At 45.4% G+C, this 143,856-nt stretch overlaps 2 protein-coding genes across 7 annotated transcripts; one reads left to right on the top strand and one right to left on the bottom strand.

The window, feature by feature from the left end:
* Positions 1–80,708: 80,708 nt before the first annotated feature.
* On the bottom strand, positions 80,709–114,783 carry HSF2BP (heat shock transcription factor 2 binding protein). 5 transcript variants are annotated; one of them, XM_068155172.1, is made up of 9 exons: positions 113,754–114,005; positions 112,230–112,380; positions 107,300–107,403; positions 103,208–103,357; positions 98,756–98,894; positions 98,192–98,309; positions 90,625–90,728; positions 83,269–83,393; positions 81,237–81,382 (listed from the first exon to the last, which is right to left on the bottom strand). In XM_068155172.1, the coding sequence occupies exons 1-9, from the start codon at positions 113,928–113,930 to the stop codon at positions 81,332–81,334; spliced, it is 1,119 nt and encodes a 372-aa protein (XP_068011273.1). In that variant the 5' UTR covers positions 113,931–114,005; the 3' UTR covers positions 81,237–81,331. The 5 variants fall into 5 exon arrangements, with proteins under 5 accessions (XP_068011274.1, XP_068011275.1, XP_068011272.1 ...); XM_068155173.1 differs by lacking the exons at positions 83,269–83,393; positions 113,754–114,005 and adding an exon at positions 114,688–114,783 and having other exon boundaries at positions 80,709–81,382; XM_068155174.1 differs by lacking the exons at positions 83,269–83,393; positions 113,754–114,005 and adding an exon at positions 114,271–114,361 and having other exon boundaries at positions 80,709–81,382.
* A 72-nt stretch (positions 114,784–114,855) lies between these two features.
* Positions 114,856–143,245, top strand: RRP1B (ribosomal RNA processing 1B). 2 transcript variants are annotated; one of them, XM_068155168.1, is made up of 16 exons: positions 114,856–115,042; positions 121,174–121,256; positions 122,178–122,235; positions 123,193–123,278; positions 124,256–124,317; positions 125,837–125,966; positions 127,401–127,465; positions 127,978–128,141; positions 128,725–128,825; positions 129,672–129,769; positions 130,202–130,221; positions 130,586–130,711; positions 133,287–134,023; positions 137,714–137,857; positions 138,580–138,646; positions 139,694–143,245. In XM_068155168.1, the coding sequence occupies exons 1-16, from the start codon at positions 114,910–114,912 to the stop codon at positions 139,882–139,884; spliced, it is 2,265 nt and encodes a 754-aa protein (XP_068011269.1). In that variant the 5' UTR covers positions 114,856–114,909; the 3' UTR covers positions 139,885–143,245. The 2 variants fall into 2 exon arrangements, with proteins under 2 accessions (XP_068011269.1, XP_068011270.1); XM_068155169.1 differs by having other exon boundaries at positions 114,857–115,042; positions 128,722–128,825.
* Positions 143,246–143,856: the final 611 nt, after the last annotated feature.

Here is a 143,856-nt window from a genome sequence, read left to right as displayed (position 1 = left end):
CTTGGATACAAGGGCACTGCTGCCAGGAAGAGCTTGATAGGATGGACCCACCCCCAAAATGCCAAGAGAAACAACATCTTAATACGTCTGCAAACTTAAGCCCAGACCCTTAACCCGTGACTAAAAACCCACTGGGATCACTGTGAGCTGCCTTTGATCTCAGGGAACTTTTCAGCTGGCCTCTGATGAAAAGCATTTACCTCATGGCCACTGAGTCAAGCCCCTGGAGGACCTGTGTTGCTTCTTATAAGGAGCTGCAGTTTCAGTATGAGACTGCAACATCACCCAGATACCAGCCCACACCAATATGTACTCCCATGCACCGCAGTGGCTCTTCAGCCAAGGTATTTGCAATGTTCCCTGTGAGATATTCATTTGGGGTACAACCCCACAGGGACATCAGACATCAGTGGGGTGACTCAGTGACACGGAAAGTCACTTACCGGGAAGTGGGGGAGAGTGCCACGCACAAGTGGTGACATAAGTGGTGGGCAAGAAAAAAACAACAACTCCTCTGTTGCAACAGGAGGTGAAGGTTTCAGCTCTCTGTGAATGGTTCCCCTAACCGTGACTAAGCTGTTCCCTCCATCCAGCTAATGGAGAGACTGTGCTACACGTTCCCTGTTCCTGTAAACCAGCTGCCTTTGGGTCATCCTTTTTCAAGGCTTCTCAGAAGGGATCTTTCAAGATGCTGGTTCCATGAAATATGCTTCATGTAGACTATGTTAGATTTCAATCATTCTTTCCTTTCTTACTGAGCACTTTCTATAGGAGATGCAGCCTCTTGGTTTAGCCTCTTGGTCTCCCTCTCAGCTTCTGCCTGTACCTGCCTTCATAGCTTAGGTATTGCTCCTGAGTTGTTGTTTTATGACCCCTTTGCCTGCAATATGAGATGACCATGAACATTTCTGGGTTGTTCTTGGTTTTACAGGGGCCTACCCACACAGAAAATCTGCTATTAGTGACAGCTGTGAATTTAAAGCTCAGTATTTACTCCTGGGCACCTCAAAAGGAATAGATGAACTGGGTCACGTGTGTACTCTGGGACAGGGGTGCTGGCACACCTACTTGTCTAGGAAAAGCTATCCCAGAACAATTCCAAGAATCCCTGAGGAAAACTGAAGAGCCTAATTCAGTCCCAGGGGTCTATGTGGGTTCAATAAATACCCCAGATTGCTGGGAGAGCTACCAAACCAATTGACAACCTTTCTTCAAGAGCTTGTTTCTAAGCTTAAAATGGATCATGAGTACACCCTGCCCATGACTACCTCAGGTTGCTAGACCCTACTCTGAAAGCCTATAATCACAGAATCATAGAACAGTCAGGGTCAGGAGGGACCTCCAAGGGTCATCCAGTCCAACCTCCCCACAGTCAACAGGGACATCCCCAATTAGATCAGGCTGCCCAGGGCCTCACTGAGCCTCACCTTGAACATCTTCAGGGAAGGGGCCCCAACTACCTCCCTGGGCAGCCTGTTCCAGTGATCCACTACTCTCATAGTGAAGAACTTGTTCCTAACATTCAATCTAAATCTGCCCTTCTCTAGTTTGAAGCCATTGCCTCTTGTCCTGTCACTGCAGGCCCTTGTAAACAGACTCTCCCCATCCTTCCTGTAGGTCCCCTTCAGGTACTGGAAGGTTGCCATTAGGTCTCCCCAGACCCTCCTCTTCTCCAGGCTGAACACCCGCAGCTCCCTCAGCCTATTCTCGTAGCAAAGTTGCTCAAAACCTGCTTTTTTCATGGCCTTCCTCTGGACCTGCTCCATCAGGTCGATGTCCTTCCTATACTGAGGGCTCCAGAGTTGGATGTGGTACTCCAGGTGAGGTCTCACCTGAGCAAAGTGACAGAATCACTTCTCTGGATCTGCTGGCAACGCTTCTTTTGATGCAGCCCAGGATATCATTGGCCTTCTGAACTGCAAGCTCACACTGCCTGCACATGTCCAGATTCTCGTCCATCAGCACCCCCAAGTCCTTTTCTAGAGGCTGCTTTCTATCACCTCATTCCTCAGTCTGCATTAATAGTGAGGACTGTTCCAGCCCAGGTGCAGAACCCGGGCCAGATGTGGTCTACATTAATCGCATCCTCGGCCCGTGCACAGACACCTCTTGAAAACATCTTAATGCTTTTACATTTTGGAAGTCCTTCTTGTGCAGGCTGCAAATGAAGTGTATACAAAGAGTCCTACAAATACTAAACCTCAAAACCATAGCAGGGTGAAAAAGTTCCTCCCATTATGTGGTTTGGTATGTCCCCCTTTCAGATTTTGCTTTGAATCACAAGGCTAATGCAGGTCGTACAGCACAGTGACATTTCCAGCACACATCGTGTCTGTTGTCTGGTACACATATAATGGTTTCCTATGAGAGGCCAAATTAAAATGCAAATTTGTTTTGTCAAAAAAGCTGATAGATCTTCTGATCCAAAGTAGATTTCCAAAGAGACTGCAACTAAGGTTGGAGGTGGATCTGTCTTGACCACTCCTAAAGTCAACTTGGAGGCCCGTGGCCAGTATTGTTCCCCAGGGATCAGTACTGGGTCCAGTTTTGTTCAATGTCTTTATCAACAACCTGGATGAGGGGATTGAGCGTACCCTCAGCAAGTTTGCTGATGATACAAAACTGGGGGGGTTGGCTGACACCCCCTCAGGCTGTGCAGCCATCCAGTGAGATCTGGACAGGCTGGAGAGCTGGGTGCAGGCAAACCTCTTGAAGTTTAATAAAGACAAGTGCAGGGTCCTGCACGTGGGGAGGACTAACAACAGGCACCAGTATAGGTTAGGGGCTGCCCTGCTGGAAAGCAGCTCCACAGAGAAAGACCTTGGAATGCTGGTGGACTCCATGGGACACAATGTGCCCTCATGGCCCAGAGAGCCAATGGTATCCTGGGGTGCATCAAGAAAAGTGCATCCAGCATGTCTAGGGAGGTTCTCTGTACTCTGCCCTGCTGAGACCACACCTGGAATACTGTGTCCAGTTTTGGGCTCCCTAGTTTAAGAGAGACAGAGACCTGCTGGAGAGAATCCAATGGAGAGCCATGAGGATGATTAGGGGAATGAGCACCTCCTCTATGAAGAGAGATTGAGATCCCCCGAGCTATTTAGTCTTGAGAAGAGAAGACTGAGAGGGGGTCTCATCCATGTGTATAAATATCTGAGGAGTGGGTGTCAAGTGGAGGGGGCAAGCTCTTTTCAGTGGTGCACACTTAGAAGACAAGGAACAACAGATTCAAGCTTGAATATAGAAGGTTTCACCTCAGCATGAGGAGAAACTTCTTCACAGTGAGGGTGACAGAGCCCTGGAACAGGCTGCCCAGAGGGGTTGTGGATTCTCCTTCTCTGGAGACTTTCAAAACCCAGCTGGATGCATTCCTGTGTGGACTGTCCTAGGTGATCCTGCTCTGGTGGGGGGGGGGGTTGGACCTGATGATCTCTTAAGGTCCCTTCCAACTGCTAATGTGCTGTGATACTGCGAAAGCAGAGCAGCAATCTGCCCTGTGGTTCTCACCTAGGGTTGTTGATGATTGCTGGGCTTTTTGAGATAGGTGATGGGGCTGTGTGCCAGTGCCTTTTGCTGGTATAGGGTGCATTCACTTCAGAAATGGGAGGTAAGCAGTGGGTCAGATAAGAACTGTCACATGGCATTTACAAACAGCAGAACCAAAACTTAAATAGGCCATTTTTTCGTAACAGCATGTCAGATAAAGATCCACTGTCTGTCAATAATGGCAACCTTGAGCATTTACTGGCAATTAGAGAAAGAGCTGAAACATTCTGCAGCTTGTCAGCCTCTCTGTGGGGGGAATATTTGCACACGGCGGAGCTTTTTAAATGTCCCATCCCCCCCCTTCCTGAAATCAACTGAGAAGTGCATGGGTTCCCACTGAAAACATCACTGCTTTCTGCAATTCTGCCAGAATCAATAGATTCCAGCAAAGCCTTTGATGTGGAGATCTGTTGGTGAGGCAAACTCTGCCGCAGTCTGCTGTTAGTGCTTTTGGCATGTGTGCGCTCATTGGAGGAGAGCGGAGAGAGGGAGGTGAAGCGAAAACACAAAACACATTTTACATGACACCTATCCCACCCAGAAGCAAGAGAAGTACTTAAATCTCACAGTTCTTCCCTGAATGGTGGTTCTGTCAACAGTTTAAAGCAACATTGCCTAAAGTGGCATTTATCTTTGGGCTATCTATCGGATTCCTTTCTAATTTTGTTACGTGCGTGAGTTCCTCGCTGTTTACACCGTACATGGTTAAAGGGAATCTTTGTTTCTTCTCCACAGGTTACAGCAAGGTCAGGACTGAGCACTGTACATCCTTTTGCTTCCCAAATATCAGACACTTAATCCCAAAGGCTCTGTCACAGAGGTGGAAATGCACCTACAAGGACACCTTCTCTCCATTCTGCCTGTAAAGTTACTTCTGCACACAAAACCCGGCAGCTGCATGGGAAGACTTCTTTGGATGCCTGCCCTGAGGTCTGCAGTGCAAGGATGAGTTTATGTAGGATTTCAGGCAGAAATAAGCCAGTTTCTTCCTGCTTTAGGTTTACATTTAGAGTTTGGTGAGAAGGAATTTATCCTTGTGCTGACGTATCCTGGGGACTTCTGAGAAAAGCAAAGCAAATCAGACCCTGGAGGGACCTGGGTGATGGTCTCAGCTGTGTCCAGAGGTGTCCTTGTCAACTGACAGCCTCAAATTGTACAAGGCCTTCTCTTTTGGTGGACATTTTGAGAACAATCACACAGTACTTACACATAATTGATTTGCAGCCCATTAAAACTGCCTTTGGCTTGTCACTGGATGAGTGTTGACTTACCTAATGTAATGGAGGGATGTGTTCTGATTTAGGCATTTAATAGTTTCTTCACTCTGACCCAGAAGGCAAAAACTAAGGCTTTGGTGAGCAACAACAACCATTTATAAAGTACTGCAGGTGTTTTCATGCTTCCCTTCCCTCCACTGCCCCCAGAAGGAAGATCCAAGTGCTATGCAGTTTCACAGCAGTAGCAGTAAGGTGCATTAAGAGACAAGTCTCCATCTGCCACTGCTGTTTGAGAGGGACAGACTTAGTAAGCAGAGCCCCAGCCTGGGGCTGCACTGGACAAAGATGGAACAAGCCCACTCTTTACACCAGCACACACAAAGCTGAGTCTGTATGGCAAGTTCATCCTCAGGAAACTCACTATCCTTTGCCACTGAGAGGCATAAAAGCAAAAACTGAGCAGGACAGATGATAACCTCCTTCTTTAATGCCCTGATGGCAATTACTTGCACAGAGGAAAAACATTTGATGTTGAATTCCACCCTGAGCCTCTCAATCATGATACACAGATGCATGGAGATACACTATATACTCTGTGATGTATCTCTGCACATGGCCCACTCAAAATGCAAAAGCTCAAGCTACAATGAATTGCCAGGATCAGGGAACTGAGTCTAGACTTTGGGGCAAAAGCTACACTTCTGATCCTCAGCTTTAGAAGACAAAGAAATAACCTGTGCTGACAAAAGATCGGGGGGGGGAAGGAAATAAAAGGAAAGAAAGAAAACTCTGTGCATTGTTGAAAGTCTGCATGTCCTTCAGCTCCCAGAGACTCTCCACCTCCTTGAGCAACTGCAAGAGCTTGACTGATTCCTCTGACTGCAGGAGAGGAGATGACCAGGGAAGACTACTAACACCTCCAACTCTGGTGAGCAGCCATGGTTTGCATCTCATGAATTTCAGTGGGAGTCTGACACAAACCAAAGGCTGCTTTGCTATTTATGCGACAAGAAGAGCTGTTCAAGAGGAGAAACATCTCTGCTGCAGATGAGTCTGCCATAAAAGTCACCCCGAGATGATCAGGAATTTCTGGTGGCTGAATGCCTTCTGTACCACATCTGGCCAAGCAAGACTGAGTGCAAACACACAGCCCTCTCTCCCAGACAGGCAACTGGGAATCTGATACAGAAGGCAAAACTAACACCAGGCTAATGGAATTAACTTTAATGAAGTCCTCCTGATTTACCCCTGTGTGCCCATGGTGAATCTATTTCACTGTGTTAAGGTTTTGTAACACTAGAGAACGTTCATGAATATGCACTAAACCAGGGACAACTTCATGGATAAATGGTTATATTCTGGGCTGGTTTACAGTGGTGTAGACCAAGAGAGACAGTATTACCTTTGGTAGCACCTATCCAGCAGAGTTCTGCTGGTCTGATACAGGTTTCGCCTTCACACCAAGGTAAGCAGGAACAAAAAAGGCCAGAGCCAGTGGCAGAGCAGCAAATGAGCTCAGACATCCCTCCTCCATACCCACTGGCAGAGGACATCACTAGCAATTCCATTTATTACAACTCCTGTGCACTAGGCTCCAAAATCTTGTAAGAGCCCTTGAAATCTGGCAGTAGGCAGTTAGCAAGACCAGCAAAACAGGATCATAGGATCATAGAATTGTTGGGGTTGGAAGGGACCTCAAGGATCAACCAGTTCCAACCCCCCTGCCATGGGCAGGGACATCTCACACTAGATCAGGGTGCTCAGAGCCACAGCCAGCCTGGCCTGAATAACCTCGAGGGATGAGGCTTCTACCACCTCCCTGAGCAAGCTGTTCCAGTGTCTCACCACCCTCATGGTGAAAAACTTCTTCCTAACATCCAATCTGAATCTACCCATTTCTCATTTTTGTTCCATTCCCCTAGTCCTATCATTACCTGACACCCTAAAAAGTCCCTCCCCAGCTTTCTTGTAGGCCCCCTTAAGACACTGGAAGGCCACAATAAGGTCCCCTCGGAGTCTTCTTTTCTCCATACCGAAGAGCCCCAATGACTGTTAGTTTGCATTTACCAATTAGCAGAACTATTAATCCACACATGTCGTGGGGATGAATAGCAGCCCTTCTCCTATGTGAGCAGTCTCACAGGGCTCTTCACAGCCCTTTGGACATGCTGATGTGCCTATGTCGGTGTGTGACTGTGCCTCTGTGCAGAGCGGCACATACAGGGAGACACATCTTCGTGGGAGACAAGGTCACTTATGAAGGACTTGGGTTTTCTTTGAACCTCTCCCTAACCACAGCAAACATTTAAAGGCTGTGAGAACTTCCTTTGCTACTCATGTGCCTGGTAAGCACACACTTCTAAAATAACAGCCACAAGGGAGAATTGCCTCCACTGACAGCCTTGTCTCCCCAGCGCGCCTTCCTCCTGTCCTGCCAGGGCAGCCTCTTGATGGGGCACTTTTTGGTAGCTGGCTTTTGCTGCTTCATCCCCCAGGAAAGCCAAGGCAGCATTTTACTGCACAGCCCTGCATGTGCATGTGGCTGCATGTGTGCAGCTGATGGGGACTTCTTTCTGATGGGAGCTCAGAGCAGGGTGGGTGCAATAGCTGCACAGCCACGCGCTCGGGGATTGTGGGAAGGAGAGCGGTGGGAATCAATAAACAGAACAGGAGGATGAATGCATATGTCCATGCTCCCTGGAAATCCCCAGGCTGCCAGCACAGCCTGCCTAGGGAAGAGTTAAAGGCAGAGCTCTGGAAAGTTTGGCCAGATGACTTCCTGATGGAGTTTATACAAGTGTAGTGTGCACAAGGACGTATGTGCCTACGTGCCACTTCTCCCGAAGCAGCCCGAGCTGAGCAGAGGGAGGAAAAAAAACAACAACCAACAAACATCACAGATGGGGCCAGGCTGAGAACAAGCATCTGATGAATGTGCAAGGTCATCACACCCCTCTCGTTAGAATCCTGCCAGTCAAATCTGCATGTGCCTCCTCTGCTACATTGCCCTCTTGTTGCACAGCAAGAGCACAGATGTCAGGGGTAGGCAAGGCAGGGGAGAGGCAGAAAAAGGCATTAGCACTAGGAGCTCACAGTATCCCAAACCAGCTGCCAGTTGTGCAGCTTTCAGGACATCCTCAGAAGTCAGGGAAATGATTCAGTCATGTGCAGTCACTGGGATGCCAGGATGATGCAGGGGTGAGACAGAGATGATGCCAGGGTGATGCCAGGGAGATTCCAACAAGATACCAGGGTGATGCCTGTAGATACAATCAGGAGGTGCGGTGATGTGTGGGTACATACACCTGAGTTGGTGTCATAAGACCTAGCCTGGAAAAAAGTACTAGTGGGGCACTAAGACAAGCTTGTTAGCATGGATTGTACAAACCTCTGACTAACTTTGGTACACAAACTCTCTCCTCTTCCCTCTTATCTGTCCATGTGCTGTCTAGATGGGAAGCCCTCAGGGTTACCTTAATACACTCATATGCATGATCTGCTGTGGAGCTGTGACAGCAGGACATGCTAGCTGACTGTGAGGAAGATGGGCATGCATATGCACAGGAGCTTAATTCTCACTACCATGATTTCTTCCATGGAAGGATTTGCAGATATGGATAATGATGGCTTTAGTCTTCCTGTATCTGGCTACTCTGCATCCCTTTCAGCCTGGGCTGTATCTAGAACTCTTTGTAGCACCATTAATTAGTTTTTGCACCCAAATGGACAATAGTTTGTGCAGTGATTTACAACAGACTTATGTAGCTCCTTATTCCAACTTTGTTTTAGAGTTAAGACCTCGGTTTTGGAGGTCTGTGGAAGTGGAGGTATCTCTTAAGGCTTCTCAGCATGTGTAAGACCAAGGGAGTGCAGAGCTGGCACAGGACCCAAAGCAACACTTGATATTATCAGGTTCAGCTGCCTTGAGACTGCCTTTATTGCCATGTGCTGAGTAGGAGCTCTTGCTGGCCTCCCAAAAGAGAAGCAGGGTCAAGGAGGTAAGGACAAATCAAGGATTATGTGGAATGTCCAGATCAATAAAGCAGCCTGCTTTAGGCCAGGCTGGTAAAAAGGCAAACTCCACATTACTCACATTTAGCATTAGACTAACTCTTAATTATGTCATTTCTCTAGAGTGCCTTTGCCTCCTCCTTCAGAGCTGGGTAAGAGGACACCGTCTATGAACGGATTAAGCATCAGTCCCTTTAGGGATGCTTAGTCAGTGAACCCGTGCTTCTCATTACATACTTTCAACCTGCTGTCATTTGATAATCTTGTGGAAGCATTTACAAGTTTGTGCTGTCTCAGAAATTTCTGCTTGTTCATTGCAGCTGTACTCAGAGGGGATGCTCTGTGCACAATAAGGCTCTCAGTGAGACCACAGCTAATTGCATCGGGAGGTCAAAAGAAAGGTCTTCTAAAGTGCTACCGTTGCAAACTTTGCTTGCATTCCCAGAGTCAAGCCAGGTTGCTTGCAAATCTGTCATTAGCACCAAGAACTGAAAAGCTGCAGATAGAATTTACACATTCTACAGCAAAAAAATAAACCAAAACAGAACAAAAACCAAACCCAAAACCACACCACAAAAACCCCACGACAAAACCAACAACTCTTTTCCTGACAGTTGTGCTGACTTTGAAAAGTTAGCTGTGCAAAGAGGAGAAATTTGCCATCTAAGTAAAATGGGCATTAGATACATTGGTTTCTTTTGGATCAGAATGCTAACACTGAAGGCTGTCATTTGACCATTTAGATCCCAAAAGTCAGGTGGGGTTTTTGGGGGCCTTTTTTTTCTACTGAGTCCACAATTTATCTTTGACTGGAGACAGATCCTGACATGATGAATTCTGAGTGCAGTCCTCTGGAAGGCAGTTTTGAATTCTGACTTACTCTGTCCCTTTTCTGAATATCCTCATCTTCACATTTCTACCACAGATATCTGACATTTCCCTCTTGTTTGTCCAGTGCCCAAAACAAAAGAAACATTTTGTGTTACAGCCCTCAGTGAAAGCAGAGGAATTAGGAGGAAGATATTTTTGTACCACTAGCAAGAAGTCTGATGAAGATGGGAAGCCGGGCAGATGATTTTTGCAGCAGCAAATTCAGAGCTGATTTTCCACCTCTTTGCATTTCACTGTCTCTACAGACTCACATAGGCTCAAGACAGGATAATTAGAATTAGGATGAACTAAGACAGTGGTTTAAAAAGAGTGATTTCATCCTAATGCAAGCATTTCATGCCAGATTGTCTCCCACTTGAGCAGATGTGTTGAAGAACAGAGCTGTTTACCTGTGTGTGGTAAACTTAATTTACACTGGGTACACAGCCTGCATTGCATTGCAAGCTGAAGCGTCCCTGCTCCTGGACTACTGCCTGAAACACAGCCTGAGAGTACAGAGCATGGTTCAGACTCCCTACCTGAATGACAAACATCTAATGCCAGCCACTACAGTAGATTCCCTGTTTGGGTGGGAAGGACATGCAGCATCCAACAATGGGCAAATTCATACCAGATTTATTCCGAAACCCAAGAATCAAATCCATCTTTCCTAAGAAACAAGCTCCCTTTTCAAAAAGAAAAGTAATTTAAGGTCAAATACTTCCATCCTAAACAACATAAAATGAAGAATAGCAAAATTTGGTTGGCATCCTGTGTGGTTTACCAGTGGTTGCTTGGTTCGGGGGAGGAATGCAACGTTCCTGCCTGCACGATGCAAAGGCAGCAAGCCTTGTCGCAACACCGCGTGGCAGCAGAGTGACATCAGGTCACATTACATGGGAGCATGCCACGCAGCAAAGGTCATACCCTGGGTTCCAACCCAGCCTGCCCCACTTGGAAAGCAATTTTTTTGTACCCAGTGCTGGCTGCTGTGTTCCGCAAAATGCCTGCTCGGGCTCAGCTTCCCTAAGGGCTGTGGGCAGATGCCACCCGAGCTCCTGACAGCAGCTGATCCCTGGCAGCAGAGCTCTGAGCAGGCACAGGCGGTAAGGAAAAGCAAGGGAGCCTAAAGGGAGGGCTTGTTTCTTAGAAAGAGAAGAGGAATGGGTCACTCTGGGTCTGGCCAGCTGGTACAGGGTGTTTCACAAACATCAGACCTACATGAACTGAAGTGGCCGCTAAAAGCTGTCTAGAAATGAGCTTGACCCCCTTAGGACAGCTGCAGCTGACAGCTTCCCTTGCAGGACACCTTCTCTTTTTTCCTTTTGGGGTATTTCCCAAGTCACTGCAAGCTAAATGTAGACCCACAGGGGCTGGCAGATACAAGTAATGTCTAGCAATGCCCCAGCAGATATAACCGGTCACATCTGTGCCCTCCCCACCTGGGACAAATTGCTGTGGGTCACTGCGCTATAAAGCAGTGAGCTGTGCTCTTGCAGGTGCTGGCTCTCAGTGAGATAGCTCTGTGTCTCTTGCCTGTTCATTAACCCCCTCTGCCTAGCCCCATAAAACCCTGGGGAATGGTGGGCAATGTGGTCCCCAAAGCATGAGTGCAGGGGGCATTGCCAACTTAGAATTATCTGCTGCAGTCTTGAAGAGAAAACCAACCTTAGGCAGGAACTGTGCCTGATTTCACGAGGTATCCAGGCACCCTCCAGCATCCGTGTCAGTGACTGACACTGAAAGCTGAGCTGCTATCCCCAGGTGGTGCCACACTGTGCCTTGCCTTGCCCTCCTCACCATCCAACCCTGCCTAATTTTTTAGCTTTGTACCACCAGTCTTACTAAGGGACTGCATTCAATCTAGGCTCTGGCTTATCCCCGTGTATTAAAATGCCTACTACTCTATGCTTGTGGACCTGATGGTCTCATTGCTGCAGCAGGTTCAAAAGGGAAGTGTAGCCTAAATTCCCCTAGTTTTGAGGCTGTAACAGGGTTCACAGGCTGGTAATGAGGCTGGATGGTCTCACTGCTGCAGCAGGTTCAAAAGGGAAGTGTATCCCAAATTCCCCTAGTTTTGAGGATGTAACAGGGTTCACATGGCCAGTGATGAGGTCTGGCACATCCAAGGAGTGGTTCAGTGTGCATGCTGTAGCACTCAAAGTCGGCTTAGGGCAGGAAAAGGAAATGTAAACACTAAGCCACTTGCACTCTCTGTCCTTAAAAATGTCCCATGACTTTCTTCCCCACACAAGGGGCAATGGGGTCATTTGTATCAGTTAGAGAGGAAGAGAGGGGACACTTGAACATCTCGCAAGGGTATGTTTCTCACCCTTTTGGCACCCATGCTAGGTGATGCCCTGGCAGAATACCAGGCTCAAGCCATCTAAGAGACACTCTGTAAGGTGCTGGGACCCTAGAACCAAACTGCATAGAATGGAATGGAATGGAATGGAATGGAATGGAATGGAATGGAATGGAATGGAATAGAATAGAATAGAATAGAATAGAATAGAATAGAATAGAATAGAATAGAATAGAATAGAATAGAATAGAATAGAATAGAATAGAATAGAATAGAATAGGAAAGGAAAGGAACCTACCACAATCATCCAACCCCACTGCAGTGAGCAGGGACATCTTCAACTAGAACAAGTTGCTCAGAGCCCCATCCAAACTGATCTTGAACATTCCCAGAGATGGGGCGCCTACCACCTCTCTGGGCAATCTGTGCCAATATTTCACCACCCTCATAGTAAACAATGTCTTCCTTATGTTCAGCCTAAATCTACCCTCTTTTAGTTTAAAACACTTAACTCTTGTGTTGTTGCAACAGGCCCTACTAAAATGTCTGTCCCCATCTTTTTCACAGCTCCTCTTTGAATATTGAAAGGGTGCTGGGGGGTGTCCCTGGAACCTTCTCTCCTCCAGGCTGAAATACTGCAACTCTCTCAGCCTTTCCTCACTTGACATGTTCCAGCTCTCTAATCATTTGTGTGGCTCTCCTTTGGGCCCACTCCAACAGGTTCATGTCTTTTTTTGTGCTGAGTACTCCAGAGCTGAATGTAGTAGCCCAGATGGGATCTCACCAGCGTGGAGTGGAGGGAAAGAATCACCTCCCTCAAGATGTTATTAAGGGCATTGCCCACGTGCCTCTTAACCACTGACAGGCATGGGACATCACCCACCTCTCTAGAAAGCCTGTTTCTAGGAATCAGATCCATATGGGCCACCAAATATAGCCTCTGTGTCACCTTTGGCATCCTTCTTCACCCCTTCCTGATGCAGCTGCTGTGGCGAGCATAGCGCCTGTACCCCAGCATCCCATCTGCCTTCCCTACACTGGACACTTAAAAAGAATACTTGGCCCAATGCTTAGGCTGTTCAATCTGGGCTACAGATGAAGTCCTGCCTTTACTGACACTTTTACCTTGGGTTTCAGCAGGGAGTTAATTTTAATCTCCATGGCAATGACTTGCTATTAGGCAGTGACCCTGAAAGACATTAGGCAGAGGTCGTGGCCGTTCTTGTCCCCATCCTGACTTGGCAAGCAACTTGCCATGTGACTCCCAGCCACACCACATTTTCATGCCTCATTTTCCCCCTTTGTATCTAAAAGGAAGCCCAAGTTTAAAATGCACCTTCCCCTTCTTTATGATGTTCTTTGATACAGAGATCTAAAGCACAACGTAAGATCTAACAGTGACCTTCACTTTCCTTTACTGTGTCCAGACCTATTTAGTGGCTATTTATGGCAACCCTGTCATTAGCACTATAAGGACAAATTCAGCACAAAGAAAGCTTTAAAGCACTGAAGTGGGGTGTGCCAGGCTGTCAGAACAGCTATTGTACAATACTTTCCTCCTTGCCCTACCAAAAGACAAAAGCTGCACTTGATGACTGAAGACACAGAAGCCAGAATAGCAATAGGAGCTCCTCCCCCAAAAAAAGAAACAAAGGAGGAATTCCGTATTTCCTCAGCCTCACATTTCTCCTTTCCTCCTTGGATGTCTCCACAAGGGGACCAGAGCCAGACTCATCCCCCAGCCTGTAGGTCACCTCTTGCAGCCCCACAAGTCAGCTGTGGGCTAAGCTGTTCCAGCAGTGTCAGAAGAGCATGTGATTTGCACACTATTTTGTCATTCTGTTTTCAGATAAACAACAGAGCAGGCAGCTGATATGAGATGTGGACAATCTCTTTGTCAGGCAAGGGAGCTGCTGGCCCTTGCTGGCATCCTGTCATGCACAAGTGAAAAGGTTTTTCCTCCTGCATTTCTTTGCATGGAAGGTTTCAAGGGTGACAACACCCTTGAAAAAAAAAAAAAAGGAGGTGATGTACCTCCTGCTGAGCCTGGAGGAATTCTGTATGTATGGGTTCAGCTTCCCTCATAGCTCTCTTAGCCCCAAGGACCTTACTGTTGTATGTTTCCTTTGATTTTCTCTCCATAGCTCTTCATGGAGCAAGGCTACTTAGTTCTAGCTCTAGAGCCATGGGAAGACCACATTCTTTTGCCTCACTGGAACTCAGAGACAATGAGAAGACCTCAGTTAAACCAGATCTTTCATGACTCTCCCTCTGAACTAAAAGGAGGCTGGAATGAGACACTCACATTCAGATGTGAACAACAGTGAGATTGCTTCAGAGAGAAAAAAGCAACAAAACGACTAAGAATCCTGTTGAGACAACATAATGTCCTGGTGGGGTTAGTTTTAATGAAAATGATTGTGGGAGCAGCTCGATAGCCCTCAAAAACACATGCACAGGCACTCACTCTGCATACATTATATATATGTAGGTTTTATTAGGGGGGGTTTGTTGTTTGGGTTTGGCTTTTTTGGTCACTACATCATTTCTTGCCTTTCATTCAATTCCATTTCAAAATGCCCATCAGGCCTGCATTGCCAGCAACACAGCAAACTAACTCCAGTCTTGATCAATCTAACTCCAGTCTTGATCAGTCCAAAGGATGTACCCACAACTCCCTGTGATATAGTAATATTGTCCAGCTTGGATATGATGGAAAAGGAAATCTGTAACTCCCCCCTCAAAGAGGCACCAGACTGGGCAAATAGATGCAGCAAGGGGGGAAATATGAAAATGCAAAACGAGACTAGATCTTACAAAAGGAGTGTGAGACTTGGACAGGCTGGAGAGCTGAGCAGGGAGAAATTTGGTGAAGTCCAACAAGGGCAAGTGTAGAGTCTTGCACCTGGGAAAGAACAGCTCCATGCACCAGTACAGGATGGGGACTGACCTGCTGGGGAGCAGTGAAGCCAAAAGGGACCTGGGAGTCCTGGTGGATGTAAAGATGACCATGAGCCAGTAATGTGCTCTTGTGACCAAGAAGGCAAATGACATTCTGGGGTTTATTAGAAGGGGTGTGACCAGTAGGTCTCCACTGGTAAGGCTGCATCTGGAATATTGTGTCCAGTTGTGGGCCCCTCAGTTCAAGAAAGAGAGGGAGCTGCTTGAAAGAGTCCAGTGCAGAGCCACAAGGATGATCAAGGGGGTGGAACATCTTCCGTATGAGGAGAGACTGAGGGAGCCGAGGGCTCTTTAGCTCAGAGAAGACTGAGAGGCGACCTCAGCAATGTTTATAAATATGTAAAGTGTGAGTGCCAAGGGGATGGAGCCAGGCTCTTCTAATGGTGCCCAATGACAGGACAAGGGGCAATGGAGTTTGGACTGGATGATCTTTCAAGGTCCCTTCCAGCCCATGAAATTCTGTGATTCTGTTTCTTTGGGCATCAGACCCTCTGCATGCTTGGAAGATGATGTGCTGTCTGAATAGACCTGGCACCCAAGTTCCTTGGGAGAAGAAGCTTCCAGGTATTTTATGGCTGAGACAAACAAGCAGTAGCAGGGGGCAGTCCTCCCAAAATGACTGGGAGGTGAAACTGTGCTGTGGATCACATAAACACAAAGCATGCCCATCCTGAGAAAGCTCAGTTTGTTTGCTGACTGTTAGTCTAGCTGGAGATTAGATAAAGCTTAATTAATGCAGTTCAGTTATGATTTCTAGGTTAAATTCTCAACACAGAGATAAAACATTCTTACAGAAAGTCACAGGCTTTCTCCAGCAGAAGTCAAGGGAAGAGAGAACAATTAAACTGTTAACTCAGAGGGAGCTCTTCACAAAACAAACTGCATTAGCAAGCTGGTTTCTGGTCCATGCTTGCAGCCTCCTTTGCTTGGCAGACCAAGAGGATGACCCTGGGGAAAAAAAAACCCTGAAACAATCTCTCAAGTATGCCCTTTTATGACCCCAAATCTCTACCTTCTACATTCATTTGCAGCTATTCTGCAACATGTTGGAGCTGGCCTTTTATCTTTGGGGAAATATCAATTAACGTACACCTATGTTCACAGAATCACAATGGCTTTGCAAATGTCTTATTAGAAACCTTCAGGGTCATGGTGACCTATGAGCAGCTGTTAATGTCAGTCTGCTTCACAAAAGTCATGCCCAAACCTTGTTACCTTCAAACAAATTAACTCATCACGAAGTTTTGCTTGCCTTTCACGCAATTTGCAAACACAATGCCAGCTCCTGGGTCAGAGAAAATAATTCCTGGGTTTGAACAACAGCATTCCCAAGCAACCCAGAGGCCAATTCTTTCCAACATTTTGTATGATCAAGTAACTGGTTGATGGCAGGCTGAACATGAGCCAGCAGTGTGCCCAGGCAGCCAAGAGGGCCAATGGCATCCTGGCCTGCATCAGGAACAGTGTGGCCAGCAGGAGCAGGGAGGTCATTCTGCCCCTGTACACTGCACTGGTTAGGCCACACCTTGAGTCCTGTCTCCAGTTCTGGGCCCCTCAGTTTAGGAAGGAGGTTGACTTGCTGGAACGAGTCCACCGAAGAGACAAAGCTGGTGAGGGGTCTGGAGCACAGCCCTCGGAGGAGAGGCTGAGGGAGCTGGGGTTATTTAGCCTGGAGAAGAGGAGGCTCAGGGGAGACCTTATTTGCTGTCTACAGCTACCTGAAGGGAGGTTGTAGCCAGGAAGGGGTTGGTCTCTTCTCCCAGGCAACCAGCACCAGAACAAGAGGACACAGTCTCAAGCTGCACCAGGGGAGGTTCAGACTGGATGTTAGGAAGAAATTCTTCACAGAGAGAGTGATTGCCCATCGGAATGGGCTGCCTGGGGAGGTGGTGGAGTCACCATCACTGGAAGTGTTTCGGAAGAGACTGGATGGGGTGCTTGGTGCCATGGTTTAGTTGATGAGATGGTGTTGGATGATAAGTTTGACTCAATGTTCTCTAAGGTCTTCTCCAACCTGGTTAATTCTATTCTATTCTATTCTATTCTATTCTATTCTATTCTATTCTATTCTATTCTATTCTATTCTAACAGCCAAATGAAAAATAAATGGACTGAAACCAGGATGGCAACCAAGAGAGAATATTAAGCATTAAGGATGACTGCCTTGAGCTCCCCAAAACACTTCTGGAAACAGCACTTAATAAGCATAAAAGTACCTTGAAGTTTGAAGCACCTCAAGATTATAAACCAAAGTAGGCAAAACGAGGGAGAGGAAAGTAACTAGGAGTAACTGAAGGCAGAAGCAGTTTTTCCAGTCCTTCCCCACAACCCAGGGCTGAGAATAGTGTGGCAACATGAAACAGAATGAAGATGAGCAGAAGGAAAGGCTAGGAACAGCTGATGTCCAGAGCTACTGCCACAGTATCAGTGGGAACAAGGCCAAAATGATATTAAATCTGCAGAAGCAATGTCAAAATAACACCCCCCTGGCTGGAATGCCACAAGCCCAAGGGTCAGCTACAGGCCAGCTATTGCAGCCAAGGCAGGTGGTTCCCAGAGGGAACATGTTCCAGCACATCCATCAGACTTAACTTTGGCTACACGTCCTGTTATCACACCCTGCACTATATCAAACCATCCAACAGGTCTGAAGGGCATCGCTCACGTGGCCTTGGGGATCTGGTGAAGTGCCCCTGCTCTAACTTTGCTGCATTTGGAGCCAAGGAGCCAAGCCCATCCCTCCCAGCACAGCAAGGACACTTTTTCCAAGGAGAAGGAGCGTCTGAGAAGAGGATGGCATTCAAAATGACCCAAGGAGACTATCCATGCTGTCTATGAGGCTGTCCAAGGGGGTAGAAAGGGTAAATGGGAAGAAACAATGATCAGTTAAAATAATTATGGCACACATAGAAGAGAAGAAAATGGACAGAAAGATAGGTTACAGCATGCTAAGACTGAAAATAGCAATTTCCATTTTTTCCTCTATTAACACACACACTTTATCTCTTTTTCTATGGAAATGAAGCACTCTGACCCTCTATCCCTGACTTCAATAACTTTTGAATTTATTGGTCAATTTTGAATGAATTTACTGAGAGGCAATGATATCAAAGACAATTTCATTCCCATAACAGTTGCCCTGGAAGAGAGGAGAACTTATCCTGTTTGAGACACTGGTATGCACTCACCACTTACCAAGCAACAGAGAATTCACATGTCCACATACCTCTGCAGGGGTGAGCAAGAAAGAGAACAAGGCAGGAGTCCAAACACTAGTAACACCTCTGATCAAGCTGGTCTTAGATATCACAGAATTATTGAGGCTGGAAAAGACCTCTGAGATCAAGTCCAGCCTATGACCTAACACCACGACACCAGCTAAACCATGCCACCAAGTGCCACATCCAATCTTTTCTTAAAGACCTCCAGTGATGGCACCTCCACCTCCTCCCTGGGCAGCACATTCAGTGCCTAATCAGCCTTTATGTGAGGAAGTACTTCCTATTAGCCTGCCTAAACCTCCCCTGGTGCAGCTTCATTCCTAGTTGCCTGGGAGAAGAGCCTTGACCCCACATGACTACAGCTTCCTTTTAAGTAGTTGTAGAGAGTGATAAGGTCCACTCTAAGTCTCCACTTCTCTAGGCTGAACAACCCCAGCTCCCTCAACCTTTCCTCACAGGACTTTCTCTCCAGCCCCCTCACCAGTCTCATCGCTCTCCTCTGGACCTGCTCCAGCACCTCAATACCCTTCCTGAAGTGAGGGGCCCAGAACTGCACACATCGAGGCCAGTCAAGTACTAGACAGATTGTCCTGCTGGCAGTGTGTTTGGGAGACAGGCTACTTGCAACAGCACAAAAGAAGCTCTCCTTGTGCTTGCATGTGCATCACAGATTCTAAATTATGCCCTCAGGTGGGGTCAGTTCTTATGCTAAGGTTAGGGGAGCACAGCTCTAATCACCCATCTGCAGATACCTTGCTTGCCCTGTCTACCTGGGGGGCCCAGCTCTTTCCTGCCTCCAAAGCACAAGCGTGAAGCTCCCACCTCCAGGTGAGTGGGAAGCCATCCATCATGGGTGGTCTCCTGCTTTTTTGGCTGTATATAGGCAGTGCTAAAAAGCTACCTGCATAAAGCACCGGAATAGAAATGGGAAGCGTAACAGAATGATCATATGCCTGATAGGAGGCCAAATGCTGACAGTGAAGAAGCCTATATGGGCTTGTTAACCTACTAAAATAACAGAGCTCTTTCCCCCCTGGCACAGTCACACATGACTTTTGCCACAACAGGTCAGCAGAGATTTATTTACCAGGTCTGCAGCGTAAAGGGTAGAAAATGCTAGCTGGACCCTGCTGGGATGCTGGAGAAAGGCTCAGTAAAGATCAGAAAACTCTTGTGCTGGTGGTGTGCCTAAGTGCTTCAGTGCTTCTCCTCTTGCTAAAGCCTCCAATGGCAGCTATAAATCTTTTGCAGCCACTTGCAGCGGGTATTTACTAACTACAGTGTCGGCACATCTTGTACCAGTCTGTGGGTCCTCAGGATAGCCTAGCAAAGGAGCAGAAATAGTTTTGCAATGAAGGCAGGTCCAAGGAATGAACGTCTCAGCGCTGATCTCTCTACAGCTTGGGCGGCAGCGCTAGGAAACCGAGGCTTACAACACAGAGAACAAGAGCGTTAAATCTGCCTAAATAACAGACTGCGTTTCCTCCACCCGGCTGTGCTGGGGAGATAATTACACAGATTCTCAAATCAAAGAAATATAAAACAGTCTGCAAATGATTGCAATGTTGATGTGTTGGCAGTCCAAACCATGACATATGGTCCTGCAGTATGCCATCCCAGAGAACAGGCTCACGAGCAGTGCTCATTATGCAAAATAATGTCATACATAACAGAAAGAGCCTGAGTTTAGAAATGTGCTTGAGGTGGCCTCCCTTCTTAGTCCCACAAGAAGAAGACAGTACGTGTTTCACAGACCTGCTACCGGCTTGCTGATAGGCTCCCAAATGCGCCTCCCTTGAGGGGGAAGGAAGGTGAATCATATCCAGACAGGATCCTGGATCAGTCAATACCCACACACAAACTTTGCTAAAACAGCACTGAGGTTGCAAAGTCAAGATTTCAGCATTAGTGATCACTGAGCACCAGGTGTGTGTGTGTGGGTGTGGGGGTGGGTGGGGGGGTGTGTGTGTGTGTTTGCCACCAGCTCTGGTTTTGGAGCACCCTGTGTCAATGTGCCAGCCTTCATGTCACTCATCGGCAGGACTTGGACCTCAAAATTCACCACATGGACCCCTGACATAGAGCTCATGGAGTAAGGCGTGCTTGCATGTACCACCTGGAGGCCAGGAGGGGAGAGGGGTGAAACACGAGCACCCCAAGGGTGCTCTTCACCCATCTTCACCCACAGCAGCTGCATGGAGGTTCAACGATACGCTGTCCCAGATGAGGAGGTGAGCATCACCCCTGGTGGCACATGGCTTGCACCATTCCCTAAAAGTGAGACCCTTCCTCTCTCCTTCTCCTTCATGCTGTTCTTGCCTGAGCTCTTCCTCTACCATGGCAATGCCTCGCTTCATACCATTGCAACTTCCACCACCCCACCTCAGGCCCTGGTGTGCCCCTCAGTTCATCCTCTGCCCCTGGTGGACAGCTCAGCTCTAGCACAGCTAGCATGCCTGGCCTCGTGCAGAAACCCTGAGGCCCAGACCAGCTCTCCTCCCTGACAAATGCAGAAATTAATTTCCCTGTGCAAAGGTTAAAGACAGAGCTTATTTATTTTCTCCTTACCCTTGGGGATACAAAGTTCAGCTGCAAAGAAGAGCATCCCTGCATCAAGTGGCTTGGGGCACTGAGATTAGGATTTTGGCCCAGAAGACAGATAACTCAGGCTCCCCTGCTTGCATCCTCGACCCGTGATGCTCTTTCCCCATCAGGCCTACAGGGTGGTAGGAAAGGCAGGGGGGGAGTGCAACCCACTGCACCGCTCCTCCCTTAAGGTCGTTGTTTTGCTGCTTGTAGCCTTGGGCAATGGATTATTTTTACATGCCCAACAGCTGCTGTGGAGTTTATTATTCCAGGAAAGGCTAAAGGGGCACGTTGACATTGCACTTGCCTGCCTTACTGCACACTGAAATCCCAAATTCTGGTGCACTGAGGGCCCCAGGTTGCCTTCCTCTCATCCTGTCTGTGTTTGGCCTTCAAACAGACAAATACAGCTCTGGTAATGGCAAAAAGAAAAGCTCAGAGAGGCCATGGGACTCTGGTGCCTCTCGGGAAGGAGGCAGCAGATAAACAGGATTAGCGAATTTTGCATAGCTCAACCTGCCAATTTCTGGGGGGAAAAAAAAAAAGGAAATGTAGGCAGTGCCTGTAGCCTTGATTCAGAGGAGAAACCTTTGAAATGCCTGCCAGACAAAACATGTTAAGATACAAGCTGCTTTTCCTCTGTACCAGCAGGCAGTACAGGGAACAGCCCTCCTCTGTGGAGCCCACCTTGCGCCAGGCACAATCTGTGGTGCGCAGCTGGACAGCAAGAGCCCTGGGAGGCAAAGCAGGCTTGATCATATAGAACCATAGAATTGTTAGGGTTGGAAGGGACCTCAAGGATCATTTAGTTCTAACTCCACTGCCATGGGCAGGGACACCTCACACTAGATCAGGCTGCTCAGAGCCACACCCAGCCTGACCTTAAAAACCTCCAGGGATGAGGCTTCCACCACCTCCCTGGGCAACCTGTTCCAGTCTCTCACCACCCTCACGGGGAAGAACTTCTTTTTAATATCCAATCTGAATCTACCCATTTCTATTTCTGTTCCAATCCCCCTAGTCCTATCACTACCTGACACCCCAAAAAGTCCTTCCCCAGCCTTCCTGTAGGCCCCTTTCAGATACTGGAAGGCAACAATAAGGTCATCTCGGAGCCTTCTCTTCTCCAGACCGAACAGCCCCAGCTCCCTCAGTCTGTCCTCATAGGAGAGGAGCCCCAGCCCTCTGATCATCCTCGTGGCCCTTCTATGGATATGCTCCAGCACCTCCAGATCCTTCCTGTACTAGGGGCTCCAGAACTGGATTCACTACTCCAGGTGGTGTCTCACCAGAGCTGAGTAGAGGGGGAGAATCCCTTCCCTCAACATGCTGCCTATGTTTCTCTTGATGCAGCCCAGGATGTGATCCTGCATCACAGGCTTCAGCTGCCACTGGGATTCAAGCAGGGAGGGCAACTGCAAGATATTCTGTTAAGGACCAAACTGAAAGAAATCCCTAAGAATTGGTTTCTCAGGAAAGTCCTGCTTTGTTTTTCACCTCTTTATTTCTGGTGTGCTGGAAAGAGCAGACATGAAAATGAAAATATTTGAAATGGGGTAGGAAGGAGTTGGACTTGAGGTATTCTTTGGAGAAAGTATTTGTATTTTCAGGTAGTTTTCAACTTTCCATTAGAGAAGCAGCTATTTTGTGTGAAAATACCTGCATGGGCCTGCTGGCTCTGACATTTAGCCCCACAGCAACAGGCATATTCTGCAGTGCTTAGGGCTTCACCCTTCAGGAACATGATATTAGAGGGTCCACCCTAGCGTCATAACTCTGTCCTCAGGAATCTCACACCTCTCCCAGGAGGAGAGAAGGGGAGAGGACATGCCCCTAACTTGCCTCTGCTCTGGGATAAGGCAAGCAGCCAGTATCTCTCTCCGAAAGCAGAGCCCTCAGCATCCTCTCCCTGCTCCTGGTCATGGTATCAGAGGATGAAGGCTGATTTTCCAATATGCTCTTTGTGAGCAAGCACCCAGTGAAGCCTGCACTAGTGAAACCCAGGGGAAGCATACTGGGGAAAGGGCAGAAGTGTTGTGAAAATAAGTTGCTGCTATGTGATTGGCTTCATGGTGGTGAAGCCCAGCTTGTATGGTGTCACTGGACTGCTGTGGTGGTCATGCTTGGTGTTATCACAAGCAGCTGTGCCCTTTTGCCCCTCAAGTTAGGGTGGGGATGGTGCCTTGAAGGCACAGTTTGGAGAAGTTTTGTAGAGCTGGGGAGTGAGGGAAAAAGAAAATCGGAGCAGAAACCACCACAGCCTAAGCACTCCTTGTGGCACACTCCTTGGGACAGGATCTCCACTGAAGAAACAATAGCATCAGTCATCCTGGCTGGAGAACGAGCATCTGTTCTTGGTGCCTCTGCCATTGAGACAGAAATCATCAGCAAAGAGCTGGGGTAGGCATGTGGGGACAGAAACTGGAACAAAGTGATGGAGCTAGTCTGGAGCATGGCAAAGCCCAACCCATGGATTTCAAGGCAGCTCACAAAGCCAATCAGATCCTGGGCTGCATCAGGAGAAGTGTGGCCAGCAGGTCAAGAGAGGTGATCCTCCCCCTCTACTCAGCTCTGGTGAGACCCCACCTGGAGTACTGCCTCCAGTTCTGGAGTCCCTATTACAAGAGGGATGTGGAGGTGCTGGAAGGTGTCCAGAGCAGGGCCAGGAGGATGATCAGAGGGCTGGAGCACCTCTCCTGTGAGGACAGACTGAAGGAGTTGGGGCTGTTCAGTCTGCAGAAGAGAAGGCTCTGAAGAGACCTTATTGTGGCCTTCCAGTATCTGAAGGGGGCCTACAGGAAGGCTGGGGAGGGACTGCTCAGGATCTCAGGTAGAGATAGGACTAGGGGGAATGGAATGAAGCTGGAGGTGGGGAGATTCAGGCTGAAGGTGAGGAGGAAGTTCTTCCCCATGAGAGTGGTGAAGCCCTGGAATGGGTTGTCCAGGGAGGTGGTTGAGGCCCCATCCCTGGAGGTGTTTAAGCCCAGGCTGGACGAGGCTCTGGCCAGCCTGATGTAGTGTGGGGTGTCCCTGCCCATGGCAGGGGGGTTGGAACTAGATGATCCTTGTGGTCCCTTCCAACCCTGACTGATACTATGATTCCCCAGCAGGAAGCTCCAAGTCACAGAATCACAGAATGTTAGGGGCTGGAAGGGACCTCAAAAGATATCTAGTCCAAGCCCCCTGCCAGAGCAGGATCACCTACACCAGATCACACAGGAAGTCAGAGCTGCCAGCCCTGTCTTTGCAAGAAGGCTGAGTCTGCAGGCCTTACTCCTACAGGGACAAAAAAACCCTGACCCTAGCACACATAAACACACTCACACAAAAAGCTGCGCTCTAGGAGAGTTTAATTCTAACCAAGTCCAGCTCAAATGAAGAAAATCTAAGCTTTTTGTTCATATATTTTTTTAATTACTACTTATTTGTGATTCAGATTTTTCACACTTGATCTGGACAGCCTTTTGTTAAAACTGATTTTTCTCCTGCACAACTGGTGCCTGCCACTAGCGAGTTTTATGGGCAAAGAATTAAGAGAGGAATCGTGTTTGGTTTCCCTGCATCTGATCTGAATTTTCTCTCTTGCGCATTGCATAATACTTGTTCTGTCCCTCAGGGTACTCTTGTCCTTGCATGAAATATTAGTATTGCTCTTAAATCATGTTTGGATGGACTTCCAGCAAGCCCCAGACAACTGATAGCTTGGTTGCACAGCATGCAGGATAGGACCATTTGATACACAGCACATAGAGCAGGCACAGGGAAAAGCTGCTTCTTCAGACAAGATATCATGTGTGGCAGGCAAGTTTCCAAAGCAGCCTAGCCCCCCACTGCTTTCCTGGGCCTAGGGGGCTGCAGGTAACCTGCTTTGTTGGACCACTCCACAGAGCTCCATGTCCAGCCACATCACATTTCACAGCCCAGCTTTCACAACATCTTCAGGCAGGCCCTGTTGGCTCTCAGGAGCACAGTGCCAAACTGGCAGAGGTTGGCAGCATGCAAAAGCAATGCCCAGGGCTGGGAGGAAGGTGGATGACTTGAGTGGAGGAATAGATGGTGGCCCAAACAATGGAATTCAACGTCATGCCTATGGGGATCCTGGCAGCATGCTGGTCAGCAAGCTGAGTCGTGTCCTATGCTGCCCTGAGCAATGTGAGCTGCGTCCTGTGTTGTCCTGAGCAGTGACACAGTTGGATGCTAAATGTTCATAAACATTGGATCTGAACCTTTTGTCCTGGATCAAGCCCTGAGAAGAATCTCAGCTGCTTCTCCAAGCCTTCCTGGCGTACTGTATATCAAGTTACATCTATGCAGAAATTGCTTAGGACTTTAGAGACAGGTAAGAGAAGATGTAAATAAAGAAAAGCTATCAAAGACAAGCTAAAAAAGTCTCAAACATCCCACAGCAGTCCAAAGTAATAGCTTGGCTGCTATAAAGGTGAAATCAAACCTGTCAGTCTGTAGAGCATTTTATGTCAGCTAAAGGAGCTAGCTTCTCATCTGCTGCACTATTTCATCCCTGGCTTTTCCAAGAATGCATATTTCTGCTGGTAATTATGTCACATAAATCTTCACTAGGATGTAAAAATGTTTATGGTTGTGCTTACTGACTCGTCTCTTTATTAAATGAAGACAATAGGATGATGCCCTGATATTTGCTAATGGGTTACTGACATCTAACCTTTCCTTGTTCATCCAGATCATCTGTTTTCATTTCATCATGCAACAGTTGCCAATAAAATTAAGTCAATTAAATTAAATGTCTATTATGTTATTTGAAATCAGGCTGAGACCTTTTTTCTTTTCTCAGTCAATGCTCTGAGAAGATTTTTTGAGAGGGCAGCTGGGAAATATGGAGCAGATTCTCATCTGCTGTAAATTGGTTTAGCTTTCCAGAAATCAATAGAATGGCATCAGCTTACTCTAGTTGAGGGCCGGAACCCTGGTGTGTGGGAATAAGCCTTAAGTCTGTCTTTGGGCCAAAATTTAGGTCTGGAATTACTCCCTCATGCAATCTCAAAGATCCTGTCTACTTATTGAAGTGTTAGCTGTTACCTCTAACCTAAGTTCTGTAGCTATAGTATCAGCAGCCAGATGCATGGTGCTGTTACACAGTGATCTCTTCCCTGGGTAAATATGCCTATTCCACTACAGAAATGACCTTTTAGGTTTAACTTTAAATGTGAGCTACTCCCAAGAGGCATAAGTGAAATCAATACAAGACTCCCATGCCACATAGTAGTGTCTGCAAGAAGCTGCCTGCTTTGATTTTCTGATAGAAACCATTTTACTGTGGTGGGTTTGTTTTTTCCCCCCAGTGCAGAAGAGACCTTAATATCTCATTTGGTGATTGCTTACATAAAAAGGCACACAGAGGAGGAATGTTCCACATCCTAACACAACCCTAAGCTCTAGCCTTGAAATGCCTTTCAAGTATCTTAAGAACTAGTAGTGGGTATTACAACTATAAACAGTCTTCATTTGTGGACAGGCAGTTCGGTTTGCAACATCTCTGGAAGAGAATTCACATTTCTGGGCCAGGCTTCCAGTACATTTTTGCTGAGATCAGATGCTTCTTAGGAAACAATATTTATCTATTTCATCCTTAATGAAAAAGCTAAGGCTGATAAGGCAGGGTGCCTATAATTTCCTCCCCTGCCTTACTGTGGGACAAATGCTTTGTGAAGAGCTGAACATGCCCCCCAGGCTGGATCTGCAAGTGAGGGGAGGAAACCCGCATCAAACATCCCCGATGTGACTTACTGGCTGGTGCCATCTCCAGTTCTGTCTCATTTTAATGTTCACCCACAGTGCCTCTGGCATGTCTGATCTAAACACAACAGGGAATGGCCTTTCATGTGGTGGGACAAGACAGACGCCTCCAGTCCATCAGTGGGAGATGATAGGTTGAAGCCAAGGCCTCTGACCCGTCCAAGGTTAGTGCCTTGGGGCAAGACGTCATGTAGGAGACATACAAATTTGCTTGTACCTCCAAAGCAGTTGCAACTGGAAGGAAAACTATTAGTGGCACTGGGGTTACAGCTTGGCAAGCTTTGGGGGCTGCTTTATGAGGGTGGGTTTTCAGCCACTAGGAAACCTTGGGCTGCAGCCTTCAAAAGCAGGATGTGTGGCCTGCCTGCTGGAAACCCTGCACGGTGGCAATCACAGCAGGGTACTGGAACAGGTACAGGTGCCTTGTGCAGGCACAGATAAGTGGCAACCACTTGTGCAAAAGGCCACATTCTAGTAAATGGTCAGGGAAGAGAGGAGAAGCTGCCAAGGCACCTGCACACCAGCTCGAGGCAGCTTCCTGAATGGTGTTGGGCTGTGATCCCATGGATTCTTGGGGGAGTGAGGGACACCAGCTGGAACTGGCCAAGTGATTTCCTTCAGTCTCCTAAGGTGGGGATTGGAGCTGCCTTTCTACAGCCCAGGCTTTGAGAAGACAAAGAGCATCTTAACTGGACGTTCTGAGGCACCCTTTAGATGGCATAGAGAAGTGGACCTGCTCACATCTCCCCAGGACACATTTTTCTCTTTGTGTTTTAGTATCTTCCCCCTAATAATAAAGAATGACTGCAGATCTTTTCTATAAAACTCTTTCAGGGCCGTTGAGAATGTCAGGAATAAACCTAACCAAAGCACCATCATCTAGCTCAGATGATGGCCTTGGATGTTTTTCTCAACTTTAAGGTGGTTAACCTTCCTTAACAGTCTCTCCGAATGCCCTGTCAGAAGTGATCTGTAAAGCCTTAACTCATCATACCAGTACTGCTCCAGCCCTCTGTTAGCAATCATCCTGAAGAGCTAGAGCAGGAGCAGAAAGTGGTTTTACTGTCTTCCTGCAGACTTGATGACAAAGTTAGCACAATCCCCATCGAGCTTAGACAAATTCTGCTGTGGAAGGAAGGTAAATAAAGGCCTGGAAGAGCTCCTTCATAGAGACTGAAAGCAGAGAAAATGTTTACCCGAAAACCTTCATGCAAACTTGGGAATTAACACTGAACAGCTTTGTGTGTATTTCCATGTGAAAGACTTCGTAAGCAACACTTTATTTAACTCTCTACTGTCACAAATTCAAACAGTGAGACAGCTCCTAACCCTATTTAACTCAAAATGTTTGACGTTCAAGCAAAGCTTTGAAGCACAGCAGGGCTTCCTATCAGCCAAGCCTACAGTGCAGGCCAGAAGCTTCCCTATTTGAACTTAGTAACATAGCATCATAGTATTAGTCAGGGTTGGAAGGGACCACAAGGATCATGTAGTTCCAACCTCCCTGCCATGGGCAGGGACACCCCACACTACATCAGACTGGCCAGAGCCTCATCCAGCCTGGGCTTAAACACCTCCAGGGATGGGGCCCCAACCACCTCCCTGGACAACCCATTCCAGGGCTTCACCACTCTCATGGGGAAGAACTTCCTCCTCACCTCCAGATCGAACTTCAGGTATTATTCTTTTTTATTGCATCAGGAATTGTATAAACTTCATGAAACCTCACACAAGATCCAGCAGCACATTTTTGCTCCTAGAGGGAATAAATTAATCCAGGATAAAATCTTCAAAATTATCTACACATCTCTAACTGCGAGCAGAAACCCCCAACTTCTTTTCAGACCCAAGGGGCATGAAAATAAATACAAGAAATATGGTCACATCATCAGAATGCAAGGGGAAAATGTCCCTTGCATGGTGTTGCAAGGGGGATAGTGTAAGAGATCAGAGTCATACTTTCCTCTGAGCTGTCTCCTTTCTGTCACTGAGCAATGGATGGACCGGAGATGTCCCAGAGTTTCTTTCCACAGCAGTCCCTAGCATAGCATAGCATAGCATAGCATAGCATAGCATAGCATAGCATAGCATAGACCAGGTTGGAAGAGACCTTCACAGTATCACAGTACCACAGTATCATTATTGTTGGAAGAGACCTCGAGGATCATCGAGTCCAACCTGTCACCACAGACCTCATGGCTAGACCATGGCACCAAGTGCCACGTCCAATCCCCTCTTGAACACCTCCAGGGATGGGGACTCCACCACCTCCCTGGGCAGCACATTCCAATGACCAATGACTCTCTCAGTGAAGAACTTTCTCCTCACCTCCAGCCTAAACTTCCCCTGGCACAGCTTGAGACTGTGTCCCCTTGTTCTGGTGCTGGTTGCCTGGGAGAAGAGACCAACTCCTTCCTGGCTACAACCATCTTTCAGACCTTCAAGATCATTCAGTCCAACCCATCATCCAACACTATCTAATCAACTAAACCATGGCACCAAGCACTCCATCCAGTCTCCTCCTAAACACCTCCAGTGATGGTGACTCCACCACCTCCCTGGGCAGCCCATTCCAATGGACAATCACTCTTTCTGTGTAGAACTTCTTCCTAACCTCCAGCCTAAACCTCCCCTGGTGCAGCTTGAGTCTGTGTCCTCTTGTTCTGGTGCTGGTTGCCTGGGAGAAGCGACCAGCCCCTGCCTGTCTACAACCTCCCTTCAGGTAGTTGTGGAGAGCAATAAGGTCTCCCCTGAGCCTCCTCTTCTAAGGGTAGAAAGTTTACCAGAGGATCTTATCATTCATTTATGGGTTTCCAACTCTAAAACATCTCTGAAACGATGCCAACAAGACTTGGTTGCTCACTGCCTGTTAATGACCCTGGTGCTGCAGTTTCCTCAGCTCTGTACAGAGCTAATTTTTGCTGAGCGATCACAGCCTAGCTGCTGGAAGCTCAGACGTCATCAATTTCAAGAACCATAAAGGTGAGTTTCCTCCCAGTAGATCCACACCTCTCCCATAACTGTCAACTTAATGAAGTTACATTGGGGTAAAAGAGATGTAAATGAAGAGAACACTTGCTTGGCAGTTTATGTGCTGTGTCAGCAAAAAGTTATCACTTCTGACATATCAGGTGGATTTCCTGTTCACTGACACGCTTTTAACACTACAGTGATCTTCACAGAATCATAGAATGGTTTCAGTTGGAAATAAATCTCAGAGATCTCTGAGCACGACCGTCGACCTGACACCACCATGGCCATATCTACACCATTTTTTAACACCTGCAGGGACAGTGACTCCACCATTTCCCTGGACATCCTATTCCAATGCCTGACCATTCCTTCAGTAAAGAAAGTTTTCCTAATATCCAATCTAATTCTCCCCTGGTACAATCTCAGGCCATTTCCTCTTACCCTATCATGTGCTACTAGGGAGAAGACACCTAACCCCACTTTACTACCGCTTCCTTTTAGGTAGTTGAGCAGAGCAATGAGTCTCCTCAGCCTCCTCTTCTCCAGACTAAACAGTTCCCATTCCCTCAGCCACCACTCATAGCACTTGTTCTCCAGGCCCTTCACCAGTTCTGCTGCCCTTCTCTGAACACACCCCAGCAATTCAATGCCCTTCTTGTAGTGAGGGGCCCCAAACTGAACACAGTACTCAAGATGCAGCCTCACCAGTGCCAAGTAGAGGGGCACAATCACTTTCCTACTCCTGGAGGCATACCATTCCTGATAAAAGCCAGGATGCTGGATCAATTCCTTAGGAAATTATTACATCAGGAGAGTCACACCACTGAGAAAATAACACAGCATTTTCCATCTTCAGTGCACATTAAGTATCAGCAATGCTGACTTCCATGGGGTTACCTCTAGGTAGAAGTGGAGTAGTGGAGCTCAGATGCCTACATTTTTGTCAAGACATCACACAGCTTCACAGCTTCCATTTGCTCATTTGGAAACATCTTCTCCTGAGGTCCCTTCCAGCCCCTAACATTCTGTGATTCTGTGACCCTGAGGTGCTTTACTGCATTGCAGCTTACAAAGCAAACAGTGGTAATCCCAGTGGTGCCACAGGTAACTATTGCTGCTCTGGCTCTACTGAGAACCACAACCAGAAGAGCCTGGTGTTGGTGAGAGAGCTTTTAGCCAATGTGCTCAAGGAAGGAACAGGATTTGGCCAACAGAAACAGCAGCAGAATAACTTCTCAGTCTCTAGACATGCATCATGTCTCTGATTCACTCATGATGGTGGGCTTTAGCAGGGGTTAGAAGAAGAAAAGTACAAACTTGTAAATAAAACAATCTGAGTTAGTATACAGCAACCTTGGCAATCCAGATCAAGGTGCCCCAATGAGACTTAATGCTCACTTTGACCAGAACTGAAGTGTTGCTGTGGTAATAATTATCTTGGGGAAGGCTGTGGAAGAAAGTGCACCATGCTCAGGATGGGCCAGGCCATGGAGCTGCCTGAAGGGTTTGCAAACAAGGGACATCTGGTCTGCTAAGTCACACGTGCAGAGAGAGCCTCTGCTGCAAGCAATGGCCAGATGGCAAAAGCATAATAGGAAAGCTGTGTCCCATGTGCCTTTCACACAAGGCAATACAAGAAATCTGTGTTGGCAGAGGTGGCTGAGGGGCTTAGCCAGTTTCTGCACAGAATGGGGCATGCAGGATTGGCTCCCACTCACAGCACCCTTGCATCCTGGGGGCGTCCTGTCCCCCACATAGGCAGCACCCTATATATGCTGAGGAAAGATTCCTGGCATCTCCATGGGGCTTTCTTCAGGCCAGAGTTGCCAAGGAGGTCAGTAGACTATTTTAAGAGGTCTGCCTTGGCTAGTCTCCTCCCTTGGGTATTGAGGCTCAGTCTGGACACTGCTGCATCTGGCTGCGGGCACCTCCACATGGGGAAAGGAGCAACTTCTCCGACAGCTTTTCCCTGGAAGAGTAGAAAACCACCAGCAGCACTCTGCAGGAAAGTGCAATCACTGTTAGAGAAAAGAATGATGAGCTAATGCATGGATGGGGGTGGGAAGCAGTTGTTTGATAAGCTGATTTACTGAGCAGGGGTTATTTACAACACCATCCACAGTGCAGTAACAGAGCTGTTGCTTTCATGGGAGTGACCTGCCTCAGCCCAGTTTTAACAGCCAGGGTGTTGCTGTGTCACAGGTCCTGGCTTTCCTTTCCTGCCAGAGAGGTTGAGCACATGGACTACTGATTTTTCCTCTCCTCTTGCTTGCTAATGGGAAAAAAAAAAATTCCATTGCATTAATCTGGAAGCAAAAGCCAAGAGATCAAAAAGAAAATATTGCAAGACTTAGAAAATCACAAGAGCTGGCAGCCCTGTGCAAATTTCTGTACATTACTCATTCTAGAATAATTGTGAGAGACTTAACTAGCCCACTGGCAGAGACTGGGACACATGGTGCCTTGTGAAACTCGGAGCAGAGGGCAGAGTGAAGAGAGAGTGTAGCCCGAGTCCCTGCAGATGCAGAATTGCAGCCTTGAGTCTTGCAGATCTGGGCTCTCTTTGTGAATGCTCTTGTTCCCTGCTCTGTCCCAAGGTCCCTGCAGATTGCAGCACAAACAGGTACTCCTCGAATATTTTACCAAACTTCAGGGCAAGCAGAGTCCATATAACAAGAGCATGAATTAAGGGCTTAATAAATTGCAGGAGGTCCCAAGTCGCTGTGTCTAGACTGCATCCAGTAAATGCTCCCTGTGCTATGTGGGCCAGACCAGCTTTGATTCCCACTGCATCCAGTAAATGCTCCCTGTGCTATGTGGGCCAGACCAGCTTTGATTCCCACTGCCTCTGGCATTTCAGTGGCAAGCAGCATTTTGTGCTCTAAACTTGTGCTTGGTTCACTCACACGTCCCCGTGGTTCTCCTGGGACTTGTTTGATATAATGTGACCTTCTCAGTGTCACCACAGTAGGGACCTGTGAGCCCCATCCCATGCCTCATGCATTTGATACTTTCATGGCTATGGAAACATTCACTCTAAAGTTAACACCGCAAAGAAAAAGTTAAAGACACCCTTTCAGAAAAAAACACCTGGGTTGAATGTTTGGAGTTTTCCCTCAGGTCCAGAGCTTCAAAACCAGTTCCCTGTATGCTGGCATAGTTTAAAGAAGGACAGCAGTTTGCATTTTGTTTCTAGACAGCTATTTATTAAAAATACCAAGACAAGCAACGTTCAGGGAATCACAGTAGCCCCACTTCTGCCTGCTGCAAGACATCTGGCTTAAGCAGCCACCAATCAGGCTCTTCCCCACAGAAGCATGCCAAATCGCCGTCATTGGAGGTGTTCAGGAGGAGACTTGCTGGGGTGCTTGGTGCCATGGGTTAGTTGTTTAGGTGGGTTGGATTGGTTGATGGGTTGGACACGATGATCTTGAAGGTCTCTTCCAACCTGGTTTATTCTATATAATCTAGATCTTCCTCCTTTCACTCCAGTACAGGTTAGAAAGAGTTAAGAGAGGCTTGGCTGATGTCAAAGTGTAAGAACCAACCTATTGTTAGGCCTGGTGGTTACGGTAATATGGTACCTTTGCAGGATAGAAATATGACCATTTCTTTTGGCAGGAAAGAGCAGCAACCAGAACCACTGATGTGGGCAAAACCAGCCATGGTGAAGGACTCAGAGCTACCTGACAAATCTAGGTGAGTGCATTTCAACAGCCCAAGTAATGCAATGGTGTGGCAGGGAGGCACAACAGGTTCTTCTCTGCTTATACACACACACAAGCACCCTCATACACTCACATGTTAAGCATATATACTCAGGTATGTGGCAGGTGTAGGCCGATGCCTAGGAAATTTCCCACAGATTGAGCAGAAAAATGGTAGAATGTAAATAAATGACCATTGGATGCAAAAGAAAGATAATGATAAAGTGCAAATAATCCCATTGGTCTGATAACTAACATAAAGGAAGTTGTATAACCTAACTCTTTGTCTTCTCAGCATCTTCACTCTAGCTGATGCTTGCTGGTAGCTTTTGCTTGGCTGTTGCTGACCTTAGCTGTGTTCTTGTTGTGGCTAAGTACTAACAAGCTACTCTCTGCTCTTTTTTCTCTTGTCCCTTGTACAGGGGGGAAGGGGGAAGAGGGGGAAGCTGTTGGCAACCCCCTGGTTTTGTCCAGGGGGGTTCTTGTGCTGTCTATAAATTGTGAATGCATGCAAATACTGTATATTTTGTACATATTCATTGCATTCCATATTTCTAGATTGTAAATATAGCTTCATTTGCTTTCCAACTGAGCTGGTCTGGCACTTTATTTTGGGGGGGTAATTCTCTCAAATTAGTTGGGGGGGAGAGGGGATGGTGTAATTTGAACCCACCACAAGGCAGAAGTATTATTCAAACAGAGGTCTAATGCCCAAGTGATGATGCCCATTAGTGCAAGGTGTGACCAGCTGTTTTGAGGCATTTCCTTTTGTGGGTGTAGAGCTGCTGAACTGCATTGTGGAGGCAGCAATGGCTCTTTCTTAGGGAGACTGTGCTGCATAGCCCCAAAAGGCAGGCTGGTGCCTCCTGTTCCCCGTGTGCCTTGCCTTGCAATTCAGACCAAGTCTTCAAGTAGGATTTGCTGCCTTATCATCTATTCCTGCCCCTTTCACTGGAGTTTACATCAGGCTGAATCTGGCCTGGCTGATTTTAAACAAAGTCATCAAAGAAAATGTCGTTGTGTTTTCTTAAGCACAAATGGATCGAGAGAGCCTAACGCAGCAAATGGAAACGCGAAACTCGCTCGCTTCACAAGGGCAGTCCTGCTGATATAAACCAAAAGGCATCTGCCAAGGGAAAGTTTAAGAGTCACCTGGAAAAAAAATTAACTCCAGCTCCATCTAATTTTCTAATGGCATATTGTGTAGGCAACAAAACGCCCACAAATAATTCTGGGACCAGGGATGTTCCCTAATTGTTTTCATCAGGGGGGCCGCCAGGGCTCTTACGTGCGCTTTCGGCTGCCACTGTGAAATATGTGTTCCCTGTTTGTTCTTGTTCTGCCTCGGCAGGAAATCAGAGACTCTGGTTTCCTGCAGGCTGCAGATGCTTTATTCTTTGTATTCCCCAAATAGGAAGTCCTGGGGTCATTCTGCCAAATCTATGGAAACTTAATTTCATTTCAGCGCAGGATTAATCACTAGGAAGTGTCAGGACATCGATGGTCTGATAACAAGACAGTTACAGCAGAAACCTTTTATGGGCACCAAGGCTAAAGCATTTGGCAGTAGAGATGAGGCTGCAGGCTCTGCATCGAATGGGGAAGGAAGGCTACCTGATGAGAATTAACGCCGGCAATTGTGATGGTGGGGTTTTTTTAATGCCCTGTAAGCCTTACCAAACTTTTAAGCCTTTTTTCTATTCGAAGAGGAAGGTAGATTGTTTCTGATGAGTAACCCCTGGTTTTGATGACTAAGCTCTATGTTTTTGCTCTACAAATCATAACAGTCTGCAGCGAACATCCTCTCACTTATCACAGCCCGGCAACTGCACATCTCCACTCAGCTGAAGGAAAGGTTTCTGGTTTGCATTTTTCGAAGGTACAGATCCATCCCCTGCTGCCACTGCATGTCAGAGTGGGTGCAGATTCCTCAGGCTAATGGGTACAATGGAAACACTGGGTAAAAAACAATTGCTAAGTTTAAGTCCATCAGCAACTCAATGGAGTTTCACTAAATGTCCTCAGATTTCCTATTTAAAGCACTGCTCAAACACAGTCAACACTACACTGATGGGAGGTTGGTGACTACTATTATTCCCTTGTCAGGCTGGGAAAAGTGGAGTGCAAAGACTGAGGGCTTGGACTGTGCCCATAGAGTTGGGCTCTTTGTCAGCACTTAGGGACTGACAGTCAATACTTATGCAGCATCCAGCTTTTCATTAGGGATCCAGATACCTTGCAGAAGGGATGCTTTACCTAGCATCCAGTTATGGACCCCATCTCTCATACTACACCATGCTCAGCTCATTAGACATTTTTACACTTCTTTTGAGGTTTGCTTTAAAGACAGGTACACCTCTGATTTATCATGGCACCGGGCTGTGCTCATCTTAGCTGCAGCTGGGACAGAAATGCAGCTCTGCAAGGAATTAGCATGTATTGTAGCAAGCAGTTAAGGACCAGACAGGGCTGTGCAAGGCATTTTGTGAATATAATGTTGTCTCCTGCCTTAGAAGAGCCCTATCTAAATCATAGGACTTGGTGAAGACAGCAGGCTTCTACAGACATACTCAGTTTAGCATATTCTACAAGGAATAAACAGGGAGGAGGGGATTTACCTTTACAGCAAGCAAGAATCCCTTCACAGAGACCAGCAGGCCTGTGGTGCCCTGCCTAAAGTGCTCTTGCACAGTATACAAATGGAGGTGTCACCTCCTCCCTTCTAGAAATGCACTGCAGCAACTGAGCATTTGAATTTCTACCCTTCTGAGCTTGTGTGAAACCTGCTATAGAAAAGCAGCCAGATCAGTCCACTGTGCTTTGCATGCCTCCTCCATTTCCATTGTCTGAAGCTGGAGATGAGAAAAAGTGAGCTTGGAGAGGGATGCCCTCTGCACATGGAATCGCCCAGCTTCCATCACCCTTCCCATGCAGCTAAGCTGAGACATTCTACAAAGTCTTGAGCAATCCCACAGGCCATTTCACCTGCCAAATCCAACACTACAGTAATGTCCCTTAATGAGCAAGACTAAAATATCAACACTGTGCCCTGGGAATAAGTTGTTGGATGTACAACTGGTGGAGCAGGTGAACCCTAGGGCAGGAGTGAGCCACTCTTCTGTCTGAACCCAGCTCAGCAAAGCTGCTCACCTCTTGGAATTAATCTCCTTCTCATTTAGGGATACAGTGTGGACATTCACCTAAATCCAATAACAAACCACAGGATTTGAGCATAAGTTTAATATTAAACTCATAGTTAAACATTCTGGTGAACAGAAATGGAGCCAAAAATGGGCTTACATGCTTTGCTGAATTGGAATGGCTTGCTGCAGTTCAGCATTGGTGGACAAGAGAGATTACTCTGTGGGGATGACTCACTTCACTCAAGCCCAGACAACCCCGACCGCCACAAGCTAGATCCCACCCTGCTTGTAAAGGAGGCAGAAGACAGGAGGCTGGGATTGAGCAGTGATGCATGTGATGACTGCCAGAAGACACCCAGGACACGAAAATAACAAATGCAAAAAGGTTCTCTGCAGAGCCTCACTCCCTTGGGGGTCTATATGAATGTGCAGAAACACTGTGTGAGTAAAGTGGTGACCTTACCTAACTGGTGCATGGCAACTGAGTCAAACCAGCAGAACTTCAATCAGCTTCCAACAGGAGCACTTGTACACACCACAAAGCCTTTACCAGCAGCTAAGTTGGCTGATTTATGTCAGCAGCATCTCCTAAAGCAGACTAAGCTTATATTTGGAAGGCAGTGATTTGGAAGATTTATCTTGATGTGCTCCCTGAATGAAATAAGCTGTGTTCTTCTGCTGGTCTGACTTCTGCTTACTCAGCAAGTTCTCCTGACTTACCTAACCTGGTTTGGGAAATTTTCTCTTTTCCCCAGAAAAACTCCAGAACATCAGCTTGACTGAGGAGATTGATGCAGCAGTAATCACACATAAAGAGGGCAGCACAGAAGTGAAATACAAAGACGACAAGAAGTAGGGAATTTGGGATAAAAAAGCAGGCAAGGAAAGGCTTCCCAATGGTAAATCATTTGTGTTACAGACAAAACACAAAGGGGAAAATGCTAAACTGCTTATCACAGAAAGTCATGCTAAAAGCCTGTCACAGGGAGAGTTTACATCAGGGGACAAACAAAAGACATCAAGAAAGACATAAAACGTTGCCCTGGAGGACACAGCCTTTTCAGAAATGGCTGGGCTCTGGAGGACAGAGCAATTGGTGATGAGAAGGAAACTGAGAGATCCTGCTGAAATGTGTTGAGATACTTGTTTCAGCATTTGTAGGCTGAACTGGAATAGTATAAAACCCACCCTTAATAAAGCCATTTCTTCAACTGAAGGCTTTTACCAGAAGCCCTGTGAAGGGGCAATCTGAAGCACCAATATGGGCTGGGCAGTGACTGTCTTGACAGCAGCCCTGGAGAAAAGGATTCAGGGATGCCGGTGGATGAGAAGCTCAACATGAGCCAGCAGTGTGCACTTGTAGCCCAGAAAGTCAATCACATTCTGGGCTGCATCAAGACATAGCCAGCAGATTGAGGGAAATGATTCTCTCCCTCTACTCTGCTCTGGTGAGACCCCACCTGGAGTACTGCCTCCAGTTCTGGAGCTCCTAGTACAGAAAGGATCTGGAAGGTGTCCAGAGAAGGGCCATAAGGATGATCAGAGGGCTGGAGCACCTCTCCTATGAGGACAGACTGAGGGAGTTGGGGCTGTTCAGTCTGGAGAAGACCTAATTGTTGCCTTCCAGTATCTGAAGGGGGTCTCCAAGAAAACTGGTGAGGAACTTTTTAGGATGTCAGGTAGTGATAGTACTAGAGGGAATGGAATAAAAATAGAAATGGTTAGATTCAAATTGGATGTTAGGAAGAAGTTTTTCACCATGAGGGTGGTGAGACACTGGTTGTCCAGGAAGGTGGTAGAAGCCTCATCCCTGGAGGTTTTTAAGGCCAGGCTGGATGTGACTCTGAGCAACCTGATCTAGTGTGAGGTGTCCCTGCCCATGGAACTAGATGATCCTTGAGGTCCCTTCCAATCCTGACAGTTGTATGATTTATAGTGGGTGGTTGGTTCTAGTGGTCTCTAACCAGCTTCCATACTAGGCAGTTCAAGCTGTGGCAAGCAGAGATCTCCTGAGCTTGGGAGTTGGCACCAGTGAGATGACTCAGGGCCAGACCAAGCCTCCATGGAAGGCTGTTCTTGCAACATCACTGACATTTGTGTGCAGCTGTGCAGAGCTGGGATCAGGGAAAGGGACAAGAAGTCCAGCAGGGTATATACTAAGATGAGCAGTGAGCAAGGCTTGCATTTCAGAGAAAAACAAACAAACAAAAAATAATGATTTCAACACTTGTTCCCTACCCCTTGCCCGAGCAGGAATTCAGTTTTGGACAGTGTCAAGATGGGGAGGGTAGGGAGGAGATGAGAGCAGGGGAAAGGGCAAAGAGAAAACATGGAGCACCTCGGCAGCAGGCAGCTCAGCTAGCATGCCTGGGGTCATAAATGAGGGGCACTTAATCCTCAACATGGCCATTCATTTCCTCACTGTTTAAAAGAATCCATACATTTCCATGACCTCTCAGGGAATAGCGTTCTCTCTGTGAATCAGTGTCTGACAATAAGTTGCTGACCCAGATGAAGGCATTAACAACTTGGAGCACCTCTTTCACATTGGTTCCCCAGGCATCCTGTTAACTGTATGTTGTTAGAGCTAACCTCACCTGACCTTATGTCACCATCATGTTGACATAGCACTCGCACTGTCTCTCATGGAGCTGAGTGCTCACCTCAGGCACTTTTTCTGCCTTGAAACTTTTCTTTCAAGGTCCTTGGCTTGGCTTGTTGAAGTGCAAAATGTTTCAGCTTCATGATAGGAAATTCTTCAAAAGGAGGTACTTTTTCTCTACACCATGCTATACTTGGAGCTCCTGGCAGCAAACAAGTTCCTACCCTAAGGTGCCTTTCATCACATCATTGCTCTGCAGAGCACCCCAAAATACATACTGCCAGTTTCCAAGAACTGTGAAATGACAAAGGAAACATTGAAGCTGTCCCATGTCCAGCTAGGTATTAAATAGGCATTCCTTTACCCCTGAGAGCTGCCATTAAGCTCCACAATGCTTCTCCCAAGCTGAAGGGTCACATTTGATTTCAGGCTCTGTCAGTGAGGCCTATCTGTACATCACAGCCCTGGCCCCGGGCCAGGGAGGGGTGCTGTTCAGGCAGCATGGCTGCTGTGGCTTCCTCGAGTTCCTCATCCCTGCAATGAGTGACACCCTTACAGAAGAAGGACTATTCAGAGCTCTTGTGAATTAGACAAGTACTAAGTTTTCTTGATGGCATCTTCCAGATTTTCAGCCAAAGGTATCCCCAGGAGTTTAAAACCAGCAGCTCAGCCCAGCCTGGAGAAGCATGGCCACAGGGTAAGGTGATGTTCAAGTCGGTGGAAATGATGGGGAAAGTTTGCCATTTGCATGGTTTGCAGTGAGAATTAGCTATTTGGAGTCACAGCTGCAAAGGCACCTAGCAGGCTTTTCCAAAGATCCAAATCTCTCAACTCATTTAGTTCAACAGAAGCTAGGGATCCAGGGGTTTCCCCAAGCCCCTTTGCTCACTGTGAACCTGGCCTTCAAAAACCTCTGGCATCACTCACCAGAAGGCTTTTGACCCCAAAGGTTGAGGCTCCACCACCATCAGCATCAGGTCTCCACACCAGCAGGTCACCTGCCTAACACAGAGCCTGAGCAGTCACACTCACACAGTTCCCTCCTCCATTGAATTAGTCACAATGCACGGCCCGATGTCTGTGAAGATTTGCTCTGTCACACTGGCATTGTGCCAGCTCCAGGAGGACAAGTAGCACCTGATCTAGCACGAAAGCCGTTTTAATGATGTTAGCCCACCCAAAACCATGTTGTCTAGTGAGTAAGAAGCAACAAGGGGATACAAAATAGCTGCTCACTGTTTCGTGCTGTAGGGTTGCAATCGTTTTGGGCCAGTTTGAAGTGTCCTGAAAGCTGATTTACTAACTCATTGAGGCACTGCTTGGGAAACAGGAGTGCCATTGCCAGAAATACCTAAGTGCTCCTGATAAAATTTCCTTCATTTCCTCTCTTTCCTCCCACCTTCTCCCCTTATTCCCATCATTGTTTCAGGAGCAAAGAACTGACGTGAGTGACACGAATAGCTCTGGATTCATTTGCTTACAGCTTTGGGTAGGAATTGTTTACTTATTTTCATCTGAAGTTTTTACTGCATGTATTCTCTCCTCCTCCTTTCTTGCACCTGTGCCTGGCCTTTCCCCCCTTGCACTAATATTTCAAGACTCTCCCTCAGATGGAGGCATCACTACTGAGTCATCCCTTCACATTCAGCTAGTTGTTGATCCACACCTTGCTGTTTCCAGCTCAAGGGGTATTCACTTCTCCCTCACATCCCTCTCTAGAGTCCCATGGTTTAGGTATTTCACCCTCAGTCACTCCCTACCTCCTCTCTGAATTTTCTCTCCTTTCTCTGGAGTCTTCATTACTGACGGCAGTGCCTGCCCCTTTCCTCTACGTGTTCTTTATTTGAATGCCTTCCTCAGATGTTCTTCCAAGCTTCTGGCCCTTCCCCCTCCCACCTCACTAGGAAAGCAGCTACTTTATCCTCATCTTTACAGTCACTACGGATGCAGCAGGGGCTGGCTTGGCAACATTTCATTTGGATAAATTTCCATGGGAAATACATTTCCCTGTTTTGTTTTTGCTTTTGTTTCTTTACTCTGGACACCAGAGTCCTGAGACCTTCTCCCCCTCCTTCTCGTCCTCCTTGTTCTCCTCCTCCTCCTCCTTCAGAGGCAGCTCCAAAGGAAGGAGGCCTGGCCAGTCTTGGAGGCTGGTGACGTTAAAGTCAAAGCCTCTCAGCACCTTGTGCTGTTGAGGCTGACTCAGGAATCAGCTGTAAGCAGAGTTTCTGTGGGAGCTGTGGGAATTAGGAAAGGGGAAGATCTCCCTAGTGCTCCTGGACATGATGCTCAGGTTTGCAGGCAGCTGCCTCCCTTCCCTACAGCACAGGCAGAGGAGGTAGGGTGGAAGCTGCTGCCTCTCACACCATGGTGTAAGCATAAGGATTCTTACTTGTAACATAACACACACTGTTTAGCACTCTGCAACAACCCTATGGAGAGGTTGCCTGTTCTCAACCAAAACCCTTGGTTTTCCCACCTCTCTAAGAAAGCAGGGGATATCACAGTCCTTTGATCCTCCAGGTCTTTTCCCTTTCACTCCTGTCATAGGTCAAGCTGAATATTTGCTGCTGTTATTCAAAACCATCCCACCTCATGCCAGCTTCAAAATGAAAGTGCTGGCTGGAGCAAAGTATCATGGGGACTGAAGTTCAGACTTCAGGGAGGCTTCCTGCTCTGGTGGCAGCTTTTGGGTTCTGGGGTTTTCCACAGGGACAGCAGAGAGATGGGCGGGAGTTGGGTAGCTCGCTGGTTTTCTGCTGTATGCTGTGCTTTTTTCCTGCAAATAGGCTGAGCTCAGGTAATTGTTCCTCATACAGAACTAACCAGGGTGGAAAAGACCTTTGAGATCATCAAGTCCAACCTATCACCCAACACCATCTCATCAACTAAACCATGGCACCAAGTGCCTCATCCAGTCTTATTTTAAACACCTCCAGAGATGGTGACTCCACCACCTCCCTGGGCAGCCCATTACAATGGCCAATCACTCTCTCTATGAAGAATTTCTTCCTCACCTCCAGCCTAAACCTCCCCTGGTGCAGCTTGAGACTGTGTCCTCTTGTTCTGTCGCAGGTTGCCTGAGAGAAGAGACCAACCCTCACCTGGCTACAACCTCCCTTCAGGTAGTTGTAGAGGGCAATAAAGTCTCCCCTGAGCCTCCTCTTCTCCAGGCTAAACAACCCCAGCTCCCTCAGCTGCTCCTCATTGTATCATTGTTATCTCATTTATAGTAAACTCTTTTTATCTCAACCCAGAGAGGTTTTGATGTGTGTTACTTTTCCCTCACTTCTGTGTTGGGGGGAAACAGGCAGGTTAACCCATTATAGCCTATTAACCTGTTACAACTGTTTTTCCTGCAGCCTTCTGCTTATAAGTTCATCTGCAAGGTTGGGAACCCTGAAGTTTTATTCCTCAGACTGCCTCTGCTCGGATGTCCAGGAGCTCAGAAACACCTGGGATGAGCATCACAGAAGGAGGGGGGAATGACAACAAGTGTCCTTCAGAGAGGGGCTGGGGTTCCTTTGAGGAGTTTGAGTCCTCATTTCAGAAGCTGATTGTTATTGCCACAGGTGAAACACATTTCAGAGGATTGGGTTGCAGCCAGAGACGGTGACTGATAGCTGGCATCTACAACACAGGAGGCTGAGTGCTTTTTAACATCAGAGTCAGGAGCTTTCATACCAAGTCTTCAGGGAAGGACTGGGGATCAGATCCTTTCTTGTGTCCCACAGCACAGTTAAAGCCTCCGGGGCAGGAGAGACTCTCTGTCCATGAGCGCACCAAAACAAGCTGTCACACCTCTAAGAGTGCCCAAACCACCATCGTCACAGCTGTCATTGGAGAAGCACAATGTGCCAAACAGAGCTAGAAGGTGAGCAGCAAACAAGATGTGCTCCTCTTCCAGCTCATTTGAAGACCTTTCTTTCAGAGGCGTATGAATACAGTCCAGACAGCAGTTGGCAAAACTCCGTCACCCACATGAAAGGGAAAATCGTATGATGTTTTGCCAACAAAAAAAAGGGAGGCAAAAATAGGTTCAAATTGTAGCAAATAATTCAACTGATAACTGCAAGATCCTTTCATCAACTTGCTGGCTGTCCAGTAGCTTTTGGTGCCATTTTTATTAATCATAAAGGAAGGAGATCTGATCCTCTCCAGGTAACACTGTTAAACCAGCAAAAGACACTACAGCAAAACAGCCTTTTCTGTGGCTTAATTATATGGCCTTGATCCAAACTCCCCTGAAGCCAACAAGAATCCTTGCCACTGACTTTAAAGACTGTGTACCACTGAATATTCCTAGCAGGGCTTTAATATGAGAAGAAGACTGAAGTTTAAGCTGAAGACTTTAATGCATAAAGCTAGAGAGCTGCCAACATACTTTCATGGCACTGAGAACTGTCATTGAAAGAGAAGAAAAAAAGGGGGGGGGGGGTGGAAATTCTGATTCTGACCAAATGAGAGAGATTTAGGGTTTGCATCTTTGCTTTCTGTTTATGGGCTAAGGGAATGCTTTAGGACTTACATTAATAAACCAGTGCCTAACTATAAAACACACACTGTAAGAAGGCCAAAATGCATGTCTGTGCATCTGGAAGAGGTAGAGTATGTTGACACCCAGAGCTTGTTTTCTTACTGTGCCAAATCTTGATTAGGTTGAAGTGAATGGAAACACTTCCAAAGGCTTCAGCAGGATGGTAATTTAGTTCATTATCTGCAGAGGGCTGTCACCGTGGAAGGAGCAATATTGCACACTCTGGACTGACTGTCGCTTTGCAGAGTCCTTTTTATAGATGCTTCTTGTTTATTAGCAAAAGCAGTTACATTAACATTGCAAAAGCAAATAGCCTAATGTTGTTACATTTTAAGGAAGGGCACATTAACTTGAAAGAGCAGCCAAGTTTGTTCACTAAAATGATTTACACAACTCTAAGGCCACTAATGTATTTCTCAATGTCTTATCAGCAGCTCAAGGGAGTAGGAGCTAAAAATGCCACAGCTCAACAGTTCTGTGTTCCAACTGTTGGTAAGTACATCATGTTTCTTTGTCAGAGGTTGCTTTAAGAAAAATACCCAAACCAGCAGACAAGATGTAAATAAATAAATAAATAAATAATGTGCATCATTTCTAAGTACATATTGTCTCCCCTTTTCCTCCCTTCATTTCCCTCATATAAGTGCATCACACCAGTCACAACAAATCACCTGCAGTATGCCCAGGATTCCCTAATTGCCTTCATCCAGACTGCCGGCTGGCCAAAACGCAAGCTGTAGTGTTGCTGTTTCAAAGCAACAGCCCTCTGCTTGGCAGGGACTGGAAAGTCTAGTTGTCACCAAACTCCATTTACACAAGTTCATCAGCCAAGGTGCCCAGGATGCCTGAGAGATGGTGGATGTCACCTCCCTGGGAGTGTTCAAGGCCACACTGGATGAGGCCTTGAGCAGCCAAGACTAGTTGAGAGGTGTCCCTGTCCACGGCAGGGAGGTTGGAGTAGATAATCTCTAAGGTCCCCTCCAACCTAAGCCATTCTATGATTCTATGATCTGTCAAGTTGCAAGGGTAATAGGTCCCAATAAGTCCCAATAGGTCCCAATAGGTCCCTGCAGAAGGTCACCATCTTGTGGTGGGTTCAAATTACCCCCCAAATAAAATTGCCAGACCAGCTCAGTTGAAAGCAAATGAAGCTATATTTACAAGCAAAACAAGAGTCTAAAAACATGAAATGCTATTAATATGTACAAAAATGCAATATTTACATATATTTGCAATTTATAAACCACACAAGAACCCCTCTGGACAAAGCCAGGGGGTTACCAATAGCTTCCTCCTCTTCTTCCCCCTGCCTCCACCCTGTACACGGGACAAGAGAAAAAAAGAGAAAAGCAGAGAGTAGCTTGTTAGTACTTAGCCACAACAAAGAAATGCAGCCAAGGTCAGCCACAGCTAAGCAAAAGACAGCTAGAGCCTGCTAGAGCAAAGAAACCAAAAGGAGAGTTAGTTTACACAACTAACTTTGTGTTAGATTTCAGACCAATGGAATTCTTTAGACCTTATCATTATTTTCCTTTCTATATCCAACAGTAATTTAGTTACAATCTACAGCTTTACTACTCAATCAGTGGCACAGCCTAGAACTACCCCACATCTATTAAGAGCTCAGTCAGAATCTCTACTCATCTCACCAAAGGGAAATGTCCAGGTACCTTACCAAGGAAGCAGTATAAAGTGGAGATGGCTTCTTAACGAAGCAGGCAAGGGAGTGGTAGAATGAGCAGCTGGAAACTGAATTCAGGGAAGCACTCCTCTGATGGACAACTAATATTGAGAGCAGTCACTCAAGGCACTCATTACTAAGGCACACCATGCAATCCCCATTACTTGATGCTTTTATATCTAGACTGGCAAACCTCTCATAAGATACACTGTTCAAACAAAAGCTGTTGTGATTGCTTTTAGGAACTGGAGGATAGAATTCAAAGTCCTCCATCATACAAAGGTCAAGCAAGGTGATAACAAAGGATTTAAAACCACCAACGTTATGAATAGTCATTTAAAAGATTTGTGAAGATTCTGTCTCTGACAAATCTTCAAGAGAAGCAGGATGGGAGACTGCTCTGCTGCTGGACTGCAGGCAGGGAAAACACCAATACGCACTACACTGCTCTGTCTGTTCTGGTAATTTCTATGATGTGGTTGCCAAACAACAGAGATCCCCACTGATGTGTTGTCTCCAGCATGCCTAATGAGGCATGAACATGGCCAGCTTTCACAGTTACAGAAAGAGATGAGAAGCAGTGTTTTATGTCATCCACATCACATACAAGACAAATATCACAGAAATCACAGAAACGTTCATGTTGGAAAAGACCCTGGGACCACCAAATCCAACCAATAACCCTACTCTATGAAGCTGACCCCTAAACCAGACCCCAAGCACATCTTTAAACACATCCAGGGTTGGTGACTCAACCACCTCCCTGGGCAGCACATTCCAAATGCCTGACCACTCCTTCTGTGAAATTATTTTCCTAGCGTCCAGTCTAAACCTACCCAGTCACAGCTTGAGGCTGCTCCCTCTTCTTCTATCACTAATTACCTGTGAGAAGAGACCAGCACCAGCCTCTGTGCCATGTCCTTTCAGGTGGCTGTAGAGAATGATGAGGTCTCCCCTCAGCCTCCTCTTTTTCAAACTAAAGAGCCCCAACTCCTTCAGCAGCTGAAGATGGAATACATAGAATAAACCAGGTTGGAAGAGACCTTCAAGATCATCGTGTCCAACCTGTCATCCAACACCACCTAAACAACTAAACCATGGCACCAAGCCATGAACACCTCCAGTGATGGTGACTCCACCACCTCCCTGGGCAGCCCATTCCAATGGGCAATCACTCTCTCTCTCTAGAACTTCTTCCTAACATCCAACCTAAACCTCCCCTGGTGCAGCCTGAGACTGTGCCCTCTTGTTCTGGTACTGGCTGCCTGGGAGAAGAGACCAACATCCATCTGTCTACAACCTCCCTTCAGGTAGTTGTAGAGAGCAAGAAGGTCACCCCTGAGTCTCCTCCTCTCCAGGCTAAGCAACCCCAGCTCCCTCAGTCTCTCCTCAGAGGGCTTGTGTTCCAAACCCCTCACCAACTTTGTTGCCCTTCTCAATGCCTACAGGAAGGCTGGGGAAGGACTTCTCAGGATCTCAGGTAGTGATAGGGCTAGGGGGAATGGAATGAAGCTGGAGGTGGGGAGATTGAGGCTGGAGGTGAGGAGGAAGTTCTTCCCCATGAGAGTGGTGAAGCCCTGGAATGGGTTGTCCAGGGAGGTGGTTGGGGCGCCGTCCCTGGAGGTGTTTAAGCCCAGGCTGGATGAGGCTCTGGCCAGGCTGATCTAGTGTGGGGTGTCCCTGCCCATGGCAGGGGGGTTGGAACTAGATGATCCTTGTGGTCCCTTCCAACCCTGACTGATACTACTATGATAATGTCCTAATGGAGGCATGCAAACACTTGTCTTACTTCATCTGGTAAGCCAGCTGGAAATATGGTTTGCTATTTCCATAAAAATGGTCAATCCAACAAATTCACATTTAGGGCACACACCTTCCATCATATATAGTCTGCCCTTTGTCTTGGTTTTCCTTCTATGCTCTGTAAGGTAGCGAGAAAGCTTGCTGTAAGAAGGCAGATGTCTTGCAGACTTGTTTCTCACTCAGGTCCTATGTCCTCCCCAAGCATATTCATTCCACAGATCTACCCGGCCAGGAGATGGCTGGTCTGTTGCCTGTGATAGGATTATTTGCTAGAAATTGGTTTAAATAGAGCAGACAATGAGCTTGTTGCTTGGAAGTGTTTTCTACTGATTACTTTCTGTCACCCTGAGCCAAAATGATATAACATCTGTGCTCAAACTGCTCCTACACAGATGCTGCCTGAGACCCATTTTTCCCTTGGAACATTCGGTGAACAGAGCAGGGAAAACAGGGCCGGAAAACACCACTTTGAAAGGCATAGGAAGACTCTCCATAGTGCAGGGAGAAGCCCATGAGTTGAACTCTCTGTACATAAACAGCAATAGGGGATAAGTCAGTACTCTTGAAATCGGTATGTCACCTTATTTCAACATCGAACTCAAGCTTGATGTGAAAGTTCAGTCAGAGCTGAAACTAGCTCCGTGATTTATAGTGTTTATTTAACTTAGGAGCCAGCGTGATAGTAAAATAGCTCAGCTATCTCTTTAATCTGGAGAGTTTATATCCAAAATTACATTTAACTCTTGGAAAATGTGAAGGAGGGAGACAGTCACGGTTTGGAGCAGGCTTTATTGGTTGCATTGGGAACTGCCCCTTGGATATCCCTTCTGGGGAACAAAATCTGGGAAGCGGCTCCAGAGCAGGGATGAACTCTAGCCTTGGAGGCAATGGAAGAGGCAGGACAGGAGCAGGGAGGGAAAAGCATGCCTACACAGAAGGGTAAAGACACTTGGGATTTCTCCCCAGAATGTATGCCACAGAGCAGAAGGCTCGAATGAGAAAGACATGGGCCAGGCTTGGCACAGGAGACAGTTCAGCTGACCTCACTGCCCCAGGAGGAGATAGAAATGACTCCACGGGCAACACACACTGCCTGTACTGCTCACTCTCCTCTCCCACTCCTTCCCCGTGTTCCAAAGGGCACCGTGCAAGATATACAGCCCAAAACCTCAGGGCCAAGCTGCAAAACCATGAGAATGTGTTCCCTGCTACAGGCTGTGAAACAGTTCTGTCACCACACTGGAGGGACTGACCTCCTGCTTCCAGAGAGGCTTCTGGAGGGCCAGCTGGACACAGGGGACACCTACCACTCCCAAGCACTCAGTGTCTGGCTATTAAGCCCCACATAGCCCCTGATGTAAAAGTTGCTGTTATTATGGATTCATGACTGACTGTGCTGAAAGCTGCTTCAGTAAGGAATTATATCCAAATCATCTACAGTCCAGGGGAACAGCAAATAAAAATCTCAGCAGCTGGACACACAGCCATTCACCTGGATTTTTAAATATCAGTTTGCATCTTTTCTATAAGGTAAATATGCATTTGCACACACACACAGGTAAAATTCAAGAGACTTTTTAAAAGACATTTAAGTGCAGTAGAAAATTATTCTGTTTCCCTTCAGGCAGGGTCCTGGAATGCCTCTCATGGGCAGATGGCATTCCCTGCCTTTCTCCTCAGATGTCTCAAGAAGGTGGTGGAAATTTGTGCTTGCTTCAGAGCCAGAGCCCCTAAGAGGGACTTGTGTTGCCTACCTCACAGAGGCTATCACAGGTGATAGACCTGAGTGAGGCAAGGCAAGATGACCACAGGTAGGAGTGCTGCTGTTTCACAGCAAAAAAAAGGTGAGGTTGTTATCCAGAGCATGCTGCAGCCGAAGTACTTGGATGCAATATCAAGGCTGTCACACCTCAAAGCTGCCATAGGTCCCAGCACAGATCTGCTACGGTTGGCACAGGCACAATGGGACACCAGCTCCAGCAGGACCAAAACCACATCCACCCACAGCTGCCACATGGAATGGTTTGGTTTGTTGGGATGGTGACCTGACCTAATGAGGCCCAAGGCTTTGCTTTACCTGTTTGCTGAGGCTTCATCAGCCAACACCAAGATCTCCCCCGGGACAAAAACTTGCCTAATGGCTCCCCCTGAAAAGGAAGGACTTTCTACATCCTGAAAACAGTCATCACTGGACTGTCTAGGAGCAGACACGAGTGATTCAAACAGCAAGAAACTGCCAGAAAATGAATGATTCCGCTGCATTATTGAGCATATATTCAACACATAAACCTAGCAGCAGGGACTCTGTCTGCAGGCTGACTCCCAACAATCAGCCACTGCTGTAGCTCCCTGTCACTGCTGAAGACACATGAATAAATAAATAATCTCCTATAGCATTTGTGCACTGAGTAGAATATTAGCATGTGGCTCTCAAGACAATGTGGATCAAAGGCAGCAGCCTTTATTCTGGAGAAACTTATCTAAAAATAATATATTATCACTCATGTATACACAGAAATACCAAGGGCAAGATATGACTTTCTGTAATGTGAAATGACTCATTTTCCCCCTGAAGTTTTGCTGAGTGTCAAAGATATGCACTTCTAAGAGTGAATCACTCCAAATGGCCAGTGGGTGACTGGTTGTGTTTGAACTAATCTTGGGGAGGAGAGCTGACGTAAGGGCCACGGGCCGTGGGACTTGGAATGCGTCGGCTATTTGCAGGGCAAGAATGCCAGATATTAGCACTCAGTTGTCACTAGTAAATCTCAGATTGCTTTGACAGGTGACAGATTGTGAGACATGAATGGCTACAGTTTCCAGGAGAACACATCTTTTCACTGAAAGTGGGATGAGGCCAAGAGAACAACGTATATTTCTTTCATGTACATACATGTGTGCACGAGCACACGCACGTGCGCATACAGCTGATAAAAATAAAGCACCTCTCTTATGGATCAGTAAAGTAACTTGAAACCTCACTTGTAAAGTAACTTGAACCCTCATTTGTACTTGCTAGCTTAGCTCCAAAGAGCTCAAGCTTTGTGGAAGCGTAGGTGAATTGCCACCCTCCAGAACAAACCCAAAATGGTTCTGGTGAGTTATCTACGTTCATAATTGTAAGGGAATGCAGCAGCTCTGCAGCTATTCAAGGGGTGTGTGTGGAAACTCCTCTTTCTAGATTCAAACTGCTCCTGGGCCAATTAATGATCATAGTATGATGCCTAAAGTATGTTGGGTTTTTTTCAATTACCCCAGTGTGGTTTGTCCTCTCTGTCATTCCCAGGTATCCATGTCAGCATGGGCACTGGCTGGCACTCCAAGAGATAGCACAGGCCCTGAGAAGGGGTGGCATCCCCTGTCTTCCTGGAGGTATCCAGTCTGACCAGCGTATTAGTTGTGACAGCATTAGGGGAAGAGCTTTCTTCTCTCTTCCCAGTGGCGTAGATGGAAATTGAGGGTGGCAGAATTGAGCAGGCATGGCTGCCATGTGCACACAACCAAATTCCTGACTCACTTCGGAGTGCCTCTCCCAAGGCAAAGGCATCACATATACATAAATATCAGCTTCATATTGGAGACATGTCCAAGGAGGAAAGTGAAAGAGAAGCAAGGCATGATTTTACAGTTTATCTCACAAGTTTTTGCAGTCTTCCTTGAAACAGTGATTAGAGCAGCCTGGCTGCCAAGGAGGGAGAAATCCCCAGAAAGCTCTGACTTCCAGAGGAATTTAGCAGCCTCCATAAGCAGTGTAAGTGTAACTGTCCGTGGCGCTAACACATGCCAGCCACGCAACATGTCACACCGTTGAAATGGGCTGAAATAAGGATGCAGCAATGCCTTAGAAATGGCTGCACATGCAGATTCATACTCTACAATCTGCTACATATAGCTTCCAGCACACAGCCCAGTGCCTGATGTGTATGCGGGGTCCTTACACTCAGACAAACCAGTTCCTGAAGCAGGGTCCCACATGAGCTTTACACCTTGCTAAGGGGCTGACTGTCTCATTTTCCACTCCCAGAGGGGGCAGTCAGCACAGCTTGGCCTGCATTTTATAGGGAAGTTTGTGCAAACTATACACTGGGGTACAAGTTTTACTGTGGGCTATAAGAAAAAATAGAAACCAAGCCAAATCCATTCAAGGCAAACTTGCTATGAAGAGACTCTACCTCAGAGGACAGAGCTATCAAACAGAAGGTCTTTCAGACAACAGGGGAAACCTCTTTTCACTAACACAGTCTGCCAGAAAGGATGAAATCCTGGAAGGATTTTGAAAATCAGAGAGAAATGTGGCTATTTCCAGTACCGCCACAGAGATTTTGTGTGACCTTGGACCAGTGGTTTAATTGCCTCCACTTTGAACCATAATTTTTCCCCTCCTCCAAAGGCAGAGAGACGACAGGAATGCTTGCAGTTGTTCCCACTCTGTAAGGGCATACACTGGACAGGTAGGGATTTTAAGCAGAGTCTTTATTTGCTATAAACATGCTTTACCACTTTGCTAATTATTTGCATACCTATTTGGACAACTATAAATTCATTCATGATTATTAAACAAGAGAGGGATGCAGCTGTACTTCATCCTCTATGCAAATTCTTTGCACAACGAGGATGGAGTCAGCCCTTGTCCCACTGCAGGAGCTGTGCAGCTGCACATCCACAGTCAGCTGCTGCATCTCAGTGGGGGAAAAGGGTTTACTCCACAGGAGTAAAATAAGCCACTCCTTTTTTTTCCTCCCATGGTACCTGATGGCCCAAGCCACAAAGAAATACTAACCTAATCTTATGAACCCTTCTAAGTGTTGATATATTTCAGTGAACCCATATGATCTCCTCAATTAAGTGGAGTTCTCAATAGCTAGTAACTCATGTGGTTTCTAATGAAATTAAGGCTTCTGAGTCCTTTTGGGAAGAATTTAACTGCACTGCTCTTACAGTTTATCTTGAGGGGAAAACACTGTATTAAGATGCAGACAAGCTTGTTTCAAAACCCACTGCACCTCATCTCTCTTCAATTTCAGACAAGCCAGGCAAGTATTAACTGCAGCTTCCATTTTCCATCAGAGGACAATTAAAGGACTGTCATACCAACGATTGAGAAGAGCTCATAAGCTAGAGATCCATAACCATTTGCCCAGGTGAGGCAGGAGGCTTCAACATGTTTATTTATGAGAAAGCCAGGTTTCCTCTCTGGGGTCAGAGTGGCTGGAGAGCAGCCAGGCAGAGAGGGACCTGGGGGTACTGGTCGATGGTAGGCTGAACATGAGCCTGCAGTGTGCCCAGGTGGCCAAGAGGGCCAATGGCATCCTGGCCTGCATCAGGAACAGTGTGGCCAGCAGGAGCAGGGAGGTCATTCTGCCCCTGTACACTGCACTGGTTAGGCCACACCTCGAGTACTGTGTCCAGTTCTGGGCCCCTCAGTTTAGGAAGGAGGTTGACTTGCTGGAACGAGTCCAGAGAAGAGCAACAAAGTTGGTGAGGGGTTTGGAACACAGCCCTATGAGGAAAGACTGAGGGAGCTGGGGTTGCTTAGCCTGGAGAAGAGGAGACTCAGGGGTGACCTTATTGCTCTCTACAGCTACCTGAAGGGAGGTTGTAGACAGGCGGATGATGGTCTCTTCTCCCAGGCAGGCAGTACCAGAACAAGAGGACACAGTCTCAGGCTGCGCCAGGGGAGGTTCAGGTTGGATGTTAGGAAGAAGTTCTATACAGAAAGAGTGATTGCCCATTGGAATGGGCTGCCCGGGGAGGTGGTGGAGTCGCCGTCATTGAAGGTGTTCAGGAGGAGACTTGATGGGGTGCTTGGTGCCATGGGTTAGCTTTGGGTGGGTTGGATTGGTTGATGGGTTGGACACGATGATCTTGAAGGTCTCTTCCAACCTGGTTTGGTTTATTCTAATAAAGTATTCTAATAACAAGCAATAGTTGATACCCCAAGAAGAGATTCTTGCATGAAGAATTTTGCTACGTATATTCCATTTTCACTGGCTGAGATTCTCCTGCAGAGAATAATTAAGTATGCAATATATGGTCTAAAACAGCCAGGCAAAAAAGAAAAAAGATTTGAAATATAGAAAATTGAAAGGAAATTATTTCAAACTGAAGTGCTCTGACTCTGGAAACTAAGTTATAAATGCTTTTGAGAACCTGCATTTATTACTTGCAATAAATAACTTTTCTTCCAAACGCGCCTTTGTATGAGAGACAGATTAGCAGTGCAAGTGGAGCATATTTCTGCTGTGCAGAAGTTACTTATTTTAGCATAATGGACGTCACAAATTGGCCCTGCATAGCAACACTCATTGGAAAAAGATCACAGTTCCACTTAACACAAAAGTGCAATCTTGAAGCCCATTGAAACTGAAGTCTCTTTACAGGGCAAACACTGAAGTAGCTCCTCATTTACGTAAAGCTGGACAATTGCTCCACTTCCACACACACACACAAAAATTGCTTAGATATCTGCTATGCATGGGCAAAGGCTCATTAATCACATTACAGCAAGTGAACATCCCAAGGTTAAATCCTGCCGCTGTGAAGTACTTCAGTGTTTCATAAAGTCATCTCAATGGGATTTATGTTGGCGAATCTTCACGGTGCGGCGAAGATTTGGAGCTTACCTTTAAACTTGAGGCGCTTTTCTTTTTAACCACTAACAAAAGCACAGTTCTGAAAAACAAATTTACATGCATAAGGTCTGATTCTCCACTGCATTAAGCCTGTTTTACAGCTGTGGCACTGCAGTGAAAATTAATGGAGTAGCACTGGTGGAAAAAAAAAAGCCACATAATGACGAGACTAGCCTAGGCTCTTTCAAAGGCTGTTCATGCAGCCATTCCCTCAGGTTTTCTTCAAGACCATTTCCCTAGCTGCTGTGTGGCAGGGGGATGTAGGTAAAAAGGGCAATGAGATGGCAAATATTTCCACCCTCATTTGCTTACTTTCTGGCATTCCTGTCTTTCTGCCTTTGCATCATAACTCTGCTTTCCTTCAAGGAAAAGAAAACAAGGAGACCTAGATTTATCCTCACTAAGCAAGCTTTTTTTTTCCTTCTGTGAGAAGCAACTATACCTGAATTTGTTCTAGTGCTTCTTACCCACTGGGAGGATGGCTGGGAGCTTGAGCTGTAAGCCAGTATAGCTCTAAATGGGACCAAGGGAATGGTGGTGATTTATACCCACAGAGGATCTGTCTCGTGAGGTTTGCTGTCAGGCATGTTATTTCACTTCTGGAGTCTCCACTGGCAGACACTAAGTTTCGCCTCAGAAGCCAGCCAAAAGAGCTCAAAATCTTGCAAACTGCCACAAAGTCACCTTGAAATAACTTGAGAACACAAAGAGGAAAGTGACTCTGCTTGTCACCAGTCACATGCATCCCTCCAGTGCCTACTACCTCCCAGCCTAGACCAGTTCTCAAGCCACATTCCTCCAGGACACCCTTCATGGCACCAGATCCAGCCTCATCACCTCATCCCAGACAGAGCCAGCTGATAAGGCACACATGCTGAGGCTTAATCTCATTCATTATACCAAAAGTTGTTCTTATGTGGCTGGGGCCCAGACACAGGAAGTCTGAGTTGGTGTTCAAATTTGCTATGGACTCTGCATGAGATTAGGGAAGACAGTTGAGCCTTCTGTGTCTCTGCTGCCTGTCTCCTATGCCAACACCACAGTTTGTCCTCTCATCTGTCCTCTGTCTGGTGCATCAGCTTTTGGGAACAGAGATTCTTACATGGTGCCCTCAGTAGGACCTGCTCCATCCTACTTTACTGTGTGAAACTCCATTCAGAGCTTATAAAGCAAAGGTGAGTTGCTCACCTATGCCTGCATTAGCTTTCTCAGAGCACTCTCCCAGAGTTGACTGTAATGAGACCAAGTGGCAGGAGAGCAGGCTGGGTGCTGAGACTCTGCTCAGTGTCAATGAGCCAAGTTCATAGCTGTGGAGGAGGTCAGCACAAGACAACTAGCAGCAAGGCACTATCCAAGTCAGGAGAGCATCTAAGCAAAGGAGGTATGGATGAGTACAAACACTTAAAAGAGGAGCCACAACTGAGGCCATGGCTTTGGAGAACTGAGAAGGGAAATGAGATTGGACAAGTGAGCAAAATCCTACAGAAGAGTCAAGAAGGCACATAGCAGTGCAACACACCTCTGGTTTAACCAAGAAACATTATTCCTCTCAAGCACTTTGTGTCACATGGCTGCAGTGCTCTTTTGCCCAGGGAAATGCTATCTAAACCCAGATTTGCCACCTCCCAGATGCATGGCCCTGCAGCTGAGGTTGTGACCATTCTGGAGACAGCCCTAAGGGAAGTGGGAGCAGAAATCCCTGTCAAGCAGGCTGGATGGCTGATCCCATCTCCAGCAGACACTGCTGCAGCAGTGTACACATGTGACTGGCAGAGCTAAAGCGCCCTTCCTTGGATTAACAACCGATTCAAAGGCCACGCAGCTGTCACCATCCCACCCATTCCTGGGGTGAGACTGGTTTAATTTTAGCAGCCCCACATACCATCAGGGATACTTTACAAGGTTAGAAATGGGGGGTTTCCAAGTGAAAGCCATACCCACCCAGAGCCACTTCGTTCTGGTGCAGCTAGCTGGACGTCAGCAACTGGAAGCACAGAGAGTTTCATGAAGTGGGTGCTAGTCATCTGCCTGGGGTTTCTGATTTGGTTTCCCCTTTGGCCAGGAGGTAAAAGTGAAGTAATATGACTCCCAGTAAAAAGCACAAAGATGAACTGAGGGGATTCAGCCAGTGACAAATTGATGAATGAGGTAGGGAGGAAAGTCTGCTGGAGGACTCATCTGTTAATTCACGGCTGGGTGAATGATTCCTCCTGGTAACGTGCACACATTATCCACTGGGAACAGGGTGGGCTTGAGACTCTCTGTAATATCCAAAAAAGTAGGAGATGCAGCACCAGTTTGTGGGGGGCCACGTGAAGGAATGATGTGAATAAAAGACATAGCAGGAATAAAACAAGGTAAAAAGTTAACCTTGTCAGTGGTGCAGCCAGAAGGAAACACAGGTAAACACATCATACCCATTTCTAATTCAGACTCTTCCTTCCTTCATGTATGAGGAAGCAACTAGACAAGTGAGTTTACCCATCTCCTTCCTTACCAGCTCTCAGTAAGCTACACTAGTTTATATTTAGTTGAACAGCCAGCTCCAGCACTGACCTTTAAAGCACTACACAATCCATCATAACCCCTCTGTAAATAAAAGAGCCTTTGATCCTAAGGATAGGTAGCTGGTGACACCCAGGTTATGTCCATAACAGCGTATCAGACATGCCATCTAGAATGAGATACTCCGCCTCCAGACTACTGAACTTTCCTTTTTGCCAAAACAAGGCAGTTTGTCTCAAATGTCCACCATGAATAGTCTCCAGGCCCCACTGGCTTCCAAACCATGCCTGGGAAATATCTGAAGGACCGCAGATGTGCTTTGGACATCCTTACAATTTAACAGTGTAGATGACTCAGTCTTAATGTCTGGGAATGTGCCCTGGCACCATTTAATTAAGTAGCTTGAGGTGCTGAAGTACTGCAACTCCGGCTAAAAGCAGGGGACAGTTTCAGGCACCCACTGGCAGTTAGCCCTTCAGTGCTTTTTGCTGAGCACCAGCATCCGAGGCTAGAATAACAAAGCAGCTTTCTAAAGCTTCTTTGTTGCAATTGACTCACTGGAGTAATACCAGATGTGTCAACATCACTGCCCTAGAGCATGTCTTGAATGTCTCTTATCTCCTACTGGAGAGTTATGTGAGAGTCAAACATCCTTTCCTTCGTCCCAGTTCCACCCTAGTTCCCACACCAAGTGCAAAAGCTGAGCTACACCCCAGCTTGTGGGAAAAGCAGATACAGCGACCCATAAGGAAAACTGGAAACATCCTCCTGAGAGCTCTGCCTCTCTTTTTGCCTTTTGCCCCAACTTTCTGGGCAGCCTTCTTCTGTGGCTGTCATGGAATCAGTTCTGAGCTTAATTACACAAATGACAGCATGCAACTTGCTAATTAATGACAGACATGTCAGTCTGCTTGCATGGAGCTGCACACATGCCGTGCATTTTTAACATTGCTTAGTAAACAGTGGCGATGAAAGGTGATAAAGAATGCCAAATGTTTAGCACCGATACAATGCCCAGGCAGGTTGGAGCGCCTTTGGCAGACAAGAGGGTGAGCTCTTTTTCTTTGCCATCACAATAAGCCGGCAGGCTCACTAGAATCGTATCTGCAAGATCTCAGAGCTAAGCAGGATGTCCTGTTCATAAACCAAATCCCAGCAGACCTCTCCCTCGACAGGCTTTTCCCTTCCTGGACTGGACTTTCTGGAAACTTAACATTTAAGATTCTAATCCTGCAAACATTTGTACACATGTTTTCCGACCGAGAGGCCCCCTTATTGAAATTAAATCTATGCAAGAATGTTGACAGGACGAGCCCAAGCTTAGGAAGAGGCTTTGTAATGCTTCTTTTCAGCAACTTACCTGCTTCTAAACAAGTGGTTCTATTTTTTCCACATGACCTCATAACTCTGGGGCAAGAAGAGAACTGTATACGCCCACTGAGTGACACTATAATCAGTTGTCTTAACAGTCTTGCCCTACACCTGACTTGGGATGTGCCCTATGGAGTACCTCAGATATTGCTCAAGTCTCTTGCACTTCCCACCCTATTATTTAGGCAATAATAGCTGATGGGGAGGATATTTCCTGAGAGTCATCTGGAGAAAATGAGGTCTCTGCCTTAAGCCCATAATTCAGCAAGAATATATCATTGGGAAGATAACTCCCACCCTGTCCCCCTACTCTAGACCCATTGCTGTTACATTCTGGACTCAATTTAAGAAGGATATTGAGATACTTGAATGTGCCCAGAGACAGGCAACGAGGCTGGGGAGAGGTCTCGAGCACAAGCCCTGAGGAGAGCCTGAGGGAGTTTGGGTTGTTTAGCCTGGAGAAGAGGAGGTTCAGGGGAGACCTTCTTGCTCTTGACAACTACCTGAAAGGAGGTTGTAGACAGCTGGGGCTTGGTCTCTTCTCCCAGGCACCCAGCACCAGAACAAGAGGACACAGTCTCAAGCTGTGCCAGGGGAGGTTTAGGCTCAAGGTGAGGGGAAAGTTCTTCACGGAAAGAGTAATTTGCCGTTGGAATGTGCTGCCCAGGGAGGTGGTGGAGTCCTCATCCCTGGAGGTATTCAAAGAAGGATTGGATGTGGCACTTGAAGTCATGGTTTAGTTGTCATGAGGTGTTAGGTATTGGTAATAGGTTGCACTTGATGATCTCTGAGGTCTTTTCCAACCTGGTTGACTCGATGATTCTGCAGCAAGCCAGCGAGCGGCTGCTTGGTTTGGGGTTTTCAGATGTTAGGAATACTTCAGACCTACATTTGTGCTTTTCCTCAGTGAGCTATTTCATGCTTTTCCGGGGTGACTGATGATTTTGGAAACACAGAAGACTACCGCATTTCCAAAGGGAAATTTTGCCCTAAGGGGTCAATGAATTGTGGGATGTCAGGATGCAAAAGGGGAGGTAAACAATAGACAACATATGCAGTACACAATAGACAAGGCACACGATCAATATGTGATTGCTGCCACGTGTTGTTCATTGATCACTGCAGCCTTCCCAGGCCACATAGCAACACGTCACAAGCAGCACAGGGCTGCACTCTGCATTTGTAAAACCTCTGCATTATACAGGGACAAATTTACCGATCTAGGTACACACTCGGAGCCACTGCTCTGAGCCGTCCAGCTGCCATCCACAGGCTGGATTTATGGAGGCACTGAATTCCTGGAAAACTGTCACAGCACACTAAGGAATCTGCTGCAATTATTTTATACCAGTGTTTCTTTGATGTGCTCTCTGCTTTGCACAGAGCCCTTTCTTGCTTAAAACGGTTGTGATGGCAGGACTTCATCCTTCTCAGCAGTGATGTGTGTACACGTACATACACATGCATACATAGGCATACACTTTCGCCTTTTTTTTCCCCAACAAAGAAAGAAAAAAACCTACCCACAGGGATTGCAAAAAGCTCGGGTTCAAAGCTGGAAGAATGCCAGTAGTGGCTGTGCTGGGGAGAGTTTTGTTAGCTTCATCAATGTGAACTGTGAGAAGGAGGAATTATTATTTTTTTTCAGATCTGTACCTGTACAACTACAAAAGCTGCAGCACGGCTCCAGCAGCCTGCAGGATTGATTGCCACAGGAAAGCAATGTGTTCACAGGCTGGGTAGGATTGATGTGGAATATTTGGAGCCATGGGACACTCTCTGAAATGACTTGCTGCTGCCAATTAGCACGCCTCAGTAGATTTCTCCTAACTCTACCAGAGAGGTGTTGCCATCAGCTGAGGTTTTAGCTGCAAAGGTTCCTGTGGATGCAATACTACCAGGTCTAATAGGCCACAGTTACACAATACAAAGCCATCAGTAGCAACACTGGATCAGGCAATTAACACTGCCCTCCCTTCCTGCCCCCTGTGTCATCCCCTCACACTCTGCATAGCACCGCTCAGCGTGGGGCCACATTTTAAACTGACTTGCGGGATGGATCCGTCAGAAGAGACAGCAAAAAAAAACCCAAGCCATAACAAAGTATCCATGGGATTTGACCTAGCTCAGCTGTCCCACCTGCTTGACAGCACTGTCCAAGAGCAGGTGGACATCACAACCGAAGGCTGGTGCGCCCCAGTGTGAAGCAGAGGTGAAGAGCAGAGGATATCTACTGCTGAAGCAAGCAGAGCTGCCATAGACGTGGTGGTGCAAAAGCAGAGCCTCGATGAGCTCCTCAGTCTCTCCATGAACAAGGCAACTGCATATGGTGCTCTCCTGAATGTCCTCCCAACCTACAACCACTCTGTTGCAAAGATTTCATGAGTTAGCTGCAGTGTCTGTAACATTTCTGGTGACACTCCATGGATTTTCCTCCACAAACTTGCCTGGCCTCCTCCTCAAACCACACAAGCTCCTTAGCACAGCCTAAAATAGTCACAGCTACCAGGATGATTAACAGATAGGAGCACCTCTCTTACAAGGAAGGCTGAGAGACCTGAGGCTGTTTAGCCTGGAGAGGAGAAGGCTGAGAGGGGACCTTATCAATGTCTACAAATATCTGAAGGGTGGCTGTCAGGAGGATGAAGCCAGTCTTTTCAGTGATAGCCAGTGACAGGATGATGGGCAATGGACATAAATTCAATCAGAGGAAATTCCATCTCAACATGAGAAAAATGTTCTTTACTGAGCACTGGAATGGGCTTGCCCAGAGAGGTTGTGGAGTCTCCTTCTCTAGATATCTTCTAAACCCCTCTGGGCATGTTCCTGTGTGACCTACCCTAAGTGATCTTTCTTCACAGGGGAGTTGGGCTTGATCTCTGGAGGTCCCTTCCAATCCCTAACATTCTATGACTCTATGAATATCACTGTAAGGAAAAGAGCTGCTCCACTACAGGATTATGGGACAGGGCCCCCCTGCTGTGTGATGGAGGAGGGTCCAAGCACAGTGCGCCTCCCAGCAGGCCTAAGCAAGGCCCTGCTAAGGGCAATGCAGCACAGACTATGGGTCAGGCTGACCCCTTGCAGCAGGCACAATGGTAAGGGTTGTTATGGGCTGGAAAGAGGACATTTTGTGCCAGAGCATGAAGTAGTGGTGATGGAACATTTGATAAAGGTCAAGGGGTCAGCTCATGCTTCAAAGTACAGATCAGAGCAACCAACAGGGCTCAGAAATAAGTGTCCCATCCCCCCTCCTCCTCCTAAGAAACACACTTATGGCCCAGACTCCCAGCACTTTCTTTGGGAGCATGTGCTGGTGCTCCTTGCTGGCTTACGGGTCGTGATTTTGCCGCAGCCTTTGCACAGCCCTCAGCGCAATGGAAACAACCTGCCTCCAGAAGACGCAGCTCTTGCTGTTCCTTTAGTGCTGATCCACTGCAGATTTTGGGTGGGAATGTCTGGATTACTGCTGATGTGAGTTATGGCAGAGTGTCAGGTCATTAAGCATCCAGGAGGTTTTGACATCTTGCACCTGCCACTTGGACAGCAAATCCTGGCATCTCACATTGCCACCAGACGAAACTTTAAGCCCCTTAGAGAAGCTGACTTTTCAAACCCTCTATCATGACAAAACTGACAGCATTTCTATACTCATTTTAGTTTGTCTCCCTTTATTTGAAATTGCATCTATACCCTGGCGTGGCTGAAACTCTGGATGCACAAATCAATTGAAACTGAGTCACTGGGCTTGATAAAAGCAAACAGACGTCATCGTAACGGGAGTAAAGCCCCACTTCAAGCCTCTCCTGCCCTGCTGAGCTACAAGATTAATTAAAGGAATGTATAAAGCTATAAGGAATGAAGCAACCATTAAAGATGTAGCTAATATTTAAAGAAACCTGCCCTGAAAGCCAAACTAGCCAGCAGACTAACGTTGACATTGTACAATGTAAATTTACAGTGTTCACTTTCTCTGGAATGAATGAACAAATACTTTGAGCAGGCCAAAAAAATGCAGATACTTACAGCAATTGTTGACATCTTGCACTGGGGAAATTCTTGTCAGGCTTAACCCAAGTGTGACACAATGCCTTGCAATATTTATCCATTACTGAAGCTTATTTGGGCTTGCTGATAGCCTGGTGCTCCTGCTGCATGTAAAGAAATGTGTATTTCACCCCATTTATCTTGGACACCAAGCATGCTTAAGCCACCTGCTGCCTTAGGAAGTCCAACTGTCTGTATATTCAAACAAGAAACACTTGGGTCTTTTCAGTGACCCACTTGGGGCTACAGTCAGTCTTTGGAGAGCTGACAAATCCATGAACTTAAACACTTAAGCTAGGGCAGGGTGAGTATTTGCTGCATATCCACCTCAGGAGATGAAGGTGCTCCCAGCTGCTTTCACAGTGGTGACAAACTATCACATTGGATTGGACCAGTATGTTGCCCAGGACCAACAGGTTGCTCAGGAAGGTGGTAGAAGCCCCATCTCTGGAAGTTTTTAAGGCCAGGGTGGACCTGATCTGGTGTGTGGTGTCCCTGCCCACAGCACGGGGGTTGGAACTGGATGATCTTTGAGGTCACAGAATCACAGAATGTTAATGGCTGGAAGGGACCTCGAGAGATCATCCAGTCCAACCCCTCTGCCACAGCAGGACCACCTACACCAAATCACCCAGGAACTCATACAGGTGAATTTTGAATATCTCCAGAGAGGGAGACTCCACAACCTCCAGGGATGGGGCTTCTGCCACCTCCCTGGGCAGCCTGTTCCAGTGTTCCATCACCCTCACAGTGAAAAATTTTTTTCCTCATGTTTCCACAGAACTTCCTATGCCTCAACTTCCACTCATTGGCCCTTGTCCACTGGGCACAGCCTGGCTCCATCCTCTTGACATTCACCCTTTACATATTTATAAACATTAATGAGGTCACCCCTTAGTCTCCTCTGAGCTAAAGAGCCCTCAGCTCCCTCAGTCTTTCCCCACAAGGGAGATGTTCCACTCCCTTAATAATTTTTGTAGCACTGTGCTGGTCTCTTTCAAGCAGTTCCCTGTCCTCCCTGAAATGAGAGGCCCAGAACTGGACACAATATTCTGTATGCAGCCTCACCAAGGCAGAGGAGAGGAGAACCTCTCTTGACTTACTAACCACACTCCTAAGAATACACCCCAGAATGACATTGGCCTTCTTGGCCCCAAGAGCACATTGCTGGCTCATGGTCAAGCTCCCATCCACTAGGACCCCCAGGTCCTTTTCCCCTTCATTTCTCTCCAACAGGTCAGTGCCCAACCTGTACTGATGCCTGGGGTTGTTCTTTCACAGATGCAAGACTCTAGACTTGCCCTTGTTGAATTTCATTACATTTCTCACTGCCCAGCTCTCCAGCCTGTCCAAGTCTCACTGAATGGCAGCACAATCTTCTGGTCTGTCAGCCACTCCACCCTGTGCTGACAGTGCTGTCTGTGCCCTCATCCAGATTGTCAATGGATATATTGAATAGTCCTTTCCAGCCCTGACAGTTCTGTGATTCTGTGGACATGAGCCACAGGAGAAGGTTTTACTGGCAAAACCACCCTGAGGCAGTGTTGACACCACTATTCTGATCTTCAAAGATGCTCTTTAAGGCAGCCAGAGGACCCCCTAAAGGCAAGCTTTTTTCCTAGACCAAATTAAAATGTATCACTGACCACAAAATACTTGTGGTAAATAGGCAGGCAGATGCAGCCATGGTTGGGCTGGATGGCCAGCCCTTCTCATCACACTGCATAGCAAATGCACCCTGTAAGGCAGAGCTGACCAGGATGCAGGAGGGCAGAAGCCTTACAGTCGCCTCACCTACATTCCTCTTGTTCATTCTATCTAGTCCCTAGCAAAGGGAATATCTATGTCTTTCTACTGCTCTTCCTGCCCTAATGCCCATTTGTAGCCATGCCTTCACAAGCAAAACCCTGGCAAACATGGAAGTCAGTTTCATAGAATCATACAACATTAGAGGTTGCAAGAGACCTCCAGAGACCATCAAGTCCAACCCCCCCACTGCCAAAGCAGGATCACTTAGGGCATTCTGCACAGGAATGCATCTAGGGGGGTCTTGAAAGTCTCCAGAGATGGACACTCCACAATCTCTCTGGGCAGCCTCTTCCAGTGCTCCATCACCCTCACTGTAAAGAAGTTTCTCCTCATGTTGAGGTGATACCTTCTCTGTTCTAGTTGGTATCTGTTGTTCCTTGTCTTGTTACTGGGCACCAAGGGAAAAAGATTGTCCCACTCCACTTGACACCCACCCCTCAGATATTTATACACATTGATGAGATCCCCTCTCAGTCTTATCTTCTCAAGACTAAACAGCCCCAGCGATCTCGGTCTCTGTTCATAGGGGAGATACTCAAGTCCCCTAATCATCCTTGTGGCTCTCTGTTGGATTCTCTCCAGCAGGTCTCTGTCTCTCTTGAACTGGTGAGCCCAAAGTTGGACACAGAATTCCAGGCATGGTCTCACTACGACATAGTGGAGCCCCTATTACAAGAGGGATCTGGAGGTACTGGAAGGTGTCCAGAGAAGGGCCAGGAGGATGATCAGAGGGCTGGAGCACCTCTCCTATGAGGACAGACTGAAGGAGTTGGGGCTGTTCAGTCTGCAGAAGAGAAGGCTCCCAGGTGACCTCATTGTGGCCTTCCAGTATCTGAAGGGGGCTACAGGAAGGCTGGGGAGGGACTGCTCAGGATCTCAGGTAGTGATAGGACTAGGGGGAAGGGAATGAAGCTGGAGGTGGGGAGATTCAGGCTGGAGGTGAGGAAGAAGTTCTTCACCATGAGAGTGGTGAAGCCCTGGAATGGGTTGTCCAGGGAGGTGGTTGGGGCCCTGTCCCTGGAGGTGTTTAAGCCCAGGCTGGATGAGGCTCTGGCCAGCCTGATGTAGTGTGGGGTGTCCCTGCCCATGGCAGGGGGGTTGGAACTAGATGATCCTTGTGGTCCCTTCCAACCCTGACTGATACTATGATACTATGATTCTATGATACTATGATAGTAGAGGGAGAGAAGATCCCAAGTGTATTTATTGAGAGAACAGACATGATTCAAATGGTAAAGGTTTCATCTGATTCCGCTTGTTTTTATTGGGAGAGCATTTACATCAAGTGACATTTCTGGGCCTGTGTCCTTTTTCCTGATGTGGAGGAAGGGATAACTCTCCCCATTTACCCCAAATCCTTTTATTAGGAATATCAGCTAAACAGTATTACTTACGCTCAGGGTGAAAAACGCTGTTAACAAAGCGCAGCAGCAGAACCAGAAGGTTCTGGTTAGGCCTTTAGTCCTGGTCTGCAGCCCAAAGATATTGGTAAGTCAAACAGATGGGTGCACAGGGAACAATGAGGAGACAGGGAACAGAGCAGAGGAAGCTAACAACCATGTTATCCTCTTCTCGCTTGCAACGGCCCCGCACTTTTAAGCCGGAGAATGTAATTTTCATGCTGTCTCTAGACATAAGGCTAACTGCTCTTCAGGAACTACTTTGTGTGTTAAGTAAATATGACATTTACAGATTGTTTTCTCTTACTATTTATTTGCTATGTCCTACACTAATGACCTTAAAGAATCACTCTCTCCGATGGCATTAGCGTGAGATGGTTTCCAAAAAGCATGAAATTGCAATAAACTGTCAAGTTTGCACAGGTGCATTAGAGATTAAAAGATCAGCCACAGAGCCATTAAGATCTGTGGCACGAGGCCCAGCGGGACCCAGCTCAAACCTTTGGAGTGTTTTTTAAAATGTCATCATTAATAGAGAGATGCTTTGCCTGGCAATCCCAGGAGCTCAGCACAACCCTGGATCCGAACCATACCCTTCTGCAGTACTCCTCTGAGATGGCAGCTGCCGGAATTTCTTATTCATCTCGAAATAGAAGCAGCAAATATTAATTCTGCTGGAGCAAAGATCAGTGGAACATCCCCACTGAGATGCTGGGATGTGCTACAGCAGCCATCAAATTCTTCCTAACCTGCAGGAAGGGGACACCTTATAGGTCCTGAATGCTCATTTGTACTCCTTGGACAGGGACATATTATTACCTGCTATGAAAGTCTCTAAGGAGCCAGCTCCTGTGAAAAATCACACTGGCCATCAAAAGGTGGTTTTCAAGACCAGTAACTGTCTCCTCTGCAGTCACACAAGCTACGTTCTTACCTCACTGCCTTTCCACACTGAAAGACTCTGGCTTAGAAAACTTCTGCTAGCTGGTATGGCCAAGGGCAAAGGCTATGCCCTGAGCTGCCTGTCTGCCCAGAGAAGGTGTGGAAAGAAATCAATGTGTTTAAATTTTCCCACTGCTTTCCCTGATCTTCCCCTGGAAGGACAGATAAGTTTCATACTAACTGCCTGGGGCAGAGCTCTAGAGCACCTCAGCCCAAAATGCCAGGAAAACACAGGCAAATGAAGGAACATTGGTACTGCAGGAACACAGGTGGAGGGAGATCAGCTTATCTGTGCTCCCATATGGGTCTGACTCTGAATACATGATAGGTAAGGAGCAGGCTTGGGAATGCCTTTCAGTGCTTCCCATCTGAGAAATGGCATCATCAATAACGAGGTTACATTTTGTTTCAGTTCTCTACTGGCAAGCTTCCATATCTGTCCTTTAATACTGTGGTAAATCTTACCCCACAAAGGAAAACAAAGAATAAAACTTATCCTTTTTTTTCTTTTTTTTAACTTTCCATATCACTTCTCTCCAGAGAAAACCCAGGATGTTCATAGAAACCCATACCCTCTATCGTAGCCTCGAGCACACACTTCCAGTTAGCTCTTCAAATATTTTTGTAAGATAGAAAAGTCAAGCAGGAGGAGGGAAATGACTAGATCTGAGGGAACACATGCTCAGAGAGCTGAGTCACCCCTGAATCCCAGCTGCCTGCAGACAGCTCCTCCACTGCTCAACTGCAAATTAGTTCTGGCCTTGTGCAGGAAATCTGTGACATAATACACAATAGGCACTACTTCTGTAACACTTTATTACTGCTGCTGATGTCCTCGTCCACTCCCACCATGGCAGCAGCACCTGAAGCCCTGCAGGTGATGGCATTACCTGCATGATACTGAAGGGGCTTTCTGCATGCCCATTCACCCAAGTCCAAACCAGACAAGTATCAGGTGTATTAGTGCTGACAGGAGATAGCTCTATCCCAGCCGCTACAGCAGTTTCAGCCTTGTTCAATACAAAGGCTTCTTCTAGTGCTTAGTGTCCAGGAGAGGAAAGAGAGCAAAACAGAGGAAGGTGCCTATCTTTATGGAAAGGAGTGGAAAAGGTAAGAAATGGAAAAAGATTCCCTTCATCAGTCACAGACACCTAGGGGACCTTCTGCCCTGCCCCTGCTGTTGCATCTGTAGCATTGGCTGCCGTTCTGAACTCAAGCACAGTGAGATTTTCAAAGTTAAAAAACAAAGCATCACCTGCAGGGCAGAGAAAGGAAGGGAGTTATAGCAAGCCCGTTGGAGACAGTCAGGATAAACAAAGCCACAGCACCTACTTTTCCACCTCCCTACCTCTCTCTAAGGTTGTGGCCATGAAGAAGACAGAAGAAGGTACCCTGCTGCAGCTGGGCAGCTCCTGGTGCCCTTGGCTTGGTTGCCCAAGACAGATCAGGTATCTGCACAGCACTCTGGTCACTGCTGCTAGTTTTCCTTCCTCAATTCAGCTCTGTCCCCTGCAGCAATCTCATGCTTATTGCTGGTGCAGAGAAGCTGAACTATCAGCCTGCTTGGTCAAGATGGGATTTGCAGCCCGTTGAGGATACCATCACTGCAGCTACCATGCTGTCAGCCTATTAGATACAGTGTCCAAAGCTACCAGCAGCTCAGCAGTATGGGGATGATGCTCTAAGACCTTGTGAAATGACAAAAGGAATTTCTTTGAGAGCTGGCAGGGAGATGAGGGCTGCAGGGACAGCACTAACATGCTGTGCTTGGCTGAAGGTCTGAGAGATGAGCTGATCTGTAGCCAGGACAATGCCACAGACCCAGCCAGCTTCTCCTGGTTCCCACAAGCAGCAGGAACAAAACACATGGGACATTTTCCAGTTTCCAAGACACACTCTAAGTCTTAGGTTGTCCATTTCCTGGCCATATCTTTTACTTTCCAAGGAAGTTGATCTCTGCAAGAATGAACAGATTCAACACTTGAAAAACATCCTTACTTGACCCCCCCCAGGGGAAGGAAAGGAAACAGATCTGTCTGTGTGTCTGTGCTGCACCAGGGAAGATTTAGATTGGATATTAGAAGAAACTTCTTCACTGAAGGAGTGATTAATCACAAATGGGCTGCCTCAGGGAGGTGGTTGAATCCCAGTCCCTGGAAGTGCTTAAAAGATGCAGGGATGTCAGGCTAAGGGACATGGTTTAGCACCAGACTTGGTAGACAGATAATGGTTTGACTTAAATGGATGATCTTAATGGCCTTTTTCCAGCCTAAATGGTTCTATGGCCAAGTACACTCACGGGCCTCCTCACACCCTGACCCACAATGAGCAGCTCACCAGTGCCACAGGCAGTGCAGCCACAGGCAGTGGTTTCTGGTTCTGGAAAATGAGTTCCCCAGGAAGCAGACCTACCTCTTTGCTCTGCCCCAAAGGGCAAGCTCTCCTTGGTGAGCTGTTTCTCCTTCCCCATTCTAATCTCCTTTCTCACTTCCTCCATAAACAGAATCTCCTTCTTTCTATGTCACTGTGCTTCAGGAATCCTTGAATCCTTGGAAGCTAGTTTCTTTTTTCTCTTCCTCTGGTGCCAGAATATCCTTTGTCCTTTTGTTGTCCCAAAACTATCCAGATTGTTTCATTCTCATTTAGGATCTTAACATCTCATTTAAAATCTTAGCAGTCTCTTGTCTGGAGGGGCAGAGGGGCACAGGGCTGGAGTATTTCATAAGCCCTATGAGGAGAGACTGAGGGAGCTGGGGTTGCTTACCCTGGAGAAGAGGAGACTCAGGGGTGACCTTATTGCTCTCTACAACTACCTGAAGGGAGGTTGTAGACAGGCAGAGGTTGGTCTCTTCTCCCAGGCAACCAGCACCAGAACAAGAGGACACAGTCTCAGGCTGTGCCAGGGGAGGTTTAGGCTGGATGTTAGGAAGATGTTCTACACAGAGAGAGTGATTGCCCATTGGAATGGGCTGCCCGCGGAGGTGGTGGAGTCACCATCACTGGAGGTGTTCAGGAGGAGACTTGCTGGGGTGCTTGGTGCCATGGGTTAGTTGTTTAGGTGGGTTGGATTGGTTGATGGGTTGGACACGATGATCTTGAAGGTCTCTTCCAACCTGGTTTATTCCTATTCTATTCTATTCTATTCTATTCTATTCTATTCTATTCTATTCTATTCTATTCTATTCTATTCCCTGTGCTGGTGAGGGCAGGAACACCAGTTTGGGCACCCCCTTCAATATAGCAGCTATCCACATCCTGCTTCCACAACCTGAGTCCAAGTGAGCTCACACTGCCCAAATTCAGACTGCTGTGTGCAAGCTGGGCTGTCCACTGAGTTCTGTGTAACCCACCAGGAGCAACATTTTCTAGGCTAGAAGAGACTCACAGGGCTTTGCAAGGATGTGTCCTATCGGCAGCTTGCATTGGTCTCACCCATTACCTGTGGGAAGACTATCAAGTTGGCAGAGAGGCCATGTCACAGTTACACACCCAACTGAGCTAGGAGCCAGCTGGAGGCTGGGACCAGTAGCCTGGGTATCCTCAATACCTCAGGCTCCCTCTTCTTCCCTCCACTACCTTGGACTGCATGCAGTACTAGCTAAATAAGATGACAGTCCTCTTGTGTCTCCCAGACACTAGATACCAAAGATTTTTGCAGCCCAAATACAAGTAGTCAGACTAAGGGAGAAAGGAGGGGAGTGACAAGAAAAGAGAATGAAAGCAGAAATCCAATTTGGAGGACTGAACCCTCCAGCACACTCCCTCTGAAATCAGCAATGCTTCAACAGAAGCTCAGACCCTCAGCAAATCTGATCCACGCTGCTTAACTGGGCACACAGGAGGGCTATGCTCAGGAAACTGAATCCACATTCCCTGAGTGCCAGACAAGCCCAGTAGCCCTACCTCATCCTGGAGGGTTGCATCTTGGGCTCCAGCATAAATCATGGACACAATACCTTCTGGAGCACAAGATGTACAATCTTCTTGTACCCAAAGAAAGCAAAATGCAGGTCAAAAATCTCTAACTCAACAGCAGCAGAGCAGTTCACTGGAAATGCTCAGTTTGTGTAGTGATGTGTAATTTTTTGTGGCATTCTAGTAATGCTTTGGAAATATTTTCCAGTCCTTTTCCTTCACACTCCTCTTGCAATAGCCTTATCAGAGAGAAGGTTGTCAGTGGGCCATCCCCTGCTGCAGAGAGCCTATGCAGCAGAATCTACCTATCACTACACAGCACTCCATTGCAATCAAAAATTAATGGCAAATGCACTTGCTCACTTTCTCTGCCTTGAAAAATGTGTATCATTCCAGGGCCACAGGTTTGTGGGATACCGTGCACTTTCCATTACAGGCTTTGTGCATCACTCAAAAGCTGACTCCCCTGTGGCAGCCTCCACATTAGTTTCGCTGTGCTCTCATGCTTTTAATCTGCCCTTGAAGCCTCCCCTCTCCCCAGGCCACCTACAGCAGCACTATTGTTTTTAGCAGCTCAGATTTTCAGCTGACTTTAAGATCCTTTTATCAGTGACTGTGTTCCAAGGTTGCCACCGGTGCTCCTGAAACGATTCCAGCACCTTTTGGTCCCCTGCCATTTACAGTCAAGAGGGTACCTCCTTTCCCTTGGCTTTCTTGTCTGCTGCTAGATTAACTGCTGCCTGGGCACAGGAGACATTGGCTGTGTCTGACAAGCAATCTCTGAAGGTTTCCGGGGCAGTATTACACACTGTCAGCATTGTTAAAGCTGAATAGCTCAGCGGCAGATCAGGGCTGCACAGGACATCATTGCTAGAGAGGCTTCCTGAAGGGGCTTCCTTACTGGAACAAGGGTGACTCACTCCTACTCAGCTGCTCATTTCAAAGGCATTAAGCTTTTGCTTCAGCAGGGTAGCAATGATGTTCATGAAAATCACTCTGAAAGAATAAACAATGACTACAATGAAAGCAAGAGAAAGGATAAGTTTGGGAAGGGCAGCAATCACTTCTTGCTGCTGAACAGTTTCCGAGCATATGCAGAGCTCTGCATCTCTGTGTCAGGCACAGAATGAAGCCTCCACTGCATTTCCCCAAATGCAGCTGCACCCAGCCAAAGCTGTGAAATGAAATAAAAAACAGTCACCAGTTCCCTTGCGATATTGCATGTGCACGCTGGGGAGCTTCCAAGCACTGCAGCAAGCCTATATGTGAAAAGCAGAGGTAAACACCTGCCCATCTTCTGCACCAGTGTTGTGACTATGGGCCCATAATGCACTACAGAGTCCCCAGAAATCCCATTTTCCCTGTGAGCAGCTCTGCCTGCACATGCCAGTGCCACCAAGGTCTGCCAGGGTGAGCAGTGGATTCATGCAGAAGCCAGCAGGAAAGCTTTTGCTCACCAGAGCTTGGCTCTACAGTGTCTGCCTTCAGGATAGCCACCCTGTCCTTCACCTCAGTCCATCACTAAGAAAAGGCATCAGACGTAATGCTAGTGCCACTTTCTGGCACAGGCCAGGCTCTGGTGCTTTGAGCCACCCCCTAAAAGTAAGGCAGCTCAGGAGACTCATGCAGGATCGCATGTGCCAGTGTCCCCCACCCAGGTGGATAAAAAGCCTGCACCACTGCTGGGAGAAGAGCCCAGATCATTGGTCAGATCCCAGGCATGTCCATCCCCACCCTGCTTGGCCCCTGTGCACTGTCCTGGAGGATGCCTCCTCAGAGACTTCACTCTCTTTTATCATTGATGCCTGGCCTGCTTTCAAGCAGCAGGGTCCAGCCACAGGCTGCCATGGTGGCAGGGGTGCCTGGCTGCTGACCTTGTGTTTTCTGGGGCTGTGCTGGGCTAAGGTTCCTCTTAACCCTCTTTCATGGCCATTCATGCTGTGGAGGCAAGTGATGGTTGGCTTAAAAAGCTCCAGCCAGCTTGCCTGCATGCAGAATGGTCCTTTTGTCCAAAAACCTCCTCATATTTCCTCTTGGTGTCATCAACAGTGGTGTGGAGTGGGCTGTCAGATGGCTCCTGCTCTTCTCAGCGCACCAAAGCTGGCTGATGCCCACTCAGCCCAGCCCTGAGGTGCCATCAGCCATATTTAAAAGTGGCTGAGTAGGCAGATGGAGACAGAGTGAGGCCCAGCGGCTCTGTGGAGCCACACGTGCCAGCTCCTTGTTGCCATGCCACAGCTCACTCCTGGCTTGCTGTGAGGCTGAGGCAGCAGCTCAGATGTGCTCACCACCATCAGGTTGGCTCTGTGGAAGCCTCTCTTTCCACCCAGTCAAACACAAAATCAGATCTTTTCCCATTTACTGCACCCTCATGTCAGATTAGCAAAGCCCCACTGGGAGCTCTGCAGACCTTTTGGCAGGAAGGGCACTGCCTCGTGGGACACCAGACCTCCTTGCCCTCAGCACCCTAGTGCTCTGCTCCCCACTTAGGGCAGTCTGAGGATCCATCCTCCTGTTTTTTCTCTCTCCTCAACATCACCATGGCATCACCTTAAAGGTCTTCCACCTCTAACTAAACGTTCGGGCACATGCAAGGGGGGTTAGACTAGATGACCTCTAGAGGTCTCTTCCAATCCAGTGCCTGCCCTGATTCCATGCCCAGGAGTATTGACACAGATCCAGACTCCTGTCACAATGACTTGCAGGATTTTTTACCCCAGCATGAGGCCCTGATTTTCCTTAGGCTTTGAATGCTAGCCACTCTCTTCCCCATGCCAGCAGCACCCAGAAACCCACTGGCTGAGAAGATGGCAGAGCCTCTCCTGAAGACCTGTCCTTGTGCTGCACTCAAGGTTCTAACAAGGCCTACAACAGCTGTAAAAATGCCAGGAACCACAGCAGCAAGTCCTCTGGTGAAGTTGTGTATGCTGGCAAGCAGTGAGGGGTGGGTTGCATTCATCAGCTTTCATACATGCTATGGTTAAGCCAAAGTGCCCCTGACATTGATTCTGGGTCCCATATCCTGCTCAGGAGGAAGGAGCACAGACCCAAGACCTGGGCTTTTTTTTTCCCCCACATTCTCTATTTTCTGTTTTGTGCTAAGACAGGGCAACTGCTGCTCTTTATTTGACCTCAGCAATGACAGAACTACTGAAGGAGTCATTCATCTCTCTGTAGAGAGTTTAAAACAACTCACTTGATTTCCTAACATCCAACAAATTCCTCTGTCTCTGCCCCAGATGGCACAGAGTGGCTGGAGAGTGGCCAGGTAGAGAGGGACCTGGGGGTACTGGTTGATGGTAGGCTGAACATGAGCCTGCAGTGTGCCCAGGCAGCCAGGAGGGCCAATGGCATCCTGGCCTGCATCAGGAACAGTGTGGCCAGCAGGAGCAGGGAGGTCATTCTGCCCCTGTACACTGCACTGCTTAGGCCATACCTCGAGTCCTGTGTCCAGTTCTGGGCCCCTCAGTTTAGGAAGGAGATTGACTTGCTGGAACGAGTCCAGAGAAGGGCAACAAAGTTGGTGAGGGGTTTGGAACACAGCCCTGTGAGGAGAGGCTGAGGGATCTGGCGTTGCTTAGCCTGGAGAAGAGGAGACTCAGGGGTGACCTTATTGCTCTCTACAACTACCTGAAGGGAGGTTGTAGACAGGCAGAGGTTGGTCTCTTCTCCCAGGCAACCAGCACCAGAACAAGAGGACACAGTCTCAGGCTGCGCCAGGGGAGGTTTAGGCTGGATGCTAGGAAGAAGTTCTGTACAGAGAGAGTGATTGCCCATTGGAATGGGCTGCCTGGGGAGGTGGTGGAGTCACCATCATTGGAGGTGTTCAGGAGGAGACTTGATGGGGTGCTTGGTGCCATGGGTTAGTTGTTTAGGTGGGTTGGATTGGTTGATGGGCTGGACACGATGATCTTGAAGGTCTCTTCCAACCTGCTCTATTCTATTCTATTCTATTCTAAAGCACCGTCTTTAGCAGCTCCATCAGACCCGAGTTTTCCCATCCACCTGGCAGGACCACATCGATCGCACAACATCTTGCCCTTGCCAAGGCCCACAGGTAGCCTTGCCCTCAGTGACTGCTGCCTCTCATGCCTGAGAGCACAGAAAATGAAAACCACACTCATTTAATGAGACTGAGCACCTGGCAACAGAAGTGCTTTCACTGCGGTCGCGCCCACAATAAAAATTATAGTGCTGTAAATCACATCCAGAGCGGTAATGCGGTCAAAGTCTTGTCAAGGTTTCCGACCCAGCAAGTTATAGGTTGTAAAGGTCATCATAAAGCATTGGAGAAGTTAAAATCCTTATGACCTCAAGAGTTTTCAGATTACTTTTTATCAGATGTAGCTTGCAGCTCACATGGATGAGAAGCAACTAGCAGCTGCAAAAGTTCCTGCACATAAACCAGGACAATTATCACAGAACACCACAGACATGGCCAGACACAGCTGAAAATCAGATGGAAGGGAAGGGGCAGCCATGCTCTGCATAACCCTGAACTTGCAGCATATGCCTTGGGCAGGAATAACAGAAGGAACAGCTTATTGGTTCCCCAGTAAAACTGTCTCCTTCCCTCCAGAATCCTTGTTGGACTGTAAGCAGCAGAGATGAATCACACAACATTTGCAAGGCTTGTAAAATATTATCAGTTCTGAAGTCCAATTTGTGCTAATCACCACGTATCACAAGTGCAAATGTTAACCTAAAGGAGCAGATAAATGACTGCTGCAACCAGCTGAAATCCAATCATCTGAGAGTTCAGCTGTGGCCATATGAATGAATTGCCATCCTCTCCCATTCTTCCTCTGACTTACTTCCCTCTTTTAAACAACCACAACAGGACGATTCGTAGGTTCATAGAATGGTTTGGGTTGGAAGGGGCCTTAAAGGTCATCTAGTTCCAATCTCCCTGCCATGGGTAGGGGCACCTTCCACGAGACCAGGCTGCTCAGGTCCTCATCCAACCTGGCCTTGAACACCTCCAGAGAAGGGGCATTCAAAATCTCCCTGAGGTTTTGAGTTGTAGAGAGCAATGACGTCTCCCCTCAGCCTCTTCTTCTCCAGGCTAAACAATCCCAGTTCCCTCAACTGCTGATCATAAGCATTGTTCTCTATACCCTTCATCACCTTTGTTGCCCTTCTCTGGACACACTCCAGGACCTCAATGTCTTTCTTGTGGTGAGGGGCCCAAAACTGAACACAGTATTTGAGATGCAGCCTCACCAGAGCTGAATACAGGGGCATGATCACTTTCCTACTCCTGATACAAGCCAGGATGCTGTTGGCCTTCTTGGGTGCCTGAGCCAGTGGTCAACCAGCACTCCCAGGTCCTTTATCGTCAGGCAACTTTGCAGCCACTCTGCCCCAAGTCTGTAGCATTACATGTGGTTGTTGTGACCCAAGAGCAGCACCCAGCATTGGCCTCATTAAACCTCATATAACTGACCTTATCCCATTGATCCAGCCTGTCCAGATCCCTCTGCAGAGCCTTCCTACATGAGCTCCTTCCTGGAGCACTTCAGGACACTTCAGGTTTAGTGAGCATGGTAGTTGGGTTACAGTTGTATTCAATGATCTTAAAGGTCTTTCCCAGCCTCAATGGTTCTATGAAATCTGGAGTAACTGTTGATAACCTCAAAGTAACACCAAACTCATGTTTTCTTCCTCACTGAAACTCTGGAGATTGTGCAACAGAGGAAATGGCAACAATGGAGAAACTGTGGACTTTGAATAGGGCTAGCAAAACTAGTGCTTTGACTGTGATAACCACCAGTTCTCCGGCAAGCAAGGCACCTCATGAGCCACTACCACAGATAATTCACTTAATGAATTACTACACACAAGAATCCCAAACTTTTCAATAAGATAGGGCAAAAGCAGCATGCTAAAGCTGGTGTTTTCCCAAGCACGTGCTGGACTCTTGATTTTACCCCAGCAAACTTCCTAATGGTCCACAGTTTCAGACTGAAGGAAAAGTTCACAGCAAAGTAAAAGCAGATTGATAAGGTGTATGTTATCTGGTCTTTAGCTGCAGCAACACCTTATAGTGTCATCTTATGCTCTGTATACCATCCATTATTCAACTTTGTAAATACAGATTTGACACACGAAGTTTTGGAGCACCACCTGGAATATTGTGTCCAGTTCTTTGCCCCTCAGCTCAGAAAGGACCTCGGGAATTGCTTCAATAAGTCCAGCACAGAGCCACAAAAATGATTAGGGGAGTGGAACATCTCCCTTATGAGGAGAGACTGAAGGAGCTGGGGCTCTTGGGGCACTTCAGCTTGGAGAGGAGGATTGAGGGGTGACCTCATTAATGTTTATAAATATGCAAAGGGTGAGTGCCAAGAGGATGGAGCCAGGTTCTGCTGGGTGACGCCCAATGACAGGACAAGGGGCAATGGGTGGAAGTTGAGGTATAGAATAGATAGAATAGAATAAACCAGGTTGGATGAGACCCTCAAGGTCATCGCATCCAACCCATCAACCAATCCAACCCACCTAAACAACTAACCCATGGCACCAAGCACCCCATCAAGTCTCCTCCTGAACACCTCCAGTGATGGTGACTCCACCACCTCCCCAGGCAGCCCATTCCAATGGGCAATCACTCTCTCTGTGTAGAACTTCCTCCTAACCTCCAGCCTAAACCTCCCCTGGCACAGCCTGAGACTGTGTCCTCTTGTTCTGGTGCTGGCTGCCTGGGAGAAGAGACCAACCTCTGCCTGTCTACAACCTCCCTTCAGGTAGTTGTAGAGAGCAATAAGGTCACCCCTGAGTCCCCTCCTCTCCAGGCTAAGCAGCCCCAGCTCCCTCAGCCTCTCCTCATAGGGCTGTGTTCCAAACCCCTCACCAACTTTGTTGCCATTCTCTGGACACGTCCCTGCAAGTCAACCTCCTTCCTAAACTGAGGGGGGCCCAGAACTGGACACAGGACTCGAGGTGTGGCCTAACCAGTGCAGTGTACAGGGGCAGAATGACCTCCCTGCTCCTGCAGGCCACACAAAAGGAAACATTTTTCCACTGTGAGGGTGACAGAACACTGGAACAGGCTGCCCAGGGGGGATGTGGAGTCTCCCACTCTGGAGATCTTCAAAACCCACCTGGATATGTACCTGTGTGAGCTGGTATAGTTGATCCTGCTCTGGCAGGGAGGATGGACTGGATAATCTTTCGAGGTCCCTTCCAGCCCCTAACATTCTGTGATTCTGTTATTAAAATCCTTTTATTCCTAAACTGTCCAAAACCCCCACATGTCAAGGGAGAAGGAGACTCAAAGAGGTACAGTTACCTAACAACCTATTTTCTGGCACAAGGCACACGAATGCCAAAAAAAAACTTAAAAAGCTCTTCTCCTCCAAACAGGGATTTCTCAAGCTTAGCAAAATGTGGGATTTTAAACCACTGCCTGCCAACAGTAGGGTAACCTGGAAACTTCTCTCTATCTATTATTGCAAAACAGGCATGCAAGGGTAGGACCTACAAAAAAACACTGAAATGTTAAGGGGTCTGGCTTCTCTCCACTTGCCTTACAATTGCCACAATTTAGTGACACACTCCCCCTCCCCCCCCCTTTTTTTTAAACAAAAATTACAATTAATTTGTTTCCCTGTGACAAGTTCCCCTCAAAAGTTGTCTTTTTCTTTTCCAAGGAAAACAAAGAATTAAAATCACAGCATGAATTGCAAGCAGCTAGACAAGGCTTGGAGAAAACAAGAGGGCTTCCCTAGAGGCCTTTATGTCACAGGTTCTGCTTCTGGGATTTTCACCCTATCTGAAGATATGCTGCACTGCACAGACAGGGTGACTTTGTCTCATTTATCAAGGAAGGGAGGCCATCCAGAGGGACCTGGACATGCTGGAGAGGTGGGCTCAAGTCAACCTCATGAGGTTCAATAAGAGCAAGTGCAGGGTCCTGCATCTGGGTCGAGGCAATCCCAGACACAAATACAGGCTGGGCAGTGACAGGCTGGAAAGCAGCCCTGAGGAGAGAGACTTGGGGGTGCTGGTGGACAAGAAGCTCAACAGGAGCTCTCAGTGTGCACTTGCAGCCTGCAAAGCCAATCAGATCCTGGGCTGCATCAAGAGAAGTGTGGCCAGCAGGTCAAGGGAGGTGATCCTCCCCCTCTACTCAGTTCTGGTGAGACCCCACCTGGAGTACTGCCTCCAGTTCTAGAGCCCCTATTACAAGAGGGATGTGGAGGTGCTGGAAGGTGCCCAGAGAAGGGCCAGGAGGATGATCAGAGGGCTGGAGCACCTCTCCTGTTAGGACAGACTGAAGAAGTTGGGGCTGTTCAGTCTGGAGAAGAGAAGGCTCCGAGGTGACCTCATTGTGGCCTTCCAGTATCTGAAGGGGGCCTACAGGAAGGCTGGGGAGGGACTGCTCAGGATCTCAGGTAGTGATAGGGCTAGGGGGAATGGAATGAAGCTGGAGGTGGGGAGATTCAGGCTGGAGGTGAGGAGGAAGTTCTTCCCCATGAGAGTGGTGAAGCCCTGGAATGGGTTGTCCAGGGAGGTGGTTGGGGCCCCATCCCTGGAGGTGTTTAAGCCCAGGCTGGATGAGGCTCTGGCCAGGCTGATCTAGTGTGGGGTGTCCCTGTCCGTGGCAGGGGGGTTGGAACTAGGTGATCCTTGTGGTCCCTTCCAACCCTGACTGATACTGTGATACTATGATCAGTCTTCCATAATGAACTATTTAGTACAGAAAATAAATAATAAGACTTCCTCAAGACTGGTGGACCATTAATGGCTGGATTATGAAGAAACAGACCTGGCAAGCTACACCTGACAATAAAGTCATCTGGAAGATCATCCAGAGCCTTACAATCATATGCAAGCAGACTGCTGGGGAAAAGCTGTAGTGTCTCATGTTTTTCAGCACTGCTTGTAAGTGCTGACCGTGCCAGTGGACACACAATCAAAATTAATACTCCTGAGCACTTTGTTTCCTGACTTCATATGGAAATGAGGTGCAGTTGCACTGCCAGTCCCTATCAGTCAGCTCCCAGCAAACTTGACAGAGGGAGAAGGCTTCTCAGAGATAATTAAGCTCCATCAAGCTCCATCACCAGCCAGGGTAACATCAGGAAAAAAGAAAACAAACCTCAACAAAACCTTCAGCGAGGGAAAGCTGCCAGTGATCTACACAGTGCTTGGTGGCAGCTATCCAGCCCCTCACCACAGCCTCCTAACCTGGCTGCAAACGTCCACGTCACTCTCAGCTCATGCACCCCGTACTTACTGCCCTTTGGGGGGACTTGGTTTCAGGGAGAAGGTCTGGGAAACATCTCAAATCCACAGGACATGAGGCTTTGCCAGTTCTTCTATTCACATAACTACTGGTTTTGGGTTTTATTATTTATTTTCTGTTGTTTCCTGGCTTTCAGAAGTTTGATGGAAGACCTTCGTGAGCGGGTACCCATTAAACGGAAAAGTGGAAGCCCTTCAGTGTTTCTAAGTACTTTAATGAGTTGGTATTCTAGGAAATTACCAATTATTACTTTGATCCCTTTAGGATTAAACTCTAGGAGGCTTAACTAGGGTATCAAGATAAGAAAACAAATCCCAAGATTTAAAGCCTTCAAAAAATCTGCCTGTGGTAAACCCAATGTAGTGCTGAATCAGGCAGAGCAGAATCCCATGCAAACCCTTCCATGTATGCGAGATCTGTATCTTAATCTTCATTTTAGACAGTCCCAAATCAGACTGATGCTGTTTGCAGCATCTGAGCCATTTATTTAAAGTAATTTTAAGCTGATTTCTAATTCTGAAGATTCCTCATTCTGCAAACAGCCTAATGAGAGATGACCTAATGAGAGATGACCTAATGAGAGATGACCTATACCCTAGTGCTGTCCACACTGCATTTTGTTAACACGCTGGGTTCACAGCTGTGGTACCCTAACTTTCATATGGAAAAAGTTGCATTTCTCATTGTTGTACCCCTGAACAGCACAGAATGACAGAAGGCAGCAGGTTGGAAGGGACCCTATCTTGTCTATCCCTGTTGCAGTGAGCAAGGACATCTTGAACTAGATCAGGCTGCTCAGGGCACCATCGAGTTTGACGTTGAACGTCTCCAGTGATGGGGTCTCCACCACAGCTCTGGGCAACCTGTTCCAGTATTTCACTAGCCTCATTGCAAAAAGCTTCCTCCTTATGCCTAGCCTAAATCTACCTTGCTCCAGTTTAAAACCATTGCCTCTCATCCTATCTCTACAAGCACTTCTGAACAGGCCCTCCCCAGCCTTTTTACAGGTCTCCTTCAGACGCTGAAATGCTGCTGTAAGGTCTCCCTGGAGCCTCTCCTTCTCCAGGCTGAACAACCCCAACGCTCTGAGCCTGGCTTCATAGACGTGCTCCAGCCATCACTTAACTGTCTGGGTTTCTGTAACTACAGAAACTGTTTTTTTTTTTCATTAAAAATGTGTAAATTCTACCAGGGTGAAGCACACAGTGGTTTGTACCTTGTACTGAGGGAAGCAAACTGTACAAAGCAGCTCTAGCAAACACCACAGTTAGAAGGGAAGCGGTGCATTTCAGCCTCCTCAGCGCACAGCAAGGAACCACGGACAGCAGGAATTCATTGCCCTTTTTTTCCCAACATTTTTGCTGGAAGGTGTCCAGAGAAGGGCCAGGAGGATGAGCAGAGGGCTGGAGCACCTCTCCTATGAGGACAGACTGAAGGAGTTGGGGCTGTTCAGTCTGGAGAAGAGAAGGCTCCGAGGTGACCTCATTGTGGCCTTCCAGTATCTGAAGGGGGCCTACAGGAAGGCTGGGGAGGGACTGCTCAGGATCTCAGGTAGTGATAGGACTAGGGGGAATGGAATGAAGCTGGAGGTGGGGAGATGCAGGCTGGAGGTGAGGAGGAAGTTCTTCACCATGAGTGGTGAAGCCCTAGAATGGGTTGTCCAGGGAGGTGGTTGAGACCCCATCCCTGGAGATGTTTAAGCCCAGGCTGGACAAGGCTCTGGCCAGCCTGATGCAGTGTGGGGTGTCCCTGCCCATGGCAGGGGGGTTGGAACTAGATGATCCTTGTGGTCCCTTCCAACCCTGACTGATACTGTGATACTATGAATCTGAAGGCAAATTTTGAAAGCAGAATCCATCATCACACGCTCAAGAATTCAATTTTTCTTTTATTAGACTAGAAAAAGACAGGTGAGAAATCACAACAATAAAACTGGAACTCGGGATGCATTCCAAGACAGCAGAGTCAGGAAAAGCAACAAAGTTTTCCTCACAGCACAGTAATTCTTAAGGAAAGACCCCTGCAATGAATTATGTACCATCAATGAATGAGAATACTTTACTCCCTATATATGGCAAACAGACAACATAACCTGGATCATTGTGGAAACCCGTTATAAACAAAATCCTACTCAAAGAAATTAGGCCTGCCCCATCCCTACCACATCACCTAAGGTTAGATTTGGGCACTTCAAACCCAGCATCTTTTCCCAAGTACTGTTTCAGTTGAGTTACCTAATTTCTGAGAAGGATTTTGTCAGAGGACCTTAGGCACAGGGGTTTTTTTTCCCCCCAGTCAAGTCCATCTCCAACAACTCTTGCAGCACAAAAACACAGGAAAGACGCAAGAGCTCGGTGTCGTGGAGTTCTATGCTTCATACTCAAGTATTTTAAGATCTTCAAGTAGTTCTTTTGCAAGTGTCTGCAGATCTGCATTGCGGCTCTTGGACAGCGCAACGATACGCTGAAACGGCAAAGTATCTCGCATCTCAGAGGCTGCCTTGGCTAGCACTTCCGGCTCCAGGATCACAGACTGGAGGAGCCGCAGAGCATGCAGACAAACTTCTGCATCTGGGTCTAAAAGTGGGGGGAAGGAAGGGAAAAAAAACAACACAATGCTTATTAGAAATGAGCCCCTAAAAAAGCAGCATTAAAGCTCTACGGTGCCATTCCTCACAGCCCACCAGGCAGGCAGGGAATAGCTGCAGTTTCATCAGTCACAGTCGTGGCTTTGGTGCTGGCTGGCTCTAGAAGGAGTCTGAAATCTATGTCTTTGCTTTGCTCAGCAGCTCGTGCTCAGCAGTGTTTGGGAGGGAAAGATAACCAGTCTCTTGCTTTTCAGACATTGAAAATGTTATACATCAAGGAGTTTATCACCTCGAATTTTTCCAGTCAGTGGCCAAGATGCACTGTTGGATGCAATCTGACTTGAGAGCAAAACAAGCTACATCCCATGGCTGTTCAGACTTAGAAAACACACAGGCCAACTAATCAAATCCACAGTAAGTAACAAGGCTTTTCTTTGTTTTTTTGCTATATAAGCCTTTGGATTTCTTCAAAATTCAATAAAACAATACTCTGGGCCACTCAGTTTAGGAAGGAGGTTGACTTGCTGGAACGAGTCCAGAGAAGGGCAAAGTTGGTGAGGAGTTTGGAACACAGCCCTATGAGGAGAGGCTGAGGGAGCTGGGGTTGCTTCTCAGCTTAGCCTGGAGAAGAGGAGACTCAGGGGTGACCTCATTGCTCTCTACAACTCCCTGAAGGGAGGTTGTAGACAGGCGGAGGTTGGTCTCTTCTCCCAGGCTGCCAGCACCAGAACAAGAGGACACAGTCTCAGGCTGTGCCAGGGGAGGTTTAGGTTGGATGTTAAGAAGAAGTTCTATAGAGAGAGAGTGATTGCCCATTGGAATGGGCTGCCTGGGAAGATGGTGGAGTCATCATCACTGGAGGTGCTCAGGAGGAGACTTGATGGGGTGCTTGGTGCCATGGGTTAGTTGTTTAGGTGGGTTGGATTGGTTGATGGGTTGGACGTGATGATCTTGAGGGTCTCTTCCAACCTGGTTTAGTCCTATTCTATTCTATTCTAACACATCCATGGTGAAGATGCAACCCAAATAAACATTCTATTCTATTCTTTATAAAAACTTTCTGGTAACCACATATTAACCTTCCAAGGGTTTAATTGAGTCTACCCAACATTGAAATGGGTACTGAAGCTAAGCACTGCTGCTTAGGAATGTGTCAGACAATCGCAGAGAGGACCTCTGACTGACTTAAGCTAGGAAGACACGTAATAAATAATTCTACTGTTAACAACACAAGATGTATTTTTAATTACTTAAATATTAGGAGCATTATATCTTAAGCACCCCCAACAGTCCATTTGCATTTAGCTGTTTATGGGTTTAGCAGAAGCATCTGGTAGAAATTCCCCCCCTTTTTGCACTTCTCCACTCTGCACATTCTAAATGAAAATGTGTAACATATTTTTGTGGCTGAGGCAGTTATTTGCTCCACGTGCTATGCATTTTTCATGTGTTTCTTGTTAACATATTTAGTCTTCAGCAACCTTTTAATAAAGTGTTATGCAGAAATGTTGAGAATAATTCAAATTGCTTTGTGCACAAAACCATCAGAGAGCTAAATCTCACTGAAGGAGCAGCGATAGACCACACTGTAGTGAGTTTGAAGGACACATTTGGTGGGTTGAGGCAAGTTCTTTTACTCTGAATCACAGAAACAGGTGGGAAAAGACCAATAACCCTACTCTACAAGGTTCAGCCCTAAACCAGATTCCCTAGTGCATCTTTAAACACATCCAGAGTTGGTGACTCAACCACCTCCCTGGGCAGCACATTCCAATGGCTGACCACTCTTGCTGTGAAAATCTTTTTCCTAACATCCAGTCTAAACCTGCCCAGTCACCGCTTGAGGCCATTCTCCCTTGTTCTATCACTGATTACCTGTGAGAAGAGACCAGCCCCAGCCTCTCCTTTCAGGTAGCTGTAGAGAACAATGAGGTCTTCCCTCATCCTCCTCTTCTTTTCCTGGCTTATTAAATACCCAACACTGGTGACCTGAGAAAGGACTAAGAAGAATTATTCATTAAAGCATAAAGGAAAATGTTGAAAGCACCCAGAGGAGAAGAAGGAATGTGATGGACAGTGAAGAGGACTATGTCTTTATGCATGAAACTGATGTTGAGATGGGAAATTTTAAGTAAATGGCCAAAGTACAGCATTAAAGAATATGACATCTGACCTATACCCACAAGCCAGGCACTCTCTCTCTTTTACTCCATTTCCCATCATGAGTGAGATCACACCTGGAATACTGTGTCAAATTTTGGGCTCCCCAGCTCAAGAGAGACAGGGACCTCCTGGATAGAGTCCAACAGAGAGCCATGAGGATGATGAGGGGACCTGAGCATCTCCTCTATGAAGAGAGACTGAGAGACCTGGGGCTGTTTAGTCTTGAGATGAGAAGACTAAGAAGGGATGTCATCAACATCTATAAGTATCTGGGGGGTGGGTGTCAAATGGAGGAGGCCAATCTTTTTGGTGGCGCACAGTAAGATTGGCCAAGGAACAATGGATACAAACTTGAAGGTTTCACCACCTCAACATGAGATGTGTAGGTCTCTGCTACCTTACCTTTTCTTCCCTATTTAAAGCATAAAGCTCTTAAGAAAGGAATTCTGCTTTCTCCTGGGAAACTAGTAAAACCTAATCAAAATATGACCAAAAGGTCTTAAAATCATCCTCCCATTCCTTCCACTTTCGTCTTCATGCCTGCTAGTGGTTCTTTCATAACTGGTTTTTTCCCCCCCAAATATAATGTTCAAACTCTGCACCTATCACCTGCCCTTTTCTCTGTATTATTCTACATTTATTCTCTGGAAATAACAGCTACAAACCATACCCCAAATAGGTAAGAAAAAAGAAGCTTTTCAGAGTAAAATCTATGTAGTTCATTACCATCTTCCTCCATGTGACATTATTCCTTCACAAAATAAAGCCATTAACACATTTAATGGCTTGCAGTCCTGCTGGGAAGCTTCATATAGGTAAGATGCTTTAAATGCCTGGATGAAAAGTGCTTTGTTATTAAACCTGTTACAGGCATCTATGTTACTATTATCTGCTAGTGTTAAAAGACCATACAAAGTAAAGAATTGATCAGGGAAGAAGCATTAGCAGGGGAGCCAGCAAAATTAGGATCCGTAGGAGATCGGGACATTATTTTCAGCTTGATGAGCAGGAACATTTTCCAGTAAGAGCCAAGAGGTTCTAGGAAAGAATCTCCATCAGGAACCAGGAAAACTTAACGGCTTGAGTCACTCAAATGAAGAACAGATTAGACACTTGGGCATACAGCAAAGGAAGGAAATGATCCTGCACCAGAAGATGACTTAATATGCATTTAACCTCTGATTGCCACTGTTTTGCATGTATCCTGAGATGCTTCAAGTTAAACAAATACATATGTCTTAAAATACACTCCCTCAGGATTACATGTGGTTTTGAGAACACTGCTTACTATGGATAATCATGTTGTCTAAGAGGATTTTTAAAGTAATACCCCAGAAGTCTTCCTAGAGAGATTTTTTTTCTTTCCTGAAAGCCTTGTCTAAAGAATCCTCAGAAGAAATGTAAGGAATCAGCATTATGTTTATTTTAATACCCTCCAGATTTAGTTATTTCCACACTAGCTGAGTAACATTGTGTTTGGATGAGATCAAAAAAGAAAGCCACCCCTTAGCTGCAATCAAATCGCTGTATCACATCCTCCCGACAACCAGCGCACATATCAACTGAAATTTCAAAACCACCACTGTTATTTCTGGGGAACAGGGGAAGAAATCGAGCTGCTTGCCTCAGTGGAGGATGACAAAGGTAGTGCAAGCCTACCACCATCACAAAATGCTGATGCAATTTTAACGTGTTGAAACTGCTGGAGCCTTGCTGACGCTCTTCTAGCTACCAGCACTACCGTTTGATGTCACTGGCTTTCAGTCAGTGACAAAAGCAACTGATAGCGTGGACAGATCTTAGTCACATCTGTCATTAGCAGCATGCTCTCAGATGAACTGTTCCCCACGGGGACATTTAAGTAATTGCATTACATCAATGCTAAACAGCTTATCTACAATTGGCTCTCAGTTGTGTGAACTCTATTTAGACGTGCCCATACCATTCCTGGGCCACCTGAATGCAAGATTTATTGCTGGCAAGCTGTTTACAGCTATGTGTGTGTGTGTACAAGAGCAGGATTTCAAAAGCTTCCAGCTTTTACAGCTTGTTGCTGTAAATGTCACTCAATTAAATTACTGCCTGATTTTAGCATGAAGGGGCAACCTGACACTCCCCTGTCCTTGTTATGAACCTGTCAGACTACCTACACTCACAGTGTGTCTAACTGCGAGAGCCAGGGCCGCAGCCTGCCCCACCTAAGATCTCTTAGTGTTGCCAGTGCTGACAGAGCAGCTGCAGACCGTTTTCCAGACATTTGGTTCACACTGATAGGTCTGAGGAGACAAGAAGTGTTGCAATAAAGCCTCTATGTGGGGAAGGAGCAGGGAGAACACCATGGTAGAAACAAAGACTAAACTCTGCTGCTGCAGTTCTTACAGGGTGAAGTGTGCTTTATCTCTGTAACATATTTGCTGCAGCCCCTGTATCACAGCTTCAGCCCTCTTCCCTGGCCAGGTAGCTGCTCTCACATGGAGTTCAGATAACCACTCTCCTACAAACACTGCTCGTCATGCTTTTATCAGGGAAATACTTGAGAAAGACTCCCAGGGTCCAGACTGAAGCAGCAACTGGGGGCCAATTTGCCTGACTGCTTCTTAAGGGCTGTGAGTGAAAAGGAGCTTGCACAGACATCGTTTTCCAGCAGGTAATTTGTGGGTGAGCTGTTAGATACATTGTCTGGCTCCCATCAAGCCCAGCTTAGGCTTCTGAGGATTCCCACAGTAGCTACTGAGCAAGATTAACCATGTAAGAACAAACCAATGGTTTACAGTGACAAATGCATTCACCAGAGTTCAGGCTGCTGGCATACACAGAAAAGGAGAAACACCGTGCTCTTCAGGGGAACATCAGTTTGCACGTCTGTAGTTAGGTAGGGCAAGGACCCAGCCAAGAAATTCCCCACTCAGATGACATGGATGGCCACACCACACCCAGCTGGGGTTTCATCTGGGCAAGTATCATTTGCAGCAGCTGCTTAGAAAAGAGTATGGAAAAGGGCAAGCGTTCAGCGAGACTTCCCCCAGCCACTCTTCCAGCCTCCCAGCTAACTACGGTTCAGGGACTTCCTGCGTCAGAGCTGACATCTTTACATTTCAGAAAATGCATGTGGCCTTACAGGGAAAGGAGGACAATCCTCCCTTTAAGACTAATTTCACAGCCTGAAGAGTATGAAACTTGTGTACGTGGAAGTCTGTTGACTGATTTACAACCCAAAATTTCTTCTCACAGGCCATCAGTTTATAAATAGGGGTGTTCTGTTTGTCCAGATGTCTCTTAAATAACATGCTGCCATGCAAATAACCTGCATTTTCAAAACCTCTCACAGCCATAACCAATTCAAACAGAGAAGCGAGGCATTACAAACCTTCAGGGTTAGTCATGAAAAGCAAATATTGAAGGCTGCAAGCAGCATTAGCAAAATGAAATGTGCTGCATACAGGCATTTATAATAGAGACCATCATCTGCAAAGAATTTGGATAAACAAGGTTAGATGTCTGTGTGGAACTGTGATGAAGGAAACTAAAGGGCAAGACCTAAAACCAGTCATACTTCTCATGTTGTCTTTTGTTTAATGGAGTACCTGGAGCAATTTCCCAGCTACATATGAGAAATGTCACTGACATCATGTCTCTGAAACCCACACTTCCTCGTGTATGCATTCAAAGAAAACTGGGGAAAACCCACAATACAGATACAGGACAGCAGCCTGTAAAACAGCCCAGAACAACAAAGAGCCTTGACCCATTTTGTCCAGCACCCATTTGTTGGTAGATGTTCTGTATGATCAAAACCGAAAACCGTCAATCTAGTCTATCTCATCAATACCTTCTTACTCTTCAGCAGACCCTTGGCAGAGAAAAGTCCCAGTCTACCTCTTCGTAATTACAGAATGAAAGCCTTAAAGCCTTATTGCATCTAGAGATATAAACCACCAGCAAAAAATATTGACACATCTACCCAAAATTCAAAGATCCACAGATTGCATCGGGTTGGAAGGGACCCTGATTATATAATCTCTGATATTACCGCTGAGGTCAGGGCTTCTTTAAACCTGAAAGTTATCCAAAACCCTTAGTCAAGACATCAGCAAAAGGACAGCAGCTGATAGAGCAAAGTAAAGCTGCCTATTTCCTCCAAGATGGGAACAGCTGCTCTGCAAACAAATGTGCTCCATAAGAAGAGAGCTGTACTGATCCCACAAGCTGCTCCATAGCCAGAAATCCAAGTCATCACTCCTGTGTTTTATGCTGGCATCAGGCTGGGAAGGCATAGGTAGGCATAGCTGATACCTACACAAGAATACAAGAGCTACACATAAGCTATCAAGGTATTTTCTTCAGTAACCAGTTGCCTATTGAAGGGTGCCCATCTTTCAGTCAGGGCTTTAAAAGGCAGAAGAGAAAAGAACAAAAAATAGCCCACCTCATAAGGTGCTGAAAGTACAGTAATCAGCATTCCCTTCAAAGTGTGTCAAACATCTGGTTTTCACCTATTATCAGTACAGCCTCCAGCAGAAAGAGCTATTAGGAATCCTTGTTAGTGAGTGTGAAGTCATACTGGCTAATCCAAATTTTCACAAGTCAGTAGGACAGATGAAGCCTCTTTGCTGTTAACATTCTTACTCCACTAGAAATCTTTAAGAGATTTTGACTCCTTGTTCTTAATACCCACCTATTCAATGCCCAGACATATTTCTGCCTTGTCAAAAAGACAACCTGAATCAAATCCCTCTTTGCCTGAGATACAGCAAAGGGAAACAACGAAAATAGATTATTTGCTCCCCTCACTGAATGGGAAGGACATTCTTCAGGGCACAAGAAGTTTGGGTGGAGACTGAGAATTCATAGAAGGAATTTGAGGGATTTACCAGGTTCACATAAACCAGTGGGAGAAAAATGGCCTTGATTTATGGGCTGAGTTCACAGAAAGTTGTAGATTTGACGATGGAAAAACAAACAGGATGATTCTCTGAAAATATTTTCAAAGTCATGAAGATGATTTCTGGGGCCTTCCTTAGTGGGAATGCTGAGAGAGGCTTACAGAACTGTGGAAAGATGAATGATCTCATAAGCCTTAATCAAAACATTCTCTGACACAGCTTCCTGGAGGAAAGCAGCACATACAGGACACCCTGCCAGCAGTGCATAGTGCCCTACTCTCTTGTATGGAATAAAACTTAAAGGACCTTGTGATGTAGCAGCTTCAGGTGTTTATAAGCTGAATCATGGCTAAGAGAAGTTGAAGATGCTGGCCACAGAAATGGGAGAGGAACAAAAGCAGGAGGAAGCCACCAAGTTTTGCAAGTTGAAGCAGTTCGAAACAGACTCAATGTAGAGAAAGCTACAGCGATGTCATACAAAATCATGGCAGTAAGATCAGGTCTTAGATCTAACCTCTTATCTGGTACACAAATCACTCAGCCACACCCCTTGACAGTAAGCAAACTTCTTCAGAAGTCAGAAATCTGAACCAGCAGATGTGGTTTAGCTGAGGATCTCTCTCTCCTTGGCTGTAATTGAAGAACTTTATTATCAAGAAGTGAAGGAATTAGCTCTGCCCACCCTTCCTTCTACAACACAGCCATACACAGTTAACACTTTCCAAATACACAGTAGCCACTCTGCTTTTATTTCTATCAGCAGCTGCAAATTCATCATAACTGTGCCACATTTCATCCTTTTAAGTGACCCAGGACCAGTCAGCTGCATCAAACAATTAGCTTCTTTGTTTTATCATAACATTTAGAAGGGTGTATTTTGGAACTCAGACAGGGGGTTTGAAGGTGTTTTGTGTTGTTTGGGTAGTTGGTTTTGGTGGGTTTTTTTTGCTAGAACAGCTAAGTATATATTAGCCAAATACAAAGTAAAAGGAGTATCTGGACTAACATGTTAGAATTCCTAAACACAACAGAACAAAGGACCATGCACCCAGAGTTCCCCATTTTTTCTCAAACTATGTTAGAAAAATACAATAAAATGGGTGTGCTCCAACAGTTTTACAGAGACTACTTGATTTGCTCAGATTTCAGAACAGCAAGTCATGAATTGTTTGGTGAAAAGCATAAATACCTATGTTTTTCTGTAAAAGAGCTGAGGGAAGTGTAAGCAACACAAGTAGCTTCCAGGTTACCAGCCCCAATCAAAACTTTTCCAAAACTTCAGTATGAAATTGCTTCCTTGAAAAATCAGATGGCACCTTCCTCATTTCAGCTACTGTCAGTACTCACTAGTAGTACGACAACAGGGTTTTGCATAGCAGCAGTGTTGAGGTGACTAAGCTCCCTAGTCTTATGAACTGCACACCAAAATCTTCTCACAGACAAGACACAAAAGCCTGACACAGCCAAGACAGACAAACTCTAGGAGTAGTTCACAGGAAGGGCAGTGTCATGGCTCTATCCTTACTGCCGTCCTCATTGTCCTTTGCAAGCTGTGCGCACAGCTGCCAGCCAAGTCCAACACACACTGACAACGTCAATCTCTGCTGGCTCCTACGCAGGGATTTGAAGCCTCTGAAAAAGCAGAGCCTTGATGTCATTCATGTACCTGACAGTGGCAACAGAAGTCCTTGATGTCCTTGAAGTCCTGCACTGGCCAAAGGCAAAGCTGGGAATAGTACTCGAGCCCTGCAAGCTCAAATCCTATTAGAGCACAAGGCCCCTCTTCAGCTGCAGAAGGGATCACTTTTGTCAAAGAAGAGTGCAGTTACAGAGGTTGGCTTCTTCCTCCCAAACACCTCAGAACACAGCTACATTTTCTTTTGTTAAATGGCAGTGATCTGACACCAACTTTAAAATAAACCCTGAGGGGACACTGTGTGTGAAAATACAGGTAGTTTTTTCAATCTGCTTCATCAAATTCTTCCATTGCCTATTTTTAATTCTATCACCCATGAATTTTGTATTAATGGAATACTACAGAGCTATTTGTCCTTTTTGTTTGTTTTAATCTGACAAAAGCCATAATCACATTGCAGATAAAAATGTCTATGGTTTTATTTGCAACATCTCCTGCCCTTCTATAGCCCCTGAAGTCACAATTTACATACTCCTTAGAGCAACTCACCATTCAGTAACCACCAAAGCAAAGGAATAAACCGTGGATTTTCACTGATGTACTTCAAGCCTTTCATGTTGATACTCACATTGTAAAGTGACATCAGCATTAGCCTAGAATTGAAAGAAAGAAAGATATAATATCCTTTGATTTCTTCGCATGTGTTGGCATCTGTTGCTATCTATGCCGAGCATGTACTGATGCAGGAACCTATTCTAACAATTTATGGTTTTATAAAAGAGACAAGGCTCATATATAAGCAATGCTGTGCAAAACCTTGTCTCTGCTGTTAAATCATTTATATTGAACATCTAGACAAACATCCCATGTGAGAGTAAGAAAGCCTCAAACTCCGTAAGATGCATCACGTGGGATACGCAAGCCCGGGGCTTGGCTTCCTGCGACTACACAACCGACACAACAGAGCTTTTGGAGACAATCCCTACTGGGCAGACAATAATCTCAGTAAGTTGTTTGCCCTGACACATAAAAGGACCACTAGGAAACACAGCAAGCAAGACTATATACAGAGTACTAGAGACAACGTCAAAGCCTCTGCTCCATGGGTTGTGCCATGAAGTGTTTCTATGCACTGGCCATCCAGTCAGCTGAGACGCAGACGCATCACTTACACTATCCTCTTTCAAGCATCCTCCTATCCCTCCTGCCAACAGGAACAGATGCAAAACATAGCCAGCATACAGCAAACACCAGTGTAGCCTCTCTCCACTGGCAGGAAAGTTACTATGTCTACAGAAGCATTTGAAAGAAGAGGACAGGACTTAAGGAGGGAAAAGGGAGGAGGTATTAGTAGTTACAGATCACTGAGCTCTCTCTCCTAGACTGGACTTGTCTCTTCAGCTGTGGGTGCATGGCAGAGAACTGCCTTGCTCTGCCTGCTCTCCAGCCCCTTGCAGTCAGGCAGCAGCCTATGACTTGGCTACTGAGCAAGACACTGCTTTAAAGAAACCTGCTTGTCTTGTAAAATGCCATCAAGGACTTTCCTATTTACTCTGCCTTCAGGAATCTGGATTGATTATGTTCAATGTATAAGTGGAAATACTTGTTTGTTGTTGTTTTTAAATCAGTAACACTGGAATTCAATTTGGCTGTAAACTGTGCTCATGACTTAGCACAGATTAACACCAGGATAACACAGGACAAACAGTACTCTCACCTGTACCTCTTCAGAATTGTTTCCAAGAAAACATTTGGGCATACTCAAAGCCATTTTAAAGTTGTATTTATTTATATAGTTTGCTCTTTTATTATGGCTGTTGCAGGAGGGCAGAACCCATAACCTACCTTCCAGGTAACAGAGAAAGTCTATGGTCTAGCAGCTAAAAGTATTTGCTTCATTGAGAACTGAAAAAAAAACCAACCCAGATAAGATCCCATACCAACTAAAAGCAAGACTGTCCCTCGCATATCCATGAGTAAATGACACAATAAAATGCACATAGTAAGTACATGCTCACTTCAGCCCACGTTTTCAAGGGCTTCCAAACCAGCATCTCCTAATTTATCAGGAAGATTATTAATCATTCTGGAGCTCACACACATGAGGTTATAAATTAAATCCAAGTCTCAACTTTTCTACAGAGAGAAAACCAGTTAGGCTGGAGAAGGCTCTGCACTTTGAAGGACTGCTCCAGGCTGTCAATCCCACTGTAGGTACTCCAAACATGAAAGGCTTCAAGATGCTCAGTAACTTGCAAAATCTGATAGCCATCAGAGAAAGTAGGTTTGACTACAGGTACCTCCTCAGCCTTAGCCATCACAGAACTGAGGTAATGTTTTAAGGTACAGGAAGCTACATGCAGAAATGGCAGCTCTGCCTCTTTAAGCAGATAAAATGCCTGGGTCAATATTTAATTTTAGGTGCTTTCACTGTCTGGTGCTTTCAACAAGCATGGTAACTTGGGGTACAAAACAAGTCTCCCTTTCTAAAGCTATTCAGAACAATCTCTAATTTTTAGGTTTGGTGGCTAAACCTTCTTTTTCAGCTAAACAGAGTCTCAGTGGGCTAAATGCAAACTATTTTAATTTCCCTCTAACTTCCAGCAGAAGTGGGCCTTGAAATTCAAAAGCCCAAAGCATCCAGAAAAAAAATTTCCCTGCCATTAAGATACAAACTAATGCTGAGCCCCTTTCAGAATGGGATCCCTGCTAGACTGGTAACTTCAAGCCAAGAGGCCTCCGATGATCCTGAAAGGAGAGATACACTCTGGAGTCAGAAGTCATCTTACAAATTCCTTCACCCTTCTGGTGATGTCCTCCTGCCCTGTCTTTAACAGATCATCTTTAGAGCTGTGGAGCAGCTGAGTGGATAGGGCATCAGTGGCACTTTGTGATGTGCTATGATGGATGCTATTACGTTGGGGGGTTTAAAATTTCTTTTCAAAGATGGTAACACTCAAGTCAATATTGTGCACAATTTGAAGGTCCATAAGCAGGGCTCCTACAACATTTATGGAACATGTCATCAAACCTTTTCACAGCTGGGTGCCAGGCTGCATACAAAACAATTAGAGAGAAACAGGAATGGGCTGGAACATTCTCCTCTGTTCTGAGGCCAGCTTGGCTGCTGCTACGTCTCCCGACTGCGATAAACCTGCACGTCACTGCACTGCCACCATTTCCAAACAAAAGGGAAATCACATTATTCCAAAAGCACTTCACACTTCACATCCTAGTCTCATAGTTTAAGCTACTGTGCCACCAGCAGACTCTCAAACGTTTTCCATCCATACCTTCAGAAAGCAGGGAAAAGAAGTAACCCATTGAAGGCAAACCTGAGTTGTAAGAAGTGTAACTTCTATTATGTCCTGCACCACCCTAAGTTTGATCACTTGGCTCTTGAGCACTATGAAGAATAAATAGCAGATTATTAAGTCTCCTGCATCAGTGGCCACTGACAACCAGTAAAGGGCGCTGTGAAACTGAAACTGCAGATTGTAAAGCCCATACACTTCTCATATAGACTTTGCAACTCTTAGTTGGCTTCTAGAACCCAAGTCCTGACAAAACAGCACAGCCATAATTACCTTAATCAGAATGACAACAATCAATAAATGATCAGGATCTTACAATGGAAACTGTTAACTTTGCTTGACAATGCCTCTAATCCTTAATCTGTTTGACATCTGCAGTTAGAAATAAAGTGACGTAAACAGACACTGCTATGTTTGTGTTTTTATTTCACTTACTTGCTTTGTGCAGGCAAGAGGGAGAGATGGTGGTAATCCAGGGATGTGTGCTGCTTTTGGAGTGTCAGAAGTAACCCACCCCACAAGCCAATACAGTAGCGTATTATTACTAACCAAATTCACTCACCTGACCTAAAGCTAAAAGCATTTCCAGGCTCTTTACAGAACCTTCACCACGAGTACTTGCAGATTTCTTTTGCAATAATGATTGCAAAAGTGCTTAATAAAGCAAAACTGGCACACAGTTACTGGATAGGCAGTATTTTCTGTTGGTTTGGGGTGGGGGTTTTCTTTGGTTGGGTTTTTTTTTGTGGTTTGGTGCTTTATTTTGTTTGGTGGTTGGTTTTTGGGGTGGGTTTTTTGTTGTTTGTTTTGGGGGGGTTTTGTGGTGGTTGGGTGGGTTGAGTTTTGGGTTTGGTTTTTCATATGGAAGGCTTCTTAATTATGCACTTCACAGTCTTCCCCTTTAGGTAAGTCCAATTTAATTAACATCATGTACTACTATATCTGACAATGCTTTCTTTAAAATCCAGAACTAAAAGCACAGCTAAAGCCCCTTCTCATCTGCTTAATACATGGGATTAGTAAATAAAATGTACTAATTCATAGTACATAACATGTACTAATACATACTAAAGTGCATCTCTTTACTTGGCTAAGTTCAACTGCTACAGAAGCAAAGCTGAACATTCCTAATATTTTAATTACAGCTATGAATGATTGTGTAAATGTTTGACTGCCTAGCAGTCACAAACATTGAGCAAACCTTACAAGAAGAAAACTTAAGAGTCTTCCACACTGCTGCTATTTCAGAAAGGCAAAGACAGCCATGTGGTTGCAGTTCCAGCACTTCTGTAGATGCCTTGGATATATTTATTACATACTCATGGGCTAGAATGGGTATTGCAGCAGTGCTGGAATAAAATGACAGTTTTTCCCTGTACATTTTTTACTTATATACTAGTACAAGTAAAACACAGGATTGCTAGAACCAGGAGAGGAAAGAGAACTCCTCTCTTTATCAGCTTACATTGTTTGATACTGCTGTGCCTAGAATTAAGACTCACAGTTTCCCCTAATCTGTCACACAACAAAGAAAAGTACTTTCAAAAATAAAAGCTAGAAGAGAATTATAAAATCTCAAAACCAAGCAAAGGACAAACACAACCTTGACAATAATAAGCCTTTTTTTTTTCCCCCCTTTAACTGACTGAATTTTAAAGGGATGATGATGATGTCCTTCCCTGGAATACCATGGTGATGATTTGAGAAAAACACATTGAATTTCCAAAGTAACATACAGACACTTTTGTCCATGAGGTATGGTTTTAAAAATGTGTCTGTCTGTACTTCAGTGTGTGTGCTTAGATGTTATTTATGTCTCCAGAGTCTAGCTATACATGACTGAAATCTTACTATAATTTATTTAACTATCACATCCTGATCTCACAATTGTCGTTCATGTCGTACTGCCTTCTGTTCCTTATGGTAGGGAGCAAAGGGAGTTCTCCTGGCACATGCCCTAATGAAGATGTTGATTATTTAAGATTAATCAGCAACTAAAACACTTTACATGTGGCAAACAACTCACAAACAAACAAATTAACGCCCAAAAATCCTTCTTTAGTGGGCTGGGAGAGTGCAAAATTCCCCATAAGGACAGGAAAGTGATCCAGCGTTAGCAATGGGGTTTAAGAATTAAACAGTGACAAGACACAGAGGGAGCTCACAGACAAAAAAGACCCTGGCCATGAACATGGATGGCAAACAGGGAGGAAGCATTTTTCATTAAAACATTTGAGCAAATTAGGATCCATTATTCCATGATAAGGCCATAAAGAGATCTCCTTTTTTCACACTTGCTCTAATGTCATGATACAGTTGTTTTGATTTGTTTTGTTTTTAAATCAACTGGCAAGTCAGAGTAAGCAAAAAGCCCTGTTGGTTCTGTGGAGTATCAGAAAACACCATCATCACTGCATTGAGTTTAAGCTACTGTAACACGTGCTTAACACTTCTCTCTTACCAACCTTGTGCCACCTCTTTTTTTCTTAAGCTTCACTCAATTTGTTAGCCTAAGAGGCTGGCTCCTGTCGAATCCCTTGCTACTTCATGGGATTGTTTTATGTATATTTTATCAGTATTGCTGTATGGCAGCCAAGTTTATATCACCCTTTGTAATTCTTCTGCAAAGCAGCCAGATTTTGAAATATGATTAAAAAAACCCATAAGTCAATTCAAAAGGAAGGCTCTCAAATCCAATCACATTGTCCAATTACATTAATGCAATCTGAAGCTATAAAAAAAGCCCACCATCATTTATCTGGACACACAGACACCTATTCACTTGAAACTCAGGGTGTGAGTGTGTGTATGTGTGTGCTTAGGGACACTTTCCTTCCTTTTCCCCCTCAAAAGAGAGTCCCCCTTTGTTATTTTTTTCTCTGTAGAGATTTTGAAAGAGTGTAGACCCTCCCTTTCATGATGGCTGTTTTTGTGTGTGATATAGATGAAGGCACAAATTACTTTTCTTTTCCCTTGACATTCTCATGAAATTCTTTTAGTTGGAGCTTTACAAAAAAAACCACAGTTGCAAGAGTTAACATTTTGAGTGCTGACCTTCAAGCTCAACACTTGGGAAACACAGTAAATCACTGACACCAATCTAACCACTACCTGCAGCACAGGCTTCTTCCCTCTTGCTACCCAACAAGGAAAGGCAAGCGCCTTCAGAGAATAACTTGTTCTCCCCAACACAGGCAGAGGGAGAGACATCTGACAGTGCTGTCTCCTTCCACTGACGGTGGGAAGGAGCTCAGACAGTTAGCAGATGCTCCTCTAACTTTCTTGATAGCTGAGGTTAAGCAAGACAAAACACACCCAAAGTTAAGAATGAGCCTGATCTCATGCCTATCACATAGAACCTGCCAAAATGCCTGCATGGAGGCTGTCAAGCTGTTGCGGCTGACAGGGTTGCTGTTTGTCAGCTGAGCTGTGGCAGCTGGGCTTGGGTATCAATTCCTCGTGTGTGCCTGTATGTGGGTCCCATTTACAAAAAGAACACCACACTGGCTCAAGCCACCTTCATGACAGTGCAAGTGCCCACAGCTTAGCAGATGTGCAAGTACTTGTTAAGGCATGGGAATTTGCTCAGGCAAGACCATACCTCTTCAGCTTGTAAAAGCTCTGAGAAAAAAGGTAAAGATGACAGCTTATTTAAGTATAACTTTTCCAGTATCTGAGCTGTGTAACATGGACTTTTCTTTACAATGATGTATCACAAGGTCCCTTTATAGGTATTACAAACGTAAGTGTGTGGTGCTTTTGGCTACTAAGCAGAATAAACTAATGTAATTTTAGCACTCAGCAGATACATAACTCACTTTCTTCCCTAAGCAGGCATAGCATTTTACAGTCATCATATCGTAAAAATAAATAGAATCACAGTATCAGTCAGGCTTGGAAAGGACCACAAGGATCATCTAGTTCCAACCCCCCTACCATGAGCAGGGACACCCCTCACTAGATCAGGCTGGCCAGAGCCTCATCCAGCCTGGGCTTAAACACCTCCAGGGACGGGGCCCCAACCACCTCCCTGGACAACCCATTCCAGGGCTTCACCACTCTCATGGGGAAGAACTTCCTCCTCACATCCAGCCTGCATCTCCCCACCTCCAGTTTCATTCCATTCCCCCTAGTCCTATCACTACCTGAGATCCTGAGCAGTCCCTCCCCAGCCTTCCTGTAGGCCCCCTTCAGATACTGGAAGGCCACAATTAGGTCACTTTGGAGCCTTCTCTTCTCCAGACTGAACAGCCCCAACTCCTTCAGTCTGTCCTCACAGGAGAGGTGCTCCAGCCCTCTGCTCATCCTCCTGGCCCTTCTCTGGACACCTTCCAGCACCTCCAGATCCCTCTTGGAATAGGGGCTCCAGAACTGGAGGCAGTACTCCAGGTGGGGTCTCACCAGAGCTGAGTTGAGGGGGAGGATCACCTCCCTTGACCTGCTGGCCACACTTCTCCTGATGCAGCCCATAGGAGTCCACATTTCCCACATTCTGTTTTAAACCTTGACCTCATACCTTCCTTATTCGACCCTCAACTCACAAGCCCCTCCTAAGGTAGGAGAGTGCATCCCCACAATGTTATGGTACTTAGAAAATTCCAAAAAGAGATGGTCTGGATGAAGCTAGCCTAGTAGGCAGGCCTGGTGTATCTGCAAGGAACAGTACTGTGAGAAGTTTCCGAAAGATACGTTTCCTCCCCAGGAAAGCAGATAAGCAGGAAAACCACTCTCATAACTGTGACTTAAACTGCAAGATAATGCAATTTCATTTGAAAGGATAAAATAAAAACCAGTCAGCATACACTTTAAATTTGGCACAGAGTCCTGGCTTCATGTCTCCCAGAAGGTGCATCATCGTGTCCAGTAATTCCCGACTTGAACTAACCAAGAACTCACGGCCACATGCCAGCGCAGCCACATCTGGGAGAGAACACAGAACATCACCATCAAAGTCATGTTTCAGACAGAAGCTCATGCTCATTATCAGGACCACTAAAAATTGTCATCTACACAAACATCAAACTACATTCATCTACACAGCAAGTACTGAAGCAGCGAATTATACCAGTCAAACTCCTTCATAATCCTAGTTAATTGAAATACTTCTTCAGGAGTGGCCAGTATCCTACAAGTAACAGTGAATTATGAAGCAAGAAGTGGGGTTAGCTGACCCTTACAAGTTCCCCTCAAAAGAAACAAGATTGCAAACTGTTTTACAAAACTTTGTAAGACTATGAAGTCACCCAAGACACCAGCATTAACTAATTGATGCAGCACTGAAGAGCTGCATTTGCTGAAGCACATAAGGCAATGCAGACATTCCCAGTTCAAGTGGAATGGTGCTGTGAGAGGTAACAGTCACTTACTTGTTACAATCCCTGCCAAGGCTAATACAAACTGATTTTCATCAGAATCCAAATCCTGCTGTTTCATGTCCTCACTTAATGACTTCACAAAGCTCTCCATGGTCTGTGCAGTGATTGTGAAAAACTTTAGTGCTTTACTCTGCAAGCACAGAGGAGAAAAACAGATGATATGAGCTACCACAGCCGTGACTATTAGATGCTACAGCAAAACTGGGCAATCTTCAAAATCACTAGAACATCCAGTCACTAAAAACAACAACAGGAAATAGCTGGTATGCACTGGGTAACATATTTGATCCCCTAAAGTTTGAAGCCATCACCTCAGAAGAAAATAAGAAACTTCTATTTTCCATCTGTACCAGCTGCATTGTTCATATACACCACTGAGGATTCAGGGCAGAGAGACGAGGGGAACCTTCAGGGCCCCTGCCAGATGCTTTTCAGATGGATATTGACATACTCAGTACTTGGGAAACTACTTGCAAAACCCATCTTGCCATTCACCTGAGAGAGAAATAGGCTTTCCAATTGTGCTTCAGGATGCTTCATCCTGGCCTGCATCAGGAACAGTGTGGCCAGCAGGAGCAGGGAGGTCATTCTGCCCCTGTACACTGCACTGGTTAGGCCACACCTTGAGTCCTGTGTCCAGTTCTGGGCTCCTCAGTTTAGGAAGGAGGTTGACTTGCTGGAAGGTGTCCAGAGAAGGGCAACAAAGTTGGTGAGGGGCTTGGAACACAAGCCCTATGAGGAGAGGCTGAGGGAGCTGGGGTTGCTTAGCCTGGAGAGGAGGAGACTCAGGGGGGACCTTATTGCTCTCTACAACTACCTGAAGGGAGGTTGTAGACAGGCAGAGGTTGGTCTCTTCTCCCAGGCAGCCAGCACCAGAACAAGAGGACACAGTCTCAGGCTGTGCCAGGGGAGGTTTAGGTTGGATGTTAGGAAGAAGTTCTACACAGAGAGAGTGATTGCCCATTGGAATGGGCTGCCTGGGGAGGTGGTGGAGTCACCATCACTGGAGGTGTTCAGGAGGAGACTTGATGGGGTGCTTGGTGCCCTGGGTTAGTTGTTTAGGTGGGTTGGATTGGTTGATGGGTTGGACATGATGATCTTGAAGGTCTCTTCCAACCTGGTGTATTCTATGTATTCTATGTATACTCAAAGCTAAATGTATTATTTGAAACTAAACTAATTGTGTATTTACCTCCTAAACTCAGTATTTCAAACAGCAGAGTTAAAGCTTCTTTTACAAAAGTGAGGATATCATCTCTTTGCTTTGCAATAGCTGCACCAGGTGTTTTACATTTATTCAAGCTATTGCAGCAACTTTTGTCAAAACCCTATCCAGCTGAAGGCTGGAGAGCAGCTGGATATAGTGATTTGGCATGAGTTTTTCCTATGAAAATCAACAAAATATCCAGGGGAAAAAACCCACCACAACAAAAACAAACAGAATTCTATTGGATCCTAACAGGATTCATTCATTTTTCATACAGCATGGAACACAACAGGCTAGGTGTAAGTCTTTAGGAAAGGAAGCAGAATTCTCTTCTCAGTCACAGACTGAATTTGTCAGCAATGTCATATAAAAAAAGACAGTCATCACACCAGAGAGCACAAACAGGACTACAGCCCATAATTATGTTGTGCAGTCTTTTCCTTTCAGCTGCAATACTGTTCCATTCTGGGGTATCTCTGCTGAGGAAGAAGCCATCTGGCACAAAGCTCAGGGTAGGTCAAAGAGCCTGTACAAAGGTGCAGACAGAGTACACAAAGAAGAATGGAGAGAACCGTTTCTATTCATTAATAATTCTGACCTGTAAACCATTGCTGGAATACTTTTTCACACAGAGGATGCTGGGTTTGGTACCAAAAATTGCATAACAGAGAGCCCATAATTCCAGGTTTCTCAGTGTCTTTCAGAATTCTGCCAGTTGCTTCAAGAAGCAGCTGAAACTTTTAGTCATTCTTGGCTGCAAACCAATGGGACAGTCCAAGAAATGCCTGAACTTTCATTCATTTTGCAAAGAGACTGAAATTTATAATATTCTGTCAAAACCAGAGTTTTCATAACACATGTAAAGCTACTGGTGACATTTATCCCTCCTGCTGCACATTCATCCCATCAAATATACATGGCTCCAGTGGGGTGACTCCAGCTACAGGACATAAAGAGTAGGGTTGTGGTGGGTTGAAAATTCCCCCCAACATTAAATTGCCAGAACCTGCTCAGCTAGAATAGAATAGAATAGAATAGAATAGACCTTGGAGATCATCATGTCCAACCTATCATCCAACACCACCTAATCAACTAAACCATGCAGCCAAGCACCCCATCAAGTCTCCTCCTGAACACCTCCAATGATGGTGACTCCACCACCTCCCCAGGCAGCACATTCCAATGGGCAATCACTCTCTCTGTGTAGAATTTCTTCCTAACCTCCAGCCTAAACCTCCCCTGGTGCAGCTTGAGACTGTGTCCTCTTGTTCTGGTGCTGGTTCCCTGGGAGAAGAGCAAATGAAGCTCTATTTACAAGCAAAACCACAATCTACAATGAAATTTAATGAATGTATACAAAATATACAATATTTACAGGTGTTTACAATTTACAAACAGCACAAGAACCCCCTGGACAAAACCAGGCGGACTCCTAATAGCTTCCTCTTCCCTGCTCCTTTCCCTCTTCCCCCACCCTGCTGACTGACAGCCGCCTGAATATGAGCCAGCAGTGTGCCCAGGTGGCCAAGAAGGCCAATGGCATCCTGGCCTGCATTAGGAATAGTGTGGCCAGCAGGAGCAGGGAGGTCATAGTGCCCCTGTACTCTGCATTGGTTAGGCCACACCTTGAGTCCTGTGTCCAGTTCTGGGCCCCTCAGTTTAAGAAGGACATCGAGACACTTGAAGGTGTCCAGAGAAGGGCAACAAGGCTGGGGAGAGGCCTTGAGCACAGCCCTGTGAGGAGAGGCTGAGGGAGCTGGGGTTGCTTAGCCTGGAGAAGAGGAGGCTCAGGGGTGACCTCATTGCCCTCTACAACTACCTGAAACGTGGTTGTAGCCAGAAAGGGGTTGTTCTCCTCTCCCAGGCAACCAGCACCAGAACAAGGGGACACAGTCTCAAGCTGTGCCAGGGGAGGTTTAGACTTGAGGTGAGGAGAAAGTTCTTCACTGAGAGAGTCATTGGTCATTGGAATGTGCTGCCCAGGGAGGTGGTGGAGTCACCATCCCTGGAGGTGTTCAAGAGGGGATTGGACGTGGCACTTGGTGCCATGGTCTAGTCATGGGGTCTGTGTTGACAGGTTGGACTTGATGATCCTCAAGGTCTCTTCCAACCTTAGTGATACTGTGATAAAGAGAGAGAAAGGAAAAAACTGCACCTCTACATGTGCTGCATGCTTTTTATATGAATACCACACCTCAAAGATGGCAATTTTAACACAGGCAGTGATGACAGATTAAGCAGCAGAGAGCATGAGTGAAAATGGAAGAACTTAAGAGAGTCCACTATAGCAGACCATTATAAGCCATTATGAAACTAGGTATTCACAGAGGAACATAGCAGAGTACTGGCCAAATCAAGTACTTAGTATGTTGCACAGAAAACAAGCAAAATCCTTCTATTTGCCAGTCTCTTGAGGACACACTGGGGTCCGGTCTGCTGAGCCTTCTTTCCAAATAGCCATTATTTAACTAATGGTGAGGTCTGTGGGGCTGCAGCAGAGACCAATCAGATGTATAAAATAGCAAACATCACATAGTCTACATCGGTTCAGCTGATTAGATGGTGTTGGGTGATGGGTTGGACTTGATCTCGAAGGTCTTTTCCAACCTGGTTAATTCTATTCTATTCTGCTCTGTTAGTTGTAGTATTACTATAGTCCTTAACTATTGCTGGGTCTGTTCTTTTTCAAACAAGCTACTTGTGCATATTCAACACTGAAGACTTAAGATTCACTGAAGTCAAAGCAGCTAGGCTCTCTAAATTTCCAAGACTCATGCAAATATTAAGGCAGCACAAAGACTTAAATGAGTTAAGAATGGATGGATCTATCTTTCTTCCATGGAAATAGCTCCTCCAAGCTCTCTGCATCCACAGGAACTGCTGTGCACAGCCAGATTTATTTTCTTCTTCTATTAGCTTGCAATGATATTTACCTTGTGCTGGCTACATCCTTGCTTGCAGTTTAACTGCGTATGGTGGAACACAGGTAATCGATGTTTGGCAGCATAAAATGGAGTTACTGCTTTTATTCCCAGCCTGCTTCATGTCACTTTACAATTTCAACATTTCTTACATGAGAATGGATGGCTCTTAAAGAATATGTAATTCAGAAAACATTTTTGCTGTCCAATCAGTCTCTGAAAAATATCTTTATGTTGATGTGTGTCACAGAGCAAGGTCCTTATCTTAAAGGCCTCACAGCATTACCCTGTTAAGCGTCCACGTGCCATACTTACACCTCCTAGAATGGATTTAACAGCTTCCTCATTGCTAGATACACCCCACAACAATGTACACACTGCTGCACCCATTTCTGTGCAATACTCTGCTTGCTGCAGGATCTGCTGCTTGGCCTCATTCAGCTGCTGGCGGAGGTTTAGTTTCTCCTGAAACAGCAAAAGGCAATTTTGGTTTCACTTCATGTCAGCCACATCACGTTTCTAGGCCAAGGGACAGAACAAGAAACAACATCATGGCCATGAAATTAGGGGGTAGAGGAAGGCAAACTCACAGCAGCTGCAGATATACAGCTTCTCTACTGAGCTGTATCTAAGGAGCATGCACATTGTGGAGGCTGACAGTAACCAGAAGCCTGTCCACAAGGTCAGGCCAAGCAACCCACTGAGACTGAATGGCACCTAGGGAAGCCTGATAGGAGACTCTACTCCTCCTAAACAAATAGCTACATATCTCTTCAAGAGACAATGGATTTCAGCATCAGTGGTCAACCTTCCCAAACACCTTACAAAAGATACTGGAAACATCTTTTAGGAAGGGAGGGTTGTTTTGTTTTTCAAAACAGACTTCTGCCTTAGCCAACATGATGGTAGAGTTGCTGGATATCTAGGAAAAATACTGTTGCCTCTTCCAACTTTTTTCTTTGGAATATTACTCATTGGCAGTTGCAAACTAAGACAGAAAGCCTGGGAAAAAACATCTAAGGTCTGAAGTCTGGAGAGTCTTTCATATCAAGAAAACCCAGGCACGATCACACATCCATCACCTAAGTGAGGTCCTCAGTGTTCCTTGCCACAAAGCACAAGAGAGCACAGAGCAATGCAACACAACCAGCATGCAATTTCCATTTTGCAATGCTTTTTTTCAATCACATGGCAAGCTGGCCAGAAGAATACCATGAGATTAGGTATAGTTCTAGGCCTCCCTGGCTTTCTACCAACTGCCACAGGGGTAGCAAAGCTGCTGGACTTCTCAGCATGGAGCTAGTACAGTGAGGTGAAGGCAGGGATCCTGCAGTCTGTGGTATCTTAGGGTGGGAGGAGGTTTTCTGCTAACACTGAGTAGGGTGGTATTAAGAGTGCTGCAGGGTAAGATACAGGCCTAACTAGAAAAATCATGCTAATTCAAGTATTAAAAAAAAAAGAGAGGATCACAGATCATGTGATGACAAAAGAACAGAGGGACTTTGCTCTGCCCATTTTATGGGCATGGGATTCTCAGATTCACCCCAGAAAGCACCCTTCTCAGTCTAGCCTCCCCTGTGCACTTAGCTATCAGGAAATGAGAAGGAATCTTTTGTATGTCAGTTTTGAAAGCAAGGCAACAGGAAAAACCATCTTTCAACTATGTATTCCCAGCAAGCCTTTAAAATAAGTAACATTTCAGGAGTTAACCTCAACGTTTGGTGTGAAGGGGCTGGAAAGAACACAAACAAAGCCATCTCAAAATATACATAGCAGGGTATTAACCAGTACAAAGCTGCTTGTACGGTGCTCATGAATTACCTGCCTAGCCTCCTTTATCACACCTGACAGCCTGATTTGCATTGCTTTATCACACTGCTAATGGAACACAAAGCCTAGGATTCGTAAAGTTCAAATCAAATTTATGAACCAGACTTCAATGCATATTTGCTCTCTGGAGTCTCTTTCACCTTATATTTTACTGAATGCAAAAGACTCCACACTCACTGCTGATTGCCTAGGCACAGAAGTCCCAGGAAAAGTCTCCTGTTTCTTAACTCTTTCATCATCTTTAAGCAGGTTAGCCAAATCTCATCTTTTACATAACTTACTGGCAGACCTATCAGCATTTCTGACACCGTGTCCATGAGGCAATCTTCCTGTCTAACCCCTTTATTGTCCATCTTTCTTCTGTGTGCTGTCCTTAAGAAATTGCAGCTTTTAATAGATTATTTGCATTTTGCATTTGGATGCTATTACTGAATAGCAAGACATCAATACACTCTGTAATACCAAAGCTAGATGCCCCAACAAGGACACAAAGCCAGCACGAGAAATGCCAGCATTTTTACTAGATCGAAAGCAACATCAGAACAAAGGTACCAAGCAAGAAAAACAAAACAGTGCAGTCAAGAGCCAGGAAGATAAACGGTGTCTACAAAAGCAAATAACCTAGCTGGAAGCAACACCCCCTGAGGGCTCACATCACTAAGCAATTGCTGTGCTAGGCAACACCACCATCTTCAGGAAACGGTGGAGGCACAAGAATACAGCAGTGCGTAAGCACACAAAGATGAAGAGACAGACAAAGAAGACATCAACCATAAGTAATGTGCACTTCAAGTTTGGTTCAGGTTCAGATATGATGGCAATTCCCTAATCAGCAACAGAGCATCACACAGAAATTTTGTAATGCAAAATGTTGATTTATGATCCCCTAAAAGGGCATGACTAAAAAATAAAGTAACTTTTTCCTAAGATAAATTAGTGGAAAATAATTCAGACGATACAGAAGAACATCTATGGGAGAAGAGCAACCAAAAGAAAAACACCATGTAAAAAGTGGTGATTAACAGCAACAAAAATCACACCTATGCAATACACCATCTGGCTTTACCACAAAGAGCTAAACAGTTTCACAATGTACATTGGATTGTGCCTATCAGATAAATACACCTTTGTAGCATGCAGCAGAAGCCATTCAGACAGCAGCAAAGATATAAGAGATGTGATCAGGAACACCAAGGCAAATACTCTTAATAAATTATCCATGCTTTCAGTAAAACTTTCACCCAAAAGAAATCACAAGCCTAAGCCATGTGCCATGAAGACAAGGTGTGACCAACTTCATTAAAATGTAAAGCAGCAGCATCAGTAAGACCTCACTGTGCAGCAAAGGTAAATGAGTACCTGTTGTCAGACTGCAATAACTATCCCAGAAGCTAGTTAGTTTGAAGGAATATCCAGAGAGACATCTATTCCATCATACTTCACATTCACACCAAACTTCATTCCAAAATTTGTCCAGGCAGATGTGCCCTAACACTGCAGGTCTGAACTTTCTCATTTATTCCTTTTCCAAAAGGAAATAATTTCTGTAGATTCATTTATCTTTGTGCTGGCAGATGATGCTAACTCTGGAACCCAAACAAAGTAAGCTCCTGCTGACTACTGGAGATAGCTATCAGCTGCAAGGAAATAAACTTTTGAAGCAGAAAATCACATTTGGTTCTCTCACCTCTCTCAAAAATTAAGCCACTAGTCTGTGTGATCCTTTTTGAACCCAAACAGCGCCACAGAATACCCACAGTCTGAGAAGTCACGGTCTTTGCTATTCCTTCATTGTTAAGAATCTCCCCTCTCATAATCACTAAATACAATATTGACAGAGCAAAGGGAGCCCTGTAATTGTTCCTTGACTCACAGCTGTACATGGCAATTGGATCAATAGGTGCTTTGAGAAAGACTATTAAAACTAAACAAAGGTACACAGCTCACAGCAAGCCGAAAGAGAAGCCAGTTTCTCTTTGTACATTGTGCTGCTTACATTACCTTCTATTGACCTCTTTGAAAATACATTAAATTCAAAAGAACTGACCCTGCAAAGGACCTTTTGAGGCCTAATCTTCCCAAATAACCAACGTTTTACTTCTAATATGTTAACATAAAGAAAATGCTAATGGCTGATTTTTAACTTCACATACACTAGAACAAACGCTGCCAAGAAGCCAATAATACAACCCCATACATCCACACCTCATACAACACTGAAGAAAGATCTGTGCAGTTACGCAGGAGATGTGCACCTAAGTGGCAGACCAACTGTGTGAGTTTGTACCTCTGTTTGGACATGTTGAATATGCTTTTGGTACTGCATTATATTTTTTTTCTAGGCATAATATTGACCCTCCTGCCCTAGAAATATTGGGGGGGGGGGGCCACGCAAGCATCAGTTATGAACTAAGTCATTTACTAAGTAATTTACTCACCACCTGACTATATGAATAGAAATTCCAGTTTGTTTTTCAGGATGAAGACATGCTTTGTGACATGAACACAAAAAATGGAAACAGCTTTTGTTATTAAAACTCAAGCATAGGAATATCAATATTCTGACAGCAAATCTACCTTCTTCTCTCTCACGCAATCTGCCTGGGCTGTTTCCAGACGGGCTCTGAAGTGTTCACAATCCATTTTCAGCTGCTCGATTTCCTCCTCCTTTTTCTCCATGTCTGTGATAGAATAAATTAGACGAACGAACTAGTAAGTTATGACCCACAGACTTGCATTAAAGAAACGAGGCACTTAGTGCAACATTAATGAGGTGCTTTAACTATTTACTTGTGTTAGATCACCTCCTTGTGGCCAAACCGGTACATCGCAATTTGCCACACTTAACACAGTTCTTAGCAGAAACTAAAAGAATATGGTGTTTTGATTTAAACCAGGGAAAGACCTGAAAGAATCACATCTAGCTGTTAAATAGAATGTGCCAACAAATTATCATTCTGGAACTGAGCTGCATGTCCACAGAAGTTTAATGCTCTTTCCCCTCTCAATCTTCTACGTTATTTTCATCATGGTTTACACATCTGGTATCTTTGAAACTCAGTGAGTACAGTGGAAAATCTAAGAAAAAGAATACCAAGATCAGCCAAAAGTCAGGGCTTCAATACACAATGAACAAATTATATGAACAGCAAGAACAAAATGCAACTACTCCAAGCATTTTCAACGGATGTTTATCAACTATTTAAACACGGTGTCGGTGAAAGGCAAATGTTACAATTTCCTTAAAAAGATTCATCTCTGATGCTGTACATTCCAAATGGGAAGCTTTTTTTTTCCAGTGAGTGTAAATCAAGATACAAAGTCTTAGAAGATGTTATGAACCATTCAACCATGATGTCAGTGACAAGCAAATTTTACAATTCCCTTTAAAAAGCAAATCATCTCTGATGAGATAGATTCCAAATAAGCAGCTTTATTTTCGTGAGTGGAAATCAAGGTAGAAGTGCTACATTTCACAATTCCACTGTTTAAAAAAAATATATATCCTTTTGAAGGGCATTTTTAACAGTTGTTGCATATTGTGCTTTACTTTGAAAACCTGGATGCTCAGTATTTATACTGAGAAAAAGGAAACACGTGGAAGTAAATCCAGAAAACAATGTCCAAACAGCACCTGCTGCGATTTTGGTTACTTTAAGAAGCAAGTAGCGTGTCACTTTAAGCACCATACTCATCAGAATACAGTCCATGGCTTAACACAGTTCAAATACTTCCCTTTATGTAGTCAACATTCTTGAATGTACTTACCAAAAGAGTATATCAAATTCAATCATAAAAAGGTAACATCATTTGAAAAACCCCAGTCATTATCTAAGAAGCTTGGATCATGACATTTTATTTGTCAATCCTACGTTATTTGGAGATAACTTCTTTTTTGGTCCTAAATAACAAAATGTTGTCTTCCAAATACATGCACGTGGCTTGGAGCAGCAAGCATAAAGGAAAAGAATCCAGACACACAAAAAAAAGATGAGGGAAAAAAAAAAGGGAAAAGAGAAAAAAGAAAGAAAAGACAGAAGGAACTATCTCCATGCAGCCCTTGTGCAATTCTAAGCCATCAACACTAAGAATGAAGAGGGAAATGGAGTAACTGAAATTTTGAGCAATATCCCTGGTCAGTGGTGGGAAACTTGTTTAGCTTCCACCAAGTCAATTCACCAAGAAAATTCAGCCCCAAGCACCTATTTCTATGTGGGTATGAGTCTTAAGTACTTGACAAAGATACTTTGAGCGTGACTAGGGCATGCACTGTTTATCAATAGCATAGCAAGAACCTGTTTGTCCTTGCCAGTTAAGTACTACCCTGTGAAAATCTCTCTCACAGCAAAGAAACAAGTTCTCCTGAAGGAGAAGAATCACTTCAGCCCTGTGCTGAATTCAGGACCAATGAAGCAAGGGAGGTGGTTGAGGCCCCGTCCCTAGAGGTGTTTAAGCCCAGGCTGGATGAGGCTCTGGCCAGCCTGATCTAGTGTGGGGTGTCCCTGCCCATGGCAGGGGGGTTGGAACTAGATGATCCTTGTGGTCCCTTCCAACCCTGACTGATACTATGATACTATGAAATAAACACAGAAAGATGCCACATTGTTTGCTAGGAGCAGAATAAGCAGCAGACATTTTGATAACACTGAAGACTGCAGCTGTGCTGCTCACTCTTAACATGGTTCAGAGTAGCAAACAGGGAAGACTGACAGGTTCTCCCACTGGCTGCAAGTCCCAGCCTCTGATAAGAAAGTTCCCTCCCTCTTGATTCTAAAATCTTGACAGTCTGCCACCACCAAGTGAAGAAGCTGTTTTTACTATTAACTTGGATGTGTCCTTACACAAACAGGAAATAAGGTAACCTTACCACTGCAGTGGTAAATCAGACTCTGAGAAGACGTGGCATTCACTCCCGAGATAAGACAGCAGACTGAACAGCAGAATAAGGCACTGAGCACAATGAAAGAAGAGGAGGCCCACACTTCAGGCATGGGGTGTACTCATTCTCATCCATGCCATGGGTCACATCAGGGTATCTTCTGGACCAGAGATGTAATCTGAAAGCTCTGGGAGGTAGACAACTGAGTATGATTATGATGAATGACAACAAGCAATGGAATTCCAGTTCTACTGATCCAAATGCTAGATCAATGTTAAATGCTATAAATAACACTTCCCAAGTGGAGGGAGTTCCATTAAACATATACACACAGTAATACAGAAAATTTATTGGAGCTGTTTTTCTAACATTCCTGAGTCACACACTCTTCCTGAGGAAAGTAGCAGTAACAAAATAGGCTTTTTTTTTCTTCTATGAAATGAACCTTGGCAAGAGCCTTAGGAAGACCCTGTCACCAGTCTGAAAAGTAGGTATTGACTGCACTGACTGCTGCCAGCTCAGATCTCAGATACCACCTACAGGATGCTCCCATAGAAAATGGGTATCCTATTACCTAGACATAGAGGACACTGTCTCAAGCTGTGCCAGGGGAAGTTTAGGCTCGAGGTGAGGAGAAAGTTCTTCACAGCAAGAGTTATTAGCCATTGGAATGGGCTGCCCAGGGAGGTGGAGTCACCATCTCTGGAGGTGTTCAAGAGGGGACTGGATGTGACACTTGGTGCCATGGTTTAGTAGTCATGAGGTCTTGGGTGACAAGTTGGACTTGATGATCCTTGAGGTCTTTTCCAACCTTACTGATTCTATGATTCTGTAATACAAGTAAAACATGCAAAGATCTCAAAGTAGCTCAAAACTATTCAGAACTCCAAGAGTCTCACAACTGAAAGGGTCAGAGATGTTTAAAGTCTCCAGCTGTAATCTGCACTTCTTGAGGAGCATGTGAACCTGCTAACCACTTTGTTTGCAAGACTTAGAACTGTAACAGCTGATGAAAATGTAGATGTTAAAATCACCCATTAGGCTTCTGTAAGGACAATGCGAAGAAATATCTCTAGTAGCTGCCAGGACTCCTATGAGCTTCATATGACAAAATCAAGAGACTGTGTTTGGTGAAGAGCACCAAACTGCCCACCATTCTGAGACTGAAGACTGCTTGTGTCCCTGTGATGTTCAATCTTTAGTGAACTGTGTGCTCCAAAACCTAGCTTCAGTCTACATTACTGCATGCTGCAGAGTTAGGAGCAGACTGGAGTGGCAAAAATTACCACTTGACTTGTCCAGCTGCAAGGGTAAGCAATGACAAGAGCCTGAATAAATATGCAAAAGACCTCAGAAATTTCCCCTGTGGGGCTATACTCAGGAGTTCAAAGGCTGGATCTGCTCGAGGTATTCCTCCAAAAGATGCACAGACTGCTGGCCAGCCAGCAGAACACTTACAGTAAAGTCTTAAAATCCTCACATTGATGCTACAAACCTGCTGCCAGAAGGCCCTGACAGGATCTCCTTGATGCCTAGCAGAAGGAGAGTAAGAAGGATCAGTTAGAGAAATCTTGAGACTGAGCACTGAAAAAAAGTAAAACAAGGATATGATTAGCCAAGGATCTCCAACACTTAATGCAACTGGAAACAGTCCTTGATGCCTTGCGGGAGCATAGAGAACACTTTAGGATGACATTTTGACTGGCAGCAAGAGAAGTGGGACAGTCTTCTCACACCTCTGTCAGGATTTGATGTGATGGAAGAATCTTTCCTAAGAGTGGATCATTGAGACAGATGGAAGCTCTGACCCAATATATTGGTATCAAAGATGAGCCTCAAGGCTCTATCTTACTCTTTCTTAGCTTGCTGGTGCAAATCAGATTTCACATCATCACTTGATATTCTAAACAGACACACTCTCTAGCATCTGTCTCAGTGCTTGCCCCCTGTCATTCCACACAAAAACAGCTGAAGAGGTGAACTGTACTCTTGCGTGTAAGCTGCAGGCTAGGGATGGAAGCGACTGAGAGTTGGTCCTAATGGCACACAGGAGTGCTGCAACTGTTAAAAAATTACATGCAGAGAATTGTAACACTGAAAAATTGATCTTTAAGAAGAGCAGGAAAAAGACCCTTATAAGAGAGAGTCTTCAGCTTTCTTTTTTTTAATTATTAATATTTTTGGCAGTAAAAGAATACAAGCTAAAAAACAAGACAGAGTATATACAAGACTACTAACTCTTCCTTCAAACCTTTTATCCATAGCTATTTACCACCCAGTTTTGCTGTGCATCTAAAGGGGCACCTTGGAAAACATACTGCTTTCACCCTTTCACTAAGAGAAAATCACTTTTTTCCCCTGACAATTCAGGCAGTACGGGAAACTGTTATGTTTTTGTCAACAGTAGAGCATTTTGGAAGATTAATTTGACATGTCTAATTCTTTCTAATTAAGTTTGTAATATTCTTCATTACAAATGCATTCATCTACAGAAGCACTCAATGAACACCACCACAGTTTAATCTGGAATACCACCATGAACTCTGCAACTCTTCATAGGGGCATGTCAGTTTGTTCTAAGTTATTTTGGCAGAAACTCGTAAGAGCTTGTAACGTGGTACTACTCACTTGATTCAATAGCATCCAGTTTCTGGAACGTCCCCAGGATATCCCCGTTTACTATTCTGGGTAAGAAATCCCGCAATTGCATAACCTCAGTTGTCAGCCTTTCCAAGTCCCTCCTTCTAACTTTAACAAATTCCTCTTTGGCTTCAGCTTTCTGAAATGAAATAAAATAAAGCAAGCAAACAAATCAACAGCCAACCACAGTCACTGCTATAGCCTTGCAGTGCTTTTCTGCTTGAATTCCCTTCTCTCAGACAAAAATTAATCCTGAGTTAAGACCCAAAAAAAAAGTCTGCTAGTTTCTTCTTCTGACAAATTGCTGCTCTAATTACACAGTCCAAGAGAATCTGCATCACTTCAAAAGTTATACTGAAATTTCTGTCCCAAAAACTCCTGCTAAACTCCAGTTTCTGATGTAAGTACACATGCAGGGTTGTATCTTAAAAAGGTCACCATATACATGTAGGTATTAAAAAAAGTTCAAGGTCCTTTGCCTAAAACATTAATCTTCTAATATGCTTTCACAAAGCAAAATTGTAACTATTTTGCACCGCCCTGAGAATGGTGCAGAAGAAAATGAGATCCCTTATGTATCACATCTTGTTCCACAGGGAAGATACTACTTAACAACACCACAAACTATCTCCTATAGGTATGAAACATGCTATCCCCAGAGTCTTCTCCAGCCCAGCTAGGCAAAGCAAAAGTCATCATCACTGGTACAGACAAGGTTACTGTGGCATTCCTCTTTCCCAACCACTTCCTGTAATTCTCTCTTTAGCTTCCCTACTTCCTCAAGTTAAACATTTCCTTTCAGCTTTGCTTTCCTCTCTGTTTCTTTCTCAGGCAGTTGTATGGACAGAGCAGGCTAGTTCCAGCTTCCCTGTTTCAGAGGCATATGAACAGCAATGAAGGCATGGAAGAAATATTTTACTTCTAACTTGAATAGTATGCTCTAAGCTGCTTTATTATTAGGAAGTGGTAGTGTCAAACTTAGTATGGCCACATACCATCATGATTCCAGAAAAATAAAACACATTTAGGTCTCAATAAAGTATAGAATGAGTAAGTGGCAACAGAACCCCATAGAAAAGAACTACCTGCAAGTCAGCAACCAGTCACATAGGAATGAGAGAGAGGCAATTCAGTATTGCTCAATACTATGAAGCAAACTTTGGCATAAAACCTTCTCAGTTCACTGGCAGAAGCTAAATTCAAATGAACTACACTACCAAAGTACTGGAACTGAGACAGTAAGTGGATGAAAAAAAGGTACATTTTTAATTCCCACTGTACATGCTGATCTTTGTAACACTGCAGTTCCAAAAGGTAAGTTTACTTTCTCTGCTTGAGCAGATTCTCATCTCCTCCCACCACAACTGTGAGAACACAATCAGTGAGGTTTTCTGTCCAGGCCTGAACAGCAATGGCAAGTCACTGGACATAGGAAACTGGACTTCAGTCCTCACAGACCTCTTCGTGCAAGTGTCAGGCTGTCACTTATGTACCTCAGCTTATGTTATGTACCTGCATGATGTGAATCCCCCTTCCCAGCCCGGCAGGGGGCTGAACCAAGGAGTGGTCGTGGCTGGTATTGAGCACCCAGCAGCGAACAACCCCATCAGGGTGTTTCTGACACTCCTCTACCCTGCCACCACCAAGTTCCCCCTCATTTTCGCCCATAGATGTATTACGAGCCACCATTGCAGACAGGAGCCCTCCTAAGCTGCCTTAAGTTGAGCCCCAGAGGCTGAGCGTGCATCGCACAGCCAGTTTCCCAGCGACAACCCAGCCGGGCACCGCACGCCGCTGAGCTACGCAGGCCCCGCCATCTCCCCCTCAGAGCCCCATGAGTCCCAGACACAGAGCTGCCCGGCACAAAGGCTCCCCCTGCTCGCCCCCTCCGCGGCGGAGCGTCTCCACAACCCGACCCCGGGGCGGGCAGAGCTGCGGGAAGCGCGGTCCCAGCTGCGGGAAGCGCGGTCCCGCGGCCAGACCACCTCGGGCCAAGGCCGTGTCCGGCTGCGGGCCCCGCACGCGCTACCTGCGCGTCGCCAGCGAGGCCTGCGCGGCGCCACATCGCGCCTGCTGCCGCCAACAGCCGCGTGGGAGCAAGCGATGGAGCGAGGGTGTGAGGGCCGCCTCTCTGGCGTCACGACGCGCCACCGACCCCACCCCTCACCGTAGCCCCTCCCTCCCCTTTGCTGGGCTGGGCGGGGCCTGGAGCCAGGGTGCGACCCGCCCGCGGGTCCCCGTGCGGCTCTCTGGGCGCGGGTTGAGCCATGGGATCAGCTAGGTGGCGCCAATAGCCAGGCCATGCAGGGCACGGCTGTGGGGAGCTAGAGACCGGCCCTCGCTGGGGCAGGGGTTGACAGGGGCCGCGGGTAGGAGAAGGAGTCCTGGAAGGCATTCAGGACCCGGTCAGATCCTTCCTCCCATGCTTGCTTCTTCCCGTTCGTACCGATAAGTTTTCAAAGTGTAAGAAATGAGTTTGGGATGACACGCCCGCCGTGCCTCCAACAGCCATCGCCGCTAGCCGGCGGCGCCACCTCGCTCAGCCACCTCTAAGGCACCCTCCCTGATTACGAGAGAGGCGAGCGACGGGTCTGTCGGTGACGCCATCAAGCGGCGCTCGGCTTGGCGCGGCGCAGAGGGACGGGCTCGGACGGGACGGGATCAGGCCATGGCTCCTGCCGCTGTGCAGCCGCCTGAGGTTCAGTTCGCGCAGCGGCTGGCCGCCAACGAGAAGCGCATCCGCGACCGTGCCTTGAAGAAGCTGCGGGGGTACCTTAGCCTCCGGACCCAGCGCCCGGCCGGTAGGGCCCAGCACGGTGGGGTGGTCCGGCATGGCCATGCCCGGGATCGGTGGGACAGACAGGGACTGCAATTGTTGAGGCTGGGGCTGGGGCCGAGGCCACGGCCGGGACCTGGGCATGGACGTGGGCCGGGGCTGACGCAGTTTCCGTCAGTGGTGCGGCGCGGATGCGACGGCGGCCTTGGCAGGCCGGGCGGGAGTGCAGAAGCACGTGTGGCGAGAGCCGGGACGCTCCGCCTGTGGCCCGGGACGCTCCGCCTGTGGCCCGGCCCGCGCTGTCACCGCGGGACCGCGGCCTCTGGGTTCTCTGGGGTGGTTTTTTTTTTTTTGTTGTTGTTGTTGTTTTTCCTTGTTCTTGTTATTTTGGGTTGGGTTTTGTTTTGTTGTGGGATTTTTTGTTTGGTTGTTTTTTTTTTTTGGTTGGTTGGTTGGGGTGTTTTTTTGTCTGAGGAGGAGAGAGGTTGGTTTTCATTTTTCACTTTTATGTGCATGTTTTGTCACAGACAGTATTTGCCTCGCAGACCCCGGAACTGCCAAGCGCACTTGCCAGCAGTCTTAGAGGGACTGAGGGCCTGTCGGATCCTCGCCCATAAAGTTGCCTCACGGTAGCCATGGGCAGGCCGGGCACAGTATTGGCTCAGGGGGCTGGAGGATCTGCTTGGCCCAGAGTTCAAGTCTTGCTGGCAGTGTTAACAGTACTGGGATCAGAGTGGTATATCTCACATGCTCCTTCCCGAGAACAGGATGCAGATGCAACGACCTGACCCAGACTGTTATATAGAGCATGTAGTTTAATTTCCTGCTCTGCTGCCTGATAAGGTGGTGGCTGCCGGTTTCCATGACTGATATGTATGACGCAGTCAGTTCTCTTGTTACCTGTTCAGATTATCTGTTACCTCCACATTTGTCGTGTAAGAAGCTTTTCCCAACAGTTTATTATCCTACTCAGATACTGTTGCCTTAGAACTGGGAGTGCAGTGCATGGACACTTCAGGGGTGAGCCTGGAGACATCTTGTGTCTAGTCTCACCTCTACAACTACCTGAGGGGTGGTTGTGGCCGGGAAGGGGTTGGTCTCTTCTCCCAGGCAACCAGCACCAGAACAAGGGGACACAGTCTCAAGCTGCACCAGGGGAGGTTTAGACTGGAGGTGAGGAAGAAGTTCTTCACCGAGCGAGTCATTCGTCATTGGAATGGGTTGCCCAGGGAGGTGGTTGAGTCACCGTCCCTGAAGGTGTTCAAGAGGGGATTGGACGTGGCACTTGGTGCCATGGTCTAGTCATGAGGTCTGTGGTGACAGGTTGGACTCGATGATCCTCGAGGTCCTTTCCAACCTAAGTTATACTGTGATAGTCAATCTTACTGGTTTTGGCTAATGAGTTTGAAGCAATGCCAGTTTAAAGCCACCTGCACCCAAAAGTGCCTCCTGTGTACCCTCTTCATGTAAGCACAGGTGACGGAGGTGTACGAGGTCAGTCATAGCATTGTATGAACACATGGATCCAGTTGAATAAGTCTTCCTATTGGAGTGATAAGAAGCACAGTGAAGAGATGCCCAAGAGATTGTGTGATGTTTCAGGACTGTTTTTTTCAGCATACTCTTGCAAGCTGGACACAACATGGGAGGGAGACTGGTCACGAGCGTTTACAGAAGATTCTGACCTGGTAAATGTTCCTGCACCGTTTGGGAAACTAATAGTTCCTTGCCTTTGAGAAAGCCAGTCTAGACCTGACATCCTAAGAGCTAAACTGAAACTTGAATGCTGATTGAACCTGGGTTAATTCTTTGAAAAGATACTGGTCAATCAATGTTGCTCCTTCCTTTTACCCTCTTCCCTGTGCAGAGACTGTTTGACTCATTGTCTGCATTTGACAAAGAATGCATAAGAACAGCCTTACAGGGTCAGGCCAGAGAGGCAAATTGTCCATTATCCCATTTCTGAGAGCTATCAGAGATCTGGGGGTTATCTAGGGACCAGTAAGAGCAAGTGGAAGGTGTACATTACATTCCTACCAAGTACATCCTAAGCCTCCAGCTATTTTCACCTCTGGAGACTTCCTAAGCTGGACACAGCTTCTCTGTGTTGTTCTCTGTGTATACTGTTCTATACATCTCATTGCAAAAGTACAGATTCCTTTAAATTTCTGGAAGAAGCTTGCCAGATGGACCCAGCAACACCCTAATTGAGGAAAAGGTTGCAGGTTAAACTGATACTGGGAAAGCACCACAGGGACGTTTTCATCTGGGATGTAAACCTTTTCCATGTTAAAGCCAATCCACCATGAAATGTATGAGTAGGTGTCTGCATTTAGGCAGTGACATCTGCACCCCACCCCTCCAAGAAGGGGAATCAGGAAAAGGAAAGGAGATTCATGGGTTGAAATGGAAATTGATTTAAGAAAATAATAATTAAACCCCTAATATTAATACTAATAGAAGTACACACAGCTGTACTTATCTCATATACTGGTCCTGAGCTGTGCCCACCCAGAAGTGGATGCATGATGTCAAGCTCTGCAAGTGCCACAGCTCCAGCAAAAGCACAGCAGTCACAGCAAACAGGGGATTAGGCTTTGTGAGCAGAGTGATGGTGAGACCCTAGAGGGATTGCAACCGCTTGGGAAAAGGGATCGTCCCCAGCAGACTTTGCAGTGTGTAGTGAACGTGACATTTACATTAGGAATGCTTCTGTTGGCCAGTTTGGGTCAACTGCCCTGGCTTTTGCTCCTGGATTTAGCACCTGGCTGACTCAAGACTGCTATGTCATTATGGAGACCTGCATACCATGGCTGGCCATGAACAAAACCAAAGTGTCTTAATAGCTTTATTGTCACCTAATTTGATCGTGCAGCCTTCTCAAAAATACAGCTTTCCTGATTTAGTTCTAGAATTCTATCCCAGTGAAACCAGGACCATAGGAAACAAGGGTAACTCGGCTTCAGAACTCTTAGATTTACTTACTGTTATGTGCTATTCAAGCTAGTAATGTTAAAGCAAAGATGATCTTACTTGGAATTGGAGAGAAAGTGTTATGTTCAGGAGAGATTTCCTTTTCTTTAATAAGTGATTTATTAGTTAGCAGATGTGGTGGTGCTCGTGAAAATCATGCTGATCTCAATCAGCCCCATCCAGCTGGTCCCACCACGATGAGCTGAAATACTCACTGGCACACCAGTTTGTGAGGAGGTGGCCACTGCTGGGCCAGAATGGCCCCGATCTGGCTATTTACTGAGAAGTTTGTACATGGTTTAATTAACTTTCCCACAGCTCACTCCCCTCAAGCCCACTGTTTTGTCTTATTTGAACAGATGTTTTTTTCCCCAACTGCTTTTCCCATCCGCTTCAAAGATACAGCATTTAATTATCTGCTCCCATCCTTTCTCACATGATTCAAGGTGCAACATCATTTACCATACTCCAGGCTCCCACATAGGCAGGAAGGACGTCTAAACATTCCTTTGGCTTCCCACAGCAGGTTTATGTCCATCCAGCATTCTCAGAGATAGGAGGCTCACATGTTAGATAACCTAACTTGAAAAGCTGAGAGCACATTAGCTTTTGAAAGAGGTGGTGGAGTTCACCTGACATTCACCTCATTTGTGTGCTTCCTAGGTAGGCAGGACTACTCAGTATGGTCTGTGCTAAGGCTGAATTACAGGTCCTGCTGGGGAAACTTGGAAGGGCTCTTAATTTTCAGCAAGAAGTTGAACTCCACGGAAGGCACAGAAGTCATTATGTGTGTAGAAGAGCTTTGATGAGCACATTATGATTTGATGAGCCCAGGGAGGTGTTGGAAGCCTCATCCCTGGATGTTTTTAAGGCCAGGCTGGATGAGGCTCTGGGCAACCTGATCTAGAGGAGGGTGTTCCTATGCCATGGCAGGGGAGTTGGAACTAGATGATCCTTGAGGTCCCTTCCAACCCTGACAATTCTGTGATTCTGTGAATGTGTGCCTCATTCATGAAGGCAGCTACTGGTTTTCCAAGGTGAGCCTGTTTGGGCACAGCCTCTGGAAAGCTACTTTGGGGAACTCAGGGCACACTCCCTGCTACTAAGGCTGGTCTGGGGGGAAGGAATTTGGAACAAAAATAGAAATGGGTAGATTCAGATTGGATGTTTGAAAGAAGTTCTGCACCGTAAGGGTGGTGAGACACTGGAAAAGGTTCCCCAAGGAGGTGGTAGAAGCCCCATCCCTGGAGGTTTTGAAGGCCAGGCTGAATGTGGCTCTGAGCAACCTGATCTGGTGTGAGGTGTACCTGGCCATGGAACTAGATGATCCTTGAGGTCCCTTCCAACCCTGACAATTCTGTGATTATTCCTGGGAGGTGGTCTTTTTTTTTTCTTTTCTTGTTAGCTATCTTGAAACAGAAGAGCATGCTGCGCTAGGCTGATAAGAGGAGAACATAAAGACATCACTGAATGAATTGGTGAAAGGATAGTAAACAAAAGTAACTTGTAGTGAAAGAGGAACAATTGCTGAATGGTTCCCTGTCTGACAGAGCTGCACTTAGTTGGGCCCAAATCTATAAAGGTTTTATCTAATTTCCACTGAAGAGTACCTGTGTGGATCTGGTCCTTGGAAGTAATCTTGAATAGGAAAGATTGCAAGAATTTTAATGATGGCAGTGTCAAAACAGATTAAATCCCAAGCAGAAATGCTGACAAGGGTTCTTTTAAGGCAGCAAGCACATCTTTAGTGTGTGGTCATAACATCACTAGTCCAAGCTCCCACACTGTGCCGAGGGGCAGAACTAAACCAAATAAATTTCTCAAGGCACCTTTAAATTAAAGAAGGCCTCAATTTTTTTGCACTATGGTTCCTAATATAATAGATTCAGGTTTTAAAATAACCTCCCTTAAATGATAATTGTTAGCCAGCTGCAGATGGTGAGAGCAGGATAGATGAAGTTGAAAACCCCCATCTTGGAAGTCCTTTTTGGAGTGACTAGGATAAGGAAATTGCTCTAAAACATTTTTATCAGGGTCTTTTGTCAAATGGATGAAGGACTGCCTAGGACACTCTACAAAGCCCTCCGTGCATGAAAAGCAGCTCCATGGAAGTCTGTAGGCCCTGGAGAGGGAAGAATTCCTGTGTCATGTTCATCAGTAGCAGATGACATCCCCTAGACATAAGCCTAATGTTTGATGCCCCCGTACAGTTAAAGCTGCATGGGAGGTTAGGCCTGCTTCTTACTGCTAAGTACCATGTAACTCTGTTGAGAGTTAATTTTAACACTTCAATAAATACTAGATCATTGAATCAAGTTGTTTCATATTTCATCTTCACATTACTGCCAAATCTAAGTTAACCTTATAATTAATGTTGAATATTCCTAGATACATTGCTTCCTGTGTAACATTTTGCATATTCCCTTTGCTCAGCTCTGCTTCCTTCTTTTCAACAAAGCATGACTGTGGACAATTTAACTAACATGTTAATTTGGGGGTTTTTTCTGAGTGGAGAATGATGCAGTTGTTGTAATTGCTTTCAGATGACTTGGTCCAAGGAGGCCATACTCAGTTTAGATCTAGCAGTGGGGCTCAGACTTTTTGATTGGCAGATCCCTGAGAAGTTTTCAAAATTGACAGTGGTCTTTTTGGAATTAATTTGAGCTTACTGATGATGATTACATTTTTAACCTGATTTCTCTTCAAATTATTTGAGTACTTAATAGGCCATAGTTTGAAAGTGGCTGTAGTAAGTTACTGTAGCTATCTTGTAATGGCACACTGTTAGCATTTTATTTCCCAGGAATGTATTTGATATCATGAGTAATACAGTTTTTAAAAGGTTCTTGAGAAACTGTTGCTGGCAGTAAAATACTATTTTCCATGTGGTACTTAACCCTTATAATGTGTGATTTTGATTTATCTTAATATTCATCTCAAGCATGATTTCTTTGAAATCTTTCTTACTTTGGTACAAGGTAGAAGCTTACAGCCATGGAATCATTGAACTGCAACAAGCTGACTTCCACTTCCTCCTACCACTTCCACTGGGAACCAAGATTTACTCAAGAAAATATAACGAAAATAAAGAAGAAAGCAGGGAACAGAGGGAATTGCTTGAAAATATTTTGGTGCAAATTTGGTAGTTGTTTTTTTGATATTCAGAGTTCTTTTGTGCTGCAGGTGGCTTCAGCCAGGAAGAACTGCTGAAAATATGGAAAGGCCTGTTCTATTGTGTGTGGATGCAGGATAAACCTCTGCTGCAGGTATCCTAACTGGTTTTATGTTTGCTTGAGTGGATCTCTTCTAGAGGTACACAGACATACTAAATCAGAATAGTTAAAATTACTGTAGTGAATTTTGCTCACCTTTGCTCACCTGCTGCTGAAATGTGGCATGTATAGGAGAGGTGGCCATAACTCAGAGATTTTCACTACACGAACAGAAGCTTAAATAGCATCATGGTTGAAGTCACCTTCTGAATGGCAGGTATAGCTGTTAACCTTCCAGAACCAGAATTGAAATATCTGCTGTTATTTGGTGGAACTAAGCAGTAAGTGCAGATTGCCCTTAATTGCAGCTGCTAAGTATGTGCAACCTTTAGTTAGCCTAATTTGAATGGTGGACGCTTACTTTTCTTCTGTTAGCTTGGTAGCACTTCCTCTACTACCAACTTTGTTTCTACCAGTGACTTTTGTCAGGTGCTGCCAGTTTGTGTCCCTCCTTTCAAAACATACCAGTTTTGGAGTACCAGATCTTAGTAACCTCACTTAAACTTTATTCATACAAACAGACAAGTGGTTTGAAAATTGATTATCTCACACATAGCATAGAGAGCTCCACCTAGAATTACACTACATGAAAACAATACCCCTAAAGTTTTGCATCACTTGTTGATTCAAATACATGGGATTTTTCTCCTCTTAATTTAATTTTCTCTATTGTCAAAAAGATGATTTGGGCAGAGATAGATCAGGTGAAATGACCAGGGCTTGTTAACCTTAAATCTTCTCTTACAACTGATCTAACCCAAGTGGAATGATAACTACAGTACTAAAGCAGCTGTTAAAAAGTAGTTGTCATTATGAGGAATGTTTCATGATATTTGTATTTCTTATTGTTTGCATGTTTAGTGAGGAGACCAAGCTCTGCAGCACACTATACTAACTATATCTATTTACTTCTAGGAGGAACTTGTAAACAATATCTCACAGCTTATCCACATCATCCAGAATACAGAGACTCGTAAGTACTTGTACAGAGAGAGTGATTGCCCATTGGAATGGGCTGCCTGGGGAGGTGGTGGAGTCACCATCATTGGAGGTGTTCAGGAGGAGACTTGCTGGGGTGCTTGGTGCCATGGGTTAGTTGTTTAGGTGGGTTGGATTGGTTGATGGGTTGGACGCGATGATCTTGAAGGTCTCTTCCAACCTGGTCTAGTCTAGTCTAGTCCTATTCTATTCTACTCTACTCTACTCTACTCGACTCTACTCTACTCTACTCTACTATTTAATTACCTAATACTTTGTAAGATACTTTCATCTTTAGGGATTTAGAGGCCACTGTCTCAGTGCTGTAATAGAGACAGACAGGTAGAGGTGCTGCTTTGGCTTTCCTTTCTTTACTTTTAGCCCAGCTGGTGTATGTGGTTACATTAAGGGAAGTATGAGATGCAGTTTATTTTCAGTTGTGGTTTTATCTCCAGTGTGATATCAGTGAGCAGAATGGGTAGCAAAGCAAACTTGTCCCCTTACTTTGCCATTCTGCATAGACTTAGTTCTTCTGTGTATTTCTTACAACCTTTTTTCCTGAGCTGTTAAGAACCTAGTGTTTCAAATTCACTTGGAATAGAATGCTCAGTCAGTGTTAAATCTTGCATGGGTAGAAATGAGTGTAGCGTGGATTTTTTGCTCTAACTTTCGTGTATGTAACACAAAACAGATAGAAGTCTGTCCTTGAATTAATATTTGCCTTTTAAAGCAGCTGTGTGCCTTTTCTTGTGTTGTTCTGAGATTTAATTGATCTGTCCTGGTACCCATTTGAAATGTGTCTTCCTGCAGCTCTGTCCCTGTCACTAGGCAAATCCCTAGGAAAATAAATCCCTTTTTCACATTTAGGTGTTTTTTTTGAGATTCTTTTAGGTTAGTAAAATAAACCATTGTGCCAGACCTGCAGGTAACTTTTTTCCTTACTATTTTACAGGACACCTGTTCCTTCAGACATTCTGGCAGACTGTGAACCGCGAATGGAATGGGATAGACAATCTGCGTCTCGATAAGTTCTATATGGTAATGCTAACTCCCTTTTAGGTATTTTTTGCAAGAAAACCTGCTGGTGTGCTGGAAGGCAGCTTCGTCTGCACTTGCATTTATGTATATTGAAAGAGAAGACAAGTGACAGTGTTCTTGATGTACTGCAAGAGATCCTTGTTTTAAAGGCCCTTAGTTACTACCTCAGATCTAAAAGCTTACAGTCTGTATCATGCTGCAAGTGCTTTTTATTTGCCTTCCTTTATAACACAGTGATGTTTCTCATTGATTTCCATGTGGAATACAAATACTATCTCAGGGGATGCTGCATCAACATCAGTTATTTAGATTAGATGCTTTAAAGACTTTTTTATGACTCTCTATAAAGTAGTTGTCACAAGAACCCCAACTTTCCCCCGCTAAAGAAAATCCACTGTGGTACATTGAACTACCAGAGTTCTTTCTATAGGAAAACTATATTAAATAGTAAAATCAGTGAGAGAAGACTCTTAAAAGACCTGCCTTTGTAAAGAACAAAATCACATTTATCATCTTCTTTGAAAGAAGTTAATTGCAGGCACAGTCACTGCAGGGTTTTGCTTCTCAAGGTTAGCAAAACCAGGTGTTTCAGTAAATGAAGTGCTTTGAGCCAGTTTAGTGTAGCTATTTTACATATGTCTGTCTCATTTCAAGTTTCAAGTAAATAAAATTATTATTGTTACCTGACACATGTTCTTGTCTCCAGAAATCAGGACATTGGAGCAACAGAAAGCTGTACAGTAGAAATGTCATGGATTTTTCTGTGTTCAGGATATGAAAACAGTTTATTGTCTTTTGAGCTTCACAGCATTCTGTTGCTTGACATAAAAGACAAGTCTGTCCAAATGATCATAAGAGAAAGCTTCCCACCTTGTGCTACAAAGAGGTTTACTAAGAAGTCCATTCACATTACAGCCACAGTGATTCCTTTATCTGTTCTCGTGAGCAACACACGTAACGAAGTTTGTCCTTTGCAGCTAATGCGTATGGTTTTGAGGCAGTCCTTTGAAGTGCTGAAGAGAAGTGAGTGGGATGAAAGGTAAGCAGATTTCTGAGCAGAGTGGTATCGTAGAGAGGTTGCCCAATTTACTTTGATAAAAGATGTTTTCATTTAATAGATCCTTTTTCTCCTTAGAGAGTGCTGTCACATAGTCTTAACACTAAGGCTTACTTTTTTCCAGGTCACTTAACACATTGCTCTTCTCCAGATCACTTAGGATATGTAATTTAGAAACAAAGCTAAGTTAACACTGCAATTGATTAACTCTCACATTTTTTCACCTAGGCCATTTAGTGCATGTTTCACAGAGAAAGTAATTGATGTGTAGTTTATGCAAAGCCTGAACATAGCAACTTGTGTGGTATTCCAAGCAGTTGTGTAATCTGAGGACTCCAGATTTTTCATGGAGTTTGCTAGATCTGACTGATGAAGCTAGGAGAATTACGAATGGAATGGAGAGATTAGACAGGGAACTTGTATCACAGAAAATACAGAAAAGGAATTTGGTTTTGTTGGTTTTGGCTTTTGGTTGACCTGCTTTTCTGATTGGCTATGACTTACTTTAACTTTTATTTTACTGAGTTTAATCATGGTGACTTGATTTTTGTTAAGACAGAACTCTTTAACTGCAAACTGGCTGTGCATCAGTGGTTTTGTTTGTGTGTCTCCCATACTTGATTATGAAGTGGCAAGTAATTGCAGTCACCTTCTCTGTCTAGAACTCTTGTGCCGCTGCTAAGCTTGGTCTATGTTGAAGCTTATTAAGAGCTTTGAGTCTTTTTGTGCTTGATAACCTCTGTTATCAAAAGAAAAAAGTACCAATTGCTGCTTAGGTGCAGCCATTACAGTGTGTCTCTGAGCCATATGTTTGTTAGTACTACAGAAGTTAATAACTGAACAGAGCCACAGTTCTGCTTGTGCATAGCTCAGTCACTTCTGGCTTGAGCTCTTGGGATGATGTTTTCTGTCTGCTTAGTTTAGCCTTCAGTCTCTTTTTCAGTGTAGTTATTCTGATCTGAGGGACAGTGGAGAACGTGCTTTATTGAAGGCAAAGTCTGCATGGTTGAAATGAGTTTGAGAAGGATCAGTGCTAAATTTCATCCTTGGGTGTGCGCCAGAATGAAAATTGTTTCATAAAATAGAAGGGTGTGAGGCGTTGCCAGTCAAAGATGGATGAATGTGATGCTACGTCTTTGGACTGCCCTGCTCAAATTGCAAAAGCCCTCCTCTTACCCATCAATCATGTGACACAGTAAACTTCAGTCCAGATTAACTTGTGAGTTTTAAAACAGTGATTTTCATTGCAGCAAGCTGCATTGAGTGGATTGTCTGATGCTACAAAATCATGCAGACTATAAGGAGTTCTGACTGTGGGTGGGCTTCTTTAGAAGCTTGCTGAAAATTGGTCACTGGATTTATTTCTTACAAGTATTGTATAGCCACCTTAAAGAACTGGTAGAACTATGAATGACTGGAGTTTGTTTTCAAAGCAAAGAGAACATGAGTGATTAGATATGAATATCTTGCCCTTCTTTTACCTCTTTTCTTTTTATTTCAGACTAATTGAACCACTCCTGCAGCTACTAATGAAAGAAATTATGGACCCAGACAGCAATGCTCCCACTGGCATAAAGTTTCATTTCATTGATATCTATCTGAATGAACTGGCTAAAGTTGGTGCAAAGGAGGTTAGAAAAGATGTTGAATTTTCTTCCCAGTTAATGTTAGCATGCAGCATTTTAGGACAAATTTACTTTTTAGCTCATGTATAACAGCTTTAACATAGCAATATTGAATAAGCATGAATAAGGTGACTTACTGCAATTTATGCTTTTACTTTTGTTCACCCCTTAGTGTGAAACAGTGAAAATACAGTAGTTTTTCTCAAGTTCCTGACTAATGGCTCCAAACTAAGGCTGGGAATAGTGAGTGGAAAATTAGACCATCCTCATTTGTTGAACAGGAAAGACTTAACATCTTTTCTCTTCTGTGAGCATGTTTGCCAGTCAGTCTTTCCTTTTGCAAAAACTGACCTAAGACCTGCTCATGGTTGATTGTGTAACATCTAAATGGAGGAAGCAATGGAGCTTTCAAAGTTCAGTAGTACTTGCTTACTGCCAGCTTCAAACTTTTGCATTGAGCAATTTTTCCCCTACATCCAGTTGTTTATTTTGCTGATGATACCTGTCCTTCTCTGCTGTATATCGCTGGTTTGGTTGCCCTCAATTTTAGTAGATGTTACAGTGATGCAGAGTGTTGCAGCAACTGGAAGGCTGTTACTGCAGCTGTCGCTGCTGACCTTCTTCCACAGCGTCTGTCTCTGGTTACTCCACTAGGGCGAGCTGCTCGCCGCCCAGATGTCCTTTCCAGCTTTCTGCTCATTCACCTCCTCTTGTTTCTGCCATCTGATACGTCGCCTTGCAATGGACAAAGCTGTTAGCGATTTTCCATTTGTATCCTTTGCAGTCAGTACCGAAAGCAATTCTGCCTGCAGCTTTTATGGTGCTGTGTCGTGGAGCGTCAAAGGAATGTCTGTCTGTGCAAGAGAAGTGCCTGCACATGAATCCCAAAATAATTTCTGCTCCTCCACAGTCACACAACTGCAGCTAAGCCACTCAAAGGAATCATGGGGAATTAATCCCCTACGCTGTTTGATGTCACAGCTGATGCTCATAAACTGAATTTAGGAAAGGGTTTTTATCTTTAGTACTGCTGTAGCTGACAGTGTTCTGGTCCAAGCAGTCCAGTTAAGAGGAACCTGGATTTTGCTCACGTCTGCTACAGACATTCTTGGTGAAAGTGCACAAATTATTTAGCTGCTCTCTGCCTCGTGTTTCCTTGTCTAAAATAAGAAGTTTTGTTATATTTCTGTGCTCAGTATACTAAAGTCTGCAAAGCACTCAGCATTTTTGTAATGCTCTCAGAGACTATCTGAAAATTAGTGGTAGCAATGGTAACAAGCAGTCACTGGATACTACTGTGAGTTACAATTAGATAGTATGCTGAAAAGCTTTGTCTGACCTTCTTAAAGAAGGTCCTCCTACACCAGATATTCAAGAACTTTGAGTGTATACCTACAATATTTACTGTACTCACTATGTTTTATCTTTCTATTCCTGCAGCTCACAGCAGACCAGAATCTCAAGTTCATTGAACCTTTCTGCAAAATTGCTGCCAAGTCAAAAGAGTAAGTTTAATGGAAGGATAAATATTCTATAAGAACTGAGAAATTTTGCATATGACACTGCAAATGGTAATAAATGGATTGAAGAAGAGTCATAGTGTAACTTCAGAATGTAGAGAAAGCAGGATATTTTACTAATGATGTGCACAGTCATTTACCAAACTCATCATAGATTTATAAGAACCATATCAACCTGTGTTGGTTGGTTTTGTCTGGTTATTTTTTTCAAACATGCATGCTGAACTGGTTAGCCAGTTTGTTGTTGCAGTGTAATGTAGAACAGCATGTAAACAGTGAAATTTAAGAAGGAAATATTGGTAGGATGCTGTTTGGATTAAAGGGCTTCATTTTAGGAAGCGACAGGTTCACGTCCCTCAGCTGGAGAGCTAGACGTTCCTCTGCTTTCTCTTACTCCTTTTCCCTGTGTCCCTCAAATTTCCGTTGTTTTTTAATGTGAAGGAGGAGGGTATGTATGCTTCTGCCTTTCAACTCCTCTCTGCTCTCTTGAAATGCAGTCGATGTATGCTGCATGCCATAGCCACTGGTATCTTTGAGGTCATTGTGGATCAGTCTCCCTACGCCATTGAGGACCTAATGAAAGAACTAGGTAGCAACAGTGATGAGGAGGATGACTCTGGAGAAGACAAGGAAGAAAATGAAGAGGTGCTTAAAACCAAAGGTGAGGGGGAAATTCTAAGTAGCCTTGCTGGAATTCAAAAATCTCTTTCTTAAAACTATGTTTCTGCTCTGAACCAGTGAAACACACATTCAAGATGGTGTAAGGGTAACTGTATTTTCCTGTCTTCCTTTCAGATGTGCTCTAAGGGTTTCCAAAAGAAAAGTCACAAATATCAGTGGTCTTTGTACAACCAGGCAGCATCAGTTTTCTGCAGTGGTGCTACATAATAACCCACTCTGGCTTTTAGCTCTTGGATGTCCATAATGTTTGTGAAGATGAGGCTTTGGGAGTTTTAAATCAAAATAAAAATTAATTAAATTAAATAAAAATAGAAATCTGAGCGGGAGAGTTTTCAGTTCAGATATATTCTGGTACAGAGGCATTTCTTTAAAAGGAGCCACATGACACTTCAGTTATGTATTGCATAGTGGTTGCATAAAGTAATTAAATCAGTCCAGGTCCACAAGATGACATGGTGAAAAACACACCTGATCTTCTGTCTACCAGGGCAGGGTGTGCTATCTTGGTTTTTACCAACTAAACATTAACCTGCAGTCTGGGGTTTTTTTTTCTATAATAGCAGACCGAGGTTTGTCAAGAAAATCAGCACAGAACTGTGAAAAAACAGAGGATGTTTGTGAAAATGATGATGATGACAACGATGGTCTTGGGACTGTCCTTCAGGTTTGTGGCTTGTTTGCTCTGTTATTGATACTCTCTCTTAGTAGTCTTTTTTTCCCCCATTCCTTTCCAGAGGTACAGAAGTAAAAGGTGTTAATTGGATAAACATGTTACAAAATACTAATTTTCTGCTTTATTGTAAGGTGGTATTTATGTAGTGTGTACTCTAGGAGTAGTTTATAAGGAAATATATCTATATGTAAAGTCTGATTTTTTTTCTTCCTCTGTCCCACACATTCTATTTTCTGGTCCTCCCTTCCTGTTTCAAGAGTTCAAAAATGTATGGTAAAAGCCAAGTCACTCTGGGTGGTGAAGCAATCAGCCTAAAGTTCACTGGCAGTAAAAGTAATGGAAGATGGGATACATAGGTGAGGGGGTAACATGTTGCAATATGGAGTTGGTTTAAACCCAGTTCCAGTACAATACAGTGACAGATCCACCCATCAACCATGCAGACAACTGTAGACATGCAGACAACCATGTAGACAACTTGCATGCATCTGTGGCTCTTAAGCAAGAACTAGGATGTGACACACTTTGAATCTGATGTTTAGCTAAATATTTGTGGGAGATTTGAAGTTGGTTGGCTTCTGTCTGGAGTGAAAAGGATAGGAACCTTTGAGAAAGTGACCCTGAGTTCAGTTGTTCTGTTAATGAAGCAACCATCTGTAATACTCAGTATGTATGTGTAAAGGGGGTGTAAATTTCAACAAAGAAGTACTTGAAGTTTAAAGGAAGAGACTGATTAAGGGGTGTGTACGCTGCTCGCAGCGTTGATGCAAGTTGCACTGGGTTATCTTTCATGAATAAGCTCACTAAGAAAAGCTATATCCTGCTTTCCTCCAACAGTTTGATTATAAGGCTGTTGCTGACAAACTCTTTGAATTGGCAAGCAAGAAAAACACACCTTCCCATAACAGAAAGCGTCTGTACAAGCTGGTCAAAAAGTGAGTTCTACTGAAATACACCTTGCCCTCAATTTTTCTTTTGCTTTCTCCCCACCCTTGCTTGCCCTGGATAACATGCATAAGGTGCCCGATGCCTGTTCCTTGTTGGTGCTAGTGAGCTGCAGCTAGCTGAGGTGCATCTGCACTAGACTGATTTGTACTGCAGGAGGTGGTATGTCATGTGAGTTACAGGTATAGGAGAATGTTAAATTATTGTTTTCTCCATTCTTCCATTTATTTGGTTTGAGGTTTTGAATTTCTGAGGCAGATCTCTTCTGGAATGAGCTCTTCGTAACTTCCTGTGCAAAATCTGTTGTTCTTATTTTGACAAAACCTTAAATACAGTGACACTATACTGCCAGTGTTAGTATTGATACTGAAACACTAATTCTGTTCTGGTTTTCCTTTTCTCCCTTTCCTCCCCACCTCCAGGTTCCAAGACTTATCAGAAGGTAAGAAGTGAGCAGCATACAGAGACAGGAGATTCTTTCCATTAAAGAATACATAATGTTCCTGTACAATGTGTATCAATAATACTGTGCTGGGGAGGTGTTGGGGTTTTTAAATCTTGTTAAGACGCATCACATGGTTTTGGTCAGATGACCAAATCTCCTTCAAACTTTGAGCAACCTTGTACTTTGTCCTTAAATGCAAGATAATTATGTAAGCAGGGATCAATCATGTGATTTTCTTTTAGGTTGAGTGGGGAATGAGGAGTTGATTTTCTTTCTGTGGGAGTTATGCTGTATGTGAACATAACTGTTCATAGAAATAGAACTATTAGTTTTCAGATACTTTTTCCTTCCTATTCAACAGGAATCTTTCCCCAAGATATTCTTGAAGATGTTTCTACAGATGAGGATGAGGATGAATTCAGCAGGAGAAGGCGAAAGAAAAAAGGTGTCAAGCCCTGGGAGAAAAACAAATTGGAGGAAGTAAAAGGTAAGGCAAGATCGGCCTTTGGAATGTAGGCAGTTTACAGTCCCTTGTGTAAGTTGGCAAAGCATTAGCTACAGGCAGTTCTGAAGCAGGCAAACGTGTTGTTCAGGATGTGCTGGTTTCTATCGTGTTGCGATGAAGTATAGGTGATCCTTCTGTGGCAGGGGGTTGGACTAGGTGATCTTTTGAGGTCCCTTCCAGCCCCTAACATTCTGTGAGTCTGTGAAGGTGAAATATGAAATTAAGGTCTCTTTGGAAGTGGTGGGAATTTTGTTACCCGTTTTGAAGCAAGCATCACCTCTAAATTCAATCAAAAGCAAACTGGAAGCGGCTGTTTGCACTGCTCCAGTGAGCAGTCCCATTTACTGTAGGGAAACAGAAGCATGTCAGTCTTCTTAAAATGGGATGACTGCCAGAATGTAGGAATTTGGGGGTGCTTCTGGGAAAGTGAAGAGAGTTACTGAGTACCACATGTAAGTATCTCTAGCGTCACAGCTTATATTGACATAACACAAGCCAAAACATACTCAAAAATATCTCACCAAACTACTGTTTGTGACTGAAGACGAGGAGAAGGCTGAGGTCCTGAACGCCTTCTTTGCCTCAATGTTTAACAGCAAGGCAGGAGTTCAGGAGGAGTGGCCTCCGGAGCTGGGCGATGGGGTCAGGGAGCAGTGCAGTGCCCTGGTAATCAATGAGGAATTAGTTCAGGACCTGCTGAGCCACTTGGACACTCAGAAGTCCATGGGAGCAGATGGGATCCATCCTAGGGTGCTGAGAGAGCTGGCAGATGAGCTGGCCAAGCCGCTCTCCATCATTTTCCTCCAGTCCTGGCTCACTGGAGAGGTCCCAGGTGACTGGAAACTGGCCAGTGTGGTCCCCATCCACAAGAAGGGTCGGATGGAGGAACCTGGAAACTCCAGGCCAGTCAGCCTGACCTCAGTGCCAGGGAAAGTGATGGAGCAGATTATCCTGGCGGCAATAACTGCGCACCTGAAGGATGGCCAAGGGCTCAGGTCCAGCCAGCATGGATTTAGGAAGGGCAGGTCCTGCCTCTCCAACCTGATCTCCTTCTATGATCAGGTGACTGCCTGGTGGATGTGGGGAGGCCTGTGGATGTGGTCTACCTGGACTTCAGCAAGGCCTTTGACACTATCCCCCACAGCAAACTGCTGGCTAAGCTGTCAGCTCGTGGCTTGGACAGCAGCACTCTGAGCTGGGTTAGGAACTGGCTGGAGGCTGAGCCCAGAGAGTGGTGGTGAATGGTGCCACAGCCAGCTGGCAGCCAGGCACCAGTGGCGTCCCCCAGGGATCAGTGCTGGGCCTTATCCTCTTTAACATCTTCATTGATCTGGATGAGGGGATCGAGTCAGTCATCACCAAGTTTGCAGATGACACCAAGTTAGGAGCAGATGTTAGTCAGTTAGAGGGTGGAAGGGCTCTGCAGAGGGACCTTGACTGACTGGACAGGTGGGCGGAGACCAATGGGATGGCATTCAAGTCCGAGTGCCAGGTGCTGCACTTTGGCCACAGCAACCCCATGCAGAGCTACAGGCTGGGGTCAGAGTGGCTGAGAGCTGCCAAACAGAGAGGGACCTGGAGGTGCTGACTGACAGCCCCCTAAAAATGAGGCAGCAGTGTGCCCAGGTGGCCAAGAGGGCCAATGGCATCCTGGCCTGCATTAGGAACAGTGTGGCCAGCAGGAGCAGGGAAGTCATTGTGCCCCTGTACTTTGCACTGGTTAGGCTGCACCTTGAGTCCTGTGTCCAGTTCTGGGCCCCTCAGTTTAAGAAGGACATCGAGACACTTGAACGTGTCCAGAGAAGGGCAACAAGGCTGGGGAGAGGCCTTGAGCACAAGCCCTATGAGGAGAGGCTGAGGGAGCTGGGATTGTTTAGCCTGGAGAAGAGGAGGCTCAGGGGTGACCTCATTGCCCTCTACAACTACCTGAAAGGTGGTTGTAGCTAGGAAGGGGTTTGTCTCTTCTGCCAGGCAACCAGCATCAGAACAAGGGCACACCGTCTCAAGTTGTGCCAGGGGAGGTTTAGGCTGGAGGTGAGGAGAAAGTTCCTCACTGAGAGAGGCATTGGTCATTGGAATGTGCTGCCCAGGGAGGTGGTGGAGTCCCCATCCCTGGAGGTGTTCAAGAGGGGATTGGACGTGGCACTTGGTGCCATGGTCTAGTCATGAGGTCTGTGGTGACAGGTTGGACTCGATGATCCTTGAGGTCTCTTCCAACCCCTGAGTTGCCTTTCTGATGGACTTAACAGGTGGATGATAACAACATGTTCTAGTGATATTGCTCTGCAAAACAGGGTTACCACAGGGAATGGTTTAGTTGTTAGCTGTGACAAAGCAAAATCAGTACAATATTAATTAGACCAGGCATCAGAAGAGTGCAGCATCCTAACCAGCTGTGATAGTAAAACGTGTGCTTACTGCTAGCAGCAAAATGGTATGCCTAGTTGAAAAGGAAAAAAAAGCCACATAAGCTAGAGAAAAAGAAGTAGAATGGAGTTGTAAAGCCCTGTGAGTTTCATGTCTGTGTTACATGGTATTCTTTTTACTGTGGCTTTAGAGGATGAGCAAGAGATGTCAAGTGAGAAGAAGGCATCAGTTACCCAGAAGAAAAGGAAAAAAAGGAAGAAGAAGGACAGCCCAAGTGCTGATTCTGGAACAGCTGATGGAAATTCTGAGAAGGGAACAGCTGAAACATCTGGGTCTAATGATTTTAGCCTTGGAAAGGTGCCAGAAAATAACAAGGAAAGGAAGAAAAAGAAATTGCTAGTAAATGAGGCAAATAAGACCACAAATGTAGGAAGTGACACCAGAGAAAATCACAGAATCTCTGTGCAGCAGAGCCAGACTGACGCAGAAGAGAGTAGAAAGAGTCGGCTGAAGAAAATGAACACCAAAGTGCAAAACCTTCCTGTAAAAGCAGCACGTCAGAATGGACCAACTAATGCCAGCAAGGCAGAGGATGTCAGCCCATCCCTCACACCAGTAGCTACTAAGGTTGTGAAAAAGAGAGAGAAAGCAGGGGCTGTCCTGGTGAATGGGGATAACCTTTTGCAGCAAACCACCGTGAAATCCAGCAAGGAAGGCTTGCTGGGGACCCTGTCAGGAGATGCAAACACTGAGTCTGTGCCCTCCAGAAAGGCAAAATTGAAGACAAGTCTTGTTGGCTTGGAAGGGATGAAGGTCTCCAGCCAGAAAGCAGCAGCCTTGAGAAATAAGAGAAAAGTAAAAGATGCACTAAACTCTGTTGAAGCCAATGGAGTTCTGGAGACTGCATGCAAGAAAAGCAGGAAGGGGGTACGTATGTCTCATTCCTTCCTCTGCCTTCATGAACTTCCAGGCTCATTTTCAAATTTGGTATTAGCTTTCTTAGTGTGGGCCTTCATGGGCAGGCTGCATGCTGATGCCATCATGCATTGTCACCAAAAAGAACTCAATTCCCCAGAAATCCACACCAACCAACACAGTCTGTGTCCTCCTGTGCCATGGGACTGAGGGACTTGGGGTTGCTTAGCCTGGAGAAGAGGAGACTCAGGGGTAACCTTATTGCTCTCTACAACTACCTGAAGGGAGGTTGTAGACAGGTGGATGTTGGTCTCTTCTCCCAGGCAACCAGCACCAGAACAAGAGGGCACAGTCTCAGGCTGTGCCAGGGGAGGTTTAGGCTGGAGGTGAGGAGGAAGTTCTATACAGAGAGAGTGATTGCCCATTGGAATGGGCTGCCCGGGGGGGTGGTGGAGTCACCATCACTGGAGGTGTTCAGGAGGAGACTTGATGGGGTGCTTGGTGCCATGGTTTAGTTGGTTGGGTGGTGTTGGATGATAGGTTGGACATGATGATCTTGAGGGTCTCTTCCAACCTGGTCTGGTTCGGTTCGGTTCGGTTCGGTTCGGTTCTATTCTATTCTATTCTATTCTATTGCTTGTGCCAGCTGTTCAGCTGAAGGAACTCAGCTAGATGAAACTGGGATGAATATGAAGTTGTCTTATTTTTTTTGTCCTTCTCTAGATTACTCTTTTGCATTGGGTCTCATGCAGCATGTTCACAAAGGACATATTTTGGCCAAAGGATGAGAGTGGGAAGGTGGAACATCCCTTTTTCAACAGCTTAGACTAGTATACTTAGATTACTACTTAGGTTTGTATATTCTTCTGAAATTGCCCACATCAATTCAAAAAGTGGCTTGTTTTGATAGTTCACTTCTACATCTTAAACAAATTGTTAGTGCAGTGTGAGGAAAGAGTGAGCAGAGAATATGGCACTGTGATTAATCAGTGGCTCTATGATTACCTTTATGAGTGATCCAGTGTCTTGAAAAGACAATACTGAAGTTTTTCACCAGGGAGGTCTAACTGCAGTCTTTAAAAATTTGTCATACTGTTTCAAAACAACCTAGTGGTTTTTTTCCCTCCACCTCCCACCTCTGTTTTCTTCTTGGATTGATTTTTCTCTGCAATTTGAGAGTCGAGAAGCATTTTACACTCTGTATTTTTAGTAGCATTGCGACGAGAGATACTGCAAAGGTTCTTCACTCTTCTGCCACTGAAATTCTTCTAACTGCTCATGTCCTGTGTGTATTCCTGGAAGTCTTGCTGACAGTCTTGCTTTGGTGGAAAGAAAATTCATAAAGCATAAATGAGATTCAGAAGACAAAAAACCTGCTGCATCTTCCTGTGACTACAACCTGCATGTTATTAGCCCATCAGCTCACCTCTGACTTTAAATCTGTATCATTAGTTAAGCAGAGCACCTTCCTGGATGAACTTGAACTAACCACTTAGTCCTTCAAGGGAGAAAAAATACATTTTGAAATATTGTTTAAATGATATTAGAAGAACTTTGGTGAAGGGCCACAAAGATGATCCAAGGGGTGAGACATCTCTGCTGTGAGAATAGGCCGAGGGAGCTGGGGTAGTTCAGCCTGGAAAGGAGAAGACTTCAGGGGGAACCTTATAGCTGCCTTCCAATATCCAAAGGCATCCTACAGGAAAACTGGAGAGGGACTTTTCATAAAGGTGTCTAGTGATAGGACAAGAGGGAATGGTTTTCAGCTGAAGGAGAGTAGGTTTAGACTGGATCTGAGGAAGATAGTCTTCATTACAAGGGTGGTGAGACCTTAGAATAGGCTGTCCAGGGAGGCTGTGGATGCCTCCTCCCTGAGTGTATTCAAGGCCAAGCTGGATGAGGCCTTGAGCAGCCAAGTCAAGAGGCATCTCTGCTCATGGTGGAGAGGCTGAAGGAGATGATCTCTGAGGTCCCTTCCAACCTAACCCATTCTGTAATTCTATTTTCTCTTTATTGATGATAAAGTACTGAGACAAAGAACTAAAACATTTCTCTCCCCAATATGCAAACTGCATTTTTTTCACTGCAGAGTTTTCAAAGTAGGAAGCATTGGCTTTGTCTCCTGTTCCCTAAATATTCTATGTTGCATATCTTGTCTGTCTTTCTCTATGAAACTTTACTTTCTAAGAAAGCATGAATATGCCACCCCATCTCTGTAGAACTTTGCTGCAATTGGCCAACAGGTTCAAAGACCTGCAATAAATTCAAGATGAATCTATCAAGCTGAAAGCTTCATGGAAATTGGTTGTTGGCACAAATTAGTATAACTGCTGAGGGAAAGGCAGCAGCATGACCCCAGCACTTGTCTGTCAACTGGCTACCCAGTAACTACAAGGCTAGCATGCTACTCTTCTCATGTGTAACTCCAAGTAAACTACAGCATTTTCTGTTTCTTGACCAGTTCAGGTAGCTGTGTGTGCATGTGTGTGTTGAGTAGGAGCAGGGGGACACAGGCAAGGAGAGAAATTTGAGAGTTGAGTCAGTAGGAGAATGAGAGTAATCATATAAGAAAGACAGAGCAGGGTAAAGTTCCACTGCACAAATGTGAAGGAAGTTAGCTTTTGCTAACTGTGTTTTCATTGCTTGATGTATGTTTTTTTTCCTGATTTTAGTTATGCAATACTGGTCTTGTGCCCAGAAATCATGCTTTCAGAGGCAACAAATACCTCCAGAGAGTTAGCTCCATATATAAAGAGGAAGGAGGAGAAGGCAAAAAAAAACCCCAGACAAGTTCAGTATTATTTCACAGTTGTCTCCAGAACTCAGCTAAAAGACTTAATGCTTTTTCAATTTAATTGAAGCAGAAGTGATTTCCAAATTGAAAGAGGTCATATCCCCTGGATATATTCTAGAGCATGGCTGCAAACTGCTTTTTGGCTGTCACATCTGCAGGTTGATGTGAAGCATGGCTGAACTTCCCCTCAACAGTAGTCCACAGATATCTGGAGCCCATAGACAATAGATTGGATAGCATTGGAGTAGTCCACTTCATTAGTGGCAGTGCCAGTACAGGTCCTAAGAATTGCCCTGTGCTGGAGAGAATTGTTTTTAATGGCAATCCTCAGGATGAATCTGAGGCAGCAAACTTGTAGCAATACGCAGCAGCTGGACTCAGAGTGTGGGCAGACTTCATATTCCACTCTTTTTTCTCCATAGTATCCATTTTGGCCTAAAGCTAGGTTTGTTCATTAGTTGCATATCTTATGCATCCAGAGGTACCACAGAAGAGATTTTGTTTAAGGGCAAGAAAGAAAAAACAAACCACCAAAATCCAGCACTTGTGTGGAGCAGAGCTGGGTCAGTTGTAAGGCAGCCTCACACCCGTGAGGAAAGTGTCTTCATTTGCACTCCTGGATGTGCCAGACAAGTATTACAAGTTCTTCCTTCTTTACTTTGCAGTGACCTTCCTATTTCTCTGCAGAGCTTGCCTTAAATGCCTGTTTCCAGTCATGCTAACTGCAAAATTAACTCCTGAGGGTTCACCATGATGATTAGTTTATTTGAGTACCCACAAGCTCTCTCTCTCAGCTGTGGCAATATTTACAGAGGGCATGTCTGCTAAGCTCTGATGGCTGCACTAGGTGTAGGTAACTACAGTACTTTTGTATTGAGAGCATTTTGTTTCCTTTTCCTCCCTTGTAGGAGAGCAGTGTTGCTCTATCATTGAAGAAGAAGAAAGCCAAGCCAGGAAATGATTTTGTAAAATTTGAAAAATCAACTTTACCAAAGCCACTATTCTTCAGGAAAGCCAGAAGTACCATCTCCTCCACCAGGCCATCCATGCAGGTAATGCCACCTCACAGAGGGCAGCTGACTCTGGGCACAGGGCTCTTCACAAGCTACCTGCCCCAGCACAGGCTGTGACCTCAGTCATGCTGTCTTTTCTCCTCTGCATCAGTTTCCTGCCACAGACAGATAAAACTGGAATTGCTGTTGCTATAGAGTCACACATGACTCCAGAGTTTCAAGGAATGAGTTGTAAGCATCTTTAAAATCTCCTCTTACTTCCCCCTTGCTTTCAAAAATGCCTTCTTGTTACAAGGACACCATTGTGAACCCGCTCATGTCACGAGAAAACAAAAGCATAAACAGTCTTTCAGGCTTGCTAAGGGACTTGGAGCCTCTGTTTCTTCATATTTGTGGAGGCTGGCAGTAGTACAGGCCTCCAGCATACTCCTTTCTAAACATTTTTAACATAGAACATCTTTTCAAACCCACTTTGCACTTTTGAGGCCTGAATGCAGCGGGGTCAATAATACACAAATATCTTCTTGTCTGTTGTTAAGTAGTGATGTTAGGGAGAGTATGTGATTTCTTTACAAATGGAACATGATTGCTTTTGGCTAAAAGCAGTGCTGTCCTAGCAGGGTGTGCCAAAGGACTGGGGAGGTTCTAAACTGGAGGGACATAAGCTGCTCTGCCTCAGTTTTGAGGGGATGCATATAAAAGAACTTGTAGCACTGCCTCAGAAATCTTGATTTATTTCATGTCTTTTTTGTGTTTTACAGCTGAACAAGCTGCAGTCATCCAGCTCCAAAAAAGTCACCTTTGGCTTGAATAAAAACATGACTGCTGGTGAGTCTAATGCACCCATGTGTCTTCACACTCTCTCATGTAGCCAGGGAAGGGGAAATCTGTATGCACTCGTCCACACCTACACTCTTCACCTCTCTAGAACAGGATGATTTCAATCCTTTGTTATCTCAGTATTTGCATGTATTTTATAAATGATCCTCAAGTTCCTGTCCAGGGGAGATGGCAAAATTTAGGACATGAGGTTGCAGATGGAAACTTACATATAGAAAACAGTGCAGCGGGTGACAGAATTCCCTTCCTGAGCCGCCTGCTTTGCAGAGCTCCTCTTAGGGAAATGTGCAGTTCACAATCTTCATTGCTCACTTCTCTTTCCCAGCAGAAAGGTGATGATATGCTGCTGACCTCAGGCTGTATAACAGCAAAGGTTCATTTTTTTTCTTGGTTACTTCTGATTTCTTTTTGGTAGTAAGTGGATAAAAGTGAGTTCCCTCCTGCATCACTTGTGTAAGCAGGCAGTTTTTTCCCTGGTAAATAAATGTCTTGCTACACAGCACAGACATGTATTCCATGTATTCATTTAACATCTTCTAACTGATGTGCTGTAGGCCAAGTTCAAACAGAGAATGGTGGAGTTTGATGTGTTTATGTTAATGTAACACAGCTGTCTTAAGAGAACAAAAATGCTTACTTACCAGCAGAAAGGGGAACCAGGAATCTAGAGCAGTGGTGGTTAACAGTCGTAATAGAGCCACTTCTTGTCCATCACCAGCTATTAAACAAAAGCTTCTCAGGGTAGCTAGAAGAATTGTTTCTGAGAGTCTTTGGTGGTCTGTGAAACCATGGGGAATGGTTCACATCCTCTCTGTGGATTGCAGCAGGACCCATTCTCTCAAAGGGTCTCAGCTAAGAGATGTTCTTCACCACCACCTCTACATTTTTTCCCAATGACTTAGGCTTCTGATCTTTAATGGCAAACTTAAGGGTCCAACACAGACTTCCAGGGTTGGACAATTCCACAGTTGATGGGCACAACCAATTACTCCATGAAGCAGTACTTCTTTTAACTTATTTGCTTGCTTTCCACAGAATTTAAAACGACTGACAAAAGTATATTAGTGAGCCCAGAAGGACCCTCCCGTGTGGCTTTCAATCCTGAACAGAAACCCCGTCACGGGGTGCTGAAGTCACCCAGATGTACCCCAACAGGAGAGCCTCAGATGAAGAAACGACTCACCGTATCAGCTAAGAAGAGAGCAACTGCTGTGGGCTTGTTCTAAAACAACAGATTGTGGCCTACTTTTGTACAGGACATTTTGCTAACCTAGAATGTTCTCTGGAGGTATTTTAAACTTCCTTATTTTTTTAAGTTAATATGAATTGTATATACAAAATTCTGGTTGTGACCTGGGACAACGCTATCCTGACACCACTTCAGCTGTATTTTGCCATGCTTGTCTTACCTATTTACAGAAAAGAAACAAAACTCAGTCTCTACTCAGGTTTGGCGTACACTAGTCTGGTCTTTCCTCATGTCATTCCCAAAAGACTTTGTTCATTGACTTAAGGAATGTTCTGGGATTGATTGTTCTGGTGATTTTATTGGGGGTTTTTGAGCCAGTTTAAGAGAACTTCATGCTATTAAACTGTCTTTCACTGGCCAGGGTTTCAGATGGAAGAAGACAATGTATATTTTAAACCTGCTTGTTGATGTGTTTTATGGTTTGACACCGTCCTGTTTCCGGCATTACCCTTGGTGTCCTCTTAGTTCTTCTTCTGGAAATAGCAATTACCTCATGTCTCTCTCTAATGACCACTGGCCTTTGGGTAGCTTTACAGATAGTACACAAGCTTTCTCTGGGATAAGAAATGCCTCACTGTTCAAGTGGTCGCTGTTGCAAATAAACCTTCACAGCTTGGTGGCCTGCTTAGCTGAGAACAGTCACCACATGATTTTCAGTAACACAAGTGCCAAAGCTGGCTTACGCCTCTGATGTAAGCTGGCTGCTTCTCTCTGCTCTAACTGAAGTAATGCTCTCGCACAGGAGAACTCTCTGATATTCCCATGGATTCCCCTTCACCCCCACTGCTGTCTTTCCTGGAGGTCTGACAAGACTCCTAATTTTCTTCTTTAGCAGCTGGTGTCACCACATTGTACTGGAACTCAGATCTTGTTTGGTGAATGAACCTCTGATTGTCCTGAAGTGAGCTAGATCCGTGTAGTGCATCTTCGGTTAGGACGCACATCTCTCTGTAAAAGCTTTGGTGCCTCTCAACAGGGTAAAACTTTACAGCCCAGACAGCTTGGGTTTGATTTTGATGTAAAAGCAGCAGAATTCTTTCTGCAGCATTTCCTGGTGTTAAGTTTTTATTTGCATATGTTATTGCTACTGTGCATGGGTTTTGTTTTTTGTTCACTGCTTTGGTAAAGAATGAAGTGTACTCCTATGAGAGACCATTAATGTGTTCTGAGGGGGAACTATGAGGAAGGGAGAGCAGATGAAAATAAAACCCTTTTTGATATGGTTGGAAGATCAGAAATCCTTTGGAAGTTTTGCTTATGTGAATGGGGTAAAGGCTTTGCAGCAGTTCTCTATGTTAGAGCTAAGCTTCAAAGCATAACCAAAACAAAACTACTGTCGAAGCTTCCCACCAGTGACTTCTGTGATCCTGTAAGAGAAAGGGTTCATTTCCTTGGTTGGTGATAAATGCTAAACATTTGGCCACTTCAGCCAGCAAAGTTAAATTTAGTGACACAACCTATTTGCATGCTTCATTATTACTTTCTACCAGTCTTTGATGCTGACTGTCCTCTGCTACATCGTTCCCTGTAAGCAACTGGATTGAAGCTGCTCTTTCACAGCTCATCTCTAATTTCCTCAACATACTTTTGCACGTTTTAGATTGCTGGTTGGTCACAGTTTGCTCAGTTCTAATCCGTGCCAGTTCTTGCACTAAGTTTGTGACAGTCTATAGTTTGTAGTACTGCCAGAAAGTAATATTGCTCTTTTCTCATTTAGTTTGGTTTTGGTTTACCTTGTATTGGTTTGACTGATCAGTAAAGAAACCTGGAGAATACATCTGATAAAAATTATTAACGCTTGTTGTTTGAGCAGTTGTTGTTCATTTATCTATTAAAAAAGTAATCTCACTGTATATTAGCACAATGCATTTTTTGGACAAGGTGATGGTAAGTAGGGTTTAACAAAGACCATTCAATATGTTGTATTCTTTATCTTGTACTGTAGGTGAAAAGTCTCTTGTGGAGTATGCATTAAAGCATTTGTATGTGCATGGTTGTTAAGGCATTAGGATGAAGATGCCATGTTCCTCCAAGCATTAGAGATGCAAACAATCAGTAGGTAGGTCTGCTGTGAACAGAAATATCCAGCATCAGGACACGTTGGGGTTTGGGTTGGGTTGAGTTTTAAAACCTATAACTTATTATGGAAATGTATTTAAGTGGGTGTCTGGATCTCTTTCAGTTGGTTTTGTGGATCCGTTGAACCTGTTGCTTGTCCAAGCATTTTGTTGTCCACAGCGCTAAATGGAGAGGGCAGAAATGGCAGTCAAGTTTTATCTGATAGTTTAGTGATGTGGTTGCTTGTTGGGATTCATGCATAATCCATCTGTGCCATGAAACTGGTGGAATGTTTTGTAAATACATGTCTGTAGCGTGCATAGTCTTCGGTTGTGTCTGGAATTTCAGTCAGGACAACTTTGCAAACAAAAGCTAAGCGCTGGCCATGCAGCTGAACTGGCAGTGCTAGTTTAAATTGAATACCTTGCCCAAAATATTTGGACAGTGGCAATTCCAATAATTGAAGACAAAACAGAGAAGGTAACATCTGGGATTACCACTGGGATGGTACTATAAGAAGAGATGACCTATCAGTAGGAAAACAGCAGAGAAAAAATGGTCTGATCCATTTGATGTTGCTTCATAGATTTTTTTCCATCATATTATTCCAACTCTAGAGCTGCCAGTCATGTTCTGAGTCAAAGTAAGTTAATATGGCATACCTTTGAAAGGACAATATTTCATAACAACTGTCCCTACATTTTCTTTTTGAATCTGATAAACTTTGTACTTCTCAAATTCTAATAGTTCATAATCCTTTATAGCTTCATAGAATTGTTAGGGTTGGAAGGGACCTCAAGGATCAGCCAATTCCAACCCCTCTGCCATGGGCAGGGACACCTCACACTGCAGCAGATTGCTCACAGCCACATCCAGCCTGGCCTTAAAAACCTCCAGGGATGGACTTTCTACCACCTGCCTGGGCAACCTGTTTCAGTGTCTCACCACCCTCATGGGGAAGATCTTCTTCCAATCATCCAATCTGAATCTACCCAAAAAGCACAATATTAATTCAGCAAGGAAAAAAGTGGAAATTATATTTGAATTGTAGGGCATCCAACATCCTTTACAGTTTATCAAAGCTACATGACTTGGAAAGCATGAAATACCTTTCCTGTTATTTATTTCCTGTGCTTAGACTTCATTACAGGCAGAAGAGAAACAATCCGTGTCTCATTCTATGTACCTGTGCAGCAGCATTCTTCATACAAATGCAGTGTCTTAAGTATTGCATCTTTTAGTCTAGTCCAATAAACCATCTGTTTTTTGTGGACATTGTATTTTGGGTTAAGGTATACGTTTGCAGGGTGGGAAATGGGACAGTAGCATCTGGGGGCAGGCACTTGAACATACAAAGGTGTTCTTGTATGTGTGCACATGCTCTCTCTCTTATTTTTGTTATATTAAGTAAGCAAAAATGATGCAGTGAGCAGGGCTGTGATGAGAAACACCTGTTCATACACCTTGAGCTTGTAATTGGGCCATAGAGGAGACACCAACAGCTGAAAGATTGCTCAGGAGAAACAAGCAGATTTCACACTGTCATTCCTTGAAAATGAAAACTGGTATCTGAAGGGATAATGGGGCAAGGTGTGTACTTCAAAGGTATGGCTGCAGATGTCGAAGTAGGTAAGAGATGGTCACACTGAAAGGTACTTAGTTGTAGTAGCAGCAGCAAGCCATATGGAGTTAGGTACTTGGAGAGTCCTGCACAGAGCACTGCATCTCCGCCTGGGGTGCTGACAGGCCCTGCAACTGTGCAGGATCAACAAAAATGGCAGAGAATTCTCAGAAATGCAAAAAACTTTATTCAAACTAAAAAGAAGTGACCTATCCACAGCTGGGGCACTGCTAACATCAAAATGCAAATCCTCAGGTAAAACACATTTCC

This window comes from Melanerpes formicivorus, unplaced genomic scaffold (assembly GCF_026170545.1).
Source record: "Melanerpes formicivorus ecotype bairdi unplaced genomic scaffold, bMelFor1.0.p_v2 SCAF_30, whole genome shotgun sequence".
Taxonomy (NCBI): Eukaryota; Metazoa; Chordata; class Aves; order Piciformes; family Picidae; genus Melanerpes; species Melanerpes formicivorus.
Note: the sequence above shows the minus strand (reverse complement) of the source record. Positions and strands in the feature narration are given on the sequence as shown.

What these genes read in the sequence shown, in the direction of transcription:
- HSF2BP (XM_068155171.1), bottom strand. Translation starts at nt 113,930, where the DNA reads ATGGTGGCTCGTAATACATCTATGGGCGAAAATGAGGGGGAACTTGGT. An exon ending in ACTGGATGCTATTGAATCAA is followed by an intron (nt 107,404 to 112,229) that starts GTGAGTAGTACC and finishes ATTCTATCACAG; the next exon opens with ACATGGAGAAAAAGGAGGAG. An exon ending in ATTGCGTGAGAGAGAAGAAG is followed by an intron (nt 103,358 to 107,299) that starts GTAGATTTGCTG and finishes TTGCTGTTTCAG; the next exon opens with GAGAAACTAAACCTCCGCCA.
- RRP1B (XM_068155169.1), top strand. Translation starts at nt 114,910, where the DNA reads ATGGCTCCTGCCGCTGTGCAGCCGCCTGAGGTTCAGTTCGCGCAGCGG. An exon ending in AGGATAAACCTCTGCTGCAG is followed by an intron (nt 121,257 to 122,177) that starts GTATCCTAACTG and finishes ATTTACTTCTAG; the next exon opens with GAGGAACTTGTAAACAATAT. An exon ending in AGAGGTGCTTAAAACCAAAG is followed by an intron (nt 128,142 to 128,721) that starts GTGAGGGGGAAA and finishes TTTCTATAATAG; the next exon opens with CAGACCGAGGTTTGTCAAGA.